Source organism: Arvicola amphibius, chromosome 7, assembly GCF_903992535.2.
Source record: "Arvicola amphibius chromosome 7, mArvAmp1.2, whole genome shotgun sequence".
Taxonomy (NCBI): Eukaryota; Metazoa; Chordata; class Mammalia; order Rodentia; family Cricetidae; genus Arvicola; species Arvicola amphibius.
Window position 1 is genome coordinate 24,571,865 of NC_052053.1, and position 134,326 is coordinate 24,706,190.

Genomic DNA, 134,326 nt, shown 5'->3' on the forward strand with positions numbered 1-134,326 from the left:
CATGGCTACAAGTTTGACTATTATAAATGACTAGAACTTGCCAAGTAGGTGAAACTAGCTTTGGAAATTTACCCATCTCTTTCTCCCCATTGGTGGAATTGCAAGCACACACTACCTCACCTGCGTTCTTTTTATTTTTAAGCACGTTATGAGTTTGAACTCCTATCCTTGTGCTTGCAAGAAAGTACTTTATTGACTGAGCTATCCCTCCATCTATTTATTTATTTATTTATTTATTTATTTATTTATTTATGTGATAGAGATTAGATTTAGGGCTTCCTATTTTTAAGGTTCACTGAACTGTATCCCAAACCTAACCTGCCCAAACTTAGTATTTCTTGGGATTCTTCCTAGTGCTTTCTATATACTGCCACGTTAAAGTCATTCTGGTTCCTTTGAATTCAACTGTCTCTGTCACTGAGATCTTAACACACAGAGAGAGCCAATTAATTTCAAATTGGAACCCTCTTCAACATTCACTATGTTAAAAAAAAAAGCTTCTTTGTCAATGTGGACATATTAACTCCATTATGGTTTATATATATTTTGGATTTATTCTTTCTAGTATTTATTATGATTTAATTAAATAATAACTTAGTTAAATTATTATGATTAAATCAAAAGTAATCACATAATTGCTTGAATAAAACCTTTTTCTCTTTTCATAAACATAAAATCCATAAGCAACAGAAGACATCCATCTCCCTCCCTCCCTCCCTCCCTCCCTCCCTCCCTCCCTCCCTCCCTTCTTTCTCTCTCTCTCTCTCTCTCTCTCTCTCTCTCTCTCTCTCTCTCTCTCTCTCTCTCTTTCTTTCTTTCTTTCTTTCTTTCTTTCTTTCTTTCTTTCTTTCTTTCTCTAAGGTAGGATTTCTCTGCATAGACCTGGTTGTCCTGGAACTTACTCTACAGACCAGGTTGGTCCCAAACTCACAGAGATCTACCTGCCTCTGCCTCCCAAGTGCTGGGATAAAATGCATGGACCACCACTGCTCTGTGGCATCTTTCTTTTTCATACTATATATTTATTGTCTACCACAAGTGCTTTATACCTACTAAGTATTGAATTAATAATTACAAATAATGAATTATATATAATAATAAATAATAGGTGTGGTTCAAACATCTGAATTGGTTAGAAAGTCCTACTTTAAAGAGTAATTAAATTTTACCCTGGAGAAATTATTAAAATTATTAAAAAATTTTACTTGGCCAGGTGTTGTGGCCAAGTAATTAAAAGCATGTATGCTTTTAATCCCAGCACTCAGGAGACAGAGACAGGTGGATCTTTGTGAATTCGGGGCCAGTGTGATCTGCAGAGCTAGTTCCAGGATAGCCAGAACATAGATAAACCCTGTCTTGAAAAAGAAAAAAAATTAAAGCTAGGAATTCTATTTAATGTTGAGAAAATTAATTCTAGGCACAAATATTAGTACAAAATAGGAAAGAAGACAATGAACATGTGCTAGGCCCTTAAATCCTTCATTTCAAACTAATTACAATGTGATTACTACAATTACCCTGTGGGAATTAATGGGCAAGGAAGAGAATCAAGGAGCAACTTGACCACAGTGAACAATTACAACATGGTGATATGGCAGTGATTTGATAGTTGATTCAAACAACTGTTCTCTCTTGCAACAGAGGCAGAGGGGCCATGAAGAACAAGGAGGTATGATTACCCTGTCACTGTGGGAAGAATTTATCATTATTCAAATTTGTTAACTAAGGAGTCCTTGACTTGGCATAGTTCAGCGAAATAATGTGTACCAATTCAGCGCAAGACCCTAGGGACAATTTCAAATATAAAATAAAAGTGACTTAAACTTACATGAAAGCCATTGGGGGATTTGTGAAGTAGCCTTACTCAAACTAAGAGAGCAAATAGTGGTAAAATTCCTGGCTACTTCTATGCCATGGGTATCTGAGGGATTTGAAAGCCTTTGAAGAGCTCTCCCCTTCCCCATTATCTTTTTCTTAATGTTGTAGGATCTGGCCAGAAATTTCTGTGTTAGGATACATTCTAAAGCCTTGGAGAAACAGATGACAACGGATTGTACATTTTTCTGGCCTTGACTTTATTTTCTGAGCTTAAGAGGCAGCTGTAGCAGGATCATGGGAAGGCTCAGGAGATACTCATTTTTGGTGTTTTTGACTGCAGACCTGATGTCATCCATCATAGTCAATACCATGTATGGGACTGAGGATGTCTGTGTGTAGAGATTGAGCATAGGCCCAGGCCCCCTTTGGTGCTGTTTTCTCCTTGTTTCCTGACACAGCTCTTCTGAGAAATGTTAGAGTCATCCTTGCGTGGCTGGTTGCAGAGTGAGGGGTCTCAGCAGAGAGTGAGCTGTCCCCAGAGTCGATTGAAGTGTGAGAGGATGATTAGTGGGGCACAGTGACTATTTAGAAGGTGGATTTTGGGAAGACAAGGCAGAGTACCTGCTGTTCTTGGATATCAGCTCTTCCCTCTGAGTAAAGTGACCACTTTACTGCCACAAAGGTCCACAGAAAAATGAGCTTGGAGCTGGGGAACATAAAAGTGCTTCTAGAGGAACACAAGATAAAGCACCAATAAATTGCATTTTATGAACTGGATTGCCTAAATGTATGTTCCTTTTTGGTTGAGTCTCTTTTTATTATCTGTGAGCTTTAGCTGACGGCAGTTTAAATGCCCAACCATTGTGTGGGTGCAATTACCGGGAATTTTAGAACAGTTGTGTTCCATGCTTGCTCTCTGGAATTGGAGGTGAGCATTCCCTTCCCCTCTTGTCCCGTTTTGTCCCAGCTCTCTGGATCCATGTCAAGGTAGGAAATCTGATGCCTAAGAGGCATTGCCCTTGACCTCTACCCTGTTGGATAATATCCTGTCTTCTGAAAGCTCAGAAGGCCTTTGACCTGGTTAAAGCAAATTCTGGTCTTCTTATAGGTAGTTTTTAAGAATTTTTGACAGGGAGTTCATGGTTTTCTATAGCCTTCAAATTTTCCCTAATGAGACGGTTGTTTTCTGAAATTCTGAGTTTGAAGCAGTATTTCTGAGTGCAAGGAAAAATTAGCTTTCTTGGAGAAGCCCAGAAGCAATTGTTGTTGAAAATTATTTTATGATACATGTGCTTTCTTGGCAGAGGATGTTAAAATATGTAGAGCACCATGTCTCTGCAAAATTCCCCTGCTTAAAGGTGGCAGTAATATAGAAGAGGATAAACACAATTATGTGATTTAAGAATAGTCCGCTCATGGCAAGTTGTATTTGCACATGAACTTACTGACTGCTGTGGTTGAAATGTGTCCCACAGATGTTAGGTGTAGCAAACTTTCTCCCCAAAGTCAAATTTAATAGCATGTAAAAGTATTTACTTACTTCCTTATTTTTTTAAATTTTATGTGTATGTGTGTGTGCTCAAATGTTAATGGCCTGTGAAGGTATTTGTTTGTGACTTGAGTTCGGAAGGCTTGCGCACTGTGAATGGCACTGTTCCTTAGGCAGGGCATTCTGGAAAGTGTGGAGAAAGTAGATGCATCAATAATCAGTTGCATGACCTACCACTTTCTGTCCTGACTGAGGAATTTGTGGTGGCTAGCTGCTTCAAGTTCCTATGGTCCTGACTTCCTGTTATGCACTAGAATCTGGACTTGTGAGCCAGAGACCTCTTCCTTCCACTGGGTTGCTTGAGTAAGGGAATTTTGTCACAGAGGCGGGAAGGAGGGCTGAACTCTGTGTTATGAAGTTATAGTTCTAGAAAATGGACCAAGATGTCACCTTAGCAGAAAAGGAAAGCTCCAGGGTTTTCAATTATAACAGCATACCCAAATATTTGTGATGTTTAATTACACTTGGTAGTACACTCTTTGATCATACAAATTATCAAGACAGGTCTGTGTATTTATTCAACGTCTGTTTCTTCAGTTTAAAAAGACTTCCCTAAGAGGACGTGAATATGAACAAAGTAAGCCTGACACGTGTTTGAAAATATCATAATAAAACCCATTACTTTCTATGCTATGAGAAAAAATTAATAAACTAAGACTTCCATAATCTTAGCTAATTATCAAAGTTTTTGTGTATGGCAAAATATTATTATCCCCATTTGTGATAATTTTAGTTGTAACTAATTATAATTGCTTAATAGTCTAAAAGCATTCCATTAAAAAACAAGGTACATTTTCTCATTTTTATCATTGAATAGAAAATGTGGGAAAATTATGGTTAAGTAAGGGTTATAAGAGATCTCTGAGCCCTCAGTTTCTGCCTGTGACTTGACAGTATTCAATAACTTTTGTAATTCTGGAGAAACGAGACCAGACTCCTGGGGTTATGGATCCCAGCCTACCAGTTTGGCTTAACCCCTTTGAATATTCTTTCTATTTTGAGAAAATTTCCTGCCTACTCTTTTCTGAAGAGCTCTGTAAAAGCCAGACGCTTCAGTCTCCATCTTCCCTTGGATCATAGTGAGGGTGAGCAAAGTCATAAGCAGTCATTGCAAAGGCCCTAGCGCGAATGTCCATCCAGACTCATGGCCTTGATAGTAGAGGGTACGTTATTTACACCAATAAAGGACCAGGGCAGTAGTGTTCTCAAAGACATTTAATTTTTTTTAGATACATTTATTTCTACTTTATGGGTGCAATCACTTATCTGTGTGTATGTGTGTGTACCATGTGTGTACTTGGGGCTCACAGAGATCAGAACAGCACATCTGAATCCTTGGAACTGGAGTTATAGGATGTGAGCCCGCAGGTGGGTGCTGGCTACTGAACCTGTGCACTCTGGAAGAGCAATAAGTGCTCTTGACCACTGAGCCATGTCTCCAGCCCCTGCAGGAGCAATTTTACGGAAGAATGTGGCATTGTTTTTGCTCCTGTGCCTGACTCTTGGCCATTATGGAGATGTGACCAAATCAGATGAATGAATAATAATTTAATAAATTGAGTTTCTGATTTTACTTATAAAATTCTGCTTCATCTGTACACAATTACGAATCTTGACTGATGTGAACAACAGTTTATTTTACTAGGATACCTTGGGTGTGAGCCAGAGGATGCTCTGATGTCATGACTGCATGTTTCCTGCGTCTCAGCTTCATCATTCTCTCACATGCACTGTACTTCTTTATACAGTGCTTTAGGTATGGCAATCTGGGAACAAAGGGGTTACTGTTTAGTTATAAGACGTCGGTGCTGTTGAATTAACTCCTTGATTCAACAATATTGCATTCATGTGTGCGGAGCATAGGAAAAGAAGGTGTCAGGTAATGTGTATGACAAACCTAAATGTCATGTACTCATTCATGTAACAAATACTTATTTTTTATTGATTTTTATTGAGCTTTACATTTTTCTCTGCTCCTCTTCCTGCCTCTCCCCTCCCCCTTCAGTTCTCCCCCAAGGTCCCCATGCTCCCAATTTACTTAGGAGACCTGTCCATTTCTACTTCCTATGTAGATTAGATCTATGTATGTCTCTCTTAGTGTCCTCATTGTTGTCTGAGTTCTCTGGGATTGTGATTTGTAGGCTGGTTTTCTTTGCTTTATGTTTAAAAAAACACTTATGAGTGAGTACATGTGATAATTGTCTTTCTGTGTCTGGGTTACCTCACTCAAAATAATGTTTTCTAGCTCCATCCATTTGCCTGAAAAATTCAAGATGTCACTTTTTTTCTGCTGTGTAGTACTTCATTGTGTAAATGTACCAAATTTTCCTTATCCATTCTTCGGTTGAGGGGCATTTAGGTTGTTTCCAGATTCTAGCTATGACAAACAAAGATGTTATGAACATAGTTGAGCACATGTCGTTGTGGCATGATTGAGCATCCTTTGGATAAATACCCAAAAGTGGTAGTACTGGATCTTGAGGAAGGTTGTTTCCTAATTTTATGAGAAATCACCACACTGACATCCAAAGGGGCTGTACCAGCTTACATTCCCACAAGCAATGCAGGAGTGTTCCTCTTACCCCACAACCTCTCCAGCATAAATTGTCATCAGTGTTTTTGATCTTGGCCATTCTTACATGTGTAAGATGGAATCTCAGAGTTGTTTTGATTTGCATTTCTCTCATAACTAAGGATGTTGGGCATTTCCTTAAATGCCTTTCAGCCATTTTAGGTTCCTCTGTTGAGAGTTCTTTGTTTAGGTCTGTACTCCATTTTTTATTCAATTATTTGTTCATTTGATGACCAATTTCTTGAGTTCTTTGTATATTTTGGAGGTCAGACCTCTGTGAGATGTGGGGTTAGTGAAGATCTTTTCCCATTCTGTAGCCTGTCATTTTGTCTTGTTGACCATGTCCTTTGCTTTTCAGTTTCAGGAGGTACCATTTATTAATTGTATCTCTCAGTGTCTGCGCTGCTGGGGTTATATTTAGGAAGTGGTCTCCTGTGTCAATGTGTTCAAGAGTACTTCCCACTTTCTCTTCTATGAAGTTCAGTGTGGCTGGATTTATGTTGAGGTCTTTGATCCATTTGGACTTGAGTTTTGTGTATGGTGATAGGTATGGGTCTATTTTAATTCTTCTACATGTTGCTATCCAGTTATGCCAGCACCATTTGTTAAATATGCTTTCTTTTTTCCATTTGATATTTTTTTGCTTCTTTGTCAAAAATCAGGTGTTCGAAGGTGTGTGGATTAATATCCGGGTCTTCAATTCGGTTCTATTGGTCCTCCTGTCTGTTCTTACGCCAATACCAGGGTGTTTTCAGTACTGTAGCTCTGTAGTAGGGTTTGAAGTCAGGGACTGTGATGCTTCCAGAAGTTCTTTTATTGTACAGAATTGTTTTGGCTATTCTGGGCTTTTTGCTTTTCCATAAGAAGTTGAGTACTGCTCTTTTGAGGTCTGTGAAGAATTTTGCTGGGATTTTGATGGGCATTGCATTGAATCTGTAGATTGCTTTTAGTAAGATTGCTATTTTTACTATTAACAAATACTTATTAAGACACTATTAAGGGCTGTTAATTAGATGTGAAGGATGACGCTGAGTGAAGAGATAAAAGGTGAAGTCAGAGTATCTGCCTTGTGTGGTAACAACTACCGAGGTCAAAGATCAAGGAGAAAGATCTGACCGCAAAAGGGGACAGCAGTCTGCTTACCCATCATGGCTTGGGTCGCATCTGCCCTGTTTAGGTAGAGATCTTAGTAAGACACACAGATTCGGAATTTGCAGGTAGCAGAAGGGACTAATTTGAAGATCGGAACACAGAAGACCTACAAGAAGGGGAGTGCATGAACTTACCCAGGGACTGCTGGAGTAGCTGTCCTCAAAGAATGGCCAAGGAACCCCTGAGGGAGCTCTAGAACTTTCTGGTGTCAGCAGGTGGAAATGACTTCTGTAAGTAAGAGAAACAAGGCCCTTGCCTTTGTTGCTTTTGGTCATCCACAGGTGCATGCTGGGTGTTATCAGAGGCTCCGTGATGGGGAATGTTCTTGATCTGAAGGCTAGCAGGATGCTTTTTCCAATATGGTTGTGTTTGAAGAGTTTTTCTACTTGAATTTTCAGTATAGTAAGTGCTAAGAGACATAATCCAGTTAAACACAAGCATTTTAGTGCCCTTATGGAGATCATATAGGGATCGTGATCCCAGAAGGCTGGGGGTTGGAGACTCAAGAGAAGTTAGTCTTGAGTCTCCAGACAGTGATGGTGACTGAGGATTCCAGGGCAAGGGGGACATAATCCTAACCAGAGCATTTTGGTTGTAGCCCTGAGGATGCATTAAGATGGGGATAATGCGAAGTGACAGACATGATTTAATAGCTAATTATGACAACTCAGGTATGAAATTACTCAGAGATCAGGATGTGGGAACAACAGCAGGGATGACCATGGCAACACGAGAGAAACGTAACTGCAACTTGATTGTTGACTACAGATGTGTCAGCGTGGAGGAGGACAAGGAGTCAAAGACACACGAAGTTGGAGCGATGTGTCCAGAGAAAGCATGTGGCTGCTTGCCTGTACCAGCTATAGGAAAAGCAATCCTTGGTGTCCAAGGGAGATTTATTAGAGTAACATTTTTTTCCCATGGAAATAAAAGGAGACTCATAAATGTAATCTGAATTTCTACTTAGCTGCATTAAAATAGATGAAATTAATTTTAATATTTAATTTAACCTAGTATATAAAATACCATCACTTCAACATGCAATTAATGTAAAATTATTAATAACTTTCTAAAAGTTTCTTCTGTGTTAGGTCTGTGAAGGCTGGTTATGTATTTAACTATAGAGTACATACATTTCAACCAGACAACACAGGTCAAGTACTCAACAGCCACGAGTGGCTGGCGACGGGCACTTCTTGAGTCAGGATAATCAGAACCCTAATGTTTTTGCCTGGAATTTTAATAACTTTGTTCTTTCTGAGCTCATTTCTCAGAAAGTGGTAGGTTTGTACTGAGTCATCTAACTCTCTTACCTCTTGGTGACCTGGCTTGTGTAGGGTGTCTTTACAGATCCGCTCTGAGGAAATGATCTAAGTGCTGGTGGTTTGCTTCCTGAGAACCGAATCTCAGTCCTGCTGCTTGCAGAGTTCCTATTGAGTGGACCTAGTCAACACAGTACACAGATGTGGTCTGTGGAAGTTCAAATGGTCTGGCTGATTGGAAAAAGAGTACAGCCGATGTCATATGAGGGTCCAGAAATCAGTGAGGGAGTGCAGCCTATAGATGGCAGGAAAAAAACAGAAGATAAAAGCTCCAAGCAGTAGCAGAGCTAAGAGATGGTTTGATATCTCTTTATTACCTGTGTCCACAGAAGGTTTTATGTATTTTTTCTTTTTTTTTTTATTAAATCCAAGCTGTCTTGTGAAGGTGGATGTTGAGAATTTTTTATAGAACATAAATGAATAATTAAAAAAAAACTATAGGTGCAAATCCAGGTTTACTCAGTTCAGAGATTTCTGAGATTAAAATATAAGATAGATGGAGATGACCAGGCCTTCCGTTCCTGTCAGGGTCTTAGGGCTCTAGTGAAGGAGCACTGCAGTAAAACAAAAGATCAGGCCTTGACAGGGCTTTGTAGGTTACGGCAATACGCTTGCTCCTCATTGCCTCACTTCACGATAAGATAATGGTGCAGTGAGTAATGAAAAATAAAGACACACAGCCTCAGTTTCTGGAGTGGATAATAAGAAGTGTGTATGCTAAGAGCTCCTAAACAGTATCCAAGTAAACAGTCTTCACATTCAGGCATTGCACCCCTTTGTCTGGCTTACTCATTAAGAATGAAATGTGTTGTATTTCTGTGTTTTCCCAACCTGATGCTTGCTTCTCTTGCTTACATAAGATTTACTCAAAGTCTGTTGAGTGAGGGGTTATGAACCCCTTAATTATTTGTTTTCTTTCGGTTATGAGAATTTGGGAGTTATAGTAGTGAGTTGCTATGGCAATGGCTATGTAACAACGAGATGATCAAAGGAGGGGAGATGCTAAATCTTGAGAAACATATTTGCATGTAAATTTCTCTCTAGTGGAATTTAAAAGTCTTGCGTGTGAAATATTTTCTATTATGTACAAAAACATAAAAGACACGCTTATCATATAAATTATGTATTTCTATTGTTTGTATAAATTACAGGCGCAGCTCATATGCTATGAAGATGATTTGATTTGATTATTAATAGCATTTAAGTTGGGTGTAGCGGCATATGCCTATGATTCCAGTATCTAGGATATGGAGGCAGGAGAATCAACTCAAGACTGACCTTAGCTAAACAGTGAGTCCCTGTCTCAAAAATCAAAGCAAAAAAGTTAATTTTAAAAGATGGAAAATGAGCCGGGCGGTGGTGGCGCACGCCTTTAATCCCAGTACTCGGGAGGCAGAGGCAGGCGGATCTCTGTGAGTTCGAGACCAGCCTGGTCTACAAGAGCTAGTTCCAGGACAGGCTCCAAAGCCACAGAGAAACCCTGTCTCGAAAAACAAAAAAAAAAAAAAAAAAAAAAAGATGGAAAATGAAGACTGATTTTTTTCATAAAGGTGCATTCATGTGTGCATGTGTGTGTATGTGTGTGTGTGTGTAGGTGTCTGTGCATGTGCACTCTACATATATGTTGGGAAATATCACAAGATCTCTCAATTTCTATGAAGATAATATAAAGGACTCTAGCATATTAAAAGCATTTGTCATTGCCAAATTTATAATTTGTCAGCTTCAGAGATTCAATACATTTACAGTGGTTAATTCTTTACTTCAGAGTTTCCATGGTATTGACATTGGATACTCATAAAAGATAGGAAATACAGTCTTTGAAATCCTAGTTTAGAATACTTTTAAAATTAAGCCTTAAGTTTTAAGGATTAATTTTTAGAAATATGTGGATATGTGTGTGTGGGGGTATGCATATGTGAGTACAGGGGCCTACAGTGTCCAAAAAAGAGTGTCAGAACCCTTGGGGCTGGAGTTACAGGTGGTTGTAAGCTGTTCAATGTAGGTTCTGGGAATCAAACTTAGGTCCTCTAAAAGATCACTTATGTGTTCTTAACTTTTTAGTTAAGTTCTTAACTTTTGAGGTCAAGCCTCCAGCCCAAGAACTTAAATTCTTGACACATTAACTGTAGATTGTGTCGTAAGTTTGCACACAAAATTCTAAATTGTCTGACCATATGTCGACTGGAAGGATAATTCCTGTTCTTTTAGCTTCAGTTTTCAATATACTATGTTTTGAAGACAAGGTAAGCAATTCCACCATGTCGTGAGAATTCTTTAAATCAATACTATCCAAAAGAGAGAGCCTGTGAGCCTCCCATGTAATATGAAACATCTGGTAAGCACACCGTATCAAGTCACTTTAAGGGTTGAGGAGTTTTCTTGGTGGGTAGCGATACTTAGTTTTGCAATCATGAGTGCTCAAGCTCGTGTCTCCAGCACCCAGCTTAAAAAAAAAAAAAAAAAAAAAAAACAGGTCATGGCTGCACATGCCTTTACTCCATCACTGAGGAGAGGAAGAGTGTAGCTGGCTTTCTTTTGAGCCACCAACTAGTTCCCAAATAAAGGCACAGAGACTATTAATTATGAATGCTTGGCCCTGGGCGTTTTCCTCTCTTTCTTACTTGTTCTCTATTAAACCTAGATTTCTCCTCTTTCTACTTATTCTATCTGCCAGCCCTTCCTACCCCTCTACTGCCTACCTATTGGCTGTTCAACTTTTTATTAGATCAATCAGGTGCCTGAGGCAGGCAAAGCAACACATCTTTGCATCGTTAAACAAATGCAGCATAAACAAAAGTAACACACCTTTAACATAGTTAAAGTAATAGTCTACAGCCTAAACAAATTTAACACATTTTTGCCTAGTTAAAGTAATATTCCACAACAGAAAAGGCAGGAAGATTTCTGAGTTTGCTGGCTAGCTATTCTAATGGGGGTGGGGTGGGGGTGAGAGGGCAAACTTAAAAGACACATTGTATCAAGAGAAGAAGGTGTAAAGTGATAGACAGTGACATCCAGTGTCCTCCTCTGGACTCTGCAAAATCACGTATAAGGAACAGACACATGCAGACATACACATATGCACACACATGTACATGCACACAGGCACAGAGCTACTTTAGAATCAAATACATCAAAACCTTAGTCAAATTCTCAAGAGAAGCTTTGTGTGTGTTATGTGCACATATTCTTGTGGGTGCATTTGTAAGTGTGCAGGTGTGGAAGCCAGAGGTCAACAATGAATGCCTTTATTTCTTGTTCATCACCTTGTATTTTTTAACACACAATCTCTCATTGAACCCAGGGCAACGCTTATGCAAAACCAAGCACAGGTTAAAAAGCAAAAAAAAAAAAAAAGTGAGAGCAATTTTTATGATATATAGTAATGGATCGCCTTATGAGGGAGTAAATTCTGAGAAATGAGTCATTGGGCAATTTCTTTGTTGTGGAACCATCATAGAGTGAGTGTATTTAACTGAACTTAGGTAGTGTGGCCTCCTACACACCTATATTATATGGTATAACCTTTGCTCCTATGCTACAGATTGCACAGCATGTTTCTGAACTGACTCTCTAGAAAACCGTGTCAGAATGCTAAGTGCTTTTGTGTCTATACCCAAATATAGGAAAGCCACCGTGAAACACAGTGTGATAAAATGCATGGGGCACTCACCTGGAAGAAAATTTATTCTGGACAAAGGACTGTGGGTTGCTCCAAGCTGCTTGCAAGTGAGCAGCGACTGAACACGAAGGCATCAAATCTCACTGTGTATGACCTTACTTGTAAAAAATAAAATAAAAACATCATTCTTCCTTCAATAATAAATTTAGCTCAGTTTAGAATAACCTTAATTTTTTGGAAACTTCTTGACTTGTTTGTAGTGTTGGTTAGGTTAAAACACAACTGTTATAGTCTTTCTTTATATCTCTATTACATAAGCTTTAATCTATTTAAGATTTTATTTTTCTTAAAATATTTTGTTACATCTATCTCTCTCTCCATCTGTCTGTCTGTCTATCTATCTATCTCTCCATCCATTTAATCATTTATCCATCCATCTCTATCTATCTATCTATCTATCTATCTATCTATCTATCTATCTATCTATCATCTATCTATCTCTCCATTTATTCATTTATCCATCCATCCATATCTATCTATCTATCTATCCATTTATTCATTTATCCATCCATTCATATCTATCTATCTATCTATCTATCTATCTATCTATCTATCTATCTATCACCTACCTATCTACCTACATATCTCTCTGTCTATCATCTATCCATCCATGGAGGACAAGGGAGTGTATGTGGAGGTCAGAGGACAAATGTCAGGAGTTGGTTCTCTCCTTCCACCATGTGGGTCTTGGAGATCAAATTCAGATTGTCAGATTTGGCAGCAAGTGCCTTTACCTGCAGAAACATCACATTGGCCCACTTTTACTTTTTAATCTTTATGTTGCCATTAAAACCAAGACACAGATTCTTATCACTGTTAACTGCTCCCTTCAGTATATATAGTCAGTCCCTGGGGATGGTCTTCATGGTCATTCACCAAGCTGCCATCTTCAGTTATAACTATACCTTCTCTGGATCCCTCTTACAGAGTCTGTCAGAGTTACCTAGGGCTATAAATATATTTAAATGGAAGGAATGCACTTTGAAAATAAAAGTATAATATAGTAAATATGCAAACCAGGCACAATCACCTTATTGTTATCAAGTATTAGGTACTGTGCACAACTGCATGTGACTTGAAGTACAATAGGTTTTATTTTTCTCACTAGTACCCGGTCAAAAGTAGGAGTCTTGGGGCTGGTGAGACAGCTCAGCATTTACACTGCCAAGCCTGATACAAGGCCTGAGTTAAATTCCCGGGACCCACTTGGTGGAGGGAGAAAAAAGGCACCTTCAAGTTTTCCTCTGACCTTCCCAGGCATTCTCTCTCTCTCTCTCTCTCTCTCTCTCTCTCTCTCTCTCTCTCTCTCTCTCTCTCTCACACACACACACACACACACACACACAAACACACACACACACATAGAACACACAGACTCCCATCCCCAATATATAAATATACATAACAAAACTTTTTAAAAGTATATGTTTTATGCTGTGCTACAATTTTCTGATGGGTTGATGTCATTTGGAAACAATTTTTTTGTTTCTCTTATAATCATATGAAACCACTGCCACATAAATTTATTCCACTTGCTCCAAATATTATGGTTTTGACTGGTAAAACAACACAAATTTATTTATCATAATGTATGTTGCATTATCACCTTTGCACCAAGTCTTTGCAACACGCCATGGATTTTTTTTTACTGACAGAACATGTCGATTTGCTCTGGACACTTTGCAGGCACTCAATACCCACCTGCTGTTTGTGGAGACCATATTGACAGTGCACCAGCAGACTGAGAGAAAAACCACTGAGATCGCTCTGAGTGTTAAAGTTATTCAACATCAGACTTCTTGGCATCAAAACTTTGCTTTCTTAGAAAACAAGAGCATTCCCACTTGCAGAGGACAACTTGCATAGAGGCTTTCTGTGTGAAATGTTTGGGAATAAACAGCTGGCTTCCGTTCCCTGTCTGGGCTTCCGCAACACTCTCAGGCTGTCTTTTCTGCTCTGGTCTGGTCTAAAACAGACCCGGAGAGTGCGCACTTCTGCGCAAGGGCCAACTCAGAAGCCAGCTGTGGGCCAACACAAAGCCAAAATATATTGTGTGCTGGCAGTGTCTTGTTTATTTGAGAAGGTGTCTGCTGTGGGTGTCTGGAAGGGTTGAGATGTGCACCACATTTCCATTTGTTGTTGTTGTTGTTGTTGTTTGGATCCAGGATGAAGTGAGGATGAAGTCTTTTTATACTCAGGGATGTTGTGAGTCCTCCTCCGTGGTGGTACGAAAGTCCCCCAGAACTGCCAGTCTCGTGCTTCAAAGTCCACCACGCATCCCGCCTCCAACAATGCCATCATCCTTTACCAGTGAAGTCCTCTTATCCCAGGGTTTTTCAAGGCTTCAGAAAGAACGCTTGTTATTTAGTGCCAAGATAGGTGAAGAAGTATCTCTTACTCTACTGCAATGAATTTATATGACTCAACCACTCAAGGAGCCTTGTAACCTCAGTGATAGCACCGGAGTTGTAGTCTTGGTTTTGTGTGTTAATCAGATGAAAATAACCCCACTCACTTTTATCTTCAGGCTGCATGGGTAAACGGGGTTTGACTTTGTTTCTTTCTATTTAATTGGGAATCTTGGTCTAGATGGAAAGCGCAGCCTTTTGTCAGCAAGACCTTGCAGGATGGTGCCTGTGGGGGGGGGGCGAGGGGTAGGACGGGGGGGGGGATGTTAAACAATACTCAACCGACTTTCCATGATTTGAGCAATTCTTTTCCTCCTCCTGTGTGTTTACCCACCTTCCTCTCCCAGTTGCCAAAGCTTTAACTGCAGAGATAGCTCCTTCTACAAGTCTGGCCCTTTCCTTCCATTACTTATTATAGATGTCCATATCAGCTTGGCCCAGTTGGCTCAGCTTTGTGTCGTCATTTGTAGGGCACAGGAAGTCTTCAGATGAAGACATGAATGCACAGAGTTTGTTTGGTAAAGCAGAGCTGTAGGTCCGAAGGCAAATGGTGCCGGAGGTCATTCACAGGGATCCACAGAGAGGGTGCGCTCTCACAGATGAGAAGGTGGGATGCGGTGTTGGGGCAATCCTGTGGGAACAGCCGAGGGTATTCCCAGGGCGCAGGCTAGTTACATTTAGGGACACCGGACGAATAAACGAATGTGGAACGATCTAGAAGGTGGATCTTCTGTAGGAGAATGTAGAGAAAGCAGCTGCTACCGTCCTACGTGTCTCTAAAGTCTCAGGCGGGCTTTGCTCTCCTATCCCCCCCACTCACACCCCCACAAGAAGAAGCTAATCCCGGGGACCTGGTGCGGCCCGCTCCTCTTCGCCCACGAGAGGTGTCACCTCCCCGCCACCCCTCCGCCCTCGGTCTCCTGCCCCGCCCTCGGGCGGGTGGCTGGCAGCGGTGCCCGCGGAGGCGCGGCAGGGGCGGGCCCTGTCCCTCGAGGCAGCCCGCGGGGCCAGTGGCAGGAGCGGCGCGGCGCGCCGCCAGCCGCGGGGGGCGTGGGATGGGGGAGGCGGCGGAGGGGAGCGCCCGCTGCCACTAGAGCCAACCGCGCACTTCCGAAGGGTGTCGCGGCTGCACTCCCCTCCCGCGCCCCGGGAACTTCAAAGCGGCCCGCGCCGCCCGGTCTCCCCGCTGCGCTCTGGGGCCCCGCAGCCCGGTCCGGGCCGCCTGGTGGCCATGACCCCAGCGCGCGGCTCCGCACTGAGCCTGGCCCTCTTGCTGGTGGCCTTGGCCGCCGAGCTCGCGGCAGGTACTGTGGGTGTCTCTTCTTGGTGCTGGTGGGGGTGGTAGTGGGGGCCGTCTGCGGGTGAGCACGGTGACAGAAGGTACTCGGAGCCAGGTGGCCGTCCTGTAAGCCACGGGGGAAAGGCAGTCGGGCTGAGGGGGCGCAAGTCAGGGCGCAGCGTGGGCACCTGATGTCTGGCAGTTGAAAGGGTGGGTGTACAGGTGTTTGGGGGACCGAATCATCAGGAGGACGAGAAGAGACAGGGGCGTGGGGTTTGGGGAGAGGGGTTGAGGTGGATGATTAATTTGAGGGCAGTTTGCAGCAGAGGGAGTAGGGGAGCATTTGTAGGTGCGTGTTTGGCTGGGAGCTGGGCGGCACTACTCCACACTGCAGGGACTTGGAGGAGTGCAGGTGCGCTCTGGGGGTGGCTCCAAGTGGAGCCTCAGAGAGACGCGCAAGGATGGGAGCCTGGTGGGGGAGGAGGTGGCAACTTACTCTGAGTTTTAGGAGGAGAAATATATTCCGAAGGCCGTTGGTGCCAATCTTGGGAGGCAGAAAAGGGGGCTTAAGGCTGCGTGGCTTGCAACGCATGTTGCTTTGGAGGTAATGGTTTTTACTCAGTTTCCGGAAGGGGGAAGGGGTTATGGCAAGAGTCCCAGCGTTTATAACAGGTCTGTACTGCGATAGGCTAAACAGAGCCCTCGACCCGAGCTAGAATCCAAACGTTTCTTTTGCAGTGTTTACTAGAAACTGGGGCAAATGCATCTTTGGTAAAAAAAAAAATAAAAATAAAAATAAAAAAATAAAAAATAAAATCATAGTCTGCTCTGACTAGAAATCTTTAGGTCTGAAACGATCCGTACGTTGCCCTGGATTACAGAGAACAGGGACATATTCGCCCCTAACTCAGTTTTTAAAAATGTCAGTCAGACATTAGAGACATTTGCACATAAAAAACTGGTGTTTTTTCCATAGAGCGGTACTTTGTCCGAAGCTGATTTTGATGCTTTTTTTTTCTAAGACGACAATCTGTTTGACATTAATAGCTATACTCAGGGTGGGTAGTTTTCCTCGTGGTGACATGTGCAAGAGACTGTTTTGAATAGTGTGATTGCTGTCTCGTACAGATTTCAGATGGCCTGAGAGAATTACCAAGTACAATATTCAAGTTAAAAAGCGATAATTGGAAGGAATTAAGTGATAAAACTGAAGGATGAAAACATCCCCCACCCATCTTTAAGAAAACAGTTACTCCAATTCAGCCAGAGAGACAATGTGGGAAAGTTAGAGTTTGGAAAATTCATCTATGAAAACAGAGCGGACGGTGTGAAAGCCTTTGTAGGAAATGGGCCAGCTCTCTGTTAACTCGAGACATTAAATGTGTGTGCTTGACAACTGAGCAGAATTTAAGCTCAGTTAATAAGCTCAGTTAATTGTAGCTCACCCCAAGCTACAATACTCTAAAGACAGTCTTTGAAGCATCACAGTTTTGATTGGCTACCTGTGAGCCCATCTCTCTACGTTAACCACGTTATCCCTTTTATTTGAGAGGATGCTTTTTGAACACAGAACCAATTATACTTTTTTATGAATGCTTGAGAGATATGTCTTGTTGCATAACAGAATTTTTAGAAAGTTTGAGAAACTAAGGCACACCAACTTAATAATATATATTCTATTATGTTCTTGACAAGGCATGGAAACTTTTGACACCAGAATGCTATGTATATTTAAGTGTATATAAAATGAAATACATATTCCACTTAAATTTGTTTCCTTAAAAACTGAGATACCAGAAAATTCATAATGTGGAACTAATGTATCAAAATAGTGGTGAACTTGTTAAAGTTGAACTTTTGTAACCAACTTTTCTATCCAATGCAATTATTTTCAGATTTCTTTAGGAAACTTGAAGACTTTTTGTGTCCCACGTAAGCAGTGCATATTGTTATCTACTAATAATGGGACAAAGCATTATTTTTCCAGATTTTATATAGTTCTTTGATGTATTTTTAAAATTTACTTGCTTTTATTTTATGTGTATGAACATATGCCTGCACATGTGTATTTGTGTGTGCATGTGTATGTGTGTGTATATCATATGTTTGCCTGGTACCTAAGGAGGCCAGAAGAGGGTGTTGGATCCACTGGAACTGGAGTAATAGATGGGTCCAGGCCACCATGTGGGTGGGAGCGAGCCTGAGACCTCTGCAAGAGCAGCCTGTGCTTTTAGGCAGTGGCTCCCTGCTTTCTTTGGTGTTTTGATAACGGAATTCCAGGTAGATTTCTCCCCAAATTAAATTGTTTCTCAAATGGCTTCTAGTCTCTTTTTGTAAGTTATGTTGTAAAACCTACTGGCCATTTACAAATGTGTACTTGACATTTTTGGCACGTTATATGGGAAGTTGTTCTTGGCATGATGACATAGTGAAATAGTGTGTCAGAAAGCACCAACTTCCAAGCTGGCTCTGCTGCATGCCAGGTCTAGGGCCACAAGTATCTGAAAGCTTGGGAAAGTGGCTGACCCTTTCTGCTTTGGTTGATCATCTTCAGCATCTCTGTCACCTTTGAGGTGGCCTAAGGTCACAGAAGAGATCACCCTTTCTCTTTGAGAATTCTGGAGTCATAATAGTTAGTGTACTCGCTGGTCTGTACTAGATTGCTTAAAAGGGGCTTCTCTGGTCACGTGACTTTCAGATACCTTGTTGTTGATGAGGCCCCACAGTGTTTACCACACTCCTTGTTCATACCAAGCAAAGCTTGGACAGGTAATGTCCTAGAATCCTGCAAGGTTATACCTTGTGTATTCTCTTCTGATGTCATGTCATTTCTTTGTCCTTTGGTCAATAAAGATTTATTGAGAGGCCAGAACATCCTAGAAGTACATCTAGAAGTACAGAGCTACTTGATAACAGGCATGGGGCTGAGGGTATCAGGTAGTGGCCTGTTTTCACCCAAGCAACAGTTAGCTGCTCAGAAAACCCAGAGGCACTTCTGCAAGAGAAAGTGAAAACCTGGGGCTGAGCTTAGAAACGCAAACGCTGTTGCCACCTTTGCCCTCCTTAGGCTCAGTCATTTATTGGTTGATGGGCACAAATGTGGCAAGAGCCTTTCTGGTTCCAAAGAAGAGATATCTCTGGCCTAGGAGAAACTGTGTGGGTACCCTTGGGGCTTATTTCATCACTATCTGAACTGCCTAAGGCTTTTGTCTTGCCCCAGGCTTACAGAGATGCAGAGTTATGAGCTCCTCCGACTCATTTAAGTTATGCAGAATTACAAAAAATTTGACGTGGCAGAGCATAGTGAGCTAAGGAGGACATTATTTGACTCAAGGGATGGACATTGAGAGACAGATTGTTGGGAAGGGGGTCCAGTCTAGGAAGGAGAGGAGGCTGCGGGCAGATCGCAGGAGCTAGGCTGTGGATTCAAGGAGTTGATTAATTCAGTTGAGTTTTAAATGCCCATTAGACACTAAAGTGGACATCTTAAGTAAGAAATTGATTATAGGGGTCTGGAATTCAGAGGACATGTCTGGACTGATGGTTAAAAAAAGAAAAACAACCCTGAGCCAAGGCCATTTGCAGATTATTTTGAAAGATGTGCCGGGTTCTCAAATATAGTAAACAAAGAACAGACCTGGTTAAATTGAATTTCAGGTAAATAGTGAATAAATTTTTAGTCTTCATGTGTCACTGATACAACACTGGCCATATATATATTGAAAATTAGCCAGGTGGAGGTGGCACATGCCTTTTATCCCGGCACTCCCAGGCGGATCTCTGTGAGTTCTAGGCCAGTCTGGTCTGGTTCAAAAGCAAGTTCCAGGACAGCCAGGACTGTTCTACAGAGAAACTGTCTCAAAACAAACAAACAAACAAGCAAACAAACAAAAAACGAAAACCAACCAACCAATCAAATAACCACCCCCAAACAAACACAAAACAAAACACACACACACACACATTAGTTTTGGTGTAAATTTAAGCTATCTGGGAACTCTCTGACTTTAGTTGGAGCCCAGTGTGGAAGCCCTGTCACATTACCAATTCTTGCTGCATGTATCCCTGATTTTTGATTTTTTTTTTTTTTTATTGAAAGAACGGTGAGGGCCTATTTCCGTGTCAGGCCCTCTCTTAATGCCTTTGTTCTGGCTCTGCCTCTATCCCAGGTTGCATCTCAGGATAGGTCACTGTGAACTCTTCCAACAGGGAGTTCCCCTGCTTCTGTGTGGCCTAGAGGCAGTTCTAGCCTATCCCAATGTGATTTTTGAATATCTCAACATAAAAACCCAAGCAAAGGAGACAAACATAATTCCCTGGGGTCCCTGGAAGTGACTGTTATATCAAGATAGTGGGTTTCACCCAAATTTGCAGCCTTTTGAAAATGACTGTTATTTATAGATGCCCTTTTGATTATTTGATTATTCCTTTTGAATAATCCTTGTTGTTTGTCTGTTTGTTTTATTTTCTCTTTTAGGGAAAAATCTTCCAGTCAGTAAACACTGACCCAAATCATTTTTCTCAGTGGTATTCACATCACTTATTGCAAATGAGTCGCTTGTTGCACATTAGAAACTGAGGTGCTGGGGTACCAGACAAGATCATGATTAAGGAGGCTGTTAAGCCCTGTAGGACCCGCTCTGTCTAACACAATTTGTTGTTTGGGGGGCATAATTTAGGAGAATGATTGCAAGTCTTTGGGAAAGGAGGCAGAATATAAATATAGAAGAGCCAGAGGCCGTTCAGCGTCTGCTCTAGTTAGGCTCCACCTGCACCTGCTGTCACCCGCTGATGGGCATTGTCTTCAGATGTGGGTACTTGTTCTCACAAATTCTTAAGTTCTAGGTATGCTCTCACATATGGAAACAGCTTATTGGAATAAATAGCAAAATGGACATTCAAGTATTAACAATAAGCTAAAACAGCAAAGCAAAATTTCTAAGAACAAAACGCAAGGCATGCCCCACTTGAGGGCTTCATTTTGGAGGTTTCTCCTGGATCTTTCTGTTGCTTTGGCTTAAGATTTTTTTCTCTGTCACTTGTCAAGACTTGAGGGTTTATCTTAACTTTAAGATAGTGTGATATGTTCATAAGCAACAGACAAGGGATACTTTCATTACCTAAGGACACCTGAATATCATCTTGGCTCACAGCCTTCTCTTGGTTAAGTGTGGAGATCTAGAAAGGGGCTGGGTATGGCACAGCAAAGGAAAATAACTTTCTGTTACCTGGTGCCTTGTCCCCCAAGTGCGTGGCAAGACTCCAATACACACTGCTTTACAAAACTCTTAATAACCCAATAGTCAATGAAACAGTGAAGGAGTCATGTGAGAGCATTGATAAACCAGAGTACCAGATCCCCACACTGCATCTTTGATGGGCCATCAAATGTTTGGCAAACAGGCACCACAGAAGAGGCAGATCAAGGGCACCTCAAACCCCCACACGTTAGTGCGGCTCCCATGGAAACCTGCGAGAGATCCATATAGCAATAATGTGATAGAAGAAATCGAGATGGCGGAGTATCTTCTATGCTGAAGCAGGCTTACTTTTTCTCTGCTTGTTTTGGTAAAGAGCTGGAAGACAAAGCCATGACTCTGAGTTCTGTACCTTTCTTGATTTTGAGAGTTGGGTTACAAAATCCGAGGGCTGCCTGAAACCTAGACTGTGAGCTACAAGAGGCTACTCTCCTTTAGAGGTTCAGTAAGAAGGGAACGGAAGAGGGAGCTGCACAGGAATGTAAACAGGCAGGGAATGTGAACAAGCCCACAAGGCTTCTTCCCATCTTGCCCCTCACTTCCCTGCTCTGATTGGCTAGAGAGGCTCCACTTGGTCTCGTTCTTCACCTTCCCCCTCTAAAATCGCTTACCTTCTCTATTATTCTCTTCTGTCTTTCCGAGAGTAGGCATGCCAAGATATTGTCTCTTTGGAGCTGTTTTAAATTAATCCTCTCAAGAATTCATGGGTGAATCATTCTGTATGACTCAAGAGCTTGCTTATTATTTTTTAAAACAATTTAAATGTGCAGTGACTTATACATCCCAAATTAGAGCAATCTACTTTTTCATTAAACTTTTCACACAGAAAATACCATTAAAATGCTCAGACTTTGAAAGTGAAACGCGCCCCACCCACCCAATCTGTTTTGTCACCTTAATCTCATGGTAAGGCACAAGGACAGAGACAGGTGCCACATCTCTGTGTGATGATTAAAAGTTTGGAACAACTTCATGATTGATTTAAATAAAGATTTTTTTTTGTGGTCAAAAATAGGACAAGACAAAAATCTAGTCCATCAAGACCTGGAAAATGGTAATTCTACTGCAAAATGTTTCCTACATGCATGCTTATCCAAGAGATGGTAATTGAGAGAGTGCTAATCCAGATTAGAATGGTTTTTAAGAAACAGGCTGTTTTAAAACAGAGCCAGAATATATTAAAAAGTATTAACTCATCACAGCTCACAGTTCTATCTGATGACACTTTCCTGGCCTTCTCTGCTAGATGTGTATTTTTTTTTTCTTTTCTACCACCCCCATTATCACTCTTCAAGAGTAAAAATTCGACTCTGAACATTTGCCTGCTCTCGGAGTTATAGTAAGACACTGTTCTCACTCAGACTCACTCCCCTTACAGTCTGCAGTGTGTATTTCCAGGAAATAGACAATGTACTAATCCTGGAAGCCTGAGAGAACGGTTGTAGAACGAGAAGATTCCTAATTCGTGTGTACTTGAGTAAAATTATTTTTTAAAAAATCTTTCCTAGGACTAGTTTCTAGCTATATTTAACTACAAGACATTGCTTTTTTTTTCAGGTTGAAGAAAATTGACTTCAGTAAAACAATTGGAACCCTTTAAAAGAGTTGAGAGCTTGTGAAACAAGATCAAGATGTTTTGGGTTTTGTCACCAGTGTAGAGATTTTTTTTTTTTGCAATAACTCATCATCTGTCACACATTGTCAGGGTCCTTCCATTTGTATTTCTAACCAGAGGAATTTGAACTCCATCTCTTTTTACCTAGAAGTTTATCAATTTTATTGATTTATTTCAAATATATAGTTATTGGTTTGTTTTTCACTTTCTCCCAAGTTTGTCTATTATTTCCTTCTGCTACTTACTTTGGGTTTGATATATTTATCTTAGTTCCTTCCTTTCTTTATTCCTTCCTTCTTTCCTTCCTTCCTTCCTTCCTTCCTTCCTTCCTTCCTTCCTTCCTTCCTTCCTATCTTTCATTTTTTTGTTTGAGACAGGGTTTCTCTGTATAGCTTTGAAACCTGTCCTGGAGCTCGCTCTATAAACCAGGCTGGCCTCAAACTCACAGAGATATACCTGCCTCTGCCTCCTGAGTGCTGGGATTAAAGGTGTGCGTCACCACAACCCAGCTATCTTAGTTTCTTGAAGTGCTGCCTTAGATTAAGTGTTGGCAGATTTTCCCTGGTGGATCTAGTAGTAAATACTTCTGACTCTAGATGGGTCTTCTAAAGTTCCTGTTGTAACTCTCTAATTCATACTTTGTAGTAATGAAAGCATCCACAGACAATACATATATGAATAGGTGTTGCTGCATATCAATAAAACTTTATTTATAAATGGCCCAGACTGTAGGGTTGTAGTTTACTGATGCTTTCTTCAATCATTCAGCTATGACCTTTGTTCTTTTCTAACATAAGTATTTAAAGTTTTAAGTTTTTAGCTCTGCAGTCACTTCAGCTCATACATATAGTGTAATCTGCCATGCTTCCATTTTGATTACATTCAAAATATTTTCTTGGTAACTTTGTGGGGACCATATGGGATATAGATGTATGTTGTTTAATTTACAAGTGTTTTAAGAATTTTTATTTACATTCTAATTTAACTGCAATCTTGGTTTAAAAAATGTACAACTTGTGTGATTTCAATTATTAGAATTCATACTTGTTTTGTAACTTGGCATGTATCTGACCTAGAGGATATGCAGGAGAGGCTTCATGGGTTGATGCTCTATGAATAGCTGTTAGTTCAGGCTGCTTGACAGTGTTAGGCAATTCTTGTGCATCTTGTCTCATGCTATCTCAGCTACCAAAGGAGTGTTGATTGAATTCTCTAATTTACCTGTAAATTTGTCTATTTATATTCCTATTTTTTCCAGATTTTGTTTTCTGGATTTCAAATTTTGTTACTGGATGCATGATATATATGATTATTATGTCTTCTTTCCAAAAAGTCTTTTTATAGTTTTATGCATATGGGTGTTTTGCCTACATTTGTGTCCATGTAGCACATGTGTGTCTGGTGTCCATGGAGGCCAGAAGAGAGCATCAGATCCCTTGGCACTGGCATTATGAATGGTTGGGGGTCACCAAGTGGGTGCTAGTAATTGAACTCAGGGCGTCTGGAAAAGCAACCAATGCTCTTAACCACTGAGCCATCTCTCCATCCCATATTATGTCTTTTTGATACACATTGGGAAATCTGCTTCACCTATGGTGATGTATTTTCTTATCTTAAATGACACATTGCTGTTAATCACTGGTAATAATATTGTTTACTTTGAAGTCTCTCCTGTCAATGCAGTCCTTCTACAATTTTTGTTAGTCGATATTTTTAGATCTATTTTTAAAACGTCTATTGAGATAGCTATTATAACTTTCTAGGACCAAGGGAAGTATTTGCATTTTACAAATTTTTGCATTTTCTTATTAGCTTACATATGACTTTGTATTTAAATTAATTTTTTTTCTGTAGCAAGCATATAGGTGAGTCTTCCTCACCAACACTTGCATTCTTGCCTTTTAACCAGAATGTATAGACTATATACATCAAATCTATTAATCAGTATGGTTGGGTTTAAATCTGTCCTTTTTCTTTTAACTGTTAATTTCCTTTCCCCCCTTGTCTTCAAGTGGGATCTTGGACCAAGTACAGGCATTATATATTATTTCCATTATTAGTTTATAAGCCACATCTCTTTGTTTTGGTTGTTGCCTCAAAATTTTACACCTATCTTTAAATGATCATAGTTTAAGAACTTCATTGTGTACTTCATCTCTCTGTCTTTGTGTGTGCTGTTAATGCCGCCAATCCTCCTTTGAAATATCTTATAAATCATCAAATACATTTGGTTATTGCAGCTTTAACCCTTTCGTTGTGGTTAAATAAATTAACAAGTGAGCAGTACTTTCCTTTCACGTATTTATGATTATTTGTCAATCAATTGGATAATTTTGCTTTAGTTTGAACAATTTCTTTCCCCATTATTTGGTACCACAGTCTAATGGAAATGAATTGCAGTTTGCTTTTTTTAAAAAAAATATTTATTTATTTATTTATTTATTTATTATGTATACAGTATTCTGTCTGTGTGTATGCCTGCATGCCAGAAGAGGGCACCAGATCCCATTACAGATGGTTGTGAGCCACCATGTGGTTGCTGGGAATTGAACTCAGGACCTTTGGAAGAGCAGGCAATGCTCTTACCCTCTGATCCATCTCTCCAGCCCCTGCAGTTTGCTTTTATTTTTATTTTACTTTCACATCATCCTCCAATTTATTACCTAACTTTTTAATCTGAAAACTATCAAGATTAAATAGCTTTATGGTTACTAGTCATCTATTTTCTAATTCTATTTTTAATACTGGTTTGTTTGTTTGTTTGTTTGTTTATTTATTTATTTATTTATTTATTTTTACCACATTCCAAACCATTTGTCCATACCTCTTTCTATTAATACTAATAGTTTTTATGTGTTTCAAAGTAGCTTATAGAAGCAGCTTGTTTCCTTCTAAATACTTCAGCATGCATATTATACAGAGGTCAATATTTGTACAAATTTTTCTCCTTTGATTAAATATTTAAATATGATATGATATTCTTCTGCATTAGTTTTGAGAAACGTGGTCACCTAGTCTTTAAGTGATATTAATGATTAACTTCACTATGGTGGACTGACTGCCTCTTTTCCTATTCCAGTAATTCTTCAATGTCTCACTCTCAAAGACATCTGCTATTTTATTTTTGACGTAGATAAGTTTTGTTTTTTTAAATTCTGTTTCGTAGCTGCTAATTAGGTTAGTTTGTTGGTAGTTTTGTTCAAACTCTGGACATTTTTACTGACAGAATGGTGTTAAAACTTTTCCTTTATGTTGAGTTATTTTCTAATTTTTCTTTAGTTCTTTCTTAAACATTACTATTATTATTTTTCATTTATTTATATATTATTTAGTGTTTTGGCTGTTGCTGTTGTTTTGATTTTTTTTATTATTCACTCATATATACTGTTCTGACCAAAGCTTCCACCCCTCCTCTCCTCCCACTCTACTCCACCTCCCTTCTCCCCTAGATCCACTCCTCCTTTATTTCACTTTAAAAAAAAGCAGGTCTCTCATGGATATCAACCAGATATGGCATAACACATTACCAGACTAGGCACAAACCCTCATATCGAGGTGGCATAGATGAGGTACCCCAGTAGGAGGAAAAGGGTTCCAAGCTCCAGCAAGAATCAGAGATACCCCCAACTCCCACTCTTAGGAGTCCCTCAAGAATGCCAAGCTACACAACCATATCATATATACAGAGACCTAGGTCAGACCCATGCAGGCTCCCTGACTGTCCATTCATTCTCTGTGAGCCCCTATGAGCCTTGCTTTGTTGATTCTTGGGTCATGGTCTTTTTGTGCCCTTGATTCTTCTGGTTCCTACAATCCTCCCCACCTCTTGTGCAGGGTTCCCTGACTCTGTCTAGAGTTTGGCTGTGGGACTCTGCTCCCATAAGTTACTGGACGATGTCTCTCTGATTGGGATAGATCTATGAGTCTATCATTAGGAATCAGCCCTTCTTTTGTCAGTCTTGTTTGGTTCTCTCCTGGGTCTCTGGGCTGTGCAGCCCCTGGTTGTCTGGTTGCTAGCCATCCAGGCAGTGTCAGGTGTGGGCTGTCTCTCATGGCATGGGCCTCGCGTTGGACCAGCCATTGGTTGACTCCTCCTACACATTCTGCATCATCATTTCCCCAGGTCATTTTACAGGAAGAAAATTGTAGGTTGAAGTTTTTGTGGCTGGGTTGCTGTGCCAGTCCCACCACTGGAAAGACTTTCCTGGTTACAGAAGATGGCCAGTTTAGACTCTGTATCCCCCATTACTAGAGTGTCTGCTAGGGTTCCCCTCACAGATTCCAGGCAGTTTCCACAGCAGTAGGTCTCCACATTGCTCCCCTAAGTCTTCCCAGTCCTGTTAGTCTCTCCAAGTACTCTCTCCCTCCACCCCATCCCTACCTCATTCCGCTTGCTCCCATTCCTACCTATCCCGAGTCCATCCACAAAAATATGTTCTTTTTCCGATTCCCAGGGAAATCTATGTATCCCCTCCCCATTACTTAGCTTCTCTAAGTCTGTTGATTATAGCATGATCCTTTACTTAAGAGCTAAAATTCACTTATAACTGAGTACATACCATGTTTGTGTTTCTTGGTCTGGGTTACTTCACTCAGGATAATTTTTTTCTAGTTCCAACCACTGCCTGCAAATTTTATGATGCAATTGTTTTTAACAGTTGAGTAATACTCCATTGTGTAAATGTCACACATTCTCTTTATTCATTCTTCACTTGAGGAACAACTACGTTGTTTCCAGTTTCTGGCTATTAAGAATAATGCTGCTATGAACATAATTGAGCAAGTGTTCTTGTGGTAGGATAGGACATCCTTTGGGTATATGCCCAAGTGTGGTATAGCTGGGTCTTGAGGTAGATTTGTTATATGAGGAGGGGGCCCTTTGTTTGTCCTTGCTGCCCAGCTAGCTTACACCCAAAATAACCACACAGAAACTGCATTAATTAAAACACTGCTTGGCCATTAGCTCTAACATCTTATTGGCTAATTCTTACATCTTAATTTAATCCATTTCTATTAATCTGTGTATCACTACATGACTGTGGCTTACCAGCAAGATTCTAATCAGTGTCCGTCTCAAGCAGGAGATTCATGGTGTCTCTCACTCTGCCCTTCTTCCCAGAATTCAGTTCTGTCTTCTCCACCTACCTAAGTTCTGCCCTATTTGGTCCAAAGCAGTTTCTTTATTCATTAGCCAATGAAAGCAACACACAAACAGAAGGAACTCCTACACCAGTAGATTGATTCCCAGTTTTCTGAGAAACCACCATATTGATTTCCACAGTGGCTATACAAGTTTGCAATACCATGGGCAGCGGAGGAGTCTTTCCTTTGCTTCACATCCTTTCCAGCATGAGCTGTCACTTCTGATTTTTTCTTTCTAATTTAATCTTAGCCATTCTGACAGGTGTAAGATGGAAACTCAAAGTAGTTTTGATTTTCGTTTCCCTAAAGGCTAAAAATACTGAACATTTCTTTAAGTGTTTCTCAGCCATATAAAATTCTGCTGTTGTTAATTCTGTTTAATCTGTACCCCATTTTTTAGTTGGGTTAATTGGTTTGTTGATGTTGAATTTCTTGAGTTCTTTATGTATTTTGGATATAGCCTTCTGTCAGATATGGAGTTGGTGAAGATCTTTTCCTATTCTGTAGGCTGCCATTTTGTTCTATTGATGGTGTCCTTTGTCTTACAGAAGCTTTTCAGTTTCATGAAGTCCCATTTATTAACCATTGATCTTAGTGGCTGCACTATTGGTATTCTGTTTAGGAAGTTGTCTCCCATGCCAGTGTGATCAAGGCTATTACGCACTTTCTTTTCTACCAGGTTCAGTATATGTGGTTTTATATTGAGGTCTTTGATCCACTTAGACTTGAGTTTTATAAGGGTGATAGATATGGATCTATTTGCATTCTTCTACATGTAGACATCCAGTTAGAGCAGCACCATATGTTGAGGACTCTATATGTTTTCCAATGTATATTTTTGGTTACTTCATAAAGAATCAGGTGCCCATAGGTGTGTGGGTTTACATCTGGTTCTTCAATTTGATTCCATTGATCAAAAGGTCTATTCTATGCTAATACTACACAGCTTTTGTTACTATAGCTCTATAGTAGCTTGAAACCAGGGATGGTGACACCGCCAGAAGTTTTTTTATTTTACAAGATTGTTTTAGCGATCATGAGTTTTTGTTTTTCCATGTGAAGTTGAGTATTGTCCTTTCAAAGTCTGTAATGAATTGTGTTGGCATTTTGTTGGGGATTGCATTGAGTCTGTAGATTGCTTTTAGTAAGATGGACATTTTTACTAGGTTAATCCTACTGGTTTGTGAGCATGAGAAATCTTTTCATTTTCTGCTACCTTTCTCAATTTCTTTCTTGAAAGACTTGAGGTTTTTATCAAACTAGTCTTTCACTTGTTTGGTTAGAGTTACATGAAGATATTTTACATTATTTACAGCTTTTGTTAAGGATGTTGTTCCTCTGATTTCTTCCTTAGCCCTTTTGTCATTTGTATATAGGAGGGCTACTCATTATTATTATTATTATTATTATTATTATTATTATTATTATTATTATTTAATCTTGGGTTCAGCCACTTCACCTTAGGTACTTATCAGCTATAGGAGTTCCCTGGTAGAAGTTTTGAAGTTTGCTTATGTATACTGTCTTATAATCTGCAAGTAACAATACTTTGATTTCTTCCTTTCCAATTTTGCTCTCCTTCAGTTGTCTTGTTTCTCCAATTAGAACTTTGATTACTATATTCAATAGATATGGAGAGAGTGGACAACTTCATCTTGGTCCTGATTTTAGTGAAATTGCTTTGAGTTTTTCTCCATTTAGTTGGATGTTGGCTGTGGCCTTGCTGTGAATCACCTTTATTATGTTACATGTCCTTTGTATCCATAATCTCTTCAAGCATTTTATCATGAAGGAGTGTTGAATTTTGTCAAAGACTTTTTCAGTATCGAATGAGATGATAATGTGTTTTCTTTCTTTCAATTTGTTTATATGGTGGATTACATTGCCTGATTTTCATATGTTGAAACCACCCTTGCATCTCTGGGATGAAGCCTACTTGATCATGTTGGATGATCTTTTTGATGTGTCCTTGAATTTTGTTTTTGAGCGTTTTATTTATTATTTTTGCATCTATGTTCATGAGGGAAAATGGTTTGTAATTCTCTTTCTTTGTTGAGTCCTTGTGTGGGTTGGGTATCAGGGTGACTGTGGCCTCATAAAATAAATTTGGCAATGTTCCTTCTGTTTCTATTTTGTGGAATAATTTGAAGAATATTGGCATTAGCTCTTCTTTGGAAGTCTGGTAGAATCCTGTGGTAAAACCATCTGGTCCTGAACCTATTTTGGTTGGAAGACTTTTTGGGTCTTTGTGCTGGAATTCTTCTCCTTTTATTTCTATTATTCTTAGGGTTTTTTTTTTTGTGTGTGTGTGTGTGTATGTGTGTATGTGTGTCCCCAATTACCTGGATGGTTTGTATCAGGAAATTTTTAGATTTAACATTTTCTTTGACCTATGAATCTATTCTTCTATCATATCTTCAACACCTAAGATTCTCTCTTCCATCTCTTGTATTCTGTTGGTGATGCTTCTGTCTGTAGTTCCTGTTAGCTTACTAGTTTTTTCATTTTCATAATTTCCTGTTTGTGTTTTCTTTATTGCTTCTATTTCCTTTTTCAGGTCTTAAATAGTTTTATTTGTTTTCTTCAACTGTTTGTTTTTTTCTTGACTATCTTGAAGGGATTTATTAATTTCTTCCAATTCTTTGTGTTTTCTTGATTTCTTTAAGGGATTTATTAATTTCCTGTTTAAAGACCTCTATCATCTTTATAAAGTTGGTTTTATTGTCATTTCCTTGTCCTTCAGATGCACTGGAATATTCAGGGCTTGTTGTAGTAGGATAGCTGGGCTCTGGTGGTGACATACTGCCATGCTCATTGTTAAGTGTATTCTATTGGCTTCTAGGCACCTGGATTTGGGGTGGTTGTAGGTCTAGGTGCCAACTTCTGAGTTTGTCTTTGATGTTTGGGTGTTTTGTTTTTGATTTCTGTTCTTTGGTCTTCTGTCTGGAGTGGCTTGTGATTGAGTAGAGGGTCTCCACTGAGTTGCGGGCTGGATTTCTGATGGCAAGGTTGTCCTCTGGTCTAGCCAGGGTATACAGGGGGTTTCTGCCTCAGTTGGGGGCTGGAATTTTGCTAGCCAGTGTGGCTTCTGGTTTCAACTGGAGTTGTGGGCCAGGATATGGTTACAGGAAGAGGAGGAGTGCTTAGGGTTAAGCTGGGTGGGCACTGAGGAAGTGTTGGCAGTCCACGGGTGGGAGGTTTACCCGGGGTCCTGGCTGTCAGTGTGGCCTCTGGTGGAGCAGAGGGCTTCTGCAGGGAAGTTGTCAAATTATTATTATTATTATTATTATTATTATTATTAATTGTGATGATAATGATGATGCATGTGTGTGCGTATGTGTATGTGTGCACGCACCCTGGATTGTGTGTGACATCAGAGAGCCACTTGCGGGAGTTGCTTCTCTCCTTGTACTCTAAGGCTCCTGATAGCACTCAGGTTTCCAGACTTGACAGCACAGATGCCCTTCCTCCATCATCTATCCTGCCCACCTTCAGTTTTGTCAAGTTTTATTTCATATAGTTTAAAATTCTTTTAATTGGATATATATGCATTTATAATTGATGTCTTTCTGATGAACTGATTATTTTACTATTATAAGCTAACTCCTTTTGAGGTAGCTCAGTAATAGCATCTCTCAATAATATTCACTTGGTGTCTACCAGCAACCATGATAATGTCATGATGTTTAATGTTTGTGCATATTGTTTTACTACCTTTTTACTTACAACTTAACTATGTTTTTATCTCAGCTGTGAACTCTGTGAGGTGGAACTGTAGGGTCCTTCAGCATATACTTGGTTCTCGGTTTTAATCACTCGGCATATGACACTATCCGACTTTGATTAGAGTAGTTAACCCATTCTTACTTAGCATACTAATTGATATAGTATTAACATTCTATTTTTCTACTTGTCATTCTTTGTTGTTCTTTCTTTTTTTATAAAAGTGATACGTGTTTGGTGTTTCATTGTTATTTACTTTACTGATTTCTAATTCTACCTTTTAGTTATTTTTTAAACGATTGCTATGAATTGATTGCTTCTTAACCTAATGTTCATTTTTAGTCAATGTGGTGATCTTTTGTACTTATTTTTCATGCTCACACTTCCGTCTTCTTACAGCACACACCCCTCTTTACTAACATATGCCACTTTGAACGGAATGACCTTATGATAGCATGGTTAAATTTATAAACAGTATATTTACATAAACTAAAACGGTTTTGTGAAACACGTTTATATATAATGCTGGTGTTGGAAATAGCATATAGATATTTAAGATAACTGTGATGAAAGTCTATGATGGAAAAATGAATGAACTGACGTGATAATTCGGCAGAAATAAATATTAGATATGAAGAACAAGAGATATAGAATATCGTTGATGGGCTCATCAGCAGATTTGACACAGCGAGAGAAAGTATCATAAATTTGAAGATAGAAATCACTCTAAATTAATACAATTATACTATTTTAATGTTATTATACTAAAACAAAAAGTATCAGGGCATAAAGAAGAAAAGGTACCAAGAAGCAAAACACTCAAGATACCAGGCAGTACTAAACATCATACTTGTGTAAATAGGATGGAAGGAATATCAGTTAATGATTTTGACTTCAAATTACTAATCACAGAAACTCAGGAACCCAAACAGAATGACAAGTATCTCTTCTCTCTTAACCTACCTTATTAGATATCTCATATTTTAATTGGTGGGATTCAGAAAAATCTGAATAAAATAGATGCATAACACATGTAGAAAATTTATCCTGCACCATAATTAGATACTATTAAAAGAAGAAAATAAATCACATACAATTATAGCAAGCAAAATTCTTTCAACCTGTTGTGGCTGAGATCTGACGCACACCCCCCAAAACTGTTCCCAGCTGGTGGTGCTATTGGAAGGTGACTGAATAGTGAAGATCCTGACCTAGTGGATAGATTAAAGCCTTGATGGGTTCATAATTGAATGTATTATCGGGATCTGTTGAAGCTGAAGGGAGATTATGAGGGGGTGAAGTTGATCATTGGGACGGTGCAATTGAAATGGTTATATTTCTCCTGGATTTGTTCATTCTTTCTTCCTGGATGCCAGGAAGGGCCCCACCCTTCTGCCGTGCTCTTGCTTTGCAACAGACCTAAATAATGAACCCAGATGACCATGAACAAAAATACCTCTGAAAGGATGAGACAAAGTAAATTGCTCTTCACCTAAGTGGGTTATATTGTTAGTAAACATTGTACATGACAGAGATTGGGATGTTAGAAGGGGAAAGTCCACAATAACAAAAGGTGACATTCACCAAGAAGATACGATAATCTTAAATGCTTATGCACCCAGCGGTGGAGCTTTGGATGTGTGAAGCAACACCGATGGACTTGAAAGGGGAAACACAAAGACCTAGGATGTTCAAGTGTCAGCATGGCTGAAACACCCAACTAAGCAAAACTCAGCATTGCATAACCCAGGATGCTCTCTTCTAAAATTGAGAAAAAAATTTTTAAAAAAATCAAATAAATAAAACTGAATTTATTGTCCACAGGCCTGCCCTGTGAGGCATTTTTAAAAGTATTTTAAAGATAAAATAAATATATCAGACAGAATATTGGTTATGTACCAACAAATAAAGGTCTACAGGGATGGTAAAAGTTAAGAATAATATGAAATACGTTTCTCCTTAAGTATAAACATTCAGAAAGGTCTTTGAGTCTTTAATGCAAAAAATAGCAACAAGTTTCTGTGACCTCTTGGCATGTGCATAGGAGAATGATGATAGCCTTAAAACCAAGAGAGAGAGGAGGAAGTAGCAGTTTGCAAATTCAAATTCCCTAAACCACATGTGAAATGTAATAGTATTTGAAGATATACTAAGTATCAGATACTGTGATTTAAGATGTTTACACAGAACAATTTAAAATATTTTAAAGGAAATATAAATAAAAAAATCAGTAATGCAAGTAAATAAAACCAAAAATATAAAAGTAATCAAATGCTTGAGGTCAAATGAGGCAACTAAAGATGTCTTGGCAAACGGCTGGTTGAGAATATATTCTGACTCATAAATTCCTGATATAATAACTAGACTTAATTCTAATTTTAGGATCTTTTTAAGGTCAAGTACCCAATCCATAACCATCAGACTAATAGACTTTAAATACCAGTAAATTTTTCTTATTTTTGCACTCTTTATTAGCTGATAGTCAAGTTATGTAGTCAGAAATAAACTAAAAGACATTAAAAACAGATATAAACACAGAAATAATTAGCAATATATTAGCTCTTAATTCAGCTATATCAACAACCACTAAGTGTAAATGGTTTAAATAAAACAATTTAAAAAACCGAGAGCAGCAAAGTGTATAAAATAAAACAGTTGTTTATTTTCTATGAAAATCTACTTTGAATATAAAAAATACACTGTTAATAGAAAGAACAAATAGGTTAAAAGTGTGAAAACCTCATTTCACTTGAACAGTAATAATAAGAAAGCTAAGTAGCTATATTAGTAACAAATGCTGACTGTACACTTCATTAATTGGGATGTTACGGGACTAATTCCCTAATAATGAAGGTATATCTTTGCCAAGAATATGTAATTCTTTTAAATGTGTGACCCAGCTATGGAGCTTCAAAAGTAGTATAAAACACTGATAAATTGAAAGGGGATATGTACACACCCATGATGCTCAAAACCTCCTATCAAAGATTCCAACTCCCCAAATTTTAGGAAGATGTTTGTTCTCTATAAATGCTTTCAATGGAGAAGTGATGAGAGAACTTTGTATTCATAGACCCAACATTACTTGTGTCTTAGTCAGGGTTTCTATTGCTGCGACAAAACATCACTACTAAAGAGCCAATTGGGGAGACAAGGGTTTATTTGGCTTACCCTTCCCGATCATAGTTCATCACTGGAGGAAGTCAGAACAGGAATTCACCCAGGTCTGGAACCTGGAGATCAGAGCTGATGCAGAGACCATGGATGGGAACTGCTTACTTGATTTCTCCCCATGACTTGCTCAGCCTGTTCTCTTATGGAACCCAAGAACAGCGGCCCAAGGTGGCACTATCCACAATGGGCCCCGCCCCATAGATCACTAATTGTAATGTCTTACAAGTGAATCTCATGGAAGCATTTCCTCAGCTGAGGTTCCTTCCTCTCTGATGACTCTAGCTTGTATCAAGTTGACACACAAAACCAGTCAGTAAAACTCAGAAGCCACAACAAAAGAAAATGTCAGACAAATATTCCTCATAAAAATGCATGATCTTAAAAAGATACTATCAAGGTTAATGACAATATAATAATAGAGCAAAAGTTATAATCAAGTGAAGTTTACCCTGGGAATGACATGTCTGATGCTGCATTTAAAAACATAACATTGCAAATCACCGTTTCAGCAGACTATAGAAGTAAGCTCGGTGAGATCCATAAATATCTAATACCCAGATGAAAATGCTCAGCAACTAAACAGTGTTGAGAGAGGTTAAAGAGTTAAATAAAGTTATATGTTGTATTAACATAATGGGAGGCTTATTTAAAAACTGTTTTGATTTGTTGGATATCTAAATTTTAAGGAAAGGACAAAGTTAAAAGATTTATGATACCCAAGTTCAAAGGCTTCAAAATCTACAATAATGACTGCTCAGCACTAGGTCACTTGCCTATGTGTGACCCTGGTTATGGCCCCAGAACTGGAACAACAAGCAGCAGCAAAGTCAAGTATTTAAGAATGTATGATTGACGAGAGGAGAGGTAGAATCTTACATACGTGTCAACTGCTTTAAGATAAGAGCAGACAGACAACTTAATGGAAGACCAGCTTGGATGCCTCAGTGGATAGAAGCACTTAGGTTAATACAACCTGATTTGATTCTTGGGACCCACACAATGAAAGGAGAGAGACGATTCTGGCAAGTGATTCTCTGACTTCATACACTCTGCTGTAAATATTCATAAATAACACACACACACACACACACACACACACACACACACACACACCACATGTCCTGGATATGTGAATGCAATAAAATGTTTCTAAGGCAGATAATTCAATGAAAAAGAGGATTAAAAAACCAAATGATTCTGGACTGTCTGGTCATCAATAAACCAAACCAAATGCTTAAAGCCTAACTTTATGTCTGAAGTGTCACAATGCATCATGGACAGAACAATCAAATCTACACAACAACCACACACTAACAGAAAACATCCCAGTCTTATGTTCTTGGCATAGGCGATATTTCTTAGTGAGACTTCTAAAAGTGCCATTCATTTAAAAATTATAACTTAGATATTATCCAAACCAAAAGTGTAGTTACTTGGAAAAGAACTTGTATTCATTATATATAAAGAATGCTCACAATTCAAAGGTGTGTAGTCTAATAAGAACTATTCAAAGAACATAAATATCTGGAATTTTCATATATTACTAATTTGAATGTAAAGAGTTGTAACTATTTTGGGAAGCATTTTGGAAGTTTATATAAACACTCACTTTCTATACAACATACCAACTCCACTGTCTTGTATTTGGCAGAGAGAAATAAAACCTGAATATCTTTATGTTCACGCTTGTAAAATTTTTCTTAATCCATAAAAACTGCGAGAAAATCAGATATCCTTTAATGATTGAGTGGATAAACAGACTTGTGCATCCATTCACAAAACAAGCAAGACTTTTGAAGATATGGAACACATCAGGCAAAATGAAAACAGTCTCAGAAGGCTGCCTTTACTGGGCATTGTGAAGGCAGACACACAGGACCAGAGCCCTTCCCTGCTCACCAGAAGCTGGCTAGGGAGTATTGCATTATAGTAAAAGGATGAGGGGCTCTGGGGGCAGAGATGGCTGAAATGCCTTTATCCAACCATGTGAACAAGAAGGAATGAGTGTTCCAAATGTGATTTCCATCTCGTTATACCCGAATTCCTTCCCAAATGAAGGGTGCAGGTAAGCTTAGAATGTATACACATCTGGAGCTTGTGGAGGATGCTTCAAATTGCTTAAGCAGAAGCAGCAGTATGTTCTTACTGGCAAAGTCCTGAGCTAATATCTGAAAGAACAACAGCCAATTGGTCCAAATGATGCCTCTGGGAAAGAGACCCGGAGAGATGTAATTTTCATTTTAATTCTTCCTATATTATTATTTTTGCTATATGCATTTATGACATTAATTAAATAAGTAAAATATTTTTTTAAAATTGTAAATAATTGATTTAATTTTGTCATGTAAGTTCCTTTGTAAGTAAGTGATTTCTGTACATATTGCATGTATCATCTTCACTCTGTAAAATGATGTAAAGCAGGAAAAAAAATGAAATCAAATTTGGATATATTACATTACATTTAGTTTGTTAGCATAGAGTACCATGTTCCCTTGGGAAAGGACATTGCAATGAATGGACCTTATCCTACACAGGCAAAGCTCCTTGTAATTGTATTGTTGCTCATGTGTTCTTCTAAAAATTAAAGCATTTGGTTTAACAGAGAGGTCATTTGTCACTTACCAGGGAACACTTATGAGCTCATGGGTTCCCTTGCTCTGTTAACTAAACCATTAGGCTTACTTATGGAGAATTTTGCTTGTATCTGCAATCCCGTGAATACATTTAACAGACCCCATTCTGCTGAGTCAGGCTACTGATCCTCCTGTTCAGAATATTACCATGCATATAGTAGGCAGTCAGCATTTTCTTGATTATCTTTCGTAGTCAGGAAAGTGACCAGGTCTGTCCACACCCTCCCCAGGACAATTAAAGCGATAAAAGAATGAACTCTCAGGTTATGTTTGCTGTTGAACTGTGCTTGCATTATTTAGAAAAGTTTCCGTGGACAAAGGGAGTAGTTGGGGATGATTATCTTATCTGGATGTTTCATGGACAGCCCTGGATTCAATATGCTCGTCTAATTTTGGAGTACAAATTGCAGTTTTTGGACTTGAAAACAGAGCTTCAGTCATTGTGGGGTAGTGCACCATGGCAGCAGGGCCTGTGGGTGTTCACCCAGACTGCCACCACTGCTATTTTAAAGGACTTTCACAACAGCCGAGAGAAGACATCCCCATGACATCTTTAGCTACTCCGTGTGAATAAATACTTTGGCGATCAAGGATTGACTTTAACAAAATAACATTCACTTCTGATTATCATATTGATATGTGTCCAATGTGGAAGATTAGATGAATGTGTTGATAAATCTAAAGATCACCTTCAGCTTCATACCTCAGCAAGCACCCCTATTTTGATTAATTTTTTCAGTCTCTGTTTCACTGCATATATTTTATGATTCTACTTTTGAAACATTTATAGTCAGTAAGTTCCATCATAATTAAATACGACTAAGAAGTAGGATATGTTGCAATATTTACACTTCAAAATCTTTTCAAATATTTTGACTTGGGACTATTTCACCTATTTCCGTGTTTTAGACTCATAAATAACAAGAAGTTCTGGATAAACTTTGTGAATATTTTATCTAAAAGACGAAATCTAAATACAATCTCAAAATTACCCAGTATTTTAGGACTACAGTTTTCTTATCTGAGCTTGATATGAAGATTAAATTTTATTCATCACACTGTTCACATTAAAAACTTTATATATTTTAAAGTTATAATATAATCAGCAACTCCCCTTCCCTTTCTTCTCCCCAGTCCCTCCCATGTGCCACCCACCTTGGTCTCCTTCAAATTCACAGCCTTTTTTTTATGTAGTTGCTGATATATATGTATATGTGTGTATATATACATATATATCAGCTGATCAATATATACACACATATATAATCTACAAATAAATAATTATAACCATCTCAGTTACTTGTAGGTATGTTTTCAGGGCTGACAATTTGGTATTGGAAAACTAGTTGGTGTGCTCTTCCCTGGGGAAAACTGTTTTTCCTGCTCTCAGCATTCCTTGTTTTCTGTCTAGGGTGGAGTCCTCTTGAGCCCTCCCTGCTCCCTGTTAGCTTGTCTGTTGTCCTCATTGTCATTATTCCATTCTTGTTTTGGCAGCCATGTTGGTGAGACTTCCTGGGTATACCTGCTCTGACGTTGCTAGGAACCACAATTTCACAGCAAACACCCTCTAACGTTGTCTACTGCAATCTTTCTGACTCCCCTTTCACAAAGATCCCTGAGCCTCAAGTTCCACCAATTTATTTTTTACTACAATTTATAAAATAATTTTCAATTTGACATTAAGATTTCATCTTTATGTTTGTTTTCTTTCTTGAATATTAGTGGGATAAATACTTTTCATATTATTGACAGTTTTCTTTTTTGTTGTTCATATACTTTGTTATTTTTTTCTGCGTAAAATGTTTGCAAACCTAAGAAACAAAAAATAAAACCAATTAATCGAGCAGGAAAGATTTTTAGTAAAGCGGTAAGAGAGTTAGTGTTCCAGATATTTCTACCCTCTGATTATACTCAGGTGTTATTGTTTTGTGGCGTGGATGTTGCTTTGGAACCACTGCTTTTAGTGTATTTATGGCAGAGTGGCACTAAAGCCAAGAGTTTGTCAAAACTAGAAAGATCTGCCAGAATTCTGCAAGTTGTATTTTAAGGCATGAGGCTTAGGCCTTGATTGCAGAGCTGGGAATCCATAATCTGCAGTAGCTAGAGCTAGAGCTGTAGTTTTAATTACCCGAGACACATTAAAAGTGTTGTCTATATCTTTGAATCTTTGCACAGCCCTGTGAGATACATGACCCCTTTATGAAGTGTGTGAAGGCCTATTTAGAGAGGAGCGATACCCTCTCAGGCCACAGAGCTGGTTAAGGATTTCAATTACAGGTAGAGAGTTTTTCAAAGCATATGGTTTTTTAAATCATAAACCTGGTCAATTTTTGACCAAATTGAACTCAATACAGCAGGAAGAGAAGGGGTTTTGTTTGATTCTTTGTTACAGTTTTTCCTTTCTGATTGCTTTTGTTTTACATCAATTTATACCAAAGGAGCTGAGTAACGCAGGCCAAGCTGCATTAGCCTTTCCATTTTCTTTGGCTAAGACAAAGCTTCAGAATTTGCAGAGTTCCATTTTCTCTCTATTCTCACTTATTGGTGCATCTCTAGGCAAGGGCGATTATGACACTGAATGGTACTTTGATAGATAGAAGAACCAGGAGAAGTCATGTAACCTCATCTTCTAAAGTGATTGCGATCATCCCTAGAAGTCTGAGAATTACATTTTTAGAAGTATTTTTTAAATTATGGATTTAAGGAGCTCACCTCCCACTCATCAGCTCCCACTCCAACCCGTCTTCTTTGGAGATAGGGCCAGGTGCCACTCCCCTTTTCTCTTGAACAGTGCACATTCTTGTGACTATCCTGGGTAGATCTTTGAATGTTGGGTTAACATTGGAAAGAGACTCAGGATCAGCGTGCAGACATGTGCGCGCGCGCGCGCACACACACACACACACACACACACACACACTTTTCCTTCCTAATCACTTGCCCTCTTCTTCCCCTTTCAACTCCTCCCTTGTTCCTATTTTTAGCTCAATCAACTTCTTACTCGAGATCGTTCCCTTTTATTTCTAGAATCATCTATTCTTCACCATATCTGATCATTATAGAGGTGTTCAGGTGGATTGCGATGGAAATTTTTTTGATCAGTGAGCCCCCGAGAACTTTTGAGGACTTTTACTCCCCCCCCCCACCCTGGAGTTTAACTATTAATTGCCAACTGATGACTTGCCTCCTCTTTACAATCTTAACGGCTTCTTTGAAGCAAGGCGGGGATTCGCTAGTCTCTTGTCCTTGTCATTGACAGTATCTGATGCCAGCTTTCTCAAACCCACTGCGTATGCCACACAGCCCTGTTCTCATCCCAGCACCACACTCTCCTCACCCTCCTCCCTTTGGTTCTTGGGTTCTCTGCTTCAGTGGAGAGAGAGAAAACGTCAGGTGGAGAACCCCACAACTTTAGAGACCTCTACATGGCGCATTCTGATGAAGGCTTCAGGCTCATTAGGGTAAACTTTCTGGAATACATTTCTTCCTACCTGTGACTCCCAGATGGAACGTCCTTAATCCTCTGGGTCTATCCTCTCTCACACACGCAGCTCTTGTTATATGGCGGCCACTGAAGCAGCCATGTCTTAACGGTCACAGAATCTTAGATCTGGAGAACATTAATGATCATCTAACAGAATACTTTCTCGGAGTGATTGGTTGAGATATAATCCTCAAAGACCATGTGATTATAACTAGGGTTAGAACCTTAGATTTCCTAAATTGGCTTTGAACTGCCTTGACTAGCTCGGGACTCCGGAGTTGCAACTTTTTTTTTTACATTTTCCCATGCAGCATCCCTCGGTATTGGTCAAAATTGCGTTCTGCCAGAGTTGACTTGGTTACCGACTATTTTCCATGGAGGCAATATTAAAATTTCATATTGGTATATTCCTAATCAGTAATTTAGCATCAATTAAAGCAGATATGAGTACAGCATTACTAGTCTTTAATCATTTTTAAAAAGGTACACCATCTTCCAGGTCCTTGTAAAGTGACATAAACGTGTAGGTTCATCAAAAACAGGATCTGAGCCAGGCGGCGGTGGCGCACGCCTTTAATCTCAGCACTCCGGAGGCAGGGTCAGGCGGATCTCTGTGAGTTCAAGGCCAGCCTGGTCTGCAAGAGTTAGTGCCAGGACAAAGCTACACAGAGAAACCCTGTGTCAGAAAACCAAAACCAACCAACCAACCAAACAAACAAAAAACCAACAGGATCTGTGGCCCATTCCTGACAGAAGCATCTGTCATCAACTTGTATTAGAAAAAAGGCAATGGAAATAAATGTAATATTCTAAAATATAATTTTTGGCATTTGAAAAGATTTCAGAGATATTCCTTGATCTTGGAAGTACCATCCTTAGTACTGAGATACGTGTCCCGCCTTAACTGGTGGGGGCATAAGAGAGGAGGCAAGACGTGTCTTCGAAAAAGCATGCGGGCCTCATACTGCAGTGGTATGTTCTAGAGCTTCAGCCAAGGGAAAGCTAAGGGTGGGTGCAGATTTTATTGTTCATATTAAGGAAGCTCAGTGACAGCACCCTTGCATAGGTTTTCTGTCTCAGTAGCACAAAACAAACTTAAAGTAAAGGATAAAGACTGATCTGAGTAGAAATCACCGTGTGAAAAGTGGCCCAGTGGCCTGCGTACTGTCTCTACAGCCACTAGGTGGTATCCAGATGCCCCCAATCCATCCCAACCCTGGACTGCATCCCTTCGGGCTGGGCTCTGCTGAAGGTGACAAAGCACAGCCTCCGGGATCTTTCTCCAGTGCCTTGCAGGGAAAGCAACCCGAGAGGACGCGGAGGCGGCCAGGGCTCAGGAGACTCAGAACCCCTCTTGCCGACCAGGGAAAGGGACTGAACATTCCCGGTGGCACACGCCTGGGGCCCCCCCGCGGGGGCTGGGACATCGGAGGTGGCGATGGGGTGGGCGGCCGGCAGGGAGTCTCTTCCAGCTGGAGAGTGGGTGTGACAGAAGCCGCTGACAGGGAGGGGGCAGGCGAGACACTCCAGGCCCGTCTGGTGGGCGAGGGCTGCCGCGGTTTCCCCGGCTGCTGTGGTTTTCCTAACTGTCTGACAGTGGCAGGCCTGGCTGCAAGGAATCTTCTCCAGGTCTCTTGATTAGGAGTCTCTGCCCCCAGCCCTAATAGGGTGAAGCAAAGCCCCACTCTAGTGTCCCAACATCCTGTATTCAAGCATGCTTGTTGTAACACACTAACCCCTACACCTACTGGGCAAAAGTCCTTTAGGACTTTGACCTCCTACCTCCCCAATTCTCTTCCTTAACCCAGGCCTTGGCCTATGGAGAATGATAATATTAAAAACAGTTTAATACTTAACAGTTTAAAGCAGTTCACTCAGAATCTGGTAAAGAGAAATCTGCACCAGCAATATGTTCAATACACGTGCAAATTCCATATACACGTAACATTTAACTGTCCCTGACCATTAGTAAATCGGGAAGAAAATACTGAATATTTAGAACACATCTAGATGGACGATTTTCCAAATTTTAAGACAAGGAAGAAATTCCAAATACAACACGAGTTTATATTTATAATATTAAAATTTTAAAGAGACCATTACAGGTATTCAGATATGAATTCTATACTGATTTGGGAAAGCCAATAATGGTAGTCACTTTGGAAATATGTGGACTATGGGTAATTTACTTTCACATCAATAATATCTATATTACTTCTTTTTGATGAGAAGAAAATATCATTAAAACACAAACTCATGCATTTGCCTATGATTCATGATGACGTGGCTTCCACCCCCAGCACAGCAAGAGACCACCAACCAAACAACAAGATGAAGACAATGGCTAAGAGAAAACCATAAGTATAGAAGTGGGAATGGGAAAAAGGGCTCCCATCTTTACAAAAAGCTCTTGCAAGTTAGAGGAGAAATTAAGACTCACACAGGAGATGACCACAGCAGACCAAAATCTCACCCAAGAGGAAAACCAAATAGAATATTTAAAAAAAAAAAAAAACAGAAAGGGTTTAGCTCCTTTAGCTAGGAAACGAAGATTAGTATAAACTACAACTAGGAAGTGTCATCTCATCTAGGTTGCAGACGCTGACGTGTGTCCTGTAGCGCCTGCATACAACACCAGTGGAAATCTCCACTGCAGCATCTTTCAAAAGTCCTTTCCCAATAACTACCAAGAACGTCTGATGTAATTCCAGTCTGGGACGCTTGCCTAGGGAAGGCTTCGTGCAATGTTATTTATTTGCAAACAATGAAAACTATCAAAATGCCTGAAAATCAGAAAATGTTGTCTACTGTCTATTTTCCCGGAGGACAGCCCCGTGCATTCCATTAAATGGTTATAACCAAGACAGCACGGTGTTCATAATATTATCCTGGAGGAATGAGTGTAAAAGCAGCACCTAAATTGTGTTTGTGGATTCATACGCACAGCTCCTACGTAAGACTGGAAGAAAACACACCACAAAAATAGCTAGAAGTCGCATATCTTTTAGCTTTGAATTCTCCTGTAGTTTGCACTTCTCTACAGTTGATAGTCGAATCCGCCTGCCTTGTACTAGTGTCATACTGAGAGACCCTGCTGTAGGTGTTGGGGTTGTGCTTGGGTGGAAACAGAGAAGGTTTCCCACTTTGTGACATTTTCATTATGTTGGGATAAATGCAACAAATGAACTAATTACAGATTTCTGGAAAGAACCGAAAGAGACGAGGAACAGATTCTTAATTGGGGTGATTCTGTGGCTATTTCACTGAGGTGGAGACATCTGGGCTGAAGCTTGGAGAAGAATTAGAAGGAGGGGGAAGGGCTTCAGGTGAACCAAAGCCAGGCGGGAATGGGAAAGAGGCATTTTATGAGTCACGGGAAGGAGACCAGTGAGCTGAATTTAAAGATGACGTTCAAAAGGCCGGAAGAGCTCAAACTTGCATCCTGTGAGCCTCCAGCAATTGCTGATTTGACTGATTGTAAACATAACTGGAGTCTACTGAGCATTGCTAGGCTCATTTGAAAGGCTGGAGGGAGAGGAAGATCTTCCTAAGAGTGTGTCAGAGGAACCGTGAACCGTGACAAAGGATGCTGTTGCTTTTTGATGAGATACTCCAGATTGGGTCAATTTCTGAAACACAAGACTACAGCATCAAGATTGGATTAAGAGGCTCAAGATAGTCTGTACTCTCTCTAAGGAGAAACGAATTTAGATTGCTCTGCCCTGTGCCCAAAGCAGTCACCACACAGTCCCCACCCTTGCTACTCAGTCTGTTGCCCATTGGTGCCTAACTTTCAGTGATCCATCTATCTGAAGGAGTGTACTGCCATTTCCCCAATCTAACATTTCTCCTAATTTTTTGCTCATTCAAAGGAATATTTTAACAGAATCTACACAATACATTTCGACACAAAACAACTAATTAGGCAACACCCTTAACTATTGATTTCTGTTTGTGGCTTTCTGTAGCATCTAAGAGGCTAATACTGCAGCCTTTTTTGGAAAGATCTGTGAAAATCAGACTATGCTGATTAAGAAAAAATATTCAAAAGATAATGATTAAACAGTTCTAAATTGCACTAAGAGCATTATGGCCATAATTTCTTTTCTGTGCTTTGTAACAACTTAGAGGCTATAAGCAAACAGTACTTTTGATCCATATTTAAGCATTAGTTTTTAAATTTTATTTTATTTTTACTTTTATTGAGTCATTGTGGATTCCACATCAGACATTCTGTTCCCACGTATCTCCCAGTGTCCTACATCTACCCTCTGCCCTTGCAACCTCTCCTCAAGTCAATATAAAATTTAATTAAAACCCAAAAATCAAACAAAACAAAGAAACAAAAAAGAGCAAAAGCAAAACCAAAAACATAAATAAAACTTAAAAAAGAAAAAGAAGAAGAATGTTGTGGAAGCTGTAGTGTGGTTCATTGAGTTACACAGTTTACCCTTTAGTCCATTCCTCTTTACTTATGAGTGCTCATTGTCACAACTCATTGGTCTGACCTGAAGCCTCTGGTTTCTGCCACACCACCGATAATGGGGATATTCTGTTGTTGTCCTGTGTCATGGAGATCCTCTTGTTTTGGATCTGTAATTTCATCTCCTTCATATGCTCCAATAGTTCATAGATTTGGTGGAAGTTGAGGTGGGATGATTCATAGTCCAGGTTCTGGCTGTGGGCGGTAGCTGGGTTGGTCAGCTTGCTAGCTTTCCCTTCTCATCACTACTTGGGCGAGCTCTCTAGCACTGCCTTGGCTAGCTCATTCAGTTCAGCCTACAGCAAGGAGCAGGATCCCTTCTACTGCCCTCTGGCCCTCAGACCCAGATTCCCCTCACTCATATTGCCAGGTCCAGCTCTACTGTTTTACCCAGGCAAGGTGAGGACCTCTCTCCTGATTGTTAGAGGGGGAATATGAGGTGAGCTCTCGGGCTTTCATCCCCTCAGGGCTGGCTCATGTGCATCTCAGACAACAGGGTCTGCTCTAGTGTCCTGCCCTGGCTGGGTGCAGGGTCTGCTCTCCTGGGTGCTGCAGCTGGTGTGGGACAGGCCTAGCTCTCCCACTTTGGTCATCCCAGGGCCAGCTACCTCACCAGCTGCAGGTGGTAATGGGCATGGGGGGCACCTTTCCCACACCATTGCAGATAAGGGGGGTGGGGTCAACTCTTCTGCTCTCATGCCCTCAGAGTTGACTCACCTGTGTTCCTGACCGCAGGGTCAGCTCTAATGTGCTTTCCAGGTGAGGTGCATGTCTATGATGAGGGATGGGGCCATTTCTCCCAAGTACAGGGATGAGCTCTCCCTTGAGGAGTAGGGCCAGGACACCTGCTGCATTATTCAGTGAGGGGCAAGGCCAGCCGTCCCAGGGCCAGTAAAAGATGGGGCCACATCAGCATAGCATGGTTCCAGTGACCTCTGTGCTAATATAGGCCATAGACATCACCACAGACCCCAGCTGGAGGAGGACTACTATGGACCCAGACATGGCTCTTGGTAGCAGGTAGGGCCCAGATGCCACTACAGCCCTGGTGGAGGCACAGGCCACCCAGATCAGCATGGACTCTGTGGCAGCGTGGCCTCTGGGTATCAACATGGTTCCAGGTGGCTGACCAGATCCTGGGCATCTGCAGAACCCTCAATGATAACCTGAGCCACAGACACTACCCCAAACCCTGGCCTCCATAGGGTTATGGACCCAGACATAGCCCTAGGCAGTGTCTTGTGCTCAGGACATCACTATGGCAGTACTATTTACCCAGATCAACATGGCCCCAGATGAAACACTGTCCCTGGTCTGAAGTAGCCAACCAGACCTTGGTCATCCTCATGACCCTAGGTGACGGCAGGAGTCCTGGACATTAACTGAGACTCTGGTTGCTGTAGGGTCATGGACCTTTGCAGTAGCTCTGGCCCAGATAATGTCATGGCCCTGGGTGACAGCATAGACTATCTAGATCAGGATGTCCTTTCTGGGTGGCAGTATGGTCCTCAGATACCCTCATGGCCACAGGTTGAGCCCAGACCCCAGCTATCTATGTAGCTGTTAGTGGAAGTTTCTGTCCCACCAGCAGATCACAAATAACCAATAAGAGGCTTAATATTAATTATAAATTTCCAGCTAATAGCTCAGGCTTGTTATCAGCTAACTCTTACATTTATGTTAACCGATATTTTTTATCTATGCTTTGCCACCATGTGGCTTGGTACCTTTTCTCAGTATGGTATGCCTATCTTGCTTCTCTCTGCATCTTCTGGCAATTCCTCAGACTTCACCCTTCTTCTTCCCAGCCTTCTGGGAAGAAGTTTGGCTCTGCTGCATAATCACATTCTGTCCAGCTATTCGACAGTCAGCTTCTTTATTAAACCAATCACAGTGACATATATTTACACAGTGGAAAGAAATATTTCACATTTCTCCTTTTTGTCTAATTAAAAAGGAAGGTTTTAACTTTAACATAGTAAAATTATATGAACCAAAACAATTATCAAATAAGAATTACAGTTATAATATCTAATCTATTTGTATTTGACAAAATTAGAGAAAAATTCTATTATCTATTTTTGTGACTCTAAAGTATTATACCTATTTTACCTTTTATCATAACTAAAAATAACTTTAACTATGACTATCTAGTATTCAACCCCATCAAAGACCCCCGAAAGGTGAAATGTTATCTAATGACAGGAGACATCTGGCTACTTGGACAGTCACCCTAAGTTTATCTGTAACTGGGACAAACATCTTTGTCCTATGGGCCTGGTATATCTGACAGACTTTTCTAGAAGCAAGAAGATTTGAAGGACTGTCCTACCTTGTCTGGGCAAAGTCCGGCAGTCACTTTTTGTTTTGCATTGTGCTGGTCTAGTTTAGACTGTATACAGTCAGTAACTGAAGAAAGGATAGTTTCTTTGCCCAAATGGCTAGCTTCTGCCATAGGATTGCCTTCCCTATGAAACTCCATATGAAAGTTCTCAATGCTCATCATCTTCTCTGAAATTAATTGGTGCTGCCAGGAACAGATATGTCTCACTGTCAAGGAAAGCCTTATGTTATTACAACATTTTAAATGCCATATTTTGTATATCTTTGAAGAGTTTGAAGACCACCTGTCTGTCTAAAATATCTCTGTTTGTGCTTGGAAACATACCTAGCATGACTATAAGTTTGACTGTTATAGGTGACTGACTACTAACTTGCATTTGTTTTTTTAAATTAAAAAAAACTATTATCCTAAATACTTTGTAACATTGAAGGACTAGAAATTTACACTACTTTGTTAAATGAGCTGCATAGGTATAATACCTTAAACAAGAGTAGAAACACATATATAATATTACAACAACAACCTCAAATTTGTATCAATACAAAAATCCATACCAATGTAAAATATTTAAAACTAATAGTTGCTATTTCTTAGCTTAAAAGTAGATTAAATAGTCTACCCTTTTATCCTATTATTCCTATACTCTCCTTTTTCTTTTCAGAATAGGATTCCTGAATGTAATCTCCCTTATTTAGTATCCTTCCTCACTATGACCAATAACAACTTGCAAACAATACCTCTAAAAGATCATAAACATCTGTAATCCACAGAACAACCAAAAACCACACACCCACCTCTTAGAAATATGGGTGTCAAGTTCATAAAATTACTTCCTGCTGTCTGGGAACAATGACACCATTAAGGGACCCTGAAAAAATTGAGACAATGATCAAGTCCTGGGAGAGTTAGCTGTTGTCCATTCTTGGTATGATGGGAACATGAAGGGCTTATTTGAAGTCCTATATAGAGTAGTCTATAAGGCTGGACCTTCTTAGCTAATTGTCTTGAAGTTGTTCTGAGTAGTTTGTAGTCCAAAGCTGAACTTTAGGTGGGTCAGTTTAGTGGTATTACCACAATCTAGGTGGAATTATCTTTGTGGAGTCCCATCATCTTTTGAAGACTCCAAAGGTCACTTTTATGAATGGTCACAGTTCACTGCAGAAAACATAAACACTTTGATTGACATAAGCATGTGAGAGGCGGAGGCAGGAGGTTTCCCTAAGTCCAGGACCAGTCTGGACAGCATAGTAACATAGTCATATGACCAGTCCGAAAGGGAGGCAGGAAGGGCAAAAGGGCAAATGCTTTGAGGCTCTGGAATCTCTTTGGATTCTCTAGTGCCATTTGTTGTGATGTCTTTCCACTTCCAGCTCTTTGATGAGCTAAGATTGTTCTTTTTAAAAAGATTACACATTCAACAGGTCACTCCTAAAACACTTTCCTGATAGTCTGATCTTAAAACAGAGTTAGTGAACAAAACAAACTAATATCTGGGAAGAGGACTGAGTATGGAGTCAGATGTTTGACTTGGTCAGTACATAATTAAGCACAAGGCCTCAAGATATAGGAAACAGGTAAAATAAAACCAATATATTGAAAGGAGCATTTCAATTTACTCTTCAAAAATATTTGTTTTTTTAATGGCATAGGACCTAAAGATACACACACACACACACACACACACACCACACACACACACACACACACACACTGTATCCTGATAGTTTTTACACTTCTGTCAACAGGGTGTGCTAGGCATCATGTGTAAATATGGGTAAAAAATGTACTTTCTGTTTGATTAGAAATGTGCACATCCTTCAGTAGATATGGGTAACAGATGTCTTTGGGGTAACAGATGTCTTGGCTTTTATAGACTAATTGGCAAAGAGGGGAAAAAGGGAGATAATTAAAGGGGTGGGAAGAGACAGGAGCAAAGTGCAGTCTTCGTGTTGGGGAAAGATCTAATAGACGTCCTTATTATGGGTAATTGCCCCTTTCTTCAACCTCATTTGCTGCCTTGTACCATATGACTGAAGAGTAAGTATAAGATAAACAAGCAAAAGGAGGGACTGCTATCTGCTAACAACCAGATTTATCTTGCTGTGGGGTGTTCTAAAGAACTGACCCAATTAACATCAGGTTTTAAAACACAAAATAGAAAAGCATAAATCAAATCAGTAATGGCAACTTCCATTTTAATTGGCAGCTTAAGGATCTGTGTTGAGGATGGCTGGTGTAAATATCCTCTAATTATAGAAGGGAAGGATGAGAGATAGACTATGGCATGTGTTAGTTTTACATTTTAGGTCTCATTTAGTTTGCTGTATGCTCCTTTTCAGTGCGGTTGTCTTCCAATTGACCTGCAGTAAGTGGGGACATTGAATAGGTGTTTGAGCCCATCGCTTTTAGTAAATTTTCAGTTTTGTCTGTGTTTTCTATCCTGCAAGTTTTAAGGAAGAGGTGGCATTTTCTATCTCTTACTAAGCCTAGATGATCCTGGTTTGTGCCTTTCACAGAAATTCTATAGCTTGTTAAGAAATTAGTTTAAAGTGCCAATCATCCCATGATAAGAAATACTATGTAACTGTTTTCTTGTGAAGATCCAGCCAGTGCATTGAAGAGAGATATAGGGGACGTGGGTGGGATGTCCTCAGAGGCTTACTTGCTGTAGAATTTAGATAAACTGAGGAGGCAGATTATTTGTTCTAGCGTGAGGCACATGGTAGTGAGTTTTATTTGACCACCTGTGCTGTCAGTTAAAACTAGTAGAGAGAATTTGCCTAAAAATATCCACCTTGCCTTAAATTTCATTGAAATAATGCACATCAAAATTTCAGATATCAGCAATGATGACTAACTTATTTCTCTTATATTAACATTGAATTTTATTTAGCCTCTAGAAACTAGTGTGGTTTCCAAAATAATTCTTAACACTGTGGCAGCTTTGATGGGATAGAAACAAGATCACTTGTGTAGTCCAGAGACTGGTACATTCAGTCAATTATTGATATTTTTGTGCCTCATTTCATATCTGCAAAATGCAGATAATTGACAACCAAGCTGCCCTGGGAATTGAACAGCATGATAAATGCACATGACATCAGTGTGTGCTTAAATGTTGAGTGGCTGATGACTGTTTTCACTCCGTGGGGCCATACATCCCTTAGCCGGTTTCATTGACTTCCTGGCTTAGCTCCTTCTGGAAACAAAAATTAAGACCTTAAAACAAGATCTAATTATTTTTATTTTATATGTACAGTTCTTTTTCTTGGAGGTGTATCTGGGCACCCTGTACATGCAGTGCTTGGGAAGGCCAGGAAAGAGCAATGGATACATTGGGACTGGAGCTACAGATAATGGAGAGTACTGGGAAGCAAATCCAGGTCCTGTGCAAGAGAACCAAGCGCTCTTAGCCACTGAGACAACTCTTCAGCCCAGAGAATCTAAGACTCTGATACTAGAGGGACAAAATCTGAGATAGTATGTCAAATGGCTAGACTTCCCACTTTCAGCCCCTTACATAAGAGGGTAGGGACCAGGCATAGAGTGGGAAGTGTTTCCCATCCTTCATTACTTCAGATTTTCATGAACTGTTAATTTAGAGTTATCATATCAAATGCAGATAGTGCTCTACGTGTCAAGATTTCTGGGTTTAGTGCTCTTACTTTGGTTCACTTGTAGAGGACTCAGTGGCTCCCCAAAGTCAGCCATCAAGTGAGGGACAAAGCCAGGCCAGAGACCATCCTTTCCTGTTTCTACTGACTGTGGTAAAAGTTCAGTAATGCATTAAAGCTTATCAAAACATTACAGATCAACCTGAATGGTTATTCCTTCATTACTAATTTTTTTTCTGTTATATTAGATTTATATTTTATTCCCAATTGCTAAAAACTAGTGGGATGAGAGGAAAGCCCAGCTCAGTCCTTAAAAAGCACAAGGACACTCAGTCCCCCTGGCAGAGCAGGGAGAGACACATTTCCTTGTCAGGGCCTTTGAAATGGCTGTTGGGTTTTGCTTTGGGCGGCTGTTCTTGCAGGGATCATGGAGGTCTGTGGACAGTCTCCATGTGCTGAAGAAAACCAGTTTGGCTCTCTTGAGTAGTGTTAGGAGAGGTGGTTACTAATGCTTGCGTCATACTTCCTTTGTGCCAGCAACGAACACAAAAGATTTCGATGATTAATTTACTCTCCATAACAACACGATGAGGCAGTATGTTATCATTGGAGTTATCACCCTTCCGTAGAGGCCCGGTGGGATTAAGTGATGTCCAAATGACAACACTGTGAATTGGGTGTTGGAGACACCTGGCAGGTAGGGAAATGCTACGATTCCATTCAGCGACACCTGGTTTAAAGGCTCTTTTTTTTTGTATGCGCTCTCTTTTATTTAAGGAAACTGACTTAATTTGCTTTTGTTTTGTTGATGTTTTTGACAGAGCCTCACTATGTATCCCTGCCTGGCCTGGAACATGCAGAGATCCATTTGCCTCTGCCTCTGCCTCCTGAGTGCTGGGATGAAAGGTGTGCGCCACCTTGACACATGTTTTAGTCTCCTTGGTTGTGAGCCTTAGCCTTTCGTAGCTAAGGCTTTCATCGCTCCAGACTCCTTAACACGTTTCTTAATCACTTGGTTATGTACACCTGCCTGTCTGGAATCTCAGCCACCCTAGAATATGTGATTCTACTACAGCTCATTACTATTGATAAAAAAGTATTTATTCATGATTACTCATTTATAAATTGAATATTTTGTTAGTGTCAAATTGGATCTAGTTTTAGTCATTAGAAATTTAAAGACTAATTTTATTAAGTGATTATATGGCAAAATTTTGGATAGTAAGGTAATTGGGGGTAGTTATGGTTTAACAAAACATTCATTAAAATCATGATAAAAATATTTAAAGTTGTAGTACTTAGAAATGATATATTGAATAAAAATCTGAATAAATTACAACCTCTGAACTCTATACTGACATTTCATAGCAAGACAGAATATATCATTTGGACATATGATTATGTTAGTGAGGGTGTGTGTGTGTGTGTGTGTGTGTGGTAAGGGGGATGTTAAGATGATATGTTAATAAACATCTAAGCTTTGAAAGTTTTATTGTCGTTATTATAATAAACTCTACTCTCAATGTGCTTTCTTTTGTGGAATAGAGGTGCCCATTAAAAACTGTCTGACGGTTGAAGTCTGCATTCAAATGGCTGTCATTCTAAGATATATCCCTTAGCGGAAGGGGAAGTAGGATGCTTCATCAACGCCTTCCAGGTGCCTACGAGAGCAATATCAACCTTAAGGTCCAGAGAATAGAAACACCAATAATTTTGGACCTATGTGTTTCTATGGTTTGTTTTGTGTTCAGCAAAAGCATTTATGCGTTGGGAGAAGTGCAAATGAACATAGCATGCTGGCTCGTTGGGTTGCAGTTACCTTGTGTCGCGTCATTGTTCCGCAAGCTGTGCCAGCCAGCTCCTTGTTGCTGAGCTACGGTTTCCTAGCATTTCATCGGCACTATTGATTTAGGAGTAAACTGATTGAGCTTGAGAAGGATTTAGAGTGTGGACCAGGAAACCATAGTAACTATAGGAACCGCTGTATAAATTCTTTATAAATCACAATAACCATACAGAGGATAACTGACTGAGTAGCCTGTTAATGAAGCACAGGATGGAGAGGGCGTCTTCATCACATTAGAAACCCCTCTTCAAGTTAGGTTAAGATTGAACTTCTGTTCTCAAGTACCAGAAAGTAACTGCATGTGATGTTCTGCATTTTAAAACTTCTTGCCTTACTTTTTCCAGGACTGAAGTGTGTGTGTCTTTTGTGTGATTCTTCGAACTTTACCTGCCAAACGGAAGGAGCATGTTGGGCCTCTGTCATGTTAACCAATGGGAAAGAGCAGGTGATCAAGTCCTGTGTGTCCCTCCCAGAGTTAAATGCTCAAGTCTTCTGCCACAGTTCCAACAACGTGACCAAGACCGAATGCTGCTTCACAGACTTCTGCAACAATATCACACTTCACCTTCCAACAGGTAAGGGGCGGCATAGCCACACCCATTCCTAATGATGCTTCACTCTTGGAAGATAATAAGCAGGGCAAAAAACCAAACCATCTAAAATTTCCTGAGACAAAAATGTGTATTTTACTCTTCTTGTTTGTGGCTGGTGAAACTCTCTAGAGTCTAGCTGTGGTTGATGCTTGAATTCGTAAATTGTGCATCCCTGTCAAAACATTGACAATAGTGTCACAATCTTGGGGAAATTTGACCACAGGCATTACAATGTTTGACATAACTAATGGACCTCTAGTAAAATGTAAATTTTTGTGAATACTTTTTATTAAAGAAAGGAAAGAAAAGAAGAGATATCTAATCTTAAGTGATAGAAATAGATCATCAGCCTACCGTAGGAGAAGGGAAGGGACAAGAGAATCCTTTGGAATGATGGAAACGGTCATATGTGCATCCAGCTTCATCAGACTGAAGCACATATACTGTATCATGTTAAAGTCATGCCTCCATAACACTGATTAAAAAAACAAAACAAAACGAAAGACTGGTTTCTGGCTGAGTTTGAGGGCACAAGCAGAGAATAAAATCGATCTGGGAAGAATCTATTCTACCCTCCCAAGACCTCTGATTGCACAGCTGTATAAGCAGTGTCTTCTCCTGAAAGAGATGTTGTTGTTCAAGTCCTTTCTTGGATTCATGCTGACTGACAGAGCGTGGACTTATAAAAAGGCACTGGAGCAGCCAATGGAACGTCCCTCTTCATCCCCTGCACCTTTTGTATCTTGTCACCGATGAAAACCAACAATAAATATAAAGCCTTAGTTTAGGATGCCTCTGGCTCTCGGGTAAACCAGGGAAGGACACGTCCATGGCATTACAAATCATCACCAAGTCCAGACAGGCTATGCATGAGATAGCAGGAGGATGTGTGATATAAACCAACATTGCAGACGGCTTTGGGGCATGAAATGGTCTGACTGTAGCTTGTCAGGGTGAAGCATTGTTTTCTGAAGAATGAACTAGGTACCACAGCGGTACTCAAAAGGAGTTAGAGAATTTTTAGGTGGCTATTAAAGTGTTAAACACAATATTGAACTTCAAAAAAAGCAGTTGTAGGTCTGTACTGAAAACTCGCAATTAATTCTGTTACTGTGTACAACTCGCTTACCTTGATCAAAAATTCTAAATGCTTTTGCTATTTTGTTTCTCTTCAAGATGTCTTATTTCATGCTACTATATCTTTATCACTTAGGTATTTGTTGTCCTGCTTTTGTTTTTTGAGACAGGGTTTCTCTGTGTATCCCTGACTGTTCTGGAACTCAATTTGTAAACCAGACTGGCCTTGAACTCACAGTGCTGGGATTAAAGGCGTCCACCGCCACTGATTTTCAGTTTAAACATTTAGGGTTATGTTTAATTTCAATTTCTGAAAAATGGCACAGCACATAATGGCGAGATAAAAGTATAAATTTATTTTAGTTTTTTCCCATGTGGGTAAGAAGTTGTTTCAATGTTCAACATCAGTTGTTAAAAGCTCTGGCCGTGGGGCTGGAGAGATGACTTGCTGGTTAAAAGCATCGACTGCTCTTCCCAAAGATAGAGATTTGGTTCCCAGCATCCATGTAGTAGCCTATAACCCTCTATAACTCCAGTTCGAAGGGATCTACCGCCTGATTCTGGCTTCTGTGGGCACTGAAAATATCTGGTATATACAGATATATATGAAGCAAAACATCTCTATACAAAAAATAAATATAAAGAAATCTTTAAAAAATAAAGAGCCCTGGTATTTCCATGTAGAGTTATTTTGATACTTTATTTGAAAATAAGACAGATCTATATGTGTACCTGTATATCTGTATATCTATTTAAAAGGATATATATACATATATATAGATATACATATATATATGGATGCTTTGTGCTATGTAGTTTTTCTATGCCTTAAGCTAATATTGAACTGTCTCAATTACTACAGGTGTTTAATAAAGATTGAAATGAAGAGGTGTGACCCTTCTAGCTCATTTTTAAAAAATAAATCTTATCTAAGTAATATAAGTAACTTTCATCTTTCTTTAAATTTAGTCAGTTTACTTCTCCAAAACACACACTGAGGTTTTGATTAACTGAGTTGAATACATAGAATAATCTGGAGATAATAGTCATGGTAATAATATTGATTCATGAACATAGTATGTTTTTCCATTCATTTCATCTTCTCATTACTCTCGGTCATGTTTGTAGTTATCCGGGAACACAGCCTAGGCATACATATTTCATTGAGTTTACACACCTTAGTGTGGTTGTGAATGGCATTTTCAGTATCTGTTTGTAAATGTTCATTTCTCCTACGTGAAAAAAAAGCTGATTTTGTTAATTGAGCTCACATGAAGATAATGTATTAGTTCCAGTATATTTACTTATTTTGAAATGTTCTTTGGACTTTTCCATTATTTGTGAACGTAATCGTCGTAAAAGTCTTTGTTCTGATCCGTGCTCCTTTTGTTTCTTCTTCTTGGATTTTGCACACCTGTGGACCTCTGTTGTGCTGGTGACTGGAGGCCATGGAAGCAAAGACTCTTGCTGGGCCAGGGAAAGCGCTTGGTCCCTTTTTGCTTTTTATTTCTTTTATTTATTCGGTTTTGGTTTTGGTTTTGTTTTGAGACAGAGCTTGCTTGGTACTCACTATGTAGCCCAGGCTGCTCTCAAATTCAAGGCTATCTTCTTGTCTCCAGCTTTCTAAGTGCAAGGATTTATAGAACTTTCCACCATCCCGTCCTTTCAGTATCAATTATTACGTGAACCATAGGTAGCAGGTGCCTCGTATTAATGGGAAGAGTTTTCTTTTATTTTTAATTTGGTGAAATTTGTTTTTAATCCTAAGTGGATATTCATTTTTCAAACATTTTATGACTGTATTAAGATTATCTTATGACAATGATTGCATTAACTAGATTCAAATCATTATCCTTAGGAAGGGAAATATGTGTTTTGTAGCCATTAACTAATATGTCTACCAGAAATGCTATGTATGTCATTGAATTAAAAAAATCTTTATTAAAACTAAGAATTTGTATCATTTAGTGACATGGTTTGGTAAGTGGGCACTAAATTGAAAGGTGGTACATATAGGATATGTGGTCTCCTTGTTTGGAGTTGTTCTTAAAGGGAGCTAGGAATGGTTCTTAACTATGCGTGGATCAATAGGTACTTGGAGAAAGGATTGAAACTTACCTAAGCACAGACCATGACAACAATTACACCATTGTTGACCAAGGTTTCTGTCCCACCCAGTCCTGCAGTCATTCTTCTGTTGACTGAGTTTTCTGTCATGCCCAGTTCCCATAGTCATTAAGTCCCAAAGAAACCACACAGAGGTCTACATTAATTATAAACTGGCTGGTCTAGTAGTAGCTCAGGCTTCTTATTAACTCTTATAACTTCTATTAGCTCATAATTCTTGTCTGTGTTAGCCACGTGGCTTGGTACCTTTTTCAGCAAGGCAGTCACATCTTGCTTGTTCTGTGTCTGTATTCCTCTCTGTCTGAATGACGACTGCAGACTGACTGTTTCCTCTTCCCAGAATTCTCCTGTTCTCATTGCCCACCCCCCTATACTTCCTGCGTGGCTATTGGCCAATCAGCATTTTATTAAAATACAATTGACAGGGTGCAGACCATTGTCCCACAGCATACCATTTTCATGTCATCAGTGAGTAGGGTCAGTGACCCTGCTCTGTCTATTATGGAACTGTCAGTTTCAAATGTGATCATGTACATAATGGAATATAGAAAGACACTCTGAAAATTAGTGAGATATTTCTATGGTACTTGACAGTGAACTTCATGTTCATGGTCAAAATCGCGTAAAGTGAGGAGTTAATTGGAAATGGTTATGTAGATATGGAAACTTCCTTTGAGGATTCTAAAAGGACCCTTGCCCTCATGTTCTCTGCCTTCCATCCATCAATCTCTGGGCCATTTGTCGATTTGATGAAGGACCAAGTCTCTGCCTGCTTCAGGTGGCCCTCTTCTGTTCTTAGATTTTGTAGTAGCTGGTCTCTTGGTTGGTTTCTTTGTAAAAAAAATTTCTACCGTGAATAAAGCTTGTGCTTCCTCCACCCCATCTGGTCCCAGCTGTGACCCTAGTTAAGCACAGCTGGACAACGACTGGCTCTTACCCTTTCTTCCCTCTCCTAAATGCTTAAAAATGTTTGAGGCTGGTTTCTAACAGCTTAGTGGCTTTCATACGGGTTCCTATTGTGACACAGAAAGAAACTCATTTTGTATAATTTATTTCACCTCACATGGACACAGAAAAAGAATTTTACAAAACATATCTTTAAAATGTGTAAGGTACTTCAATCGTTGCTATTTCCTTTGTAAAAAAAAAAAGCACTGGTTGGATCCCGCTGAGGCTTAGTCACAGTTTAAGAAACACTATTTTAACTGATATTTAAAGGGTAGAATTTGTAAATGGATCAAGGGCATTTATTATTTTAATTCACTAGTATAAAAACTATTCAAAATGTTAGTTACTATTTTAATTTCACACATTTTCCTTTTAAATGGCCTAAAATTGATTAGATTTAAGACAAATTAATTCACATCACTGAGACTGAAACTTAATTTAGATTATATTTAAATTGAATCATTTTCTCTTAAAATGTACCTCCTGGTTTAATTTTACACATGGGTATACGTTTAAGGAGTTAGTTTTATTTAATAGAAGTAAGCTTATATTTTGGTAGAAATACAATATTAGAAATTTTTCTCTCTTCCCTGAAGGTTATTAAAACAGATAAGGTTGTGATCACTGAAAAAAATAGATAATTGCCCAAGTTCAATATGAGCATACATGTAAGCCCCCCTCCCCAATGTTTGGAAAGCAAAATCATTTCAAAGAATAGTTATTTGACTAGTACTTAAGTTTGTATCTTTACAAACAGCAAACATGTTAGTCCCACAAAACAAATGTGGTATTATGCTTGGAATTTCATATAGACTGTGCAAATTAATGAAACAAGGGAAACATGCTTTCTAGTTCATTCTAATCTCTTCTTTCCACTTGTTCTTAGTATCTGCCTTTCTCTGGAGGTGTGCTTCTCATTTTGCCCTGTGTCCTTTGACCTAGTCCTTCTTACAGTCGTGAGATTTGACTGTTGTCCATTCTCCACTTCCTCTGAGATAAGGAGTGAAGATATTTTTCTTGGAATATTTCATTTTCAGAAGTAGTATTCCTAGCCCTTCAAGGATATTTTTCTTTCAAAAGAAATATACTGATTTGCATGTTAGGTAGGATGTGCTGGGGGAAATATCTGTATATAACCAACATCTGTATAGAGTAAATATCTGTATAGAGCCAATATTTGTATAGAGAAAACATCTGTATAGAGCCATCATCTGTACAGAGCCAATATCTGTACAGAGCAAACATCTGTATAGAGCCAACATCTATATAGAGCCAATATCTGTATAGAACAAACATCTGTATAGAGCCAATGTCTGTATAGAGCCAACATCTGTATAGAACCAACATCTATACAGAGCAAGCATCTGTACAGAACAAATAAGTAAACTTTTTTTATACTCTAGAGTATATTCGTCCCAACAGTGGCTTCTGTATAGTCCATTCCCTTCAATGTTTCTCATATTTTCCATAAACAAATGTTACTGCAAAAACAGAGCTCTCACCTCAAAGTGAGTAAGGAATAGTTTATTCTGAAGCCAAATTTGAATGACTGTGGCCCACAAACACAGATTTCATTTTCCAAGATGGAAAAAGCTTCATAAAGGTTTTTTTTTTAATTAAACAAAGAAAAGTCATAAATCAAGAAACCTTTCAAAGACAGTGGAGGAAACATTTTAAGTAGGGGGTTCGTGTACAGTGGAGAAATCTCAGTATCTCTGCTGTAGGCTTTGGATGTTGTGCGGTAGCATTACTGGTTCTTTGCTTGGTGGGGAAAACTTTCCAAAGGGTTGTGTTTGTTTGTTTGTTTGTTTTATCTGTTTATCAGGATGTTCAGTTCATCTTTCTTTGCTGGCTACAGGATATAGTTAGGGCCCACACTGAGCTGGGTAAAGTCTGGCTTGAAAGACAGTCCAAGGTAAACAGGTTTTAGACACCAGAGCTGCAACATTCCAAACTTCTTTATGTCATTGATTTTCGAGGAATTCTCCTTCACTTTTGGTATAAATTGGATTTTATAAACTCCGCCCCAATCCATTTTTCCCCCTAATTTGTGATCTTTAACCATTTCAACGTCTACAGCTTTTGTGGGTTGAAGTCTGCTATTTTCGATTTTGCTGACTCATCCTTCCTGGCTTAAGGCCTTGTTATCGATTTTTGAATGTGAGTTTGTTTGGGGGATCCTTATGCAGAGAAGTGGTGGAAACCTCTAATTTGATTCCCCAGAGAAGACCGACATTAATTTTTGTCAAATGTCTGGGGGTAGAGTCCACCTAAATCCATTCCATATTTTGGGTAAACATAGAGAGTTCTAAGCCTGCTTTTCCTTGCCTTCCCTTTCCTTCCTCCTCCCCTTCTCCTCCCCCTTCCTTTCTTCCACTTCTCCTTTTCCTTAACCTTTCCCCTTCCTTCTCTTTCCCCCTCCATCCCTTCCCTTTCTTTCTGCTCTACTGAAAGCTATGGTGGAGACAGCAGTCAGTACACCCTGTCTTCCTCTGTTGGATGCTTTCATTTGTTTGGATTTCAAGACAGTGTCATACACAGCTCCCTGCTTTCCACAGGCCTCTCTCTCTGACTTCTCATTGTTTCAGGACCTGTCTTTGTGTTCTAAGCACCTGGCCACCACAACCTGGTACATACTCCTAGGCCACACTGACAAATACTACAGTACCCAAGCGCGCTCTGTGTTTTTACTGTAATTTTAGCTGCTGAGCAATTCATTTATTTTTCCCCCACCCTAATCATAGAACAGAAGAAAATCACTTCTATTTTCTTTAGCATTTCCATGTATACTGTACCAGGACGGGTGTCTGTGGCCATCTAAAGTGGAGCTTGGCAAAAATGGCAACTCTAGGGCAGCTTATTTTTGAAATGATACTGGCATAAATATCTATCCATCTGGAAGAAAACAGGGTTGTATCACAGAGTCACACCATACACAAAAATAAATTACAGCTTGATTAAATATCTAATTGTGACATATAGAACAATCTAAATGTCAGAGGCAAATTTAGAAAAAAAAAAAACAAGATTGTGTGACTTTATAGTATGGAAACTGTTCCTAAATAAGATAGGAAACTCAGATCTATAAAAGGAAAAGACAAATATAATTGAGTACATGAAAACTAAAATAAAAATGAATGAGAAAAGAACATAAATAAAACTAAAATATAAATTAAATATTGGGTACAACTATTTGTAGCATACATGACTGAGAAAAAACGACATATTTAGAAGATACAGTGTATGTGTGTTGTGTGTGTGTGTGTGTGTGTGTGTGTGTGTGAGACTGACTAGGGGAAAGGAGGGAGAGAGAACAGTTCTAAATGAAAAACCAAGTAAAGAGCAGGGGAAAGAACTAGCATTTTTTACTGCAGAGAGGCAGAGAAATTTCAGAGTGATCGAGTATTGAAATGATGTTCAACCTCACTAATAGCCGAAGAGACACACATTAATGTGGTCACAGGCAATTTTACACCCATTAGATTATTAGTCAGGATGTTTTCAACTAAGAGTCGTCAGGAAATGAGATAATACTGTCTTAGAGATGAAACAGTGTACGGACAAAATGACAAGAACTGGGATGTAATATGGGTGCGTGGTTTCTGAGGAGAGGGACTAAATGACGCCACTGCCCCGTGAGCACTGTTACCAGAGAGGATATTCTCACTCACCCTTCTCATGGTTGTGCCTCTTCCTTCCTGACTCACGTGGATCTGCCTTTGTTCATGAAGCGAATGCTGTGCTTTGTTATTAGAGTGTTTGGTTTCAAGAGCATAAATGTCAAGAAGCTTAGTTTGCCGAGTTAAGGAAGCCAATAGAAGCTGAGTATGTTCAAATGAAATAGCCAGTCTCTTTCTTTATTGTAAGTCTAAATCAATCGCATAATCACATCTCCGTCTGACCCCAGGCAAGACCCTTAGCTTAGTCCCACATGGGGGCAGAAAACAGAAATACTAACATTCCTGACACCCTGTGAGCAGGGGATGGCTATCTGGCAGACTTCAGGACCTGCTTACTATGCCAGAGTGACATAGAACTGTCCAGATAAAAGCTTACTTACATTTCAGAAAACATCAGTCATGCCAACTGTGCCCCTGGAAAGGAATATACATACATGAGTTCAGGATGAAGATATTTTCATATCAGTTCTGGAGGAGACAGAGAAGGACATGATTAGGACCTAGTGCAGAATAACCAAGACAGGGGAATGTAAGAAAGAACAAGCAGGAAGGTGGGGGGGGGGGCTGCAGAGATGGATGGTTCAGTAGTTAAGAGATCTTCTGCTCTTGCAGAGAACTGGGGTTCAGTTCTCAGCACCCATGTAGTGACTCAAAACTGTCTATAACTCCACTTCCAGATGATCTTATGCCCTCTTTTGGCCCGCATGAGACTAAGTAGCAGATGGCACAATACATACTTGTTAAGATTATGCTGGCCTTTCCTGTCAGTGCCATGTCTCTTTAAGAGACAAGCCCTGCCCACTCCCAATGTCTCCCTTCTCTGTGAGGCAAACTGCTCTCTTCTCTTTCTCTCTCCCCACTGTTCTTCTGAAGAGGCAATTCTCTGTCTCCCTCCTTCCTCCTATCTCCCTTCTTCAACTCTTCTTCTTTCTCTCTCTTTTTCTTTCTCTCTCTCTTCCTACCCCTACATTCCCATTTACTAAAACTTCACACTCAATCGCTGTCCTCATGGCTTTTTCTGTTACTTGCAGGAAAATATTCATATATGTTAAAAATTAAATAAATCTTAAAAGCACAGAAACCAGTATAAAGGAACACACATTTAAGGAATTATCAGGGAGACATTATAGACTCAGTGCTCTCCTTCAATTAAGAAAACAAAGGTAAACTTGGTGGTGGTGGTGGTGCATACCTTTCATTCCAATACTCAGGAGGCAGAGGCAAGTGGATCTCTGTGAGTTCAAGGTCAACAGAGCAAGTTCCAGGACAGGAGGCGAAGCTACAGAGAAACGCTGTCTCAAAATACAAAACAAACAAACAAAAGACCAAAAACCAAAACAAACAATGGTAAATTTGAAAATTGTCATAAGCTGCACCATGTTGGGATGCCATATGAAAGGAGCCACCTTTTTGGGATGACTTCTGCTGCCATCCTGGCTGGGTGGGTTCATAGGGGTGTGAGGATTAGAAATGTCAGGTAGGAGATACAGAGATAAGAAAGAATCACCGAGACATAGGAGAGTATTGGGAGGGCAACCCAGAGACTATTGAATGCTGAATTATTTAATTCTGAGTTCTGAGTTCACCCGTGTTTACTTTTCCATACACTATACCCCAATACCAAAAGAGGCAAGAAGGCAAGAGACTGCGTTAACGTGATCCAAAGGCCAACTAGAACAGTAACTTACTTCAATACTTTGAGATATTAAGCCATTAATTCACGAGAAATGCATTCTGTTGTTTAGGCAGTGAACTCACCCTAGACCAGGTATCCTGAAGGCAGCCATTCCCTAGGTCAAATCTCCTATTTCAAAAGAAGGAGCAAAAGTCTGCTTGAATTCTTTGACCTTTGGTCAGGATGAAGTGGATTTACTTGTGTGGGCCATCTTACTGTCCAAAACACCAAGTAACCACATCCTAGGTCAGGGTGAGTAGCCACAGTTGTTATCAACAACTTTGAGCAAGCTAAAACTCTCTGTCCTTCAGACAAGGTGGAATAGGTTCATATTTTTGGGACTCCACAGAAAACATTCATAGAGAATAAGGAACCAAAAAATAACGATCTAGTAGATGTGAGCAGTAATAGAACAAAAAGCTGAATAACAATATACAAGTGAAATAAAAAAACCGAAGGGATAACTGTAGCGACTGTAGAGAAATTATAAACCTGCAGTCCACACCAAAAAGGAATTGTTTTCTGTGAATTGTGCAGGGAATAAATGTTGGAAACCGTGCAGAGAAGTGACAAAGACAGCTATAAAAAGGATTAGCATGAGGTCTTGCAAAAATGGTAAATAAAGGAGCAGAGAGAAAACAAAACAAAACAAAACAAAACAAAATGTCTACACAGCTAGTAGCTCAGAACTGATGAAAGACATGAGTCCACAAGTCTCAGCAGTCCAATAAGTATCACTAGGACAAGTGGGAAGAAAGACCTGACATATTGTATAACTGTTGGACACCAAGACAAAGGGAAAGCTTTAAGACTGGCAAAGCAAAAAAGATAAACTAAACTCAGAGAAGATGTAGCAAAGATGTACTTTGGCCTCTCGACAGTGAAGAGGAAAAGAGAGAGGGACTTGAATTCCGCCACCAGTATTCTGAGAAAAAGACCAGCAACACAGACTCTGTATTCAGAAAAAGGACCTTTGAAGCATGGGTTAAGGGACCAGAAAGTTTGACAGCAATGGACATAGAATGAGTTGGTCATAAGAGAATCCTGACCCAGGACGTTCTAGAGGACTCACTGCAGTACAGAAAGAGGAAAAAGACATCTCTGACATACATGTAGGAAAGAAAGATGAGAGATATGTAATTGATTATAGACGCTATTGATCATCAAAAGAAGTAATGCCAATGGGTTCTTAAGAATAATATAAATGCATCATTATGCATAAAGAAAGCATTCTATGTATGTCAGGAGAAGCATGCTTGCAGTTAGTTTGCTGAAGAATTTGTTTGACCTAGACAGTATAAAGCTACTAGTAAGCATTGCTCAAATATGTTTTCATATGATTGCCGTGCACCTCCCCACACATGTAAAAGAATAGAAAGGGGATATTCTTTATATTGGAAATGAAAAATAGAATATGAAAAACAACATGGCAGATGTCAAGGTAAGAAAGAATGTAACAGGTGGAAAATAGAAGCAAAATGGTAAGTCAGTATTTCAACAGTAAACATATTAAATAGTAACATATTAATAGTAAACAATTAAAGGTAGATAAGTATTCTAGTTACAATAAAAGATCACCAAAATTAGAGAAAATATAATTCAATTAAATATATATAAAAATATATATCTCTGGGACTGGTAAAATGGCTCAGTGTGAAAGGGTGCTTGCTGCCAAAGTTTACTGACTTTAGTGTGTATTACTAGAACCCACATAAGGGTAGAAGGAGAGCTGATTCCAGAAAAATTGCCTCTGACATGGTGGCATGTGCGTGATCCAGCCTCCACCATCAAACACACAAACAATAATTAAAATAATAAAATGCAAACAATAGTAAACAAATAAAAATTTTAATTAAAATTTATTCGTGTGTGTGTGTGTGTGTGTGTGCGCGCGCCTGCACGCGCCACGCATGCCCATCCTTGTATCACATCACTTCTGAGACAAGAGGTGAGAGGACAACTTGTAGGAGTCAGTTTCTCTTTCTATTATGTGGGTCAAACTCAGGTCATCAGATGTGGCAATGGATTCCATTATCCCATAAGTCATTTTATCTGTCCCAGTTAGTTAATAAAATTTTCACATGGTATGCACATATGCATGTGTGTTGGTGAATGTGTACTACAGTGTGTATGTGGTGGTCAAGGATCATTTTTGGGAGATCATTTTGGGAATATGAATTCCACGATTGGAGCTCACTACGTCAGGTGTTCCAAGTGACTTAATTGCTGAGCCATCTTTCTGCCTCATAACCAAAAAAAAGGCATTTATAAAAATGCTTATAGAAACATTAAAATTAGTCTAATGGAAAAGCTATCATTAAACAAAGGTGATAAATTATTGATAATAGCAGACAGAATCAACTTTAATGCAAAACAGTTGCTGGAGTTAAACATGGTCTGGTTAAAGGGCATAGCTCTGTGGAAGAGCATGCACTTCGCATGCACGCATGTGTGCACACACACATACAAATGCATGAATGCATGCACACGTGTAAAAGGATACACTTGAGAACATAATTTCTCTTTCCCTGTCTCTCTTTTCCTATTTCACATTCTCTCTCTCTCTCTCTCTCTCTCTCTCTCTCTCTCTCTCTCTCGTGTGTATAAATGCACTATCAAGCATAAGGAAAAACAAAATAAGTTCACAATCAGAGGGAGATTTCAATTAATATACAACAGAATAATCAATCAATTATTATAATTTTACTCAATTAATTATTATCAATTAATATGCCTTGGAAACAAAATTTTCTATAAAATCGTGGTTTACCAATGAAAATTGTCCAGTGATAGTAAAGAACTTGAGTCAGCCGTTTTAAGATATTTCTTTAAAGAAAGCTTCAAGACCCTAGAGGATCTACCCACAAATCCTGCCATGCTTCCAAGACCAAGCAGCTCCTGTCTAGACTCCTCAAGGCTCAGACACATAAGAAATGTAGGACATATCCCATAACTCACATTATGTTTGTTTTAAGAGCCTAATCTGAGGGTGATGGTATCGGGATATGGGACCTTCTGTGGAGTCCTCAGGAGTGGATCAATGTCCTTATACAAGACGTGTAAGGTAGCTTCTTTGACCATATGAAATCAAAAGACGGTGCCTGCATGAGCCAGAACACAGGCTGTCACCAAACACAGGATCTACTACTAGCACCTTGGCTTCAGACTTTCTTGCCACCTGAACTATGAGAAATAATTTATGTTGTTTGTAAGCTACCTAAGTCAACAGGTTAGTATAGTATATTTTAGTTTAATATAGTTGAGTTGTTCAGTTTAACACAATTTTATATTATCTTCCTTTCCCCCTTAGTATTAAATAAAATCTTTTCTAATGTGAACACATGTACTCTGTTCTTTTGTGGTTAGCCTGCATTTTGGTTTTTTAACAGGAATAATTTCTGGTGACTCTCATTGATGACATCAGGGCACACCTAGAGAAATTGCTAAGCTGCCAAGCCGTATCAAAATCCCTGAAAATTCATGTAGTACAGAGCAAGGAAACTTTGACTACAGGAGCCGGTCATTTATAGGGTTAATCATGAGCAGAACTGCTGGTTGGTGCATGCTCACACTAATTACAGCTCTTCATATGGAAATAGACTATTCAACAACAACCTTCAAGCTACACAATCTTTGTTTCTATTCTGCTGCCAAAATGTACAGGGCAGGAGAAGGGTAAGTGGAGCTGTAATTTCCCATTTTTCCCCTTCTAGATGGCAACACTTTACTTTAAAACAACTATTATATTTTTCACTAATTTATATAGTCATTTTAAATAAAAAAATCAGGCACAACATTAAAAGGTGGGTTTTGCTAACTTTTGCACAATGCTTCTTTTTTTTTTCTTCTGTTCTCAATTGCACAAAGAGAAAAAGGAAAAGTCATTTATTTGTATCAGTTGGGTGAGGTGTGCAATGCCCACTCATAAGGGACATGAATAAATAAGACTTTCAATCAAATGAATGGCTTTCATCTGAAGGGAGAGAAACTGCCCCAAGGATCAAATTTATCAAATACCAATAATTTGAAAATGTACTATGATTTCTGAAAATGAATGACTCCAATAAAGAGTGTATTCATTGTGGAGATTAAGTCTTGTTTTCTTCATTTCTTTTAAAGCATCCGTCATTGTCTTTTGGTTTTGGCTTTGGGTTTGAGACACAAATTCATTGCTATAGTCAGTGTGAGGTCATGCGCGCATGCTGAAAAGCTCTCCTGGCCCCTTGTGGGACTGCTCCTCTGTCACAGAAACAAATCCATCCACAGCTCTCCTGACAGATGCAGTGCCTCGGACAGGATTCCCCACCCCTCCCCATGCCACTTCACCCCCAGAAAGTCCAAGCTACTATATTTTTAATCCTTTTTTGTAAGTTCAATTAACTTGAACATTCAAAGAAATCAAACTCGTGATTTGAAAGTTTAATAGACGAAGCATCCCTAGTCTCCAGAAACAAGTATACTGGTTTTAATTAGAAAATCTCTTCAAATAAGGATGTAATGGGAGATTGAACAAAATTTATAGCCAGTTTTAAATTGAGCATTTTATATTATGCAAGGCTCTGTGCGTGTAAACACCTATAGGGCTTACTCAGATCTATTTTGATGGCTATGATGGGACCTTGGATGAGGTCAAATGTGCTTATCCATCTTTTCCAAGCAAGCAAGCTGTGTTGTGGAAACATTAGACCTTATACCACTAAAGACTTTGGGACAAAGATGTGTGGCTTTTCTTACATCATCAATATTTTAAGTACCTTTCGCTGCGCAAAGCTTTCTGATATGGGTGAGGCAAACTTTCATTTTTCCCATAGAAAGGATTTCTTTTAGTGGAAGAAAGCCTAGACTACATTTTAAATAACTGGCCTCTAATTTTCTGATAAGCATGCACCATTGAGATGTGTGTCTTGATGACAGACATAAGAGACCATTGCTCTTTGCTGCCTGAAATTAAGAAAAGTAAATTGTGGAACCCACTTGGGTTTTCTTCCAATGTTTCATATTTTTAATAATTAAAACTTTCTGTGTGTTATGTGTGTATCTCTACCAGCGTATGTCATATGTGAGTGGGTACCCCTAGTGGCCAGAAGAGGATATTGGATTCCCTGGACCTGGAGACCTAGGTGTTGTTAGCTGTGCATCCACCTCACCCCTGCACCTCTCATGCAGGCTGGTTCTCTGGAACAGCAAGAAGTACTTTGAGTTAACTGAGCCATCTTCCTTCCCCTCTTCCAACATTCCAAGTTAATCTCACACTCTTGGAGTGAAGGATTTGTTGTTGTTTGCTTTTGTTTTTCATTGCTGTTAGATCAATAATTATATTCTTCAGCCCAGTGCTCCTACATTTTTTTTAAAAAAAAAACATAAAAAGCCTTTGTATTTTTAAATTCAAATGCTAATGGTGAAATGTTTGCTGTCTTTGGGTCCTCTCTACACGCTCCTCAAAAGACAGAGGCACTAGGTAGAGCTTTCCAGGAAGTGTTTTTACATGTGACGCCACCTTCCTGCTAAAAAAGTCACGTAATTTGGCCAGGTGACAACAGTGAATACAAAGGGCTTTTTCTATAAAGAGCACTGAGCAATGAAACGTGTGCCAATAACACACAGTTCCAACTCAAAGGCAGAAAGAGTTACTGCTAGCCTTGTTGTAGTTTCTTTCTTTTTTTTTTTTAATTCTTTGCTCTGCCACCCAGTTCCCAAACAAATACATAGAGACTTAGTCTAACCTGTGAATGCCCAACCTTAGCTTGTCTTGTTTCTAGCCAGCTTTTTTAAAATTTTCCTGTCTACCCTTTGCCTCTGGGCTTTTACCTTTCTCTATTCTATATACCTCTTTCCTTCTTACTCCGTGGCTTGCTGTGTAGCTGTGTGGCTGGCCCCTGGAGTCCTCCTCCTTCTCTCACTCCTAGATCTCTCTCTCTCTCTCTCTCTCTCTCTCTCTCTCTCTCTCTCTCTCTCTCTCTCTCTCTCTCTCTCTCTCTCTCTCTCTCTCTCTCTCTCTCTCCCCCTCCCAGATTTTTCCTATTCTTTCTGCCTGCCAGCCCTGCCTATCTTTCTCCTGCCTAGCTGTTGGCTGTTCAGCTCTTTATTAGGCCAACCAGGTGTTTTAGGCAGGCGCAGAACACAGCTTCACAGAGTTAAACACAGGCAGCATAAAAGAATGCAGCACATCTTTGCATCATTAAACAAACATCCCACAGCATAAACCAGTGTAACACATCTTCAACTAATATTCCACAGCCTCTTGTCCCTGGTCAGGCTTGGTAGAATGTCTAGATTCATGGTTCAGTAAACAAAGGGCCTTTTGATCACATTGCTTTTTCTACACGACTAGCAGTGTGCGCAGAAGTAAGAACATGTGCTGCTGTATAGTGAAACACATGGAGGGATCTGGCTAAACGAGCTTGCGCCTGGCTTAGTCCTCCTGGATCTTGCCATGGTCATGCTGTGCAGACGTAGTGGGCTATGACAGGGAGGAGATGGAGAGTGGGGATGTGGTATCCGCCTGCTTGCAGTCAAAGAGCACATGGTCCCAGTGAGGTCAGACGGAGGAGGCCCATCCTGTGAACTAGGCCCCCAGTTCCTTCCACTCCACATTCCAGCCCAAATGTAGCTACACATAATGAAAGGAGCCGTTAATAAGGGTTGATTAACCAGCGTTCCTTTAAGGGTATTTGGGGCTCTTTTAGTTTTCGGTAACTACTTGTTATCATAATGTTTGGCAAGAAAGCACAAACCTTGAGAAGTTTTGTAAAAAAAAAAATTGCCCTTTGTGGAAGCTCTCTGGTTTGCTCTTGATTGTCTGCTGAATGAGTTTTAAAAGATGGTTAGCTAGTATGTACCTCCATTGTCTCTCTAGTCTCAAAGCATTTCTCTATATTGATTCATTGTATATCTTCCATTTCAGTCAGGCAAATACCATTTCAATGTGGGAGAGAAATGAGTTTGTAATAAATCGAATGTAGATTTGGACTTAAGGTTTTCAACGTAATAGTAGTATGGATTTTTTGAAAGACTTGATTAAATACATTTAACATACTAACTTAATCATAATTCCACTCCACCCTATCTCTCACAGCAGTATTTGTAGTAAGAGGCTGCTAGTGTGTTCCTGGCCTCCCAGACGCCCAAAATAATTCACAGAAACTGTATTAATTAAATCACTGCTTGGCCAATCACTTAAGTGTATTGCTAGCTAGCTCTTACATCTAGAATTAACCCATTTCCATTATTTTATATTTTACCATGATGCTTGTGGCCTACCAGCAAGGTTTCACCATGTCTGTCTCTGACGATGGTTCCATGGCTTCTCCTTGACTCTGCCTCCTTTCTCCCAGCATTCAGTTTAGTTTTCCCCACCTAGCTCTACTCTACCCTATCACTGGCTCAAGACAGTTTCTTTATTAACTAATAGTATTCACAGCATACAGAGGGGAATCCTACATCAAATATTTACTAACCAACCAATACATACCAAGAAAATGTAAGTTTATTATACTGGAGGCCATGTAGAGCTAATGAACATCAATAACTCTTTCTCTCTTTGATAAAGAATAAGAGGTTATTGGGGGATGAGAAAGCATGGGACCATGTCCTTGCTGTCACGCTCCCTTTTTTTCTTCCCAAAGCAAGAAATGGGAAGTGGTGGGGAAATAGTAGACTTGGAGAACAGTCCCAGGAGAGGAGGACAAATCTGTACTCTCTGTACAGGGTGCTGGTGACTGTCACCACCAACTCCAACAAGGCATTGAGGAAAAGTTACAAAATTCACAACTTAAATTCCTTCCTTCCTTCCTTCCTTCCTTCCTTCCTTCCTTCCTTCCTTCCTTCCCTCCCTCCCTCCCTCCCTCCCTTCCTCCCTCCCTCCCTCTCTTTTTCTCTCCCTTCTGCCCTCGGCTTTCCCTTCCATTTCCCCCTCTCTTCACTCTATTAAGACATCCAGCCCTCTAAATCTATGAGTTCTGCCTCCACAGAGACAGTCAACTGCACACTGAAAGTGTTTAGGAAAAGAATGTGTTTATATACCCCTCTATGGATGGTTCCTTTATCATGATTCCTTACGCCATGTGACCATGACATAGCATTTACATTGTATTAGTTTTTGGAAGTGATCTAGAGACAAATTAAAGCGTGTGGAGGAGTGGTGTGTGGGCTATGTAAAAGTGCTATTCCATTTTATATAAGGGACTTGAGTGTGAATTTTAAATGAGTCCCCATGAATACAGAAAGGACAGTTGTATTTATCTTCCCAGATCTCTGTGGAGATGTTCGTGAGCTGGATTCTCACACAGCTGGGCTAGTACCTTTGTCTTTTCCATTTTCTTCCATTTAATTGCCTTGGGAAGGAAATGCTTGGAATTAGCCACGCAGCACTTCCCAGACCTCAGCAGTGAGCTGTCGCATGGCCTCTGCTGCAGCTACCCTTTTCATGGTCATTGTACCCCCACAGGCACCAAAAAACCTACTCTCACTAGACATCGTCAACTAGTGAGTTCTCCTGTGTTTACGAACACAGGACTTGCTCCAAAAGTGGTATCTGTATCAAGGCTATCTTTTATTCATATGCTTTCCTAGTTAGCTCCCATTGTCTTCTATCCCAGCTCATTGGCTCTAGTCACACTTTTTCTTTATTTCTTTCCTATTAGGATTACAAGGAACATTTGGCTTAAGGCAAGGTTTTACGAATTGTTCAGTGTTTAAGGAGTCCTTGCTGGATGGCTCAGCTAGCTTGTTTGTACCTGAGTAATCGCTTTTTGCCCCTTACTAACTTGTATCAGTAGATCCGCTTACAAGGGGGAGAAACATTGGCCATCCACGGTAAACATCCCTCAGAGCGGTTGCTGGCGCCGTGGCAGGTGACCCTGATTTCAGGTTTGTTGACCTTTTGTCTCTATTAGTTGCCATAGTGATGAGCTGAGCTCTGCTTAGTAGAGCTTTACCAAAATGAAGACAAGCAATAGCTTTTTAAGGCCAATGTTTATGTTGGTGGCTTTTGATAGGAGATATCAACGTTAAATATTGTTATATGAATTCCTGCAATGATAGAATTGAAGTTAGGAGATGTTAGCATGTGAAAAGGGATATTTTTTTTTAAAAAAAGACCTAATTCAGAAGATGAATACACTCTGCAGCTTTTGAGAACACCTAGGATCCTTTATGAGGATACAGAAAAATAGAATGATGTTGTAGAAGGGACGGTAATTCTTTAGCAATGGCAGACTTCAAAAGTCACAAGGACTTGGATAAGGATTTCGAAGCCAAGCTGTCAGAGAACACATTTTATTACCCCCCCCCCCCCCCCCCCCCCCGTTGAAGAATGCTCCAGGCCCAGCTTTTCATCCACCTGTGTAGCCGCTAATGATCCCAGAGGAGTCTGGAAGTAATGCAGGAGGTACGTGGTGGCCCGTTAAAGCTTACTGTGCAAGCAGGAGAGCTTGGCCTATGCTTCAGAGCCCTTTACCCACTGATAGCTGACTGGCAGCTGCCGGGACTGTGAAGAAAAACTAGGAAGACACTGGAGGGGAGCTGGATAATTTTCCCTCAAAACTAATTATTTTCAATGGTTTCTCATATATTTTTTTTTGCTATCTCATGAGTGAAATGCAAGTATCATCAATGCACTAAGCTCTACAGTTTTGACAATAAAAAGGAAGACATTTGAGCATAACTCCCCAAACCCATTGCCAGCCATGTGTTTGTGTTTGGACTCTAAATTACAAGTGCTATGCCCTCAGTGGAAGGTTGCTGGATCTTCTCTAGCCAGGATGGAGCCTACTCTGTGTGTAGGCTGCAGTTATCCCAAGGTTCAGCTTGAGAGGGAGGCGACCCATAACCAAGAAGAACTGCTCTTTCGCCAGAAGTTTAGGACCATTTTCTTGATGTTTGAGAACTCAAAATCTCCTAAATTCTGTTGCAGCATTCTGTCAAATGTATCCCAAGACTCATTAAAAACCAAAAAAAAAAAAAAAAAAAAAAAAATGGAGAGGCTACTCATTGGTTAAGAATGTGTACTGTTTTTGTAGAGGATCTGGGTTCAGATCCCAGCACCCACAGACAGTCTGTAACCCCAGTCAGGTGTTCCTACAAACACCCTTTTCTGACCTCCACAGGCACCTAAATGATTATGTTATGCAAACAGGCACACACACACACACACACACACACACACAAATACATAAATAAAAAATTTAAAAAGCAAAACAAACACTAGAGATCAGCACTGCTGGAGAGAAGACATGACTATAAAATTCAAGAGGCAATCTTCAGTGAGGCAAAAGGAAGCAAACAGCACACGAGTTTCAAGAGGCACAGGGGAGTTAACTGTCATGAACTTTCTGTGTGTCACTGTTTTTGGAAATGTAAAAAAAAATCTGAAGTGCAAGATGAACTTTCTATTTAAAAGAGAGGCTATAAAGAATATCTTCTTTCCTTATTTTTATCTGCATGGATGCTTGTTCAAATGTGTGTGTGTGTGTGTGTGTGTGTGTGTGTGTGTGAAGGCCAGAGGTTGGTATCAGGTGTCTAATTTGGTTGATCTCCACTTTATATATTAAGGCAAGGTCTCTCACTGCATCTCGACCTTGGTCATTTGGCTGGTCTCATTAGGCAGTCTGCTCTGAGGAGGATCCTGTCTCTGTCCCTTAATGCTGGGGTTACAGGGAGTGAGGTCCCTATGCCCTTTCAGTTTCTATATGGATTCTGGGGATGGGAGCTCTGTACCTTACACTTGTGCAGAGTACTTGACCTGCTAAGCCATCTTCCCTGGCCTGATTATGTCTGTCTAGTATTTGGTTTCAGTGATCACACTGATGATTTTGAGAGAGAGACCTTTTACTTACCAGGGATAAAACTAGTCAAACATTCAGGGACCCTGACAGTTAGTTATGTCCTCCTTACTGAGGATTGACTATGTGTCAGGCGCTGTTGTAAGCACTGGAGATTCAGCTAGGAATACCGCAGGCAGCTTCCTCCTTGTCCTTAGAGACAATAGATGAATGAGTAAATGAGCCGACGGCCATGTGGTGATATTAGCCCCAACAGAAACATAACAAGGTTCCAGGGAGTGAGTGGAGACTGGGAAGAAATTCTTTTCAGGTCTTTAAAACTTTACTTTTATTTTTTTTAAATCTTGAGATGATTAAATTCTGTCACCAAGGCTGGCCTTGAGTTTGTCCCTCTGTGTCTGGGAGTGCATGTTTGTTGCTCTGGGCCCAGCTTCAAGAAAGTGCTTTTTGGTAGGGTTGTCAGCTGAGACCATTGCCTTCTACCAGGCTTGTTGACCTGGGTTTTTGACTGGACTCCATTTTCATTCTTCTTGTTCCAATTTTCTATTGACACAGTGGCCACTCAGAATAAAAGTTTGACCCTATCTACAAACCTCACAACAGCTTCCGAGGAAAATGAAACCCCTACTCCTTCCCTTAGCCTGCAAATGACCACACAAGGTTTCTTGTTAATTCCTTGATCCCACTTTCTTGTCTTTTCTCTGTACAAGTCTAGGATGTTTTGTTTTGCCAAACTGACCGGTTAGGTGTTCACCTCCGGGTCCCTCTCACCGGCTCTTACCCCTCCCCCCCCACTGTGTACCCCTGCCTGCCATTCTGTCTCGCTTTGTTTCCCTGTCTCCATGACACTTCTGCAGAGTGGTCTTCTAGGACCACCCCGTCTACAGTGACATCGTGCAATCACGATGTCCTCTCTGTTGATTCAACCTCATAGCATTTATCCCCTCTCCCGCTCACGCTCGGCAGCCCTCTGTTCAGCTGTCGATGAGAGTTCATGAGTGCAGAGAGCGAGGATTGGGCTCTTTACTCGCCATTTTATTTCCGGCACCTGGAATAATAGCAACATATTCCAAGAACCTGATGAGTATTTGGAGGTTCAAGCAGGGGAGCGCAGCTACTCGGATACCCTTGACCCGAGACCGGTCCTCCTCTATTCGGGGAAGGTCGTGTCCTTCCACCAAGTGTGCAGCTTCGGGAGGGACACACATGGAGCAGTGAAGGAAGAAGGGAACACCCGCCTAGCCAGCCAGATCAGCAGAGTCAACCCTGGCGATCAATGGGGTGACAGATGTAGCAGCTAGATCGCCCTCACATCCCTGATGAGTATTTGGGGAATGAATGAACAGATGGACAGATTTGCTGTAAGGACGGGACTGCTGAAGAACAAGGAGAAAACAGTAAAATTAAGAGCATCAAATATTTTGTGTGTGTGTTTTTTTAAATATTCCAGGTCAATGCTTTTTCTCTACCCCTGCCTCACACTGCCATTGTCATAGGTGCCGTCACCTCTCAGTTTTCCCTTTATTTTTGTTTGCACTCTGGTCTTTGCCAGCGAACTTAAATCTGTGCTTTTACCGTTGCACAATCTAGGTGAGGAATTTTGGCGACTGCACTTGGAATTTCCAAAATATTTTTTAATGTTAGTACTTTTAAACCATTTTTTTCAACTTACATACAAAGTCATGAATGGCTTAGTGTATACTGCAGATATGTATCTTTGAATACAGATATGTCATTATGCCTGTGATACACGCCAATAATTCCAGTACTGGTGATGTGGAAGCAGGGGGATCAACAGCTCTGGGTCATCTTTGGCTACATAGTTTCAGGCTAACCTGGGCTACTTGAGACAATTTCTCAAAATAAAATAATGTTTGGTTTTAGAATTACTACAAAAGTCTAAATTATTCTCTGCAAACAAATTCTAACAATACATATACAGAAAAAATAATTTAAAAATGCTAAACTATTTTACATGAATTGATTTATAACTTTCTTTCTTTCTTTCTTTCTTTCTTTCTTTCTTTCTTTCTTTCTTTCTTTCTTTTTAAACTGCAGTATCGCCAAATGCTCCCAGACTTGGCCCCACCGAGCTGACCATTGTCATTACTGTGCCTGTTTGCCTCCTGTCCATAGCTGCCATGCTGACAATATGGGCATGCCAGGACCGCCAGTGCACATACAGAAAGACCAAGAGGCACAACGTCGAGGAACCTCTGGCAGAATATAGCCTGGTAAACGCGGGAAAAACACTCAAAGACCTGATTTATGATGCCACCGCCTCAGGTTCAGGCTCTGGTATGTGTATGTTTTCAGCAAGCAAACTCTTGTTTAAAATTAAACAAACAACTTTTTTTTGATAAAAATGTCCAATTTGAGCTCATCAGCTAAAGAGATCAATTAGGTACATAATAAATAAGCTTATGAATAGAAATGTCTTTAAGGATTACATGCGAATTGTCTACTGTAGCAGGTTTCCATATAGCGTTGCAAAGGGCCTTTAGGATTAGTTGTACCTCACCCATTCCCTTCTTTACCCTGCTCCTCCTCCCATTTAATATTATTTTAGTTTCTCCTTTATCTCTTCAGAGCACTGCATTCCATTCCACCATCCTCTTTTCTTTTTAAAGAAAGCGACAGAGAGATAGGCATATAGACCTCCCCCCATACACAGAGAGAGAGAGACAATGGGGGAAAGAGACAGACAGACAGACACACAGACAGACACACACACACGAGAGAGAGAGAGAGAGAGAGAGAGAGAGAGAGAGAGAGAGAGAGAGAGAACATGGAGTAGTTGGGGGAGGACAAACATGATCAAAATATATTGTATGAATAATTTTAAAAAATTCCTACTTAAAAAATTAGAAAATTGTTACGTTAGAGTCTTCTCAGATGTCTGTTGAAGCTTTTTTGTTTTTTATGCCTTGGGATTTCTTTGTTTATTTGTTTTGGCTTTCCTCTTGTCCTCTACCTCCTCCCATTATAGTCAAAGCCATCACTGCTGCTTTCTTCGGATGTTTAATAGAAACAGAGCAGTTGGGGTGTTGGGTTTAAGTCCACGAGATACGGGGAAATGTGTTAGATAACAAAGCAGTGTTCCTTGTGGATATTTGTGGTCACCCAAAGCCTTCTGGATCTGTAGGCATCCCCCTGGATGTACTTTCAAAGCTAACAAGGAGCTGCCCTTGGATTAATTCAACGTGGTGTTCTGGAAGCCCAGAGATGGGAATCTGAAGGAAGCTCACGGCAGTCCTAGCTGGTTCCTGTGGCTCAAGGTTATCCATTCACTCCTATCACAACACACTGCTCTCTTTTCTCCTTTAATCAATTTAGACAGCTGATGGAGAAATTCCAGGGGCCAGACTGCATCACAGAATCAAAGAGCCCCTTTCATAGCACAAAACGTTGCAGGGAGTCGGGGCAGGGCAGAATTTCTCTGCAGTTGCAAGGACTTCTTTTCCCATCTGAATTTCCAGAAAGCCTTGGCCCTTGACTTTACAGAAATATGACCAAGAGCACACCCAAACAGCCACTTCAGAAGTGCCTACCTCTCTCCTTGCTTTAGAAGGATCATTAGAGTCATGGTTCCAGCCAGGAATGGATGCTGGTATCTGTCTATATTCTCAGTATTAGGGCTGCTGTCGTAGGAGCCTCCCAAGTTGAGAGTCCAACCTGGGCTATGTAGCAAAATTTTGCCTTGAAAACAGTGAAATAAAAGGAGACAAAACAAAGTTTTGTGGAACATGTGGGTATGAGTAGCATTCAGGCAGACACAGTTAAGAGAGGCAGGTGGGGAAACACCAACACATTCATATGGGCACCCATATGCAACAGGGACACTCTGGATGCACTAGAAAGGGACAACATTTGCTGACTAGAAGAGTCTAATGGTCCAGGCTGTCACTGTAACATCAAGGAAGATGGTTTGTTTTTTTTTTTTTTCAAAGAAAACCAAGAAAGAAAAAAGTACTGCAATTGCAAAACATATAAACCTGGAATCCAAATTATGTCACTGTATAGAAAGCTTACATTTTTAGCTTAAAACAATATTCCTCGGTATTTAAACTTTATTTCTTTGGATATTATATGTTGAGACCTACTATACCCCCAAATTTTGTTTACTGCCAATATTCTGGACACAAAGAACTCTGATTTATGTTTATTTTCTAGAAATACATTTCTTTATCATTTTCAAAGGATTGAACAACAGTCTACTTATTACCCACAGAAACATTTTCATTTACTTCATAATATGAGGTCATGTTCTGGTTAGTTTTTATTATCAACTTGACACAACCTAGAGTCTTCTAGAAGGAGAAGCCTCAGCTGAACAGGAGAACAGAACAGGCTTCTGGAAGGATAAGCCTCAGCCTGGATCAGCTTAGCTTGTGAGCAATTTTATGGGAGAAATGATTGCTAATTTATACAGGAAGGCACAATCCACTGTAGGTGGTACCATCTCTGGGCATCTGGTTTTGGGGTGTACAAGAAAAGCTACATGAGAATAGCCCAGCAAGCCATGTTTCTCCATAGTTCCTGCCTTGAGTTTCTGCCCTGATGTCCTTCAATGATGAATTGTGCTCTGCTGGTGTAAACCAAACAAACCCTTTCCTCAACCATGGTGCTTTTGGTCATGGTATTTATATATTTTTCTGTAGACAGAAGTTTCTGTCCAGCCCAGTCCTGAAGCCATTCAGTCTCAAAGAAACACACAGAGGCTTATATTAATTATAAGCTGGTTGGCCTAATGCTCAGGCTTATTGCTAACTAGCTCTTATGATTTAAATTCACCCATAATTGTTGCTTGTGTTTAGCTGTGTGGCTTGGCACCACTTCTCATTAAGGCATTCTCATCTCTCTTCCTCTGCTTCTGGATGATGACTGTGCCTCTGTTTTTTTTTCTTCCAAGGATTTTCCTAGTCTGGTTGCCACACCTATACTTCTTGCCTGGCTACTGGCCAATCAGTGTTTATTAAATGAATATGAGTGACTGATCTTTACAAGAGCACTATCCCACAGAATTTCCCTTTCTTTTCTTTTCAAAACAGGAACACTGAATCCACCTTGTTTAGTGTTTTCTCTGACCATTATTCATAACAACTTGTAACCAACATGCTAAACAAAGACAAACATCCATAATCCATTTTGGGGGAATGTGGGCAGTGATTACCAAATATCTAACTGCCAGAAAATATGGCTACATGCAGAAGAATCAAAGCCCAGCGCCACTGTCCTTGGCTTCTCAGTCAGCCTCCACTGTCGGCCACATTCAGAGAGTCCGGTTTGGTCTCATGTTCTATCAGTCCCATTCCAACTGGAGTTGGTGATCTCCCGTTAGTTCTGTCCCACCGTCTCCATGGGTGAACACACCCCTCACGGTCCTGACTTTCTTTCTCATGTTCTCCCTCCTTCTGCTCCTCCTCAGGACCTTGGGAGCTCAGTCCGGTGCTCCAATGTGGGGCTCAGTCATTTTCTTCATCTATCGCCAGGTGGAGGTGCTATGGTGATATGCAAGAAATTCATCAGTATGGCTATAGGAACTGGCCTTTTCAGGCTCCCTCTCCTTCTCAGCTTGGTTGATCACCTTTCTGGATCTGGGGGGAGTTGGGAGGACCTTGGTCTTAACACAGAGTAGGGAACCCTGATGGCTCCTTGGCCTGGAGAGGGAGGGAGGGGGGTATGGGTGGAGGGGAGGGGAGGGAAAGGGGAGGAGAAGGGGAGGAGAAGGAAATTTTTAAATATTAAAAAAAATAAACCATATTAAAAAAACAAAAAAATATGGATACAGTTTGCTGTGGGATAATGTCACTTATATTGGTTTAATAAAACATTGATTGGCCAGTAGCCAGGCAGGAAGTATAGGTGGGGCAACCAGACTAGGAGAATTATGGAAAGAGGGAAGACAAGGGATGCAGTCTAGTCATCATCCAGAAACAGATGAAGCTTGATGAGAATGCCTCCCTAAGAAAGGTACCAAGCCACATGGCCAAACATAAATAAGAATTATGGGTGAATTTAAGTCATAAGAGCTAGTTAGTAATAAGCCTGATCAATAGGTCAAACAGTTTATAACTAATATAAACCTCTGTGTGTTTTTTGGGGACTGAATGTCTGCAGGACTAGACTATACAGAAACTTTGGTCTATATTTTCCTATTCTTTAATGTACTGAATCTGACCAGGGATTTTTCTTCCATGTAAAAATAATACAAATTAATACGTAGGAGACTAGATATCTAATTTAAGAAAGGAATGATGAGCTGGCAACATGGCTCACTGGGGAAAAGTGCTTATCACCAAGCCTGAAGATCTGAGTTCATTTCCAAGGACCCACATGGTAGAAGGAGAGATCCAACAACCTATAAGGTTGTTCTTTGACCATACACTCCTTATGGTGCTCTCCCCATATACAAATATAGAAATGCTGTTAGATTTTTTTTAAAAAATATATAACAAGGAGTCATGACTTGAACAATAAAACCAAATTTTGACATTTGGCACAGACCCAGATTAGTGTAGCTCTCATCCCTCATCAAGGAAGCCTTGCTTTAGGCAGAGGAAGACCATTATGACCATAAAGAGCCACAACTGTTCCAAATTCATAGAACAACTGATCCCAGGGTGCTCAACCCCAAGGCATGCATCTACAGTACAACTCCTACACCTGAGGCTCAGGAAACATCACAGAAGACAGGATGGAAAGATTATAAGAGCCAGAGGACCACGAACTCTTCTGTGAGATTGTGTCTCCTAGAAATGGCAGAGAAATTGCCTCTATGATACCTCAACTATATATCTATATACCGCAACTGCCTGAGTAAGCACTGAATAAGGACAATACCAGTAAACATGCTAACACGGAAGGGGAAATATTATGGCATCCAAAATCTCATGGGGGCCCCCATGTTTAGACGAACACCAAATATTTATATATTTATATGTATTATTCACTTAGCAATAAAAATTAAAGAAAAATTTCTGTTAAATGTTTTAATGGCTTTAAAAGTGTATCTTCAAGCATGCATATGAATTTGTCGGCTTCTCTGACTCTTCTTTTTGAGATTATACTAAGACATCTTGTGGAAGGAAGAAAAAAAACATGCCCCAGCCCAGATAATTTCCTTTTGTTTTTGCTGTGAGGATTGAACCAGGGTCTCACACTTCACATGCTGTGCAAGTGTTATTACTCTGAGCTACATTCCTAGGCATTCTCTCTCTCTCTCTCTCTCTCTCTCTCTCTCTCTCTCTCTCTCTCTCTCTCTCTCTCTCTCTCTCTCTCTCTCTCTCTGTGTGTGTGTGTGTGTGTGTGTGTGAAGAGGGGAGGTGACAAGGTGCCATTAACTTTCCCAGGCTAGCCCTTCCTCAGCATCCCAAATAGTTGAGAATACAGACCTGCACCACCAGACTCTGTTCATAAATACATTTCCTTAAGCACAAATTTGAACATGCTTTAGGCATTTTGTCTCTTCAAAGCCAGCTTGCTTCGCGGTGACCCCCTAGCTAAAAGCACATGCCTTTAATCACGAGAGAACAGGTTTACCTTCGGCAACGCTTCTGCCACAATAGCTTGCCCGTGGGGAGGACATTGGACCAGCCTGCTTCCTTTCTGCCTTTCTCAATTGGTTGGTGACCTTGAATCTGAGGCAGCTTTGTCAGATATTGAAAAACCCTGATTACGAAGCTTATCCCTGACCAGGTCAGGGACAAATTTCAAAGAGTTAGAGAGACTACAAAGTGAAAATAAATGGTGTTTTATTGGACTGTGCCTGAGCGTGGGCTTTGTCTCAGGCAGCTTTGACGGAAGTAGGAAGCCAGCTTCTTTGTCTTCCGGTACAACGTTCTGACAGATGGCGACACAAGCCAGACATTAGCTTCTATAATCCCTGGTGAAAAGATTAAAATGAACTCATGGCAAGAGGCAAAGTTTCTGTTCAAATGCACTCTGAAGCTGTGTAACACAAAAACTACTCAGGCTCATCTCATTATCTGCTTTGGAAGGTATTGAGGCAGCCAAAGCAGCGTCTCACCCGGCTCACCCCGCGGGTCCCCTTACGGGATGTGATGTTCTTTGTCCACCAATTGGGTGCTGTATCAACTGCAGTGTGGAAACACTGTCTTACCGGCTTCTTTCTTTTTCTGTTGGTGATGATGTGGGGAGGGAGATGCTGAGATTTGACTTAATAATTGTTAGTGTCACTTTGGGCCCAAAACATTGAGTGAAACCTACAAAAATAACCCTGGCTATTTGTTGCTGGATGTCTTCCTTCCCGCAGAGAGGAACACAGGTCTGTCCTCCGACGGGGCGGGGCGCAAAGCACTCTGGGTCAGCCTCCCGCAGCAGCCGACTCTCTTCAAATCTAATTACTTGTCAGGCTCCAATTTTCTCATCGATAAATGACGAGGTTGAACCAGATGGTTCCAAAAGAACTTTCGGACCGTGGGGCTTGCTGACTAATTGTTGAGGCTCATACCAGTGAATTTATAGTCTGTGCCTATTTACCATCGTGGGTGGTTCTCCTGGAGATGAGAACATCTGTGTAAACACTGGCTCATTCTTGGATCAGGGGACAATGCCCCCCCAAGGAGCCACATGGGCATTGCTTTCTCTCCTTGCCTGAGGACAGTGACAATAACCAAACCGACTTTCTAGAATATACTCATCCTGTAGCCACTTTAACTATTTGTTTTCTAACAACACAATTACAAGAATAATAAAACCATCTACTGGAGCTTATGTTAAAAATACAGCAAATGGGAAGGAAGACTATTATAATTTACTGAGATTCCACCATGCAGTTCAGTCTTTCTTCTAGGCACAGTTTGAAAGGCTACAAACTCATATATATAAAATTTACCATGCCGTTTTCATTTGACATTGTAGCAGAGTAGACTCCAGTGTCTCTGGAATAAGATTTATTAGCAGCACCATTATGGTCAGTCTTCCATGATTCATGCAGATGCTGCTGTAAGATTGAGGGTAACCATTATTGATCATGCATTAGGCCAGGTACAGTGCTAGCTGCTTAACCTGCTTATTAACTCTCACACTGTCCAGTTTTGCAGAGGCGCGTGCAAAAGCTCACGGAAGTTAAATAACCTGACCCTGTTGACGAGATGCTGTAGCTGAAATCGGAACCCAGGCCTTTACTGATCTGTGCTTGTGTATCTGTACCATATTTCACATTGCCTTCTTACTTGAAAGAGTTCGTTTTTGTTTACTATTACTAACAACAATGTATTCAATATCTTTATACAGATTCTCTACATTTTGACTGAGTTCTATGGGATAGAATTTTAGAAGTATAGTTACTGTTTTAAAAAGTACAACCAGTCTGGGCATGGTGGTATGCATCTTTAGTCCCAGCACTTGAGAGGCAGAGGCAGGCAGGGCTCTGTGAGTTTGAAGCTAGATTGGTCTCTATAGTGAGTTCCAGGATGGCCAGGGATGCATAACAAGACCCTGTCTCAAAACAACCACAACAAAAAATTATGAACATTCCACAGATCCACAGAACATGTTTGTATTTCACAGACAATGTATTCTTAGTGTAACATGCTTAACTTATGAGTCATTGAATTTGATTCCCGACATGCACATTTTAATTTTGTTTTGCAGAAAATTCACGAGGAAAGAATTCTTTTCCTTTCACAGTGGTACCCAGGAGCTCTGCATTTTATTTCACATGTTAGCCATGCATGTTTTCCTTTGAGTCCTTAGGAATCAGAATGGCTTTAGGGGGAATCCGGGGGATTTGCCACAGTTCTTAGGAATCAGATATCTGCAGCACCAGGCTGTGTTCAGAAAGCATTGTTTGTGCATAAGAGAAGAAAAATTAATAATTTAGGACATTTTCTAGGTCATGCCTTGGCCTTACAGCTTGTTGGAATGGTGCATATTTCTTCAACCTTGGTAAAGTTACTAACGTGCTTAAGTGTTTGCTTTTCATGCAACAGCATCATGGCTGTGACTGCTGTTTTGAAGGCTCTGTCTGCCTCTCCTTTGACTAGGTCTGCCTCTTTTGGTTCAAAGAACAATTGCGAGGACTATTGTCCTTCAAGAAATCGTAGGAAAAGGTCGATTCGGGGAAGTGTGGCACGGAAGATGGTGTGGGCAAGACGTGGCCGTGAAAATATTCTCCTCCAGAGACGAAAGATCTTGGTTTCGCGAGGCAGAAATTTATCAGACAGTGATGTTGAGACACGAGAACATCCTTGGCTTCATTGCTGCTGACAACAAAGGTAAGGTCACTGTCACCGTGATCGGTAAGAAATATGTGAGATGGCTTGTAAGACAGATGGGACTCATCACTTTGTCTTAAGAAGACGCATAATGTTCTAGCTTCTTTATTAAGAAAATTCTTTTTCCTTTCCCACAAGTAAATGCCCATAACTCAGCAGTGAATAGTTAGTGTGGAGTCATGATTATGCAGTGAGGCCAGTGTTTAAGATATTAGGTAACTGGTACTGGGCAGGAATCAGCCATCTGCCTCTGGGGCCAGTTCTCGGAAAATCCATTAGCCTTGTTTTCCTGTCTTGAGTCACCCTGGGTTATGGAAACATCTAGAGCATTTCGGACTGCGGTGGAGGGGGGGACATGGAGCATACAGGCAGTGAAACAATTTTGGAATTTTGAGTGCCTGCTGTTATCAAATGGGATGGAATCTCTATCACAGGATTTGTGTGCAAGAGAACAGTTTTCAGCCATGTCCCCTCTAGACTGTGAGAATGATACAGAGTTTATTTATTAGCGGAGTTTTCTATCATTGTTAACTTGAGCATGTCTCAGAACTTGAAGTTTAACACTGACCGGTGAGTCATTCGTTGTTGATTGTTTCCGTGTCTTGGAACAAAAAAGGTCATCTATCTGGCATTTAAAGTCAGGACTCTTAAAATGTTGTCCATGCGCTGCAGGGAAGCCATGTAGTTAGTGGGTTTCTTTCGTTCGCTTGCTTCTTCCAACAGAGTTCCAGCTTTGAAAATAGGAGCGAGAAAACGCAACCCAGTCAGGTTAGAAATTAGACCTTCAATCAGTCTCAGTATCTTTGAAGAACTTTGATGGAGCCACAGTTACAGTCAACAAACAAACAAACAAACAAAAAGGTTAAGCTAAGTTATCTATGAATTTTACATTTTACTTAGCTACTATTGCCTGGGAAATTAAAAAAAATAGTTTTGTCTAATAGAAGCATGATCATGATTTTATTTATGAGTAACTAGATGGCAAAAGAGAGGTTCAGCATTCATTGCACATTTTGACCAGAATTATGTTTTTCAGTTATGGTTTGTAAGGAAGGAGAGTAAAATTGTGATACTACTACCACCGCCACCACTACTACTAATTATTATTATAATTATTATTTCATATGTTGGGGTAGTTTCCCTGCACATATGCTTGTGCCTAGTGTCCAGCAAGGCCAGGAGAGGGTGGGCATTGGATCCCCTGGAGCTGGAGTTACAGATTATTGTGAGCCACCAAGTGGAGGCTGGGGATTGAATCTGGTTTCTCTGGACGAGCAGCCAGTGCTCTTAACTGCTAAGCCATCTCTCCAGTTTCTGTTTCCAAGTTCTTAAGGACATATACATTAATACTATGTCCCGAGTTTTGAAAATAGAGTCACCTTTCCAAGGTTAAGAAACCGCTTCTCCTCTGCTGAGTTATTTCCTTGTAAGGTTAATCAGCACAGTGGTATGGATGAACTACTTTAATCACAGTGCTTACTGGACTACAGACAAATCTGCCCCAAAGAGGTGATCTTTCATCTTTGTTTCCTTCTGTTTTTTTTTTTAATATAATTTTATTTTATGTGCTTTGGTGTTTTGCTTGCATGTGTGTCTCTGTGATGGTGTCAGATTACCTGGAACTGGAGCTACAGACAATTGTGAGCTGCCTTGTGGGTGCTGGGGATTGAACCTGGGTCTTCTAAAAGAGCATCCAGAGCTCTTAATGGCTGAGCCATCTCTCCAGCCCATGTTTCCTTCTGTTTACCTAACTTCTCTCAATCGTATCCTTTCTTATCAGTTATTTTGTTCAGATACCAAAGGATCTCTAATATCACTTTCATCTTCACACATTCCTTATTCATGTAACGTTTACACTATGTTGTAGCCGAGTACCTAACAAAGACCTTGTTGTGGGAGAGCATAGTTAGGTGCAGGTGTGAGTCTCAGTGAGGGTGAGGTTGGTTGATGGTGGGTTCTTAGTGAACTTTATATTAGAATGCCTTTTGTACTGCCTGGTTGTGGAAATGAAATCGATCGATACCATTCAGTTCCTAAACATGCACCACTCGGCAGAAAAGCCTCTAAGCAAAGTGCTCACAGTAGAGACCATCTGAGTCTCAGAACTGGCCAGAGCTGCCTATACTATTGGAGACAGTTTGTTTAGAAATCTACAAGTAGCTGGGTGGTGGTGGCAGATGCTTTTAATCTTAGCACTCGGGAGGCAGAGGCAGGCGAATCACTGTGAGTTTGAGGCCAGCCTGGTCTACAAGAGCTAATTCCAGGACAGGTTCAAAAAAACTACAGAGAAACCCTGTCTTGAAAAATCAAAAAAGAAAAAAAAAAAAAAAGAAAGAAAAAGAACAAAAAAAGAAAGCTACAAGTAACCGTTGAGGTGCTGCTGCATAGAAGAAGCATCAGGTTAATTTCTCACCTGTTAAAAGTCTTTTAAAAAATGCTGGGTTGATTTTTGTTTTTTTTAAATGGGGGTGCTGTCTGAGAATATCTAGCAATAGTATCATAGCATGCAGATCTTTATACAACTGTTTGCAGCACAGAATTTCTTATACTTAAAGGAAAAAATCATAGACATTGTTAGACTATCAGCACTCTGGTGGTAATAATAGTGGTTGGTGCAAATTCGTTATATTCCTTGTTTTTATTGATTTAATCTTTCTTAAAAGCTTAAGCGTAAAGGATAAGGCAGAGGCCAGATGTGCCGCTTAGAAGTATCTCCCACGATGCATCTTTCAAAGTTTCCCATACACGATCGTAGCTATACCAGCAATTATTGTTGAAAGCAAGCAGGCAAAGGGTTGTTCCCTTGTTAGAACCACTTTCCACATCTTTCTGTTTCTATGGAAGCTTCCTCCATACCCTACATCTTCAATAACTCATGGAGAACTTGATTCTTCCCTAACCACAGCTTCCGGGCTGGAAGAATTAACTTTGCTTCATAAATGGCACAGATGACTGTTGTTAAAAAATGTTTTCCGAACATTTATGACTTTAAACAATGTTTTCTCATTAGATAATGGAACTTGGACTCAACTTTGGCTTGTATCAGAGTATCACGAACAGGGCTCTTTATATGACTATTTGAATAGAAACATAGTCACCGTGGCTGGAATGATCAAGTTGGCCCTTTCAATAGCCAGTGGTCTGGCTCACCTACATATGGAAATCGTTGGTACCCAAGGTAGGCATCTCCTTTCAGGAAGCTGGTCTTTGTGTTGATTGTATTTCAGTTCTTTGCAATCGTCAAACACAGAGGAACAATGAAGGTACTTCATACAAGTGAGGTTCTTGGCATGCAGCAAACAACTTTCTCATCCTCGGCACTACAGACATGCTATTCATGATGTATTTTTATCCCCATGCCATTAGAGGTCTTATTTTGGTGGCAAAGACTATATAGTCATATACTCTGGGTGGTATAAATGCTTGCTTTTGATAATTAAAATGAGACTGGGAATGATAACATAACCATGAAAGAATATGTGAAGGTGAGTGTGGGAAGCTGAGGCAGAAGGATGCTCATGAGTTTGAGGCAGTCCTGGGTAACATGTGAGTTCCATACTAGGCTGGAACTGTCTCGAAAAGATAAAAGAGAGTATTTAAATATCATACTTGAAAGCCAAATAATATCCTTTGCTTTGTCAATTTACTAAGCCTATAGGAAACTGACCCTCAAAAATGATTAGTCTGAGTAGGGCACTAGATTTGTGACCCCTTTATATTCTTAAAAATTATTGAGCTTCCCAAAGTTTTAGTAAATGTAGGTTAGATTTATTAATATATTTCATACTCAAAACTTTATTGATAAATTAAAATATTGTTTATTTCAAGAACTGTAATTAGCCAATTAAATATTAACATGACTAACAGCTTCCAAGTGTTTTACAACTTTTAAAATAATGCAATATAGTGAAAATAGTGGCTTTGGTTTACAGTTTTAAAAATAATTTTAATAACTAGCTTATTTCGTACATGCTCTTTATCCTACTTGTCCATTATATGGTTTAGTTCAAGACAGTGGAGAAGCGTGGCATGAGTCAGGCAGGTAGATATATAGTCATTTTAAGGACCCTTGTGAATCCTCTGTTCTCATTTGGGAGAATTGCTAGTCTAGAGTGGTAAATTTTTGAGATGTGTTTTATTAAAAAAAAAACATTTGCCATATTGTGGATCACAAGTAGTAGCAACCTAAACTCATTTATTGAAAACCTGGTTGTTAATGTCCACAGCTGTCACCTGGTGCTGCATACACTGGAACTGCTTGTGTATAAAGCAAGAGATGGCCCTCGCTTAGCCTGCAGTTTGACTAGGAGACTGAATGCCTCTCCAAAGCCCCTGTCGCACTGCTGGACTTGGGGTGTGGTCAGGGAAGATAGGTCTGAGGGGGAGATATTTGAGCTAAGTCTTCTAAGTGATTTGCTTCAAGGGACTCTGTCTTCAGTAGGGGAACAAATGAGTACACCTTTCTCCTGTTTCCTAGGTAAGCCTGCTATTGCTCACCGAGATATAAAGTCGAAGAATATCTTGGTGAAAAAATGTGACACTTGTGTCATCGCTGACTTAGGGCTGGCTGTGAAGCATGACTCTATCATGAACACTATAGACATACCGCAAAATCCCAAAGTGGGAACGAAGAGGTAAGATGACTTTTGTTGGTCGCTCACTAAAGTTTATATGATTGATCAAACATGGGGACTGCCCATGATGCGTTGTCCAATTGTGAAAAACGCGAGACCTAGCAGAAGCAAGAAGTCTTTTCGGAGACACTGAGAAGCCATAATTTTTACAAAGTGGGAGAGTTGACTCCTTGTCCTGATGAAGCAGCCAATTGAGTGCAGAGTCTAAGAGTGGGTAGTGGTGGAGAAGATGATGGCATGCCATGTTTATGTGACAAATTTTCCAGATGTCTTTCCTGCAGAAAAAAAAAAAAACACCTCAGTAGTATATAGGGACTGAGTGGACACTAGCCAATTCGAGTGTTGCAAATGGCTCTGGCAGGCCTTGAACTTTTCCCCCATCCCCTCTGCCTTACTAATCTAGATTACAACCCTAAAGCTAGTCATCAAAGTCTGTTCTCTTATTTGGCTACTTTCTCCTGAGGCTGACTACCAAGATCCAGCTATCAAAGTATTGGAGTCCAGCAGTCAAAAGCCCCTTTTGCTCACCTAACACACCCAGTTAAAACTAAGTGCCTTCTCCTAACACAAAGTTTCCTCCTTTACCACTATAAACCATATTTTTTCTATTAATTATATCTGTTTTCCCCCAGGACAAATATGCCTGTCCCTTCTCCCTTGTCCCCTTCTCCTTCTCCCTTGTCATCTACCTCCTGCCTTTGTCTCTTATTCCCTGCACTTTTAACCTCTGGGACAAATAAAACTCCTTTATGCTAAGAACTTGGTCTTGGGGGCCCTGAGTTGATATTGATCCTTACAGGAACTCCAGCACCTTTATGCCTCACCAGGGAACAAGTCAGGGCTTGCTGTACAGGCTCCGGTTTTAAAGACCACATGCAAAACCAGGGCATTGGAGGAGATGGGTTAGGGACACTAGATAATAAAACCATGTGTGTGACAGTCTATTCGCTTTACATGCAAAGATACAGTGTATCAGTGTGTGACAGTCTACTCGCTTTACATGCAGAGATACAGTGTATCAGTGTGTGACAGTCTATTCCCTTTACATGCAAAGATACAGTGTATCAGTGTGTGACAGTCTATTCCCTTTACATGCAAAGATACAGTGTATCAGTGTGTAACAGTCTATTCCCTTTACATGCAAAGATACAGTGTATCAGTGTGAGACAGTCTATTCCCTTTACAGGCAAAGATACAGTGTATCAGTGTGAGACAGTCTATTCCCTTAACATGCAAAGATACAGTGTATCAGTGTGAGACAGTCTATTCCCTTTACATGCAAAGATACAGTGTATCAGTTTATTGCTTACCTGTGGCTGGACTTGCCTTTAGTGTCCCAGAATGATGTACTTTGAGATAATATGCATTTGAACACCGTTTCCACTTTCAAGGAACAGAATATAACAAAGCTAGGAGGAAGCATGAAGGGAGCCCTGGCGGAGCACACACAGCTGTGGCTGCCACAGGCTCGTCAGTTGTTAAACTTCTGCTGCGTTCATTGTTTTGTCCAGCAGGTGGCTCCTCAGCTAGTCTTCTTCCAGCTCCTTTACCTGGGTTCCACACACTTCAAGCTACTTTTTCATAATTCCAGAGCTCTTGACCTGGAAATCACGAAAGTCAAAGCATTTTCCTGAACTTGTTAAAGCGCTCGAGACTAGCAAATTTCTAAGGAGGTAGAGCTGGCCTCCCAGCCAGCTGAGATTTCAGGACAGAGCCCGCAAGCCGTCCACTGTCTGCTGGTTGACATTACTGATGTCACAGATGTTCCAGGGAGGCATGTTGAGAATGGGTGGTCTTAACAGATCCCTCTTTTTATCTCAGGAACAACACCCACCTTACCATTGCTGAATCGGGGGCCCTCAGGGATGGCTTGGGTGCTGGTTTCCTTTCAGGGGTGGGGAAGGGGAGAACACTTTGAAAAGAACTCAAGAGCATATATTCCGGGGAAACGCCCAACTCTATCCGGATCCGTTAAGCTCAGTCAGGTCTTGTGAGTCCAGGACTTCTACCCTTAAGATTTGTTCAAACAAGGCTATACTATTGTTGGCAAGGTATATGGTAAAATTCTTCATTGTGAGAAGGTGTTTATGGAATACCATCTAGCATTCCTTGTGTTGGAGGTTGAGCCCCCTCTGCTGAGTGAATCCCATGCTTGTCTGGCAGGAACTTTCTGTGATGACAAATTCTTGGGATGTTGAACTCTGTTTCTGTTGTGGTGCACTTTGCTCATTGACCTTCCCAATTCATTCTTTCCAAGTACTAGGCCACTTACTGGTGATCCTGCTATAAGGTGAAGCTGTGTGACCTTTAGTCTCACTTAAAATGTTTCAAAATGATGATTGAGTCACTAACTGTGTTTTTAAATTTCCCCCTATTTTGGCATATGAGATGTACCTTTGATTGATGTGAGCGCTCTTAATTTATGTTTGTATCATGATGCATTAAGATTGTGGTTTACTGGACCGAATCTCAGTATGCACATTTTTGAAGGTATATGGCTCCTGAGATGCTTGATGATACAATGAATGTGAGCATCTTTGAGTCCTTCAAGCGAGCTGACATCTATTCCGTGGGGCTGGTTTATTGGGAAATAGCTCGAAGGTGTTCGATTGGAGGTAAGATCTTTGAAAATATCCGTTTGATCCCCTTTCCTTGACACTGGAGACAAGATATGCTTTTCTGTATTTTCCCAATAGCATATTGGATAGTTTCTGAATAGTGAGGAGAAGTCTTTTCAGTGATTTCTTTGCAGGGACAAAAGTGGCACACCCTGTGGAGAGTGGTGGGTTTATCTTCTGGATTCTGCTTAGATGTGGGTGACAATGCTATTCATTCTGATGCCTGTAATGATCATTTCAAATCACTCTAAAATGATCTGATTGGAGTTTGCAACAGCTTGTATCCCTACTCTTGTCCCAAAGCTAAGTGGCTCGCCAAGGCGGAGGACGGCCTTCTGTCCACAGGCTTCTCCTCTTTTCTCTCTCATGATGTCAATGCAGGGACAGATAAAGTGCAGTGGGGCAGTGAGTGACATCATCTCCTGCCCTCCACTGCTCCCCCAGCTTAGAATTTGGTATGGGAACCCCTGCTAATGCAGTCTAATAAAATTGCTGCATCAATAGAGAAGTTAAATGTCCCTAGAAAGCAGCTTACTGAGTATTCTCTTGTGAGACACACTTAGGACGAGCCTTAGTTTAGCAGTGTGTGTACGTGTGTGTGTGTGTGTGTGTGTGTGTGTGTGTGTGTGTTCCCGCGTGCTATGGCACAGAGCTCATGTGCAGGTCATGAAGCTCGTGAGACTGGATTTTCTCCTCTGCCCTGTGTGATCTGGAGATTGCATTACTGTGTCAGACCTGGAAGCAGTGCCTCACCAGCTAAACCAACGACCTAAAAATTTCAAACCCACCCCACCCATACTGCTTTGATAGATAAATATACTTATTTACAGTACAATGATGCTATTCTATAAATATGGCAATTGGGATTATTTTTGAACCATACAATGAAAATATATGAAAATAAACATTACTTTGTTTTTATTGTAGGCATATTTGCTTTATTTTGTATTGTTATAAAATTATATACGTTTATGCAGGATTTTATGTATTACATATGATAACTATATCAATTTTACATTTTATTATATTATTTTTATATTATAAAATGTCATAACTTTAACATAAGTATTTAACTGAGTGATTTGAACCGAATCCTGTCTAATAGTGATATATTATTTTAACAAAAGCGAGACTACAGTTTTCTAGGCTATTGTGCATGCCTGGCAGAACTAAGCGTACTAGTTTGAAATACACATCATTATTGATTGCATATGTAGAAGAATTTACCCTGCAAATTTCTTACAGGAATGGTTGAGGAGTACCAGTTGCCTTATTATGACATGGTGCCTTCGGATCCTTCGATAGAAGACATGAGGAAGGTTGTTTGTGACCAGAAGTTCCGACCAAATATCCCAAATCAGTGGCAAAGCTGTGAAGTAAGGCTATTACGTTCCCCCTCCTGCATCCTCCTCCTCCCTCCTTTTCTTCCCTCCCCAGCTTCCTTCTTCTCGCTGCCCTCCTCTTCATCCACTGGAGATCAACACAAGCTGTGTTCTTCTGATTTTCTTCTGTTTTGCTCTTCAGTATCAGTGAGGATTTTCAGAGTACATAGTTCATTCCATGTATGGAGGGTTGCCTTTTTTTAATGTCTTTAGAGGGTTTTATCCCCTTAAGTGGTATGCATCCTTAACATGAACCCCTGAAACCCTGGTGGCTTCTGACAACAGTGATTCTCTGAAGTCCTCTGTGGCTTAAATGATAGTCTGTGACATCCGTCCTCACCGAGGTGGCTCAGTAGTCATTCATTTGCACTGCTCCTTGGTACTGTCATCCCATGCTGTTTCCAGGTCTCTGTGTCTGACAGAGAGAAGAAACAGGGGTGCACACCCTGACTTTTCAGAGCTTGTCACAAGGGATACACGGTTTCCAGTCACATAGTCCCACCACACTGCAAGGGGCAAGGAACTGAACAACATGGGCAAAATCAATGGCTCATTAATGTTGAAATCGATAATTTATGCCTAATCTCAAGCTGCCTGAAGCTTAGCCTTCCTCATCAGAAAAGACCCCTTCCAATAACTACTGTTTATTTATGGCTTTATTTGGGTAATAAATAAGACCATTTTATGTGACACTGTTACTATTTATTTTGTTATATATAGGATTATTTTATGTAGTTACCTTTTTACCCCAACTGTTTCCTTCCCCCATGATTTTAGCTCTTTTGTTTAAGCCAAGTCTTACTTCTTTTTATCATTTGTGTAGTTATTTCAACTCTCTTTATTTGAGGATCAGGCTTTGAGTCTTATATAACATAACTGAAAGAATTAATTAAAGGCATGCACCACTATAACTGGCTATTATTGGTTTTAACTACATAGGTATATAAACTGGTAAAGTTTAAATAAAATATTTAAAATAATCAAATTAATACCTGTGAATATACAATTTGAAAAGTGGAACATTCCGAAATCTTTGAGGAACTTTCTGCTTTGCTGAGTGGTTAATATTAATATTAATGATTTCTTATTGTTCCCTGACTTTATTTAGATTTTTTTCAAGATATGCACAAATATATGGCAAAAAAATCACCCAACTGACAGACTATCCAATGCAGGGACTGGAGAAATTGCTCAGTGGTTAGACCACTTGCTGTTTCCATAGAGAACCAGAATTCGGTTCTCAGCAATTATGTAGTGGCTTGCAACTGTCTGTAATTCCTGCTCAGGGAGATCTGATCCTTTTTCCTGACACACACACACACACACACACACTTAAAAATATAAAAAGAGAGTTATCTACCATAGTATATAAACATATATTTTTAAAATTTTTGAAAGGTATACACCTATTAATTCTTTTGAGGTATCCTCTTAGACAGGCAAGTTGTCTGCTCATTCTTTCTTACTGTGGTTCTGGGATCTCTGGTATAAAGTTACCTGGAATTGGTGGGGGGCAACTTTTTGCTCCTTAAAACTTGTTTTTTTCACTAAATTTGACAACTATTGCACACATTTTTAAAGATTAAATAAAGATGGACTTTGATTTTGATAAACATTTGCCTCTTAATGCCTTGTCTACTTACTTTAAATGTGTTTTATTTTTATGCAAATGAATATTTGGCCGGTATGTCTGTATGCAAACCATGTGCATGGCTGGTGGCCAGGGACATCAGAAGAGGGCTTTGGGTTCTTGGAACTGGAGCCATGGATGGCTGTGAATTACCATGTAGGTGCTTGGAATTAAACTCGGGTCCTGTGTAAGAGAAGTGCATTGAACAGCAGCACCTTCTCTTGAGTCCCTCTAACTGCTTTTAAGAACTTCTCTGTCTTTAGTACTCTGTAATTTCTCTATGGACCGCCTTTTTGTTTGTAGGTACTTAAGATTTTATGAAGGAAGCTCTCACTATGTAGCTCAAACTTGTAGGAAAGTTCCTGCCTGAACCTCTGACTGCTGGCATCACAGCATGAGCCCCCAAACCCAGTTTTGTAGTTAAACTTAGTTGGAGCAAAGACTGTTCTCATTCTAAAGATTTGTGACATTCCTCTGTTCTAGAAAGTTCTGTGATAATATGTCTTCTGATAATTCCTCTCTCTCTGTCTCCATTTCTATTTTTGGAAATCTCATTGGCTGCTATTAAACCTTTTGCTTCATGGGTATTTCCTACACTGGTGCCTGTAGATCCCCTAGATTTCTGCTTCTGTACTTCTGCCTCAGATGTGTCTAATCTGCCATTTAACTTATCCACTGGATTCTTTATTTTCATACCAAGAACTTTTACTGGTTCTGAAAGTACTGTTTTTACCCCCACAGGTTGTTCAGGTTTTACTTCTCTTTTAATGCACGTTTCTTATCCTTGAATCTTAATAGCTGATATTTTATGGATCTGATTATGCTATGTATTGTTTTGATTGGTTCTTGCTTATTGGTACCCCTCCCACTCTCTGACTGTAGAATTACATTATGAGTTCAGATTTACTGAAAAACTTGGGTAGATTTTTTTTTTTCTTTACCCAAAGTCAAAGTAAGTGGTTTTCCTTACAAACTTCCTATTGAGGGAAGATTCATCTACATACATTTATTTTTATTACATTTATCTTCTTATATGTAAGTGCGAATACATGTGTGTACCAGGATAACTTGTGTGTACTCACTGGAAGCCAAAGGACAACCTGTAGGAATCAGTTTTCTCTTTCCACCATGTGGGTCTCAAGATCGAACTCGGGTTGCCAGGCTCAGTAGAAAGTATCTTTACCTACTGAACCATCTTGACAGTTTAAGGTCCATGTTCACATTCGGGTCCTTTTTAAAGCATTGTTAAACCTGCTCTTTGCTTTAGACTGACTTTCCTGCCTTTTGCATGTGGTATTCATCTCTGATTTTCTAGAACAGAAGATGAGCATACACCAGTGGAGCTCTCCCAGCTTCAGTGACTCCCTGGGTCCCTCATGTTTCATGGTTTTACCCTGATTTCTAACCTGCCTTATTAGTGTTTCAGCTGTTGGAAAGAGACATCATGACCAGGGCAGTTCTTATAAAGGAAAATAATTGGAGCTAGCTTACAGCTCCAGAGGTTTAGTCCACTATCATCACGGTGGGACGTGGCAGAGTGCAGACAGGGTGCTGGAGAAGGAACTCAGATCTTCAAGCAACAGGAAGAGAACTGTCTTCCACACTAGGGGTAGCTTGAGCATATATGAAGCCTTGAAGCCTGCCCCCACAGTGACACACTTCTTCCAACAAGGCCACACCTACTTCAACAAAGCAACACCTCCTAATAGCGCCACTTGCTATAGGCTAAGCATTCAAATGCATGAATCTGTGGGGATATTTCTATTCAAATCACCACAGTATCTGCCTTCTTGCTTTGACTGTTCTTCATACTGACTGTTTATATTTATTCTCAGATCAACATTTGCAACATGCAATTATGAACAATAAAAGTATAAATCTTAGTTTCAGCTTAATGAATTTTTTTTCATTAAGATGTTTGCACATCTGAAGAACTGTAACTGGGAATTCATATCATTGCCATGTTCCTCCACGCCTCATGCCACTTCTTAGCTGTTTGGTTCGAGGCAAGGTCTCATGTAGCTGGTTTGACCTTGAATTTCTACAGCTTCTGCCTCTGCCTAAAAGTACTGGGACCATGGACTGGCAACATAGTGCTCAACTATCATTGCCTTTCTTAGAGGAGTTTGAAAATAGCCATCATTATGTCTCAGAATCATCAATTTTGATTAAGTTGGTTAATCTACAAGGTTAATGTTTGAATCTTTTAAGAAAATTTTACAGAAGCTGACCCAGGGTCGTTTATATTCTGTTGTGTGCACCTTTAACCCTGTGGTCTTTCTCTCCTGAAGGCGCTCCGGGTCATGGGGAGAATCATGCGGGAGTGCTGGTACGCCAATGGAGCGGCCCGCCTGACAGCCCTACGTGTGAAGAAGACCATTTCTCAGCTGTGTGTCAAGGAAGACTGCAAAGCTTGACAGCAGGTCCAGGCAAAAGGACACTGGTCGCAGCTTCCATTTGTGTCTCAGGCCTTGTGTGAATGTTCTTGCTTCTTTTTTTGCCGTGTTGTGTTTCAGTTCTACCTCAATGACAACTCACGACAGTGTTTAAGTGTCCCAAAGGCGGCATCAAAAGACAACTCTAAAGTTAAGCTTGGGCAGGTCTCGACTTTTCCAATCTTCATGTTGCCATTTGTTTTATTTTTAAAGGTGACACACTCATTTATTTTTTATTTAAGGAGGAAGATGTTATGAGTATAAAATAAGCTACATAAAATAGTAAAAAATAAAACAACCTTTGTTTTACTTGAACCAAGAGCACACACAAATGAGATGAAAACATATTAAAAATGTGAACTAGCGCACATGGTAGTGAAATAGAACTTTAGAAATTATCGGGACCCTTGAAAAGTTACTATTGCTCAGAATTTTGGTATCTGAAGCCTGAATGGTAGAGGCCATCAGCAGGTTATGAGAGCAAGGTCATGCTCTCCGTACTCGCTCTCTCTCTCCCTGCTTGCCACTCTCGTCTTCACCTCTACAACAGCCCCTAAGGAGTTAGAAAGCCACCGAAGCCATTGCTTCTGATATCTAAAAGAAGTCTCCAAGGTCTTGAACACTGTGAAATGTCTCAGCGTCACAGAGCTCATGCCAGAGGTGACAGCAAACCCTGTGATAATGAACACTGTGAAGTCAGCTGGCCCGTTATGCTCCCTTCCTTTTCCCATAGTGCTTTTCTTCCAAAGAGGAGGCATCTTCAGTTATGATAGTTTTAATTTAGTTAAGTAGAGAGCGTACTGAGTGTTTTGTAAGAACATAATGGATTTGCTAGAATCTCAGAACCAATCTACTAGCATTTCCTCATAAAATGTCATCGTTATCCCATTCATTAATGAGAAAATGTTTTCTGAACGTTGCCAAAGATTGACCAATTATAAACATACATAGTCTAGAGATGCATGTCTTAAGATGTAGTTAATTTAAGGGTGTGTATTTAGGAAGAAAAATGACAGAAAGGTAAACCAGGAAAGAGCTTGAGGAAAAATTAAGAGAATACTTTCAGAAGAATTTAACCACTGACTAGTACAGAGAGGACTACCTTGGCTATGAGAAGACATTCCTGGCCCTTTAAGAGGAACCTTTGTGGAGGGTTTTGGAGGCTCTGCCCCAGGCTCCTTTTTCGAGGTTGAAAATATTTAATGGAACACCAGATACTTCATTCAAATGTGCTGTACTGCTTTAGTGTAGGGGATTTAGCATGATGCCTTTCAGTGTTCCCATAGCCCATTCCTCCGAACAGGCTTCTGCCTTGATGTTCTCAGAACAGAAGTGTTCTCCGACAGCATCGCAATGAGTGAGGCTTCACACCAGCACAGACTGTTCTTTGAGCTTCTGGCAGTAAACACACCTGACCTGGATGTCTGCAAGGCCAAACGTTTGACCAAGTACAATGCAGTCCTTTTATTATAGGTAGGGCAAAGTTTTTACTATCCGGCGTTTCGATGTTCTGCAAAGTGTACCACAGGGAGTAACGTTCCAAAGGATACACCTAAGTTTTCCACAAAAAGACAACTTGGTGTGTACATCTCAGTGTGCCAATATGCTACCGGATCCATTTCATTTGATTTAAGTGGAGATAAGAGACACAAATGTCTTGGTGACTATGGGACTTGACTATATTTCCATTCCCACTCATACATTCATCCATTTATAGGCACAGAGCACCCCGTAACTCACTTGCCACAATATTGGGTACAAGAGGGAATAAAAAGATAGATAGGTCCTGCCCTCGGGGATTTTCAGGTCTAATTTGGGAGTGGGAAAAGGCATATGCGTATGAGGGGAGAAAGGAAATTGACAGATAAAATATGCAGTGGGCTGTCTTGAGTTCTGCGTGACAGTGCTTTCGAGAATAGGTCTGAAAATCACTTCCAATTTGCAACGCATTTAGAAAAGATCTTTATTTAGATATTGCAGTCTAATTATATTATCAGTATCGAAAAGGTGTGCCTGTGTGAATGGGCATTGAAAAGAACTGTGTGAAAGGGGCGATCTGGCGTGTGCTTATTCCCTTACTGCACACAGTTTCTGCAGGAAGGAAATGAAATTACTTACTTAGGCGATTGTATCCAAATCTTCAATAAAAACCTAATATATTCTGTTCTATTTACCACTGTTCTGTGAATATATTTACTGTTTTTTTTAAAAGAGAGGGTGTTTGAGCGTCTTCTTTGTCTTTATGTTTTATAATTTATTTGAGAGTATACAAATGTGACTTATATTTTATGGATTCAGATTTCACTGTGGAGAAATCCACACATTAGTATGTTCTGAGACATTTTGCTTGTTCTTCTGCTGTTGAATTGTAATAATCTTAAAGGACAGAGAAACAAAAGTGTAAGGGAAAACAGTAGGAGTTACAGTTTTTCCTTACCTCTCAACACACAATCATACATAGAAGCTGCTCGCTTATTAAAAAATAGAGGAGCATTTAAAGAATAAGGCAGATTTACTGTACATACCTATGCAGTTCAATTTCAGACTATGTGTTTTTAATGGAATGTCATGTGATACTTGTTTCTCTTAAATATTGTTATGAGTAAAAAAAATACCTTCTTAGGCTAGGTGCACAGTGACGTCATTGTTTTGCTCCTCATGGATGTTTTGGCTCTGGGTATAGCATAGAGCTTAGGAATGCTGTTATGAATTTTAGTACTGTGTGCAGAAATGATGGGGTTTCTACACAGCATCACTTCTTGAAATATGAGACGCATTATTTGTTGTCAACATTTGAGCATGAATTTGTTGCCTTATAAGTCGTGCGTTTAAGTTTGTAATCAGTACCAATTCTGTTGTCTGCATTCTTCCGTGTCTAAAATATTTGGCATGTCACATCTAGAATTCCTAATTTATGTTCTGCCTTGGGAGTTAAGTGAACCATGACTGTCATACTCTATTTTAAGCATCGCACTTGCTTTTCATCTTTATACTTTCAATTAACTTTGCATTTTAAATTTCCATAATTGTATGAAAATAGTAACCTGATTGCAATGTCTGAAGAATTTAAAATCAGCTTTTATTTTAAAATGAAATATCTACAATACATCCATTAGATTATAAGTTCCACAATAACTTACCATTTTGAATGCTTCAACTATTGCAGAATGATTAAACAAAAGAGAAGTCTACTGTCCTGGAAGTTTGCCACCATGTAACTTATTGGGGCAGAGCAAACGCCAGGCAATCTGGGAGTCTAAGCAAAAGACCCAGGAGACCACTTACTGCATTGAAGGCAGGGAGCAGGCATCTGCCATCACACAGGGGTCAAGAGAACAACTTAAAATTACTTGAAAGAGAATAGTTTTTGATTGATTAAAAGAAAACATGAAATTTTACATGACTAAATAAATTCATTTAAAATGTGGAAACTTTGATTTCCTATCAAGCAGCTAAGGAACAATAGTAAATGTATCAAAATTGGTAGCTGAGGCATTCAATAATCATTGCCTTTACATGACTTTAAAACGAACATTTACCAACTACTTAGAAATGTTGATGTTTAGTGTCCTTCAATGATGTCATTGTAGTTTTCGAAGCTATTCTCTTTTTATTTGTGAAAATCACTTGGATTTTGTTCACTATCTTGGAGAAGACAGTCATAGTTTTAAGGGCTTTTAGGTTTTATTTTTCAGAATTTTTTTTAAAACAAAACCAAAAAAATCTAGAATGTAAAACATTCGCTAAAAATCTAAAATTAATCAGAATTTCTATACTGTACAAATTTTTTTTTTCCCCAAAGAATTCTAATGCAAACTTTGAGGTGCTTGGCTTTCTTTTGGCCCTCTAACTTTTCTTTGTTTCCTTATTTTCTCCTACTTTTAAATTTAAAGTTCTTTCACCACCTTCCAAAACTATAGCTACTTCTTAATTATTTTTAAGCATAGCTATTATTTAACCTAACCATCCGAGAATTTCAGACCTGTGATGGAAAAGAAATCCCTTAGTGATCTAAATTATTTCATGTGTGCCGCAGTGCAAAATGAAAATGAGACTGTAAAAGCCAAAGTGACTTTGAGCCACAAAATATTGATTCCAATATTTTGTAGACGAGGAAGATCAGGCATAGGATGGCTGCTAATGATCCTAAAACGCAGTGGTGACGCCTACTTCTGCAGCCTCGCCAACTTTTACAAATTCAAAAGCTAATCAGCATGCATCTTAGCCTGCTGGGTAGTTTATTACCATAACATGTCGTCGCCAGTGCTGATGGTCAAATGCTACCACTTTCCGTATTTCCACTCAATCTCCCGGATCAGTAGGAGAAATGAAAATGGGCAAGAACAAGGGTTTTAAAATAGTCATCGAGCCAGGTGGACAAGCCCTGCTAAAACTGAAAATGCCACGGAAGAATTCGAGTGTGAGGTTCTTGGTGCAGGGCTGGAGATGAGGCTCAGCAGCAGGGGGCTCGCTTAGCAGTTGCAGGGACCTGGATGGAGTCCCCAGCACTGAAAAGAGGAAGAGAGAAAAAGCAGGAAGAGGAAGGGAGAAGAGAAAATATTTAGTGTGAGTAATGGGGTAAGAGAAGCTTCCAGACTCTTCCCCCTGCTTCCTTCCTACATTTATTGGCCATCTCCCTTCTGTTGAAGTAGGTGAAAGATGACTTGGTACATGAATTGGGGGCTGAGTTTAATGTCATTTGTCTTCTCTTTCTCTCATTAGCTTTGTCTTCAGCATTGCTTTCCCCCCCCCCCCCCCCCCCCCGCCAGTGGCAGATTTCCTAAAGCCAAATCACGCCACAGCTCTGTCCTTTTGTGTATTCCAGCACTGTCCAGACTGTTACCCATTGAGCTTCTTAACAAGGTTTGAATTTCCCCACCGTGTGTAAGAGGTCTCGCCTCATCAGTTTACTGGTGATTATTCTCCTGGCACTGGGAAGAGGGCTTGGCTAATGGCTGCTATGACCTTCTCTTTAACTTTAGTCAGACTGTCTGGTTATAGTCTAGCTTTTAGCGAAGGCGTAAAGAATACACGCTCTGCTTTAATGATGAATTCGGCTTGAGCAGCGACTTGAACAAAGACCGTGAAACACATGTCCCGTAACGTGAGTGCTCAAGTCACTTAGTGGCCATCGATACCACTGGATTGTTGTACTTCTGCCATCCTTTTACAATTCTTATTTATTTATTTTTGTGTGCTATGGGTGGTTCGATGTGTGTCTGTGTACCATGTGCATGCCCAGGGCTTGGAGAGGCCAGAAGAAAAAGTCAGATCCCCTGGAACTAGGATTGCACGTAGTTGTGAGCTGCCACATGGATGCTGGGAAGCAAACCTTGGTTCTCTGGAACCAGTCTTCTTAACTGCTAAGCCATCCCTCCAGCCTTGCTTCTGCCATGATTTTAGATTATGCCATGTGCCAGGCTCTTTAGAATGTAGAATAGACTGGAATTGGGTGACAATCTCCACTTTAAATTTCGTTATTGATAACTGCCAAAATTCTTCTCCAGTTAGCTGCAAAGAAACATAACATTTATGAGAAAATGAATTCCATCTCATCTTCATTTTAATAATGCCAAAAATACATTTCCTCCTTGTTGGTCTATGTTACACCACAAGAAGTGACTTCCTGGACCCAACACTTATCACTGGGGCACTTCTATCTCCGGTTTTAGGAATCTGCCTATTAACACGTCCACCAAGAGCCTGAGTGTGTAGGAGACTCACTCTTTCCAGTATCCCACATTCTCCACAAGGAATGCAGAACCCAGGCCAGCTGAGGACTGAGATGAGCATTGCAATGGGTTCTTCCCTCTTGACACAATTCTGTAACTCACAGAAAAGGACACGATGCATTTCTATATCATATACATATGTATGTATGCACACACATACACATATATGTGATATATGTGCCTGCGTTAGCCATCATTCAGAAATGGGAGATAAATTTAAAAATCGTTCCTGACATATGCAAACTGAACACATAATTTAGAAGAATAAGTACTTTGACTCAGTGTTCCCACAAGTGAATGAGACAGGATGTTTATCCTGTTGAGAGATTTTTCCCCCTACCCCAAATCATCTACAGCAAGGCACAGCAACCTTGATTTCTAGCCATTCATTGAGTTTTTATTCCATGGTTGAATCTATCCATTTACTTCTCCTGTAAAGGGCGGCTTGTGTGTCAGGCTCTAAGAAAGTCAAGCACAGACAGAGATTTATCAGTACACTCAGTTTTTCATTGGTGAAACCGTAGTAACAGCATTTCTTAAGATCCAGCCGTTTTCTGCTCTCTTTATCAAATGAGGGTATCTGAGTAGAATATTAGACTCTAGCTCCTCTCCAGAATGACATAAGTCGTGTACTCTCCTGACCCTAGGCTGGGTAAGATCATCCACACTTGACTGGTGTTTCAGGTTTTAAAATGGTCTAAAAAGAGAAAATTAAATTCATATTTTTTTTTAAAAAAAGGCTTTTGGGTTGATTTTCAAAGCACTAATACTAATTATACTTTTCTTTGGGTAGTGTGACTCCTCTTATGCCTAAGAACATATTACACATGTCAAAACCATTGCTTTTTGACATTGCAAAAACATGCCTTGAACTCTTGAACTACTGTGAACAGAGCCACTGTTGTAAAGACCTTTTTGGTAAGCTAGCTGATAATCTTAAGTATGTAAAAAAGCTGCTGCTTCCCACAGACAGGCTCGAATGAATGGATATGGAGACTGTGAAAAAAAATAAATTGGGTTTTAAAATAAGAACTGGGGGATAAATTGTATCCAAACTGTGCAGATGGGAATTGTAGTGTGTGGCTGTGTTTTCCTTGTCGAAGGTTGAGCAGAGTTCCAGAGTCATTCAGAAACTCCCCAGAAACATTCAGATGTTCCATGAATTTCGAATCTGTGAACATATGCATTTTATAGTAATATATACTTATATTGTTTAGAAATAATCATATTTTAGAACTTCGTAAGAGCTCAGCGATAGCCTTCATACCAAAATGTTTAACTTTGCCAATAGCAAGTCATAAAAGTATTTATTTTAGAGCTTGATAATATTATTGCATAACTTCCTGCTGCCTCCAGGTGTACATACTTCCTTGCCTAAATGTTATATTTTTATGTATGCATTTTCGGGAAGCATATTGTTTTGTAAAGTGGCAGAGACAATAAATTAAGCACTCCTTGCACTTGTTTCTGTAAAGCATAAAGAACTCTATTTTAAATAAAAGAAAATGTGTCATATGTTGGTGTCCATGTGCTCATATTCTATTTCACAACTGTGTTTATATTTGTATGCAGTGTGCAGGCAGGGTATTGGGGATGAGTACTGGGGTCTGGTAGTGCTGGAATGTCTCCCCTACCCATCCTTCCTCCTTTCTCTCCTTCTTTCCCACCAAGTTACCGAGAATTTCAGAATTGCAAAACCAGAAGACACACTTATTTAAAGCTGTTTTTCTGAATGATTATTGAGGACAATATGTTCTTAAGGGTTTTATCTTTTCAATGTTTTGCATTAATTTTTCCCAGTTTTTAATTTCCTGTGTGTGTGTGTGTGTGTGTGTGTGTGTTGCCTACATGTGTATAGGTGCACAAAGCACACGCAGTGTTCACTGAGGCCAGAGAAGGGTGTTGTATCCCCTGGAACTGGAGTTTCAGATGGTTGTGAGTCGCCATGTGGGTGCTGGGAATTGAACTCAGGTACTCTGGAAAAGCAGCCAGAGCGCTTAACTGCGAGTCACTCTCCACCTCCCTGGCCCATTTTGCATTTTAAATGCAATTTATTGAAGAGCTACCAGCTTGACCTGCTCTCAAGGCTAAACAAGCTTCTATCAATCTTAAAACTCATAACCATTCCAGTCACTGACAGGCCTCTCTAACATGCAGAATACACTCTGTCTTCACCATGGTGTCCCCACCTTCATCTCTAGATTCTGACTTCTTGCTGCGTCTGGGACTTATCAAACATACACCAGTCCTAGGTCATTGCCTGAAATGTTCTTTCCCTTGAAATGTTTGCTGTATCACTGGTGTCTGGCCTTTCCTGTTCTTCCATCACCATCCACCCTGAGCTTTGCCTTCCCTCCCATTGCTCTTTAGTGCATTTAGCACTAGTTGGCTTTGTTTTCCAACCTGTGGATGGATAGAGTCACAGGGTTTAAATCCCTGAGTATTGGACTCGGGTATTTGAAGTGTTCTTTTTCTTTCTTTCTTATGTGTGTGTTTTCAAGACATTGTTTCTCTGTGTAGCCTTGGCTGTCCTGGGACTTGCTTTGTAGACCACGCTTTCCTTGAAATCAGAGATCTGCCTGCCTCTGGTTTTTGAGCATTGGGATTAAAGGCATGTGCCACCGTGCCTGTCCAAGATACAGTTTTAAAACCTTAAGAGCAGTATATTATTTGCCCAATGAGACCTCACTATCCCCAAATGTCTGTCATAACTTGGAGAACATTTTGCCCTAACTAATGATGATTATTTGGGAACAATATCACAATTTTGATGCGTTGGGGACTTAGAAAAAGAGGCAGGATACTATGTTGGTTTCACTTTTGGTAAAAGCTCTGAAGTTCTTTTACTTCTTTTTAATTTCCTTTTGAGGGGACTAGCTTTGTTAATAAGCACATCAGTGATATTGTATTAACTTGGTGCTAAACATATGCATAAGCAATTGTTATTCTAAAACAATTTTATTCTTATTTGCTTATCTGCTAAAAAGAACTTGCAAATTAAAAAACAAAAACCAACCAAACCAGACACCATCTCTTACTAAAATGAAGACAATACAAAGTCTATGCAGCTCAATAAGCTTCTGAATAGTTAGTGCGGTCAGTCCGAAGCTGTGGATCTTCTTGGTAGATATGCATTTTCACTGACCTGAATGGTCCAGCATGTGGGTCTTCTGTGTCGTGTTCCTCCTGAGAGGGAGGACTAGGAGCTGGGGGAAAATGGAGATAGGAAAGCTGCGGGCAGGAAGTCCTGCACCAGCTGTGTCTTACATCTACAGTATATTAAGAAATACAGAGTCTTATGTACAGCTCCCAGGGGGAGAAAGGAACACAGTCAGCAGAAACCTGTAACACAATGGGACAAAGTCAGCAGGAAACTGACCAAGCAATGCTGCTCAGAGGGAACACTGGATATTTCTAGTGCTCCGCAGAATGATGGCTCCCTTGTGGCCTTGAGACTAACAGCCACAGCCCTTCAATTCAGGGAGGGGAAATGAGTTTCTGGGATCCCAAACTGTAGCTCACTCAAGGGCCTGACCACAGGTCATTACTAGCCAAGCTAATTCCTTCTCTATCCATCAGGGCCTCAGGGAAAGTCCCTGAGGTCTGGCCCCCAATATTTCACTATCAAATATACTTTTTATTCACTTACTCTCCACAAAAAATAAAAATAAAGTGAAATAAAACCTTACTTTGGATACAAGATTTCACTATATATTTTAGCTGGCCTTGAACTCGCTGTGTTGTCTTCAAAGTGACAACAATCTTTAGCCCTCCAAGTGCTGGGATAATAGATAGGGTCCATCATGCTAGGTAAATAGCATTGATTAACAAAAGCTAAGTCAATTCTGAACTGGTTTTAGCCCCAGCTGTATTTTGTGGTTGTAGAGAAAGGCAAGTTATTGACTTGAGTTAATGTTAACTGTGATGAGTGTGAAATAATTTAAATGAGTTGGTTTTTGATGTCTAATGGTGGCTTCTTCTTCCCCAGGCCATCATTTTTCCAATTTCAGCGTCTTAAGCTTTAAACAAAAATTTGTAGAAATTCATGCTAATGAAATATTTTATTTAGAGCATATAGTTGAAATTGGATACTTGCTTTTTCCCATTAGGATACATTTCTAGACATTGGGAGACACTAAAATTAGACAGAAAGTAAGATTTTCCAAAAGGCTTCTTGACTTCTAAGGGCAATAAGTGTTCTGAAAAGTATTAAAGCTTGCACTGGGTAGCTTTCTTAAAGTCTGTTTAAGTTATAACAATTTCCTCTGAGAGATTTTTCACACACTCTATGGTTGGTTGTTACTACTGTATCTAACAATATTATAATTATGATCACTTCCATAACTAAAGTAGTTTATTATTATTTTTCTTTCATCTCTCAGTCAATCTTTATCAGATATTAATCCTAAATACACACTGACATAAGAGTCATTGTCAGCAATATTTCATTCAGACTGATGAATTAAGTACATACCATTTAGAAAGCCAAGCCAGGAAAGTGTATACTGCTTTGTGTATTATGTAATCTGAAAATGATATAACACCCACAAGAGATACTGAGCAAACATTTGCTTAAAGAGAATGGTTTTTAAGAACTTTCAGAGTAAATTAAATAACTCCTAAATTCTTGAAGTGGTAATAAATATTTAATGACAAGAAAACAAGACCGCATTTCAGAAGGAGACAAGGCAGGAGCATAGAAACAATCTCCCTTTAGAGGGGAGAAATAGAACTATTCTAAACAAACAGAATCATAAACATGCTTGCTGTGGGCACAAATATTAAAAGTCAACAAAGACATAGGACCTATGCGCCAATTCAGATGGAGGATCAAGGAAGTTGACAAGCTGAAGTTTCCAGGATAGGAAATATTTGTCTAAATCCAATGTGAGAAAAAAACTCCCTGGTAAGAAATCCCCCAGGCAGGCAGGAATGCCATTCATGGCCCTGAGTACCCTGCAGAAAGAATGGAGGCAATGTATAAGGATCAGCTCTTCTTGCTGGATGCTGTCCTTAAGGGAGCTTCTAAAGATTTGAAGACAGCACTGCTTGCAAGGAGCCAGCGTTTAATAGAAGCAGATGGAAGCATTGACTTAAGAGTCTTGTCAAAGTAACATGAAGACTCCTCAGTGCCCTATCTTTCCTCCTTGGGAAATGGTTGTAGATGTTGTTACATAGGCCAAGGATTTCAAGATGGTCTGCTGTGTCTCTGAAGCAATGCATCATAGTATCACTGTTGGGGGAAGAAAAAGAAATGAAATATTTCTTCTCTAGTCACTTAGCATAATAAATATGACCCAGGCAATTTTTAAAAGCACACACTCCCCCCTCCACCAAAAAGGTCTACCTTGTCATTCTCTCTCTGCATGGAGAAATTTCCAGGTACCACTGAACTGTGTGCATTAAATTTTGAGTATAACCAAATCGAATTTAGAACTACTAATGGCTATTCCATAGAAGAACCCTTGCTTCAGCAACTTAGGAAATTACACTTGATTTTCTTTTGAGTGTAACTCAATTGTGCTTGAAATTGTTCATTTGAACCCTTCTAAACAAGAAGCAGGTGGTTAAATGCGGGCCCTATTTAACATTTACACAAAACGTTTTCCACACAATGCACTGTTGCCCTTTGAATGTCAGTTGCCTTTCTCTTCGCTCTCACAGCCTGTCCTTCTGTGGTCATTTCATTTGACCTTGCTATACATCCCTGAAAGGAGAATTGGCTCCAATGTAGTTACCTGCTAGGAACTATTAGACTATTCTTATAGTCTTCCAGCTAAAGCTTTTAATATGGCTAAGTGCTGGTTACTGAAGCAGTTTAAGAAAAAGGAATTGCTGAGTTTACCTTCTTTTAAATGGAGAACCACAGAGTGACATAATCATATAAGACAGTGAACTAGAACGGGGAAATACAGCCTAGGTTCGCTAGACAGCAGAAACAAGGCCTCGCAAAAATTCATTTCAACCTTATGCAGCAGCCTAGATCTTCGCTTTCACAAAATTCATGAGCTAGTTCATGAAATGCATGTTCCATTTTCAGTTTTTGCCTGAATACATGGGTGATACCATAAACATCCCCTGAGAAGCCTGCTGCCTGGGGGCACTTACACAATGAAAGTTTATATCCGGGAAGGAAGGCAATGTTCAGCAAAGTACACATCGTGTCCTTTCTTTTCTGTAGGATTTTAGGGGAGCAGGGTTTTAAGGGAGCTGGATGCATTTTCTCTCCCACTCTGCCAACCCTTTGCCCCACCCTCTGGCATCATGGAACTCTTGCTCACTAATGTGAAAACTTTCTCTATGTTCACTAATGTCTAGTGTTTACCTAGGATTCTTCTTGACACTCTTCCTCTCAAGTGTCCCTTCTTGGTGACCTCCTTTATTCTTAGTCAAGGCAGGGAACTCCTGAACCTATGTAATTTCTCCAGACTTCCATCCTTAAGCTCCAGACTGTAAATGCAAAACCTAGCACCCACCACCAAGTAGTAAAGGAGAGCTGATTTAAGTATGAATGACCGTGGCTCAGAAACATGCAATTCTACTACCCGAAACAATATGTTTCAAATGTGGCAACAATTTCCTGAGGTTTTTACAGTTATAGAACAAAGGAAAGCATACATCAGAGCAATTAGAATATATCAATGTAAGAAACATCAGGTGTACTGATTATAGCTAAGCCAGAAATCTCTGTTACAGATTTTTGATATTACTTGATTTTTTTTAAATTTAGTGTAATGGAAGCTATCATTCTACAAACACATCCCAAGTGGTACCATGTGACAGCTACAAGGATGTCCTATAAGCCATCAGTAAATCTTTATCCAGGGAGCTACACAAAGCCTAAGATGACTTGATTCTCAATCAGGCACGTTCCAACTCTCCTCAGTCATGAAGTCCCAGTCAATCAGCCCTGAAGAATCCATAAACCTTGTATGTGTTCGTTCCAATCCCTACCAAACTTTATTAATATTTCTTTTGCAAATGTGAGTGCCCTTGCATCTGCGGCATAGACGTTCAGTACTGAGATGTCTCTCTGGCAGATTTTTTACATGAGTATGGAATGTCCTTCTCCATCTCTTTTGATTAATTTGATTTGAAATATGTCTTGTTAAATATTATAAAAGCTATACCAGCTTGTTTGTAGGTCCTTTCGAATGAAAAATCTTTTTACAACCCTTTACTCTGGAGTAATGCCTATTTTTGATGTTGAGGTGTGTTGCTTGTAGGCAGCAGAAGGATGGATCCTGCACATCTGTTAGCCATTGTCTTTTATTGGCAAAATTAGTTCATTGATATTGAGATATTAATGACCACTAGTTATTTATTCTTGTTATTATTTTGTTGATGATGGTGTTGGTAGTGTGTGTATATGTGTGTGTGAGGGGTTTCTTTTCTTTGGATAATGCTGGTGTGAGATTATTTACTTCCTGTGTTTTCCTGGCTGTAATTAACTTGCTTGGGTTGGAGTTATCCTTCCAGTATTTTCTGTAGGGTTGGATTTGAGAATAGGTATTGTTGAAATTTGACTTCTTCATGAAATACCTTGTTTTCTCTATCTATAGTGATTGAAAATTTTGCTAGATATATTATTCATGGTCTCTTACAATCTGCAAGACATCTGTACAGGCCTTCTGGCTTTCAGAATCTCCATTGAGAAGTCTAGTGTAAGTCTTACATAGTTCTGTCTTTATATGTTACTTGACTTTTTACCCTTGTAGCTTTTAATATTTGTTCTTTGTCTTATATGTTTAACGTTTTGATTATTGTATGACTTGGAAACTTTATCTTCTGATCCAGTCTATTTGGTGTTCAATAAGCTTCCTGTACCTTTACAGACTCAGCCTTTTCAAGGTTAGGAAAAATTTTTAAATATATTTTCTGGGTTTTTGAGCTGGGATTCTTCTTATTATTGTATTATTGTTAGATTTGGTCTTTCTGTGGTGCCCTAGATCTCTTGGATATTTTGTGTTAAGAGTATTTTTTTTGTTTTGGTTTTTCGACACAGGGTTTCTGTGTTGCTTTGTTGCCTGCCCTAGAACTAGCTCTTGTAGACCAGAAGGCTGGCCTCAAACTCACAGAAATCCTCCTGCCCCTGCCTCCCGAGTGCTGGGATTAAAGGCATGCACCACCACTGCGTGGCTATTAATAGTATTTTTGGTTTAACATTTTATTTGACTGATGAATATATGTCTTCTATTGTATCTTTAGCAGCTGAGATTCTGTCTTCCACTTCTTGTACTCTGTTGGTGATGCTTGCTTGCATCTGTTCTCGTTTCCTTACCGAGATTTTACAATGTTAAATTTCCTCAGTTTGTGTTTTCTTTATTGCTTCTAACTCAATTTCCATGCCTTGAGTGTTTTCCTTCATCTGTTTGTGTTTTTCTTGGCCTTTTTGTCATTCTTTAAGGGGTTTGTTGATTTCCTCTAATTTTTTGGTTGTCTTTTCCTCAATTTCTTTTAGGGAGTTTTTACTTTCTTCTTTAAGGACCACATCATCTTCATAAAGTTGTTATTAAGGTCATTTTCTTGTGTGTTGGCTGTGTTGGAATATTCTTACTGAGGTGGCATAGCTGGGCTCTGGTGGTACAATATTGCCCTAGCTATTGTTGATTATATTTTTACATTGGCATTCAGGTATCTGGGTTTGGAATGATTAGTTCTAGTCCCTGATTTCTAAATTTGTCTTTGTTGGATTTTTTTTTTTTGTTTCTTGGTTCCTATGTAGTGACATTTTGTTTGTAATCTAATAAATAAAACTTGCCTGAAGATCAGAGTGCAGAGATAAACCACTAGTTAGCCATAGAGACCAGGCAGTGGTGGCACACATCTTTAATACCAGCACTTGGGAGGAAAAGGCAGTCGGATATCTGTGAGTTCAAGTCCACCCTGGGCTACATGAGATTGAATCCGTCTAAAAGAGAAAGAGAGCTCACACAAAGGTAATCCCAACACTTGGGATCATACACCTTTAAACCCAGCACTAGGGAGGTAGAGACATGAGGGATATAGCTGGGCAGAGAGAGGAATATAAGGCAGGAGGAGAAAGGAGCTCAAATGCAGTCTGAGGCTACACAGAGAAAGGATGCAGTCTGAGGATTCAATCTAAGAACACAGTCTAAGGTTTCATGGAGACAGATTCAGTCTGAGGATTCCTAGAGACAGGATCGCCCCTTCAGTCTGAGCATCGGTTGAGGTAAGAACACTTTAGTGGTTGGCTCTTCTGCTTCTCTGATCTTTCAGCATTAACCCCTATATCAGAGTCTGGGTTTTTATTATTAGGAGTAGTTAGAATTAGTGTTATATTTCTGTGTTCTCTTTGGTTTCCTAGCCTTCATGGCCTGGATTTCTAAATGCTAACGTAACCTCTGACCTAGTAGGAATCATGTTGGGAGTTGGTCTTCTGGTGGTTAGCTTGGCCTTTACTGCAGCAGAGGGTCTCTGTTCCTTTGATTGTTGTGGTCTGCACTTGATCTTCTGATTGGTGTGGTCTGCCCCTGAGCAGCTGAAGGCTGTTCAAACTTGGATGATTTGCCATTGTTCTGACTGGTGTGCCTAGCCTCTAAGTGGTAGAAATCACCTGGGGTTGGTTGCAGGGCCCAGCAGCAAGACTGGGGATGAGCTGGGTTGGTGGGTGTGGGCTGCAGGAAGGGTGCTGGGGAACAGAATCCTGGGAGGGGAGCAGTTCCGTTGGCAGGCAGGTCACTCACTGGTCCTGACTGGTGTGGCCTGCCTCTGAGTGCCAGAAGACCCACACTTCTTCCTTAGGTTAGGAAGATTTTCTTCTATGATTTTGTTGAAGATAATTTCTGAACTTTTGATCTGTATTTCTCCTTCCTCTATTCTGGTTATTCTGGGATTTGGTCTTTTCATGGTGTCCCAGATTTCCTGGATTATGGCTGATTTTTATTTTACATCTAACATTTTCTTTGTTTGAAGTATCCGTTTCTTCCATCTTGTTTTCAATGCTGAGACTTTTCTCTTTCATCTTTTGTATTGTGTTGCTGAGGATCACCTTTGTGGTTCCTGACTGAGTTCCCAAATTTTTCACTTCCAATTTTTCCTCAGCTTGAGGTTTCGTTATTGATTCTTTTTCCACTTCAATGTCTTGAACAGTTTTCATTAATGAATTATTAAGATTCTTCAGCACAATGAAGAATATTGTTATTCTGAAGTCCTTGTCTTCTGATTTAGCTACATGGCATTTTTCAGGGCCCGCTGTAATAGGGTTTATGGGTGCAAATGGAGACATTTTGTCCTAGCTCTTATTGAGTTTTTATGTTTTTATTCCTGCCAACAGAACTGCTCAAGCTTCTTTTATCGTCTAGGCATTTGGAGTTGGGGCCATTATAGTTTCTGGTCTTTGATATCTGGTCTTGTCTTTATTGGGTGGGTTTTCCTGCTATTGATTTCTGCTGCCCTCTCTGTGTCATAGGAGCCTGTGAGAGCTGTGAGTTGCTTGGAAGGGAGTCCTCCAAGTCTCTGCCAGGTGTGACGACAGGGGTTCCCGGGAGGAACTTATTTCTATCTGTTGGAAGCTGACAGGCAGGAATGGGGATTGACTAGAAGGGTGGGGGCCTGAAAGGTTCCCCAGAGAGAGGAAAGTTGAATATTCCACGAGGATCTGTGGGATCCCCAGGGAATGGAGGAAAAGAGGGACGATGGGCCCCTGAATGTGGTCTGCTCCAGGGAGGAGGGTGACATGACCCTGGGGAGTTGGAACTGGAGGCTGGGAAGGAGAGTGAAGGTTGCCTATTGGTTGCTTGGCTAGTGTGTTTCCAGAGAGGGTGGATTGGGTGTTGGTAGATGAGATAACGTTGTGGGAGAGAATCTGCTTCCTCCTGTACTTATTCTAAAATTTACAGGGGCTGGAGGGATGGCTTAGTGGTTAAGAGCATCTGTTCTTCCTGAGGATCTGGGTTCAGTTTCCCAGCAGCATGTGACAGCTCACAACTGTTTGTAATTCCAGTTCCAGGGGATCTGACACCCTCACACATACATACAGGCCAAACACCAATGCACATGAACTAAAATTAAATAAATACAAATTTAAAAATATAAATAAAAGTCATAATATATTTAAAAATATAATTTTAAAAATTAAAAAAAGATTGTTTCTTTCTCCCCTCCCCCATAATGTTAGCTATTTCGTGGTATAGTTTTGATATTCCTTAGTCATGTTTTTGCTTAACCATTATTTATGGAGTATTGAATTCTCTCTCTTTCTTCACTTTGCAAATACCTTCATTTTTTAAGGAGTCTTTCACTGGTTGTAGAATTGCTACTACGGTGTCTTTGGAATGTGTCTATCTGTGGTATGTGTATATTCATATGTGTGTCTGTGGGGTGTGTGTGTGCGTGCGCATGCACGTATGTGTGAATAGAGGACTGAGTTGACTTGGCATCATCTCCTGTTGCTTTCTACTTCACTTACTGAAGTAGGTTCTCTCCATGAATCCAGAACTCACCAATTTCTGCTGGACTGGCTAGCTGGCTCACACTTGACATCCTTTGTCTCTGCTTCTTGTGTGCTGAGATCACCAGTGCCTGCTATCTTTGTCTAGCTTTTAAGTGTCTCCCCAAATTCCCAGGACATAGCAAGCACCACTTGAGCAACCTCCATGCTGCTGTCCCCATTTTTTATTTCTCATTCACTATTTTCTCAAGATCTAAACAAGTTTCATTAATTTAAAATTCTCATTGTTTCTGAGATCAGTTGTAATTCTTTGTGCTATTGATTCATTTTTCCGCTTTAACTTTGAATTAAAATTAACCTTATTCACTGACAATTTCACTCATGTATTTAGTGACTCCCGATTACTCTTTCCTCTGTATCTCCTTCTAATCCCTGACAACATCTTCCTTCTCCCTGCTATTCACTACCCACATTCATGTTATTAAAATTCTTTTGTGATGCACTGAGTTTAACCAAGGTTACCTGTGTGGCCATTTGTATGGAGATACACCTTGCAGTCTGGAGGGCACACCAATTGATACAAAACTGAAGGTAATATTTCCTTGTCTTCCAGAACCAATAGTAAAAGGCAGGGTTGCAACACAACTCTTCCATCCATGTTTTACTGAGTATAGATTGGCCTGTTCTTATACAGACCTAGTACTGTTAACTGCAACTGATACGCGTTCGTGGCTGCAATCGTGTCTTGCCCAGAAGATGGTGTTTTGAAACCCTTCTCCCTAACTCTGGGCTTTCATTCTTTCTGCTTTCTCTTCTACACTGTTTCCAAAGCCTTAGAGCAGGGTAATCTAAATCTCTTGCTTAACGATGACTAGTCATCCATCACTTATCATCACCACCAGTATCAATTGGTACTCACTGGAAAAGAGCAACTCCTCTGATGAAGGCTGAGAGTAACGTTTGTCTTTAACCATAAGCATATTTGATTTTCCACTATTGTAAATTTAACTAAGCAGTATTTTTAAACCCCCCCTCTAGGGCCTCTGACATCCTAGCCATGACTGTAAATGAAATTTACAGAAGCAGGTGTGGGTTCCCTCCTGTGGAGCAGATCTCTAATGCAATCCACCAGGTTTTCCCCCTTTGACAGTCATGCCTTGCTGCACAAGTGTCTTACCTGCTAAATGGTTCTCATAGTTTGTACAATTCACAGCTGGGTAGGATTGTTGATGTGTCATGTTTGTGGTGTTGTTCCCACTCCTCCCTCTCCTGGGCAATGTGTCTCGTACTTTCTGACACAATGAAAGCCAGACAGTGGAAGATGAGACTTCCAGCTCAGTTTAAGCTTGACTGGTTTGAATTTTGCCATCAAGGTGTGTGACGGCAGCGAAGGGGTCTTACCTAGTTTTTCTTTTTAAATGGCCAGTCAGAAATGAGATTATAATGAGTCTAGTGGGTTTTTTGTTTGTTAACTGATGTTTGTTATGTTAAAACTTTTTGATTTGAGTTTACAAGTTTAAATGACTTTTGGAATTTTTTCTGGACTCTATTGTGTACCCATATGTATAATCCTGTCCCCTCTTCTCTCTTTGAGGCCTTTGAAAAGCATGTAAGTCACTCAACGTTGCTATTGTTCTAGAAGCTCCTGAATCTCTATTCACTGTTTTTGGTCTTCCTTACCATGTGCCCTGCTGCTTCAGTTCTTCTGTTTATGTCGCCACATTCACTGTTGCTTTATTTTGAGTTTTATTTTAAAAAAGCATTTATTTATGTTTTGTTTGGGTGTTAGTGTATGCACATGAACATGTGCCCCCATGCTATACTCTGTGTACATGGAGGGCAACTTTAAGGAGCTGATTCTCGCCACATTATGGGATCTGGGTACTGAACTCAAGCCGTCAGACTTAGCTACATAAAGCCCTTTCCCATTCACCCATGTGGCTGACCTTTCTTTGTGTGTTAGCTAATCTAATATGCCCTTTTAACAAAATTGTATTCCAGATATGAACATCCTGGAATAAACATATTTATAGAAGCACCATTTGGTTTCTTGTTTTTTAATGTTGTCCACTTGTTTTCCCTTTTATTTTTATGCTTGAACGTATCCATAGTGCTGTCATCCAGTCTTGGTCATTCTCTGTGTCTGTTCTTCATAACTGTTCTTTCTTCTCCCATGGATAAATTGATTCTTTATGTATCTATTATTATTATTATTGCTTGATGTTGACAGTGTAAAATCTGCAGCATTGTGTACACAGCCTTCATTAATGGCCTTCCCAAACTATGATTTGTAAGCATTCTAAGGAGCATAGAGAATAGTCTGTTCCTTTCAAGCCTTATTTTTCATGCCTTGTTGGGGAAGGTGTCGTGCAACTGTGACTCCAGACCAACTTAGTTGTCCGTAAAACCGTGGCCTTCCTGAGATTTTAACAGGATGACCAATTAGCATAAAAGATGCTCTGTCTTCCGATACAATACCTCCTCAGTGCAGTGCGAACTCCAAAAGTTAACATGTCTATAGCTTCACAGTAATTGTCACTTGCCATTGTATGAATAGTAACCTATGTTTGTGCTGTGCGGCATTTAGGAAAAGACTGAAGGAGACTGCCATGTAGCCTTCGGAAGCTGTTTTCTGTGAACCATTCTCTTGTTCTTTAAATAAGAGGTGTCTCCATCTTCGCAATATCTGTCCTTTTAATTCAGCAAGATAGCCAAGGTCAACATACTTCTTCTCTTGTTTTATCCTTCCATAAGGTGCCTCTAGGAAAGCAAGCAGACAGTGCTTCATGTTGCCTTTATTTTAGGGACTATAACCCTGTTCTGCCACCTGTTGTTGATACATGAAGAAGTTATAGATCCATGTATCTATCTATACACACATTACACACACACACACATATATACACACACATTCACTCACTCACTCATTCACACACAGTTGCACACACTGTCACACACACTAACCACACACACACACACACCACAATACCACACATGCGCGCACACACACACACACACACTCATATTTACATATCTTTCACTGTTACATCTTACATATATTTAGATGTAAAATATGTGTGACATATATTTAGATCACTTGTTCTTGACCAGTTTTTCAGGTGTTTATGATAGGTCAATCATAGTGCCAGATAGTCCACCAGGGTAGAAGCAGAAGTCCCTATTTTGACTTTAACCATTCTTAGCACATTGTATTTATTTTGGTCACCTAAATGCTATTCCATCCCATTCCATTTTCAAATGCTCAAATAAGTCCTTAAAATACATTTTGAACACATTCAAATCATTAGAGTGTGTTCATATTATAAAGAAAGAAAGAAATAGGGGTAATATTAAAATTAAATAAAAGGATCACAAGGGATTCAAAATCATTTCTTCATGTTGAAGGGCTGGCTGTAACAAACAGCAGGAGACGGTGAATGGCCATTTTTGAGAATGGACCTCATAAAAGCAGTGTAAGCACCATCAAAATTATCCTTGTCATGTTCACTGTTGTTGTAGGCATTGCTGGAAGGTAATATTTTGTGCTGGGCCTACGTTACCTGGCTCTTGAAGCATTAATTCTTAATGAAATTTCCAGTTTTATAGCCTCCCAGAACAAAACCATTGATTATTATTAGAAAAGAATGAGGTAATTATATATACGTTTGACACTTCTATCTTATTTCTGACAGCTACTCCTTCCCTCTCTAGAAGGCTGGGGGCTGGAGTGGCAGGTGCCTGGCATGCCTTCCAAGTGACATCTGACATCCTCTGTCTTACTCCTACTCCTTTTTCTTTCTAATGTGGTATAGTCTTCCTTTCCTGGACTTTCTTGCTCTAGAAGCCTTGGAGTAGAAAAAAAGGTATAGTAGTCAGGATCAATTTAAATAGGAACAGAATTTCATTATCTATATACCATATATATATATATATATAAAATCATATATATTGCTTCCTTCTTCCCATGGCTTACCCGCCTCTGAATCATGAGCCATATAAAACCTGATACAAAGTCCCTTGAGGCTAGTCTCAGACACCTCAGTTTGTTTCTAGGAAGCAGAGGAAGACAGCTTTAGGGATGGCTTGACTGTCCAGCAGATTTTAGTTCTATCACAATGTGTTGTTATGGTGCATAGTCTAGTGTCCTCTGAACTACTGCAAATTGACTTCAGTTTCCATTGATGCATCTAAAGGCAAGATGGAGTGTACAGGGACTATGTGCTTGCTGGTATATGTACAATCAATAGTGATTGGCTGTGATTATATAACAATTGATTAAGTGGTAATATTTATGATATCAATCACTCGGCCTCCTGCTGAATTCTCTGATGTGAACATCTTTAAAGTTGATCTTCGGCATCACAAGAACTAGGTGCTTTCTCCAAAGGTATATTTTTTAAAATTTTTGTTCTCAAAGATATAGATCCCAGTAATAACTATTTTCCCATGGTGACTGATATTTTAAGAATCAAATGAGTCCTCCTAACATCACAAAATAAATTAAATATGCATATCCGCCCATTAGCATTTGCATTCAATCCAAAGGTCTTTAAAGACCACATGTCGCTTCCACATTAAAGAAATATTTGGGGAGAAGAAATGCAAAAAGGGGGGACAGATGTCCATTGTGCATCTATTTTGATGTGTAAGTTATTTTTGTTTACCTTTGTCAATTGAATATATTTTCCCAAATGGTGGCAACAGTAGTTTTGATCTTATTGTTCCTAGATCTGTGCCACTTGGTAACCCATGAAATCCATTTCTCTTAACTATTTGTACAACTTTCAAATAACTTGAAAATCACAAGGCAAAGGAGACCCAAATTATTTCTGAGGGTAAGTTATAGGAGATACTGTATTGTGCTGGCTCACAGGATTACTCTTAAAACCGAGCTACCACATTGTAAGGAAGCCTAGGACACAAGGAAATATTATAATGTGGATATTCTATAGTCCCACACAAGGTTCTCCCAAAACATCCAGAATCAAGCATTAAACATGAGCCTAAGAAAGCAAACTTTTGGAGGATTGTAAACCCCAGCCAATAAATTATCTATAAACCTAAATCTATCAGCTGGTATCCGAAAAATCGTGGAGCAAATAATAAATGTGAATGTAGTCTTAGCTTTTGAGTTTCTTCTGGTAAGGCCGAGTTGAAGCAGTTCTCACAGAATAGTCCTGAAATTGCCTATTTTGAAGGAAGAGCAACACCATTCTTTATGGCATTGTTTTTCGGTGACTTTATGGGCAGCAGTAGATAGCTGGAACACATTTTGTTTCCAGGAGTGAAATGCAGCCCAAACCAGATTAATCTACATGGTAGTAGATCTAGGATTGAGGATAGAGGATATGGGCAGCATCTTTACAAAAGCACAGAGAAAATTAGTTAATAAAAGCCCAACGAAATTCGGAGAGACTTAGAGGCAATCGAAGGGACCTCGAGAAGCCTGCTGCTGCTGCTAGAAATGAGTGAAAAAGATGCTCCAGGAAGGAGAAGGGAAGGAACGCTCGTACACACTGGCACAAAGTTTAGCAACAATATCTCGTGCATTGAGGTGGAAATAGGAAGTGTACCTATTTTCCTAGCTAAGGAGTATTGCAGAAAGGGCCTTGAAAGTGGTTTGCCTACCGTCTGTTTCTAACTGCCTGTAGTAAAATTCAAGAAAGAGAGATGAGCTAAAGAAAGAAATGTTATATATAAAGTCCTCCAGGACTTGCTGGGTTGGAAGGGAAAACTGTATCTCATTCCCAGCCTCACCAGATGGCAAATGCTGCTAAATTAAGACATGGCTTCTGAGCAGAGATCAAATCCAGGGTGCTGTCAAGAAAACATGAACGGAAGAGAAATACCTTTTGTTAAGGCTTCATAGAGTTGCGAGTTAGTGTGCCATAGGTCATTTTAAGCAGACAAAAGACCCCTATGTGACAGTTTTGTGGTGTTTCTCTCAGATTCCTTCTGTGAAATAATAAGGCTTCCGCGACCCTTAGTAGTGTTCTTAAAGAGAGACCATGTTTTGTTTTGGTTTGTTTTTTTAGAGGTTTATTTCAATGAGATTTAGGCATGTGGTTTTTATCTAATTGGATAAATTATAAATTGATTCATAAGGAATCCACCAATGTGTAAAGGAGTTGCACCCCCTGGTACTGACAAGAATGGAGACAGTATATCTGGAGAGAGAAACGGAGAGTGAGACTGATTCAACTACGAGGATGACCTACATCTTTTGGCGCAGGAAGGATGTATTAGTGAGTGATGGAGTCCAAATAGAGAGTAAAAGGCTGTGAATGATTCCTTGGTAGTTGGTCTGAGCCATAATCAAGGAACTGGGAACACATACGTGGCTCTATTATATAGTGATTATGGACCAGAGACTGCTTTGTTTTACCTATTGGCTCGTTTTCAAATGAGCACACTTCATGCTCTCTCATCTATCACATCATTACATGTCAGGCATGTGTGGAGTTTGCTTCACATATCTTCAGATTAATGGGGTGGAAACCTCGGGGGACCATGCTCTAAGGACTTTAGGATTTGGAGACTAAGATGCTGGACCATAAGCCTTGATGATGTTGGGAGGTGGTCCGTGTAGAAGAATTTTGGGTTTACTTATGGAAAGACGGGAACTGTGCCCTGAAAGTGGGATTGTGTCAGATTTTTTGTTCCCCACAATAGATTCCATAGTACTTTTGTGTTGAATGCTGGGATTGAGCCTTGACTCTTCTGTAGTGAAGAGGTGCGGGCGGCTTCCTGCCACCCGGCTCCCAGCCACTGGCTAGCTTATGCCCCGAAATAACAACACACAAATTGTATTCTTTTAAATACTGCCTGGCCCATTATTTTCAGCCTCTTATTCACATCTTTACTAACCCATATCTAATAATATATGTAACACCAAGCGGTGTCTTACCGGGAAGTTTCTAGCGTACGTCCACCTTGGGCTGGAGCTTCATCTCGTCTGGCTTCTCTCTGAGGAGAGGCACAGCGGTCTGACTAACTTAGGAGAGGTGTGGCATCTTACTGATCCTTCTACCTCACTTCCTCTTCCTGTTCTGTCTACTCCACCCACCTAAGGGGCGGTCTATCAAATGGGCCAGGCAGTTTCTTTATTAGCCAATGAAATCAACTCAAACAGAAGACTCTCCCACATCACTCTTCTGTACTACAAACCCTTGCCCATTCCATGAAACATGATTAGCTTTCACAATTACTGAAAGAGTAACATCCTGCCAAAATGAGGTTTTATGGCTCTTGAGGCTAGATCCTTGAGAGAAGCAGACTCTCTCCTCTATCCTTGTAATTGCTTGCATCTGGAATTCAGGATCTGTAGTATGGGGAAGCTCAAGAGGTTTTGTTTGAGGGCACCAGCTAGCAATTCAAACAAGGACCAGAATCCATTGCCTGTATCTCTGAGTGGTATACAAGCCTGCTCAGAGTCTTTCAGTAGAGCAGAGCTGAATTGTCCCTAAGATGTCTTTGGTTGCTTGAGGGGCAAACGTCCCCTACTGCCTCATGCACTTTAATACTTGGTCCCTAGGTAGTAAAACTGTTTTGGGAAGGATTCCTGGGTGTGGCCTTGTTGGAAAAAGCATGCGACCAGAAGCAGACTTTGAGAGTTTGAGCTCACTCATTTTGCTTTGTGTCTTCAGTTCAAAAGAGGAGCCCTTAGCTTCTGCTTGCTTCCACTCCACCATTGTAAATTTTATTCCTCCAGAACTGTAAACCCAAAGAAACTCTTTTCTCTGTAAATTGCCTTGCTCACAGTGTTTTATCACAGCAATAGGAAAGCTAGTAATGTAGACACATCAGATTCCAGGTGTGGTGATTTGAATGAGAATAACCCCATAGGCTCATGTGTTTGAAAGCATGGTCCCTAGCTGGTGGTATTATTTTGAGGAAGATTAAAAAGGATGACTTTTTTAGAGGAGGTGTGTCACTAGGGGTGGGCTTTGAGATTTTAAAAGCCCACACCATTCCTACTCTCCCCGTCTCTCTGCCTCATGTGGTGAGTCAGATGTAAGCTCTCAGCTACTGCTCAGAGCCATGCCTGCCTGCCTGTTGCTACATACCCTCTCACGAGGATCATGGACTCTAACCCACAGGGAGCCCTCAATTATATGGTTTCTTCTATAGGGTGCTTTGTTTGTGATATCTCTTTGGATTAATAGAAATGTAACTAAGATACCAAGATTATGAGCAAAATTATTTTTTTTGAAACAAAATTTGACCCATCTACTTTTCTAATGAGGAAGAGTGAAGACAGACATTAAAAAGAAATCTCACACTAGCTGGGAATTGAGTACAATAAAGGGTTATTTATTTAGGGGTAGACTCACAGATTACAGTCCTCTGCATGAATGGGGAAACAGGAACCAAATCCAAGAGCCAAAAGAGAGAGGGAGTGAGTACTTTACATTGGCATTTACAGTATAAGAGGCCATAGCCAAGTGGTCTGGTAACTTAAAGGCTACTGGCTGAGGAGTTCCTATAGCACCTCCCCCTTTTGTTTAAATAAGAGAGTTCCAAGCATAATACAAAATTATATATAGTACGAACAAATATCAAGTATAAAAATTAGAATTACAGCCAGCATAAACAATATCAAGCAAGAAACATGTGATAAATGTTTCAATAATTATCCTATCCTAAGGAGTCTAAGTCTTATAAATAACTTGGCCAAGTCATGAAAGGACAGTAACTACAACTATCTAGTCTTCAACCTCATCAAAGACCCGAGAAGGGAAATTATATTACTTGAGTAAGCAAGAAGTACAATCAAGCAACTTCCAAAATGTGCAACAAATGACAGAGACAACTGGCTACCTGGGAATTCCCAAAGTCTCATGTTCAATGTTGGAGCGATCAACTCTGGATAAGGTCTAGAGTAATTGACAGATCATTTTCACAGGCAGTAAATTTTTCAAAACTGTCTTACCCTGTCTTGGCAAGATTTGACACTTTTTTTTTTTTTTTTTTTTTTTTGTATCCTGATTGTCCTGTCCGGACATCACACATTTTGTCATTGGTTGATGCATGGTCAGTTCCTTGCCCAAAGGCCAGTTTTGCCAAGAAGAAAATAAGGGCAAGTGGAATGTCTTCAGACCTCAACATTCTCTCGGGAATAGATCAGTGCTGCCAGGAGCAATCCTATCTCATGTCAACAAAACCCTAAGTTACTTAAATGCCATATTTTACAGCTCTTTGAAGTGGTTGAAGATTAATTATCTATTCAGAATAAATCTCTATGTATCTAAATAACATGATTAGTCTAACTATGAGTATGAGAATGACAAACATGGATGACTATTGACTTATTATTCTTAATACCTATATAGTGTAAAGACTGAGACTTCGTATTAGACTATTAAACAACTTTCAAACAACTGTGCAACAAATGAGGACAATGACCTCAAAATGTAAACAATGTATAAGTATCTTGATCAGAGGTAAAAATGTATAGTGCAATATGATAAGTATATCCTAAAATCAATATACATAATGTCTTAAGCAGAGGTAGAAGCATGTATGCACAATATGACAAAATAAATTTGCCTAGGTGTACAAATATTGTATTCAAAAATAGGAACATATTCAATATAATTTGAATTTGTATCAATAGTCAAGAATCTATACCAATGTAAATTGCCTATAAAAGCTCATAAGTATTTACTCTATTACTCACTATTATTATAAGTATTATTGTAAACTCACACTAATCTATCTATTATCTCATCCAATTTCCCTCTTTTTTTTCTCAAAGAGATCCCTGAGCCTACATGATTTCTACCCCATTGGTGCTGTAGGAACTCCTTCAGCCAGTAGCCTTTAAGTTACCAGACCACTTGGGCGTGGCCTCTTATCTATAAATGCCAATGTAAAACACTTGCTTCCTCTCTCTTTGGGCTGCTGAATTTGGTTCCTGTTTCCCTGTTCGTGCAGAGGACTGTGATCTGTGAGTCTACCGCTAAATAAATAATTCTTTATTGTACTCAATTCTGAGCTAGTGTGGGATTTCTTTGTAATGTCCGTCTTCAGAAGAGGCCTGGCAGTCATATAATCTAACATTGGCAAAGCTGAGCTTAGATCACAGTGTATATTGAGATTTACGATTCTTCTGCTGCTCAAGTTACTCTTTTATTAGGGCGTAGCATGACCAGAAAGACACTGAATTGAACTAAAAAGTCCATTAGGCTCTAGCTTGAGGAAACTGAACCCACCAGAATGGGGCAAGGTTTACATCTTGCCAGGGTGGATGGCTCTCTTGAAAACAAGAGAAACATGATTTGTACCTGTTTAAAAATTTTATTTTCATCAAGCTTGTGAGATGCCCTTGCAGTTAAAGGTGCTTGCCAGTAGGCTGATGACCTGAATTCAACCCTCTGGATCCACATGGCAGAGGGCAACAAATGGCCCCCGAAAGTTTTCTTCTGACCTCCACAAGCATGGAGTGGCACCTGCACACACACACACACACACACACACACACACACACACACACAAACACACAAACACACGTATGCTTACACATACACATTACAAAATATTTTAAAATGTGTATTCACTGTAGGGGATTATTTTACTTCTATAGGAAAATGTGACGTCACTGCAGGTGGTTTCACACTCAAATACAAAGTATTGCTCTGTGTTGGTCCAGGAAGGATCTTGAAGTAGAAACTGCACAGAATGAAGCATAAAATTGGAAGGTCTGTGGGAAAGCCGTTTGGTTCACTTGTTGAGAAACATGCATGGGCGATTTTCACAGCTCAGAATTATCAGGGAGAGGAAGAAAGGGAACAGGAGTGGATACAGCTTGTGTTGTATCACACATTTTTATTCATTAATATTGTTCCCAAAATATATGAAATAAAATGTAAAATACATTGCAATTTAATTAAAACTATAAACATGTTTTGTGCAAAACAATATTGAACAGTCTTCACCCGAATTTTCTGGCTATATTGATAAGCAACCTACAGTTATCTGATTCATGACATACTTTTGGGAGCAATGTGTCCACCTCATCATCCGTCATGGGCCATCACAGAGAAGCTCTTTGTGTTTAGGTGTGGCACCACCTGCTATAAAGCTGCTTATTCAAATAGAAGGCAGATAATTAGGAGGACCTTCCTTTAAGTCAAGTGTCCCATCTTATGGTAACCATCTTCCCATGGTTTCTGTCTTCCATCTTCTTCCCCTTCACCTCCAATCTCTCTCCAAGGGTCAGGTCTTCGTTATGCCACCCTCTGGTCTCAGCATGACTTCACTATCAAATTTCCCATGTTTGGTTGTGTACCAGATATTTCTGGAGAGCTGTGGAAAGTTACAGATTTTATGAGCTGCGGCACACAATACTTTCCGTATCTTCCCCTTCTTTGCATGCTCAGGAATACTCTCCAATTATAAAATTTTATTCTCCAGGGTTTTCAAATTATATATTAATTGGTGTCAAATCACTCACCCTAGAATGTTTTGGTCCAATTAATCTAAATTCTGCATCATATATGTTGTCCAAGTGTTAAGTAATTATTAATGTATCACCATTGTCCTTGAGAATGTAACCCATTATCTGTAGTCTAGAATCTAGCAGTGCCAACACCAACCACTGAGGACTTTACCAGTATAACTTAGTTATTCTGTAATATAAGCTCACACCAACATAGACAGGCTAACAAACCTTTCTATTTTGTTCCAGGGTATGGTAGTAAAGCAACCTAGACTGTACAGATCTAACAGCGAACATTTACTTCTCATAGTTCCAAAGGCTGAGGAGCCCTGGAAGAGGTTACCAGGAGATGCATTCTCTGCTTTGAATCCCTTTCCTGTCTTATATTAAATATAACAAAAGGCTAGCAGCAGAGGTTAGCATGGAAAGAAAGCTGACTTGTGACACCTTCTGAATATGCAGTTTCTTTCTTTCTTTTTCTTTTTTTTTTTTCTTTTTTTTTTTTTTTAGAAGTAAAGGCCTTGAGATCATGATTAGACCTCGAGGTTCAAGGAAGAATGGCAGAGAGAAGTATGGAGAACAAAACACAATAGAGCCTTAGGGGGAAGGAGAGGCTCTCCTTTGAAACTTGGAGAGAAGATTCATTAAGGACAGGATAAGGGCAATCCTGTCAGAGATTATCTAACTGCTGAGACAGGATGCTGTTAGCAGAGAAGTCAGAGGAATCTCTTCAAAGAGCAGCCCTCAGCAAACCTCCCTGAGCAGACCTCCCCTAGGAGTCTCTGGACCAGACCTGAGAACACGCGAAAATTTAACTTTTTATAAGCTTTTTGAGGTGGTGGCTGGAAATTTCATATCACATGACTTGCTCCAAATATAGCCTACGTGACAAAAAGCATGGAAGAGCAAGGGACTATAAATTAAGGGCTGCTGATTCATGGCACAGACTGCTTCCTGACACTCTGTCCTAAACAGAGCTGGAGGGAGGCATATGGCCTAATTTTTTTCAGGCTGTGAGATCTGAGACCAGATCGTGGCTTAATCTATGGTTCCCAGTCAGTTACCCTCTCCCTGTTTCTTCACTTAGTGCTGTGGTTTGAATGAGAATGTCCCCCAAAGATTCTGGCATTTGAATGCTTGGTCTCTGGTTAGTGGCACTGTATGGGAAGGCTTAGGAAACATAGACTTCTAGGGGAAGGGAAGTCACTAGGGGTGGGCTTTGAGAGTTTAAAGACTCTTGCCAGTTTGAGCTCTCCCTTTCTGTTTCCTGCTTGTAGTTCGAGATGTGGCCTCTCAGCTGATCCTATTGCCATGTCTCGTGCTTGCTGCCATTTTTTCCCTGCCATGACTGACTCTTTGGAACTGTAGCCCAAATAGATACTTCCTTCTATAAGTTGTCGTGTTCATAGGGTTTTATCACTCCCATAGAAAAACAAATTGAGGTAATCAGTGTTAGAAATGCAAGTGAAAACCAAAATGAGAAACCTATACACATCCGAGAAAGAATGAAAATTATGCAACACTTTAATACCCCAAGAAGCTGGCAAAAATGCGAACAATTGGAGATGTCTTGCATTAATTAAAGAATATATAACAATTCAACCATTTTGAAAGACTCTTCACCTATTTCTTATATTTCTCTACAGCCTATTAATTTCATTAATTTTGAATCCTTTAAGAAAAATGGAAATATAGTTTCATAGAATGATACCATATTTATAGAGATAAACTAACAGGATTTTCGCAAATGACCATGGACTTGGAGACTGGCAATTTACAAAATATGGTATATGCATACTGTATAGTTAATACAGGAGAATTTTGTCATACATCTCACAGACATGATGTAGAAAGCAAGACATAAAGGAGTAGAAGTTGAAATTGGGTAAAAATAATTCATGGTTAAAAATTTAATAATTCATGGTAATAAAAATCAGAGCAATGCTGTGTATCTTAATTGGAATATGAGATTTCTAGGTTAGTATATTGGCTGATTCTTATTTATGACATGTTTGTATTAAGGAGGCGGCTTGTTCGTCCTGGCTGCCCAGAACCAAAATAAACACACAGAAACTGCTATTAATTAAATCACTGCTTGGCCCATTAGTTCTAGCTTCTAATTGGCTAACTCATTCATATTAATTTAACGCATTTCTAGTAATCTGTGTATCGCTATGTGTCTGTGGATTACCAGCAAGACTCCAACCGCTGTTTGTCTCTGGCAGGGCTACATGGCTTCTCTCTGACTCTGCCTTTCTTTCTCCCAGCATTCCATTTAGTTTTCCCCACCTACCTTTATTCCCTGTGCAGGACTAACACAGTTTCTCTAGTAACCAATGGTATTCACAATATACAGAGGGGAATCCCACATCACGTGTCAATTATACATTAGTAATAAATGTAAAACAGAAAGTTGTTCATGGGGTACACTCAAACTACAAGGCTATATATGCAAGAACCTTATTGTACCATGATCTCAGCCTACAAGCTGCTAATATCTCCGGAGACAAACTGCTCAGGTAGTAGGAAAGAGTCCAAAATATAGAAAAAAACGAGTCTGCTATACAGGCCTGTGAGCTGACTTCAGTTAGGGACAAAGACATTTTTATTTATTTTTATTTAATGTGTATGGATGTCTGCCTGCATATGAGCTCTGCATGCATATAGTGCCCCTTGGAGGCAAGAAGAAGTGGATGAATTCCCAGGAACTTGAGTTGTGGAATTGTTAGCTGCATGCAGATGATGAGAATGAATCTGGGTCCTCCGCAACAGCAAGAGGTCCTAACTACTGAGCCATCTCTTCAGCCTCCCAAAGACAATTCTTTTTTTGCTTGTTACTGGAGACAGGGTCCTGGAATTTTCTTTGTAGACTTGGTTGTCCACAAACTCATAGAGATCTGCCCGCTGTTGATTCCTCAAGTGCTGGGATTAAAGGTGTGTGCCATCACACTTAGCTAGCAAAGACAACTCTTTTTTTTTTTTAGATTAACAATTTATTTAACCATGCTTATTGCATTCTTTCTTTAGATAAGACCTATGAAAATGTTACAGAACATAAATTTTATTGAAAACAATGTACACTATTATTTGTCACATCACTCCTGGTTAAAAAAAAAGTAATGTGATATTAAAATAATGATTTTGTAAAAGATCAGTTGATTTAAAGAGTGGAAACACTGAAATATGACATTTCTTTTTTTTTTCCCCTCATGGTTTATCAAAGACAACTCTTAATGAAATTTATGGGGACAAAACCGGTGAAACAAATATTCAGAACTCAATTCTTCTTTTAGCATATACTCATTTTTTTTCAGTGTTCAAGAGTAGACTCAGAGCCTTGGACTTCCTAGACAAGCATTCAAGCACTCATACCCTAGAACTTGGCTTTTTTTTTTTTTTTTTTTTACTAACTCACCAAAGTATCATTCAGCTATAATTATAATAATGGTGGCTTGGCTAAAAGAGTCTCCACACTGAGAGTGACCTAAGTGAGTTGAGGACAGACATAGGAAAGGAAATGAATATAATTACTGAAAATCATTTGTGCTGCGTGGCCGCAAATGAGAAGATGATAGCATGAAAGATGGTACAATTTTGGTTGACTCAGTGAGACATCAGGCCTGGGAGAATCAAAGGATTGCTGGAGTCGCTATTAGGAAAGGTGTTTTGCTGCTAGATTACAGAGGGCTTTCAATTAATGACAGCACAATGTCAAAGGCATATCCAGGGGAATAAAAGCTAAGAAGACACGAGGTACAAATGATTGAAGCGGACAAACTCAAGGAACTGAAAAACAAGGATGACTCGAGAATACATCTGCCTGCATGTGTGTGTGTGTGTGTGTGTGTGTGTGTGGTGTGTGTATTATATCACATTACTATATAATACATTATATAAACTATATAATCTATATAATGCATTGTGATAAATAATACTTTATGGGAGGGGCTGAGGATGTACCTATCTGGTAGAGTGTTGGCCTAGCATGTGCAACACTGGGTTCAATGCCCTATACTACAAAGTCAACAATGGTCCAAGGAGAAATATGATGACAGATCAGTAGTAAACGTGACTGCCATGAAAATATGATGACCTGCATTTGGTCCCCAACACCCACATAAAAATCCAGGAGTATTTGCTTTGCTTGTGATTGCAGTGCTGGGGTGATAGTGAGGTCTGCATTCCAGGCACTAGGAAAGATTTGGTCAGCAAGAGACATCACAAAAACAACAAAATTACAGGTATATAAGACATTTGTCTTGTGCTACCATCTTTAAAATTCTGAAACCTGGACAATGAAGCGCTCCTCAGAACAGAGGCTGAATGTGTTTGAGGTGGCATGTCTCGGAGATCCTAGGCATCACACGAAGAGATAGGATGCACAATGATGACATTAAACACTGTCTTCATCTACAGAAGGAAGCAAACTGCAGGACACAGCAACGGCGCTTGAGATACTTTGGCCTTGCTATGAGAATGAATGGGGGCACATACCTGAAGATAGCACTGCTTAGAAAAGTGCACAGGATAAGGTGAAGAAGAAGGCCCCCAAGATGCTGGATAGATGGCATAAAGTAAGACTATGGAACAGGCATCTAGGACTGCTCAGGAGAGGAACAACTGGAGAACTGCCATAAATGGGCTGCCCGTTCATGTTTAAGCATTTTGGGGGCATAAATGAATGAGTGATGGAAATAGTGAGGTGCAGATTCCTGGGACAATCTGGCCAGTCAGCCTAGCCCAGTTGCTGAGCACCAGGTACCAGAGAGAAAGACTTTGTTTCAAAAACCAAGGTTTTTGCCACTTGAAGGTGATACCTAAAGTTGACCTCTGGCCTTCACACACACACACACACACACACACACACACACACATATATGCACATCCATACACATAGACATGCACACATGCATACACATGCGTATGCACATACACACCAAGAAAAATAAACAGGAATTATGGCTTGATGAAGGAAACAAGAGACAGAGCTGGATTCTGAAATCTGCAGAACAATGGGGCTGGAGTTCTGGAGAAAGCTTTAGGGTACCTGCAAAGAGGAGTAGATATTATAGCCTGCTTTTAGTGTGAGGCATCCTTGAAGCTTTTATCTCCCTTGGCCCCTGGAGTCGGGAGTCACTGAGTCACTCTAAAGCAAACCTCCTTCCATCTCCAAGTCCATGGCCTACAACTACTGTTTCCAGTTGATGACAAACTTACTCAGATTCTGGTAAGAAAGCGAAGGCTGCTCTGATACCAGGAAAAAAACTCTCTTCTCTGCTAGAGAGTTGCAGTGTTCTGACTAGAGGCTGTAGCCAGCTGGCCCTTGGTGGGAGCATCCTGCCCTCTGCTGGATCTGGCTAGAAAAATGAGTCTGTATTGCCTTATAAAGAATTAATTAAGGCTGGAAGCGTTTAGGTTTATCTGAAAATAAATATTTGCTTGCATGCTGATGAGGTTTTAATTAATCAGGGGATGAATTCCTTATGTGATGTCTGCATTCTCAGAGGATTTCCAGGTAGTCAAGACAAACATCTATGTGCATCAAATGCATTCCGCTCTGCATGATAAACACCCTATGCCATCATTCCCCAAGATATGTAAACAATCAAAACTGAATCTCTAATGGTTTTTAAAGTAGTCACATAGTGTTGTGATATGGCAGGAAAAGCCCCAGGAGAGCCCGGGTTGATGAACTAATTCCCCGAGGTGCTAAAGCTCTCTTGGGCTCAGCCTGTCTGGAACAAGAAGGGGAACTGTGATAAAAGGCTGCCGTGGGGGAGACCCCAAAACACCTTAGCATTTTCCTATGCTCAAAGCAAGTGTGGTGCTGAATTCCAGCACACCTGCGCCTACAGCGCACAGTTCACACAGGGAGCTGAGGGCTCCTGTTAACAACATGTGGAACTGGTGATATCCTGAAATTCAGCTTGGGTAAAACAGATTCAGATGCTAATAAAAGTCTTAGAGACTAAAATGAGTCCTTCTAACATGGCACTCGGTATCGATCAGTCACCGCCGACCGTGTCGTCCTGGACATTCGGTACACACATCTCTACTTCTCACTTTTAACTAAAATCGGTGAAATCAGCTCAAAGAATCATCTTCTATAGCAGCCAATCTCTTCCAAGACTGTCCTTTCCCCCTTCTCAGTCCTCCTTGGGCTTTCTCTCTGCTCCCCTTTTGACTTTAAACCCAGAAAGAAGGGGCTTCAGTTGGCACCCCCAGTGCCGTGGGAGCACTTAGCTGTTCCTCACTTTCCAGCCCCAGCCCCACAGGTGTTTTTCCTTCAGTGCCATCATTATAACAAGAATAGACAACAGGTTGCCTAGCTTGTGAGCTGCTGGTCACCTTAGGGGTGGTGAGCAACTGGTGGTGATGAGATTAATTCAGTCATTCTTTGATAAAAGCAAAAGATCTGGTTGTAACTTGATTTGCTTGGCTGATTTTGTTGTCTTCATTGTCAGTTCTGCTTAATAAACACTTTCTTAGAATCATACCTGACGGTCCAACTGAAGGGTAAGTACAATTCACCACCTTGCCAGTCTCAGCAAGTGCTATATTGGTGTGTTCTAGAGAGTCCAAGTTCAACATAGTTTTTACGGTAGTTGTTGAAGACAGGGAATTGATACACTCAACATATAAAATATGGAGTTCCCAGATAGGTATCGTCTATGTAAATAAATATACAATAGGCTGTTGATAAGGGAATTAGGGAGGAAATAAGCTGATGTGGGAGTCCCCTCTGTATGCTGTGATTACCATTAATGAATAAAGAAACGTCTTTGGACCTATAGCAGGGCAGAACTTAACTAAGTGGGGAAAACTAAACTGAATGCTGGGAGAAAGATGGGCAGAGTCAGAGAGAAGCCATGTAGTCCTGCCAGAGACAGATGCTGGATGGAACTTGACCGGGTAAACCACAGCCACGTGGCAATACACAGATTAATGGAGATGGGTTATTTTAGGATATGAGTTATCCAGAAATACGCTAGAGTCATTGGGCAAGCACCGTTTTAAATAATACCGTTTCTGTGTGATAATTTTGGGGCTGAGCAACTGGGAACCAACAAGAGGCCTCCTTCAACAATAAACAGAAAGTGTCTTTTCTGAATGCCATTGTTTACCAATTCTAATATATATGCTTATGCAGAGCATATATTCATGAGATGTAATGCATGATTATAATATATCTTTACAGTGTTTAATGATCTGATTTGGATGACTGACATATTTATCTATTCATTTATTATTTCTCTGGGTTGGTAACATTCCAAATCCTTTCCATTAAGTGTTTTGAATGATGCAATCAGATGACATCAACCAGTATTCCCGCTCTGTTATCAAACGTTAGAAATGACTCCCCTCGAACAACTGAACCCCACACCCATTCCCCTCCTGCTTCTCCCAGGCTCACTTTAATTTCCAGGCTTTATCACCCACTGAGACTTTTTTTTTCCAGATTCGTTTGAGTATATAAGTAAGAATATACTATACTTATCACCTATCTCTGGCTTATTTACCTGAATATAATGTCCCCTGGTTTCATCAGTATCTTTGCAAATGGCAGAGCTTTGTTCTTTTTGTTGCTGCTGAATAACACTTTATTGTGTGTACACACCACACTTTCTTTACTCATTCATCTGTTGGTGGCAACCATGGCTGATTCTGTTTCTTGGCTCCTTGGCATGCTGATTTCATTTCCTTATTTTCTTTGGATATATACCCAGTAGTGGGATTGCTGGGTCATGCGAGAGTTCTATTTCAGGCTTTTCTGAGGAAGTTCCACAGCATTTTCCACAATAGCTGTACAAATTTGCATTCCCTATAATATTGTGGAGGGGTTCCTCTCTCTCTCCTCTTCTTGACCAGCTTTTGTTTTCAATGCCTTTTTGGTTGTCAATTGAACATCAATTGTACTTTAAGAATGGTAGTTTCTATGTCAACAAAGTGTGTGTGTGTGTGTGTGTGTGTGTCTGTGTGTGTGTCTGTGTGTGTGTGTGATCTTAAATGACGGATCAATATTTTACTTTCTTGGTATGTTATCTAGTCAGGCAAGTACTTATCAGGAAGAAAAGAGCACTCGTCGATGGTATTACACTGTCTTTTGACTTTTAAAATACATCTAAGTTTCTATCAGAGACCCGCAGCAATCTCTTTGATTGCTGTTAACTGAGCTGTGCTGTTGACTCCCTGAATGCAAGAGAATCCTAGCCTTGTATTGATCAGTAGAAGATATCAGGGAGAATCACTATTTATTCAATAGAAGGTCATGTATTCTGAAAGGGAACACCAGCCCCTTTGTACTGCTCATCTCACATAGCCATATACTTGTGTGCAGTTCATTGTCTGAGGAAGATTTAGAAATGGTCTCAGTCATTTTCTATACCTCGATTGCTATTTTGTGACATAAAACAGCAGGGAGAGTCCCGAGGACAAAGGCCGTGCTCATCCGGTTCAACAGAAACGTAGATTATTTATGTACACAGCTCAGCATAGCAACCACCACCTTAATTATTGTCTCCTATAGCAATCCCACAAGCATTGAGAGAAACAAAGGCTATCCATTCTAAACCTCTGTTTATGCCTTCTTGAGAGGAAGCATTCCGAATTTGTATTTCTCAATTTTTATAGTTGTAAGGAGATTTGCAGACAATTTAAATACTTTTCTCTTGCGCTTGCTCAGCACTCAGCACATTAAGAACATTCTAGAGAATGGGGCACATTTTATTAAACGACTTGGCCAAAATAAAATGGAAGTAAGACTAATAAGTCGTTGTATCTTGATACTTACGGACCCATGCAGACAAGCGAAAGAACCA

At 40.0% G+C, this 134,326-nt stretch overlaps 1 protein-coding gene across 2 annotated transcripts; it reads left to right on the plus strand.

Moving 5' to 3' along the window:
• Positions 1 to 15,539: 15,539 nt before the first annotated feature.
• Acvr1c (activin A receptor type 1C) lies at positions 15,540 to 101,677 on the plus strand. Of its 2 annotated transcripts, none has more exons than XM_038337479.1 (9): positions 15,540 to 15,810; positions 53,446 to 53,676; positions 76,041 to 76,280; positions 83,993 to 84,223; positions 87,234 to 87,401; positions 88,701 to 88,857; positions 91,348 to 91,472; positions 92,721 to 92,851; positions 96,779 to 101,677. In XM_038337479.1, exons 1-9 carry the CDS (start codon positions 15,738 to 15,740, stop codon positions 96,902 to 96,904), a joined length of 1,482 nt encoding a protein of 493 aa, XP_038193407.1. In that variant the 5' UTR covers positions 15,540 to 15,737; the 3' UTR covers positions 96,905 to 101,677. The 2 variants fall into 2 exon arrangements, with proteins under 2 accessions (XP_038193407.1, XP_038193408.1); XM_038337480.1 differs by having other exon boundaries at positions 76,119 to 76,280.
• Positions 101,678 to 134,326: the final 32,649 nt, after the last annotated feature.

What these genes read in the sequence shown, in the direction of transcription:
- Acvr1c (XM_038337479.1), top strand. Translation starts at nt 15,738, where the DNA reads ATGACCCCAGCGCGCGGCTCCGCACTGAGCCTGGCCCTCTTGCTGGTG. An exon ending in CATTGCTGCTGACAACAAAG is followed by an intron (nt 84,224 to 87,233) that starts GTAAGGTCACTG and finishes TTTTCTCATTAG; the next exon opens with ATAATGGAACTTGGACTCAA. An exon ending in GGAAATCGTTGGTACCCAAG is followed by an intron (nt 87,402 to 88,700) that starts GTAGGCATCTCC and finishes CCTGTTTCCTAG; the next exon opens with GTAAGCCTGCTATTGCTCAC.